Genomic DNA, 143,478 nt, shown 5'->3' with positions numbered 1-143,478 from the left:
TGTAATCGTTTAAAAACTAATGTCTGAGAGTCGCCTACGAACTAGTTCTCGATATGCTACATGTTATCTTTGGTCTGCCAATTACTATCATTTTTTTGCATGATGAATTGTATTGCTTCTAAATTTTAACTACCGTCAAATATAAGAAAAAAGTAGACGTCGCTTGGGTTTATAATTTAGACTCTCAGGCACCATTTTTTTGTTCATATAATGTTCAAATTGTCGTTGATGTCATTCTCAAACATGTTTGATGTCTTTTTCGTACAATTTGCAACAATGATTTAACAAATTCTAATTTTCGTAGTTATTCATAGTCGTAGAATTTTCATAGTTATCAGACAGTGTGAAAAATTGTATCTTAGTTAAGGCTTCAATTTACTCAATTGTATTAATTATTTTAGACTTCAGAATTGGTTTGCGAAATGCTTCCGGCGTTATCTGAATTTGGAATATGAAACTTTGCTTTGGTGACGCTTGGGGACATTGTTGCACGATGACTTCGTAACGTAATCCGACGGTTTTCTTCACTATTGCTACACTTGCATCGAAGGACAGACCAGTATGCGTTCCTGAAAATTTAGGAAACTTAAATTATTGATGGTGTTTTAAATATAATTTTCATATACAACTTCTTAACCTCGAATTAGACTAGAACTAGTCGATGAAATATCCGTTTGAAAAAAATCCAACATACCAAAGTTGATCATTTCGATCATTTGATCATGTTGTTCGTAACAATATGTGCTCAATACCAAATTGAAATAATTGTCAAAGTGTGCATACCTGTATTGACGACTTCCAAGGGCGTAAATGAAAGGATTGAGAACTGCAGAATGCCAGGTGAGGATTGATGCCAGCACGTGAAGATCCCCTCCAGCCCTGCCGGAATCTTTATCTTCCAGGAGAACATTGGCGATAGTGAGTGGCAGAAAGCACAACAGAAAACATCCGAATATTGCCGCCGTAGTACGAGTCAGATGCCGCTCGTCGTCATCGCTGCTGGTGGTTATGCTACTTGGTGATGCTGAAGCGACTATCTGTTTTACCGCATGCTGTTGCAAATTGCGACGCTGTCTTCTTACAGTTTCAATGATAGCAGTGTAACAGAGTACGATCGCACAGAATGGTAGAGCAAAGCCAACAATAAATATGAATTTCTTTGGACTGGCTGAGAAATGGTTCGTGAAGAAGCTGGCAGATACGATCGAAGGCAGTACGGTGCAAGAGAATGTGCGATGGTCGTATCCAAGCCGTCCCCATATTTCAAACAGTGGTAATGCCTGCGGAAATGTTAGACGAACTTCATTCATTCAAATCCGTTACTTTGTACATCGAAGCTTGCCACACTCACCATCAACCCGTACGGTATAGCCCAACAAATTGCCAGTTGCAATGATAGCATTCCAGATCTTCTGTACACAGCACTGTACCAACTGGGATGGACGATCAGAATATAGCGATTCACGGTTAGGGCCACGAGACTGAGCACGGAAGTGGCCACCGTGCCATACAGGGCCACCGGAAACAACCGACACCAGAAACTCTCGCCAGCAGCGCTTGCTAAAAACGGCCACTGTCTGCGGCCGTACCGTAAGGCCATTAGCGGCATGACGGCAATGCAGAATAGTAGATCAGCAGTGGCCAGCGAAAGGACGAAAGCTGTTGTTGGTTGACGCCGCCGATTACGGACGGGTTGATGACGCCCGAGTGCCAGCAGGGTCGTAACATTTCCTGCCGAATAGCAACAAGTGCATAACAAGCGTTACGGCCGGGCAATGATATTAGGCCCAGAAATATGAGACGCGAGATCAAAGAGAAGTACCGTTAAATGCGCGTTCTTAGGGTCAAGATGAGCGAGTGCATACGCGGTTAGATATAAAAATAGAATACAAACGAACCCATTGTTCCCAACACGGCGATGAAAGTGGCACTGGATGCGGCGACGATCGATATTTCATTAGAACAGAACACACCGTCCTCCGTCATTTGTATATTCGTATTTTTTACGTGTAGTATTTAAAATCAAAATCAAATCAAAACATTTGGCAAGCCGTTTAGAGATGACTACTCATTATATTTCCCACTTCAGTAAAATTAAGCAAGACACAATAAAAAGGGCTGCTCGAGAACGCAGGGAATTAAAACAGCAAAAACGATCACGATACACCGCACTAGTTTGGAATTTTTAATACGTAATGGCCACTTTGGTAAATGCTTTCCGTCTGTACGCCATCCATCGCTGCGATTATGAATAATTAATCCAGAGTACAGCAAAACAAAGAAGTGTGAAGGCGTCAGAAGCAACGCCTCTTGCATGTGATAAAGAAAGGCAAGCCGATTTAATGCACTATCGATCCGTTGAGATCACTGAGTAACGCCAACCGCGGCCACAGGAAGAATGAAAGTGAGAGTAAGAAATATGAGAATATGCGTAACTGGCGTCGAACGCCCAAGAAAGCCGAAAACATAAATGAATCGCGTGGAACAAGCGCCCTGAAACACAAACACACTTGTGGGGAAATGTAGAACGCCGGCGAGAAACGCGCGATTAAGTGGCTCCAAATACGCGGACACGCAAAGTAGTAAGATAAGTTAGAAGCCGGAGAACATGGAGAAGGAAGCGAAACTCCGCAGTACCAATCGCCGCGCCGCACCGCGCCACAGATACTTGGTGCTTCTACCAGAAATGTTTGAACAGATGCTTTTTAATTCCACAATGCGTGTGGTGGCGGAGTTTGCATACCGTGAAGTGGAGTTCTACAATCGGGGGTAAAAGACAGAGTGCAGGCACAGCCGGGATGCAGATGTTTCCTCTGAACCCGACTGTCCGACCAGCCTGGTACATAGATGGGGAGTTTATGAATCAAAGCGATTCAGCATTTGGTTTGTCTCATGTGTTTTTGAGACGTCCAAGAACTGGATGGATGTGTGGATATGGATATGCGAAATGGCGAAACAGTTGCTTAGGCTTTTTTTAAATTCGTACGAATTATGCGGAACTGTGATAAGGAACCGCAAACTTCACTTTTGCATTACAAACGCAAAATTGAATTTGAATGCTGATAAAGGCACCACCATTATGATCAATGAAAATATTACATGTTAACATGTCATATTTTTTTATTAAAAAAAATCTTATAAAGGATTTTTATAGTCAATTTAGTAATAGAATAAAGAAAATTAATTTAAGCGATGTTATCGGAAAACGTAAATCATAACTAAACACTGAATAATATTTGAACAGTTCCTTCGCAAAAGTAAATTTTCCTTTTCTTAAGTTGTTTCACATATTCTTTACATTTAATTTATTTCAGAATAATTTAGGAAGCAGTAAATTTTATAAGCTACGCACTTAAGCAGCTTTTCGATTGATTTGCATGGTTCGTGGTAATTTACTGCGCTTAGGCGTGTGTGCCTGTGGCCCATTCCAACAGTTGTAACGTTGAAAAATTGAGTAGAAGCTTGCCTTGACGAACCTCATCCAATTGTTGTAAATGGTGGAACCAACGGGACACATTCAAGTAGCTTTCTTTTTCAAGTGGTTGCAGGGAGGTCTGTAAAAAAAATTTAAGCAATTCATTTATAATCATATCATGATAAATTAGAAGAGATGAGTAATTTTTCGAACCATTGTTTCATAAATAGTGTGAAATACCACCACGTCGGCCACGCTAAGTGTATCCCTGACCAAATACGATCGGCTCTGCAAGTAGTGGTTCAGCTCCTTAATAATATAAACAAAAACATATTTAATAAAATAGGTTCAAATGGCTTTCGGCGATCTACACGAACTACCTCCAGTAGGTGCTTCGCGACGTGTTTGTCCTTGTTGGAGGGCGCAACGAAAAGCACGGAGTAATCGAGCCACTGCAGAATTTGGCATTCTGTTTCAAAGTTCCGCGGGAGTGGTCCGACTACCTTTGTTTCCCTCACGAGGGATTGTACAATGGAGGAGAATCCGGAAATGCTTGGCTCGTTGGTAGACTTCGTGCGGGTAAGAATCTTAAAACAAAACAAGGGTATGTGGATTGTAGGTTATGCGGCTTCAAACAACAAAATGCGTTTTTTACCTTCTCTGAGTTGTATCCAACTTTCCCTAGCGGTACTCCTAAGAACGCCGCAATCCGTTTGGTATTGTCCACCGTGGCCATTTCAGTTGTTCTTTAATCAACTACACAATTGTACAAATCCGGCGTGAATGTTTTTACAGTAATGAAAGATTTAAGATGCATATGTGTGTGTGGGTTTATTCCGGTACCGAAGCTGTCAACCAGTTGTCAACGTTAACTGTCCTACAATTTTTTAAATTTGCATGAAATGCGTTATTATCTAGGCGAAATGTACATTTAAACGGATATGAAGAAATTCAATTTTATTAAATTTAAGTTTTAATTGCATTTAATTCAAGCTCCATGCATTCGATCCAAATTCAAACCCTGCTCGTTATTGAACCTAAATTAAATATACTGTGGCACCCCGTTTGCTGTCAAGGCGTTTGACACTTCGTTGAATGAAAAAACCTGTCGATTTCTTTGCCTTGTGGTTAGCAAGAAGCAAAGAAACGGGTGGACGAGAGACGTAATAAATGCGAAACATAGCGCTAAAAATATAAGCAATGAAGTCATATACACAAGCAGTGTGAAAAATACGGCAGCAGAACGGAGAGTTCACGAAAGAGAGTGTTTGTAGCCAGTGCGTGTTTTGTGGTTTCGTGTTGACTTACAATTTGGCTGTATTTGCACTTTTTCGCGTTTGAGCCTTTTGCTGGAAATCGAGTGCTTATCATTGTTGCCATCCGCATCCGCACGACTGTACCAAAGTCGTGAACTTCGAATTTGAAGATCTACATCGTTCTGGAAGGAAGTTCGAACTAGGAACGCTGATAAAGAGGTATCGTATAGTTGCAGTGGTAATGAGAGAACAATGGCCAGTGTTTCGTTCAAAGCGAGTGCGCATCGCGTCCAAGAATTCATTCTTCGCGAACCTTTGAAAAAGAACGAATTGCACACCATCTCCCAAACGATCGAAAAAGTTTGTTTGGTATGCGTTAATGAGGTGAAATATGGTACCTTGGAACGAATGCATCTAATTACGTCAATGCTCGCTACTGAACGGTGGGTGATCAGATCACGACGCGTGCCGCGTGTTTGGCCTCACCTGGGTAATTGAATAAAACAACAAACGCAGAAAACAAATACGCAAAACGGGCTTGTTATAATCCAGCGATCGTGTGTGTATAACTGTGAAACTTCTTTTACAGTGGGTCTAGCGAGGGTGGTAGGGAGGGCGTGGTGGCGGACCTTCACTAGAAAGCAGGGAACGCCGAAAAAAGAACTTCTAGCAGTGGATGGCCTTGTGTGGGAGTTGTGTGACGAAATGCCTTGATATCTTGACGAAATAACACCTTTGAATCAGGCATGGGTTACGCGATTTAAAACACATCACACGGTTTACGTTTTTGCGCCATCTAGATTGCCTCGGATTTTTGTCATTTGTTATTGACGAAATGTTACTAACGGCTTGGTTTTGAGGTGCATTTCTAGTATTCCATTACCATTCTTAGTTACTTAAACGATGTTGGTCCTGGTTCCAAGATGTCGGACATTATCGAACATCAGATAGCGTATTTTGTACTACTTCTCTGTGCTTGCTTATGGTTGTTCCACGCTTAATCTTATTGTAATTCGCGCTCTGGGTTTAATTTGCAGATGAGTAAAGACGGACCGCCACCTTATGGATTCGTGCTCCCTCAGTCCGCTCCACCGAGCTATGCTCAAGCAGTGGGAGGAGTTCCACCGTCCAGCCCCTTCACACCACAGGCACCAGTTCTGAACGGGGCCCAGATTGTCACCACCGTAGTACCAATTGGACCGCAATCAACGCACATGATATGTCCTAGCTGTCATGCGGAGATCAACACGCAAACGACGACGTCGCCGGGAATGATTGCTTACGTGTCGGGTTTCCTAATTGCTTTGGTTGGGTATGTTCATGATACGTTTGGTTTGCATCGTTGCCTAGAATTTATTTAATTCCATTGTAAGGAATTGGAAGCAATGCTTACGGTGCAATGGCTGACTTTCGACCGGTTTAGTTCCTTCCTCGTGCATCAGTGTATTGATTATGTTTGTTTTGAATTTTTAGATGCTGGCTCGGGTGCTGCTTAATACCATGCTGCATTGACGAATGTATGGACGTTCATCATACATGCCCTCATTGTAAAGCCTATCTGGGACGACATCGGCGATAAGCTGATAGAAATCGCGGCTGGCGCGATTGAGATGAAAAGTGTACGCCAATATTAAGTACCCATCGGTCTGTGCGAACAGAACAGAGTACGTTGTGTGTGCTTAACGATTCCACGTCATCCACCATGCTTCGAATCGACTCTCAGTGTTCCCTTGCGCTCTTAGGACTACCACTACGCGAATTCATTCACTGCATCACTATGCAGCCAGCAACCTTACGACACATGAATCTCGAGTGATGCATGCTGCATGACCTGCATCGGAATCCTTTTAATGCCCTAAATGTGTGTAACGCAAGATTTAAGACGTGTTAACATTTTAAACAACCAACAGATACAAAATCTACTGCAAGTTGACTAATGTAATGTTTCCGAAACAAGTTTTGTAGCTGATCACCCTTACGTACCTCTACCGAGCATGTTCGGTAGTCTGTTTTCTCCGAATGGTCATAGTTTACAATCATATTTCTTCCGTTTTCAAGAATCGAGACATACAGTTTTGACACACAACTAACATGAGCCATTCGATCGTTGTTGTTGAGTTGGTGCTTTTGTGCCATGGTACAGGATATGCCGATGATCACGTGCTAGTTATTCTAGCTTATTTGAGGTTATAGTTAACAAGAAAAAAACGAGGCATGATTATTCAAACAGCTATTTTTCTTAATTGAACTCCACACCCATGAATCCTCTTCAACTCTAGAACATTGATATCTAATAAACCAAAATGATATTAACAAAATCAATACATTGGTTTGTGATTTAAGAATCTTTGATGACGACTTTCCATTTCGATGACTTTCCAGTTGCTTTTGAAACATTCAAATCAATCATCAGAATAAGAATTGGGCTAAAACGAAGTTACGGATTTTACCTACACAATTTATCAAAGGGCACTTCCATACAACGCAATCCTTAACGCGACTGGAGATGCGCGGACGTTGATCGGCATGTTTGAAATGTCTTCCTGAGAGAAGATCGATGACGAATTCTCACGGATGAATGTTTTACTTTTTCTGGAGTGGCTTAAGATTTTTCAATCTTAGAAGATCGGACCGGGCCGTATTTATGGAGTGGCTACAGTTAGAAAACTATCAATTCTTTTGTGCTTATTGCGAGCTTCTCTCCACAATCGTGTGACTCGTAGAAGACCGTTAAATGGCATATTACTTAAGCTTTTCCCGCTCCTAAGGTCTTCTTTCCTGCCCATTATTGGAATTGGGTATTATGGTATTGGTAACAGAAAGAGATGAGACGGAAGTACTTGAACAGGAAATCGGTATTTTTGAAACTCAAACTTCGTTGAATTACAGATCCATAGAAGGGACAGAAATAGTATAGACTTCCATTTGGGTTGCTGTTTCTCGTTCTTCGTGTGCTAAGGTCGTCATTAATAAGTTTCTGAGTGACTTTGTTTTGGCTGCACAAATTTGGGCATAAAAACATGATCTGACATGGAATCTTTTCATTAAAACATTAATGATTTATTTGTTTCTGAGTTCTTTTAGCACAAACAATGAATTTCTTTCATAAACACGGTCCGGTCTTCTAAGAACCACCTAGAAAAAAAATCCATTATCAGATCCTTATATTCCAGATATTCTTCCGTCCAAATTCTTCAGCTCTCCCAATTCTGAGAATCAGATCCGCCCAAATCTTTCTTCTTAATTCTATTCTATCACTACGATTGGTTGAAATATAAGGTTGGCGAAAAAGAAATTCATTATTTTCTCGGTAGATGACTTTAGTGATCGATATTTCTCAAAGTATCGATCATACAGTTTCAAGTTTATGCTCGTTTTCAAGCTGATACTTCACACTAAAAAAACATCCGTACTGTTTCTTTCTTTTTTTTTATGTTACTGTGTTTTGTTCGTTCTATTTAGCTGGGATTTGAAGTTTTAGCTGGCGGTTGAGAATGGAAGTGAACAAAGACAAAATTTGGTACATTTTACAGTTTTTCTAAAATGAAATCGACCCATTTCTGACACGGATGGGTACTGTGGATGCGAATTGGGATACATACAGATACAATACTGTGTGAACACGATCGTGGTCTGAGACTAGTGAAGCAACTGAATCGGTGGCCAAACCAGTAGTAACGGCCAAGAAGGTTCTACTGAGTATATGATGAACTGGGAACTTGCGGAGAATAATTTATTATGAGTTGCCTCCGTATAGACAAAGGCAACTAACGATTAAGACAATTGAGATCTCTATTGTCTACAATTGGATCGTTTGAACTTTGGCCAACAGAAGAGGATTCAATGTTTCTTTAAGATTCAATTTTGGTGTAACCGGTATGTAAATGTAACCCATTTAAATGATTTTCCCCCCCCTTCGAATGTTATAAACCGTGCTGGAAGGACAACAGAGAATATTACATAGTCGATACAGGGACATGTTCATTCACGTATTGGCAATGACAGGATCATTAAATTTAGCGTAATTGATGTGATCGATTCGTGAAGTTCCGCTAGCACGGCGGCCGGTACCTGATGGCGGACTATTACGACTGACTGGTGATGGAATAATTTCACTCTCATTAGGGCAATGTTTCGATATAAATTTAAGGCACGTCGCCAGATGCTTCGTGCTCAGTTATTGGTGCCGCGGTACATGAAGTGTTTAGGGTGATTGATGCACTGACTGCGCGGAAAGTACCGCCACGCGGGAGTAATGCACCCGGAACGTCAGCGAGCGGCCCGGGGGTGGTCTCTACCGTTTGTCATCCTGCTGGCAGTAGTGTCGGTTTACCCGGAATGCATAAAAAGTGATGATTACAACGACACGCTGGCTACATTTGTTTACCACTTCGTGCGGCACCATAAAATCCTGAACAGGGGCACCGTTTTCGGATGCGATCAGAAGTTATCGCTCATTTACAAGGTTTTATCGCAATTGATGGCCGACGGCGTACCGCTTCGAATGCTCAACATCGCCCAACGGCCTGCAACGCCTGCCGAAGGCTATACAACGGACGGAAGGCCTGAGTGGGATTCGGAGTGGGTGTCGGACGCACTTCGGCAGTCGTTGGAATTTCATCAATTTGTGCTGCTGGATATGGAATGCGAAAATGCACCAGCTGTCCTGGCACAGGTGAGATGATGACCGCAGTGTCGTTTAAGAGCAGAATGGCTTCCAGCTGGAGCTACGATATTGGACAGTTTTATGTGTTTTTGACATCGTAACGATAGCTTAATGCTTAAATGTATTGAAAAAATGAGCAAAACGGAACCCCACGTTGAGTTCTGTTCGGCAGCTGTATTGCAAACGACCTTCGCTAAAGCTGATAAGTTGAGAGAAACCTATAAATTATCGTAGAGGTGGAAACTTTCGTATCTTCGTAACACTCAGACTAGAGTTGCAATTCAATGGCAGAAATGTATCGGAATTCTAGTATTGGAGCGACCGCATTGTTTCTATGCGAATATTTCTGATTAACGTATAAAACAATGCGTCTATGGACTTCATCAGCTTGGTCGTTTGGCAAAGTTACAAAAGTGAGTGAATGAAAAACAGGTAAGTTGTTCAAAACAGCAACGAGAGGAAGTAGCGAATTGCATTGACCCCCTTAAGTGAACTGCATTGGTGGGTGCAATAGACGGAATTAGCACCCGCGTGTATCACTGGCGAAGGTGATGCAGTTCATGATTGTGCTGCATTGTTTTGACTTTCCAGGCTTCGAAATATGAACTCTTCAACGCATCGTTCCATTGGTTGATAATTGATAAAAATTACAACGGGATTACTGGCAACTCGTGTCTGGCGGGCGAAAACTTTGGATGCAGCGAGCTTGTTAGGGCGATGAAGCACAACGCGACCTCCGACGAGCGCATCGCTTACCGTTCCGAGATGGGAGATGTTCCCGGAACGACCAGCACCAATTCCGACGCGGGTGGTGCCTGTGGCGATACCTTCGATCTGCTTAGAACAATGAACGTCAGCATCAATGCAGAAATAACCGTGACGAGACCGACGGAGGCAACCTATCGGGAATTCACACTCTATGATCTCTGGTAATCATCTATTCTATTGTTCTGCTTGCCGCTATAGTGTTTTTGCCAATTGACGTGGTGTAGCCGTTGGGTAGGATTTTCTCGTTTCTATCGGTCCTTGCATCGTTTGGCTCGATACATGAGTCGCTGGGAAAATTCATCCATGCTTGGGCTTTCGTGAAAATGATAAGAAACCACAGATCTGCCATAAATCATGCTTGCACGCGAACGCCCTAAGCACCGGCTACGTCTATTGATTTCGTGTTAAAATTGCTGCCAGATGTAGCGTAATATGAAGAAATGGCTTATGAGTTTTTCTTCTTTAGTAAGATAAAAAAATATTGCCTATCGTTTGTTGCTGATTTTGATGATGTTTCCGCCCGCGATCTTCTGCGCGTGAAGCACACGTGGTAACCGTTACGCCACGGAAGCGTATTTCAAAGTTTCAGAGCATTAAATCGTAATGTTGTGTATGCTATTGGTGCGTTCTTCAACATTCATTTAGTAAACTTCGCTACAATCAGAGGAATGGTACGGAGATTTTGCGAAACTGTTACTGTTTAAGAGTCGCGACTTTCGTTGCGTGGTGACTCATATGTGTGTGTTGAAAAGAAAGTAAAAGATCTGGATTTATTATAATGTGCCACTTAATCGTATTCCTGCTCTCCGTTCTCGCCTACACTCAAGGAACCCGGGCTTTCTGAGTGGAGGAAAATTGAAAATCGAGCCCTTCGGAAGGTACACGGCTGACGGTTTGGTGATACCGCAGCGAGCAACGACTGTGGCTCGCCGCCGAAGCATGGACGGCCTGAAACTAAAGATAATGACCGTGGTGACACAAAGGCCGCACCAGCCGTTCGAAACGTATCTGACGACCCCGACCAACACCCATCTGGACTCGGTTCACCGTTACAACTACGGGCTGATGAGCATGCTGAAGGATTTCTATAACTTCACGTAAGTAGCGGCCGCCGGGGCGGAGTGGCCCGGTGCAAAAGTTCGATTCATTATGGCTATCGGTCGCCCGGTTGGTCTGCCACGGTGGTTTAACTTTTCACACATGATTGATGATTATTATGACGTGGAAGGTGCTGATGATGATGTTTGGCGAAGATGGTTAGGTTAATTTCCAGCGCCGGGCGGGGAACGCTCCCGACGGCCTGACGATGGCAGATATGGGGCCGCAATGGACGTGCCGGAGATCTCAGCTTTAGTAGGAGTAAATTTTTGGTCTTCATCTTAAAACTTACTTTACCCAAAATTGTTTGCGCTTGGGGTCATAACATAAATGGCCGCAGGCGGAAGGAGAGAAGCTTAAGTGACAGGCGTTGGCGGAGTGAAAACTACGTACTAAAGTCATCAAACTTATGCTTCGCTTCCGGCCGGGCACTCAGGTTCATCAATCGGCGCACGAAGAGTTGGGGCTATCTGCGGAATGGTTCGTTTGATGGTATGATTGGAGCACTGTCCCGACGAGAGGTCGATCTCGGAGGTTCGCCAATGTTCTTTCGGCAGGAGCGCCATCGCGTAGTAAGCTACACAACGCGGACCTTCATCGAACGGTAGGCTGAGATAAGTTTTGGCTCCTGGCCGTTCGCTCGGGGTGACCATGTTGTCGTGTAATCGATGAACGGTTCCATTACAGACCATGCTTCATTTTTCGGCACCCGCCCCGGCACGATGCAGTGAAAAATCCATTTTTGCTGCCTTTCGAAATAATCGTCTGGTACTTGATGCTGGGCTGTGGTGCAACACTGACGACAGTTTTGTGCATGAGTTTTTATTTTGAAGATGAGGGTAAGTAATCTCGAGAGAAGAGCACGTTCAGTTGATTTACGAGTTTTTGTTTTGTAAGGTAAAATTTTTACTTTGAACTACTCTTACCAGCAAAGAGTTTAAATATGAAAATACACTGTCGATGGTAATAGAAGTAAATGTTTTCCCACCTCGCCATGAAAGCCACGACGATATCCCGCCGTGTCGCTCCCATGGCAAGTGTTACGTTGCACAGCTCGAGGAAAAACTCATCAAACGGTGTACTATCATCAGCTATCATCGGAACTGCGAACGCGATTGCGGCGGCGTGTGTTCGAATGTTGAAGAAAGCTCCAACAAACGCAATCTCCAACGACGACAATAAGGGCACACGTGCTGTGGCCTTTGCCCATAGAGACAACCCGGAAACAGTTCCGGGTGGCCCAGAGTCCTTTGGAAGCAACCGTAGCACGTCGTTGGCGAAGGTATTTCCATATGGGGAAGTTTCGTACGGCACGAGCCGTGTCCTACAGGCGACACCCCGGCGTGGGGATTCAAATACGCCTCTCCTCTGGTACGTAAGTAATGTGAAGATTTTTCTGTAGCTCGCCAGCTTTTATTCTCTACTCTAAATTGCTACAGCAGCCAGTCTTGGAAAATCTCATGCTACTATTTCTGGCCGGATCCGGTGTGCTCTGGACGCTTGACTTTAATCCTGCGGTCGAGCTTGTACTTGGCTTGTGCATATATTTAACATGAGCTTGTCCACGGTCTAAGGATTCGTGCCACAGATTGATCCCTAAAAGATGCATCCACTTCCTGCAATGCTGCACACTTTGAGTTGTTTGCACAATGCACCAGCACAGCACTGGTGCAGCACTGATCGAATGGGTTCTAGTGCTCCGGACGACATTATTTCCGTCCTCTCAAGGCGTACCGGCGACAGCGTCGATAAACTAGTTTCCTTGAGTTGTTTTGTGTCGATTCGCCGGACGAGATGCCGAGTTTGATCGGTTTCCATTTTTGGACGGCATCATTAGTGGAATGAGATTCAGCTTTTGCATCGGATGCACGCTGCACGGTGGCGTGCAGCTCTTCGGGACTACACTTTGGTGCAAGAGATCAGAGCAAGTTCGTCATGTTCCTCGTCGTCGGGCTGCAACCCATTTGCGATAACGGGCGCCACCGTTGTTGCAGCGAGCCCATTCACCGGAAGAAAATCATTATTACAAGCAACATTTTTTCATTTCAATCAGCAAATGTAAAGTTGGTCGTATCGAACGTGGTGCATCTTTTTAATGGCGTCCCCCAAAGCCGAAGAAACTAACGATGATCAAAATGATGGTTCTCTGCTTATTTCTGTGTCACCATTTCTTACTACGTTCTCTGCGGGCGGCGGGCACATTGCTGAGCCGAGTGTGACGTGTGTGTTTTGTGTTTCGCCAACCAACATAGTTCCAGCGGGTCCCCGGCACGGCGGCGGTGGCAAATATGCCAACGGCAATATCCGGATCCTCAGCCGCCGCTCATCTTTGGTAACAGGAACCTTCCCAGTCCCAGGGCAAACAATTGCCGTAACAAGGACGTCGCAGCGAACATATCGTCGACGCATCGAGCCCTCCCGGACGACGGAAACGATGGCGCCAAATGCAATTATCGGGCGGAAAAGGTATCGAAAAGCATTTTGCTCTTTCTCGGAGGCGTTTGTCAACAAGGTAACAGCAATGTACTGGTTTTGCCTGTGTCCACAACAGATTTGGACGCTTTTGTTATCAAATATTTGTTTGTTAAATGTTTCGAAATCTATTGGAGCGGATTTTGGGAGAGATTAGTACGCAGGAAAGAATAGGCATTGGTTACCAAAATGATCCTCATTTCAAGGTGCGAGAAATGAAGCAACTCGTGCCTATTCCACCGATGGCACTCGTGATGATTGATCTTGGTTCATCGAGAAAAAAAAGGGAAAATAAATGTATTTTCGGTTCGATGCCCCACTGCCACTGTTGGAAGTCGAGCCATTCCAATATTGCCAGTTGATTTGTCGGGCTTTAGTATTGTTCGACCGTCACTTCGGTTAGTGTTTCGAGCGAAGTTGAGATGGATGGGTATTGACACGACGCACATCAGTCATTCGACGCTGCTTCTGCTCGGCAGGACGCACATCATTCAAAAGTGACTGTGGTTTTGACGAAAGATTCATCCGAACGAGTAGAGTCTCAGCATGTCTGGAGAGTGGCTAGGTTTTCCCAAAATTCCGCCCCTTCTCAAACCACGATCCTTGACGGGTCTGCATTGTAGAAAAAAATGTTAATCTACAAAGATCTTTGACAATCCAACAAGTGGTGGTGGTTTAGTGGAAACTGTTTAGGATCTAACAATAGTGTGAAAAGAAATAGCAAAACCTCAACTTTCAATATGTGGCGGATCCGATGATCGTATCAGAGTTGATATTTTAAATACTCAACTTCCGGTCAGGTTGTATTTAGTTTCTATTTAGAGCAATGTCCGGTTACACCGAAGTGCCCGGTCGTCCCGTGGGATTTGATCAGTCTCGTCTCTACATCGCTCCAACAGGAGTGTAGCAGGCAGAAGGCAACGACAGCAAAATGGTTCTCTTTTTCCAGTATTATTTTCGTTCCATTTAACAGGATTATCCGAGATACCGCACCTATCATCCGGCAGATGTACGTCATTTTTCATCCTGCTCTTCGGCTATCTCATGTTCCAGTACTACTCGGCCAGCATCGTCGGATCGCTGCTAATGGAGCAACCGAAGAGCATAAAAACGCTTCGGAATTTGATTGACAGCCGTCTAACGCTCGGGATCGAGGATATTCCCTATTCTAGAGATTACTTTGTGGTTAGTGTTTGATTGAAATTTATGCCAACTTCCAGCACGGCGGTGAAGGCTTTAAGCAATGGTGGACGTTGGCCACACCGAACCATTTCGTAGTAAATAAGTACTTCAACCAGTAGTTCGGCCCCGTCTCGGGCCTTCCGCGGTGCGAAATCCGACGACCGTTTTGTGGATTGAATAGACTTCTTTTATAGCGCTTCGCAAACACGCAGTCAAATGACGAGTTTTTGGCCGCGCCTGGTTGCTTGCTTAGGTGCACGGGTTTTTCCGGGAATGCAAATATTTTCAGTTGCACTGCACGCCACAGTGCACGGGCAGTGCACCGATGCATGCATGCAGGCCGAGCTCCAAATGGAGGAGCCCAGCTAGATTAGACAAGCCTGGTAGGCAAGCAGATTAGATAAGTGGAGCACAAAAAAGCAGCTTTTCCGCACACCCGTGAAACAATGGACGCCGGGAGATTCCGGTAGCAACTTGGAACTTCCTTTTCGAAGTCCGCCAGTCCCGCGCCACCTGAAGCTGCATTTTCTGTTGGATGATTGTATTCGCCTTTCTCGCGCCCTCCTTTTCTGACTGATTTATTTTCCGCCAGTTCCTGGCTCTTCTGCCGATTCGCGTTCTCTTTCTGGCGCACCGGTTGCACCTTTTCTTCCGTATCCTGCACGCATCCTTGGCCCTTCGCACACGTCTGCGTTGGCGAGGATTGGGTCGTTCGTCGTTTTTTTTCATTTTCCCTGTTGTTTTGTTGTTTTTTTTTTGGTGTGTGGCCACTGTCCCTTTTCTTCTCACCCGCAGCGCACGACGGATGCCGACTCGCTGGAACTGCACCGGACCCGAATCGAGTACTTCGACGAAAGGACGGGACGCAACGAGTCGCACTTTCTGGCCGCCGACGCCGGGCTACGGATGGTGCGAGCCGGCGGCTACGCGTTCCACGTGGCCATTTCGGCCGCCTACCGCATCATCCGGGAAACGTTCGGTGAGCGGGAAATTTGTGAGCTGAGCGAAATTGATATGTTTCCCGTTTCGTCGCAGTGGATGATTGCGATCGTGCAGAAAAACTCACCGTACCGCGATGTCATAACGTATGGGTGAGTCGTGCTGGAACCGGACCGTAGTGTGTTGCTTCTCGCTTCCTGCTTTTTGCCCGAAGCCCCTGGGCCTCTCGTGGGTGAATCTAAACGTTACCATCAGATTAAGCTCTGCCAAGCTGGGGAACATTGGAATTTACCAAGGTATAATTTTAGTTCTAAGGCTTTAGGCTCTAGGAACAGGAACTTGCACTTGCACAAGTACCTACACAAAACTGACACACCAACTGGATAGTTGGTATCCGAGGCAAGCGCCAACTCACAAACTACTCAAGAAACCCGCTGCAAATTGTCAATCGTTGGAAGGGAAATTTAAACGCCACGAACCGTTCCGCGGCACTTGTCGCCTTTTTGCGGGGCCTTCGGCAGTGCGTGGGCCCCGGTCGGTCGGCCGGGAATGATGCTTCGCCACAGACTGGTCATGTGATTTTTATGCTCGGTTTCAATCATAGTTTCAATAACGCCTCACCTGCTCACTTTGCATGGCCAGCATGGCCAGCATGGCCCCGGCTCCGATCCGGGTCGGGTCCGTGGTGATCTTTCCTTGCTTTGGTGGTCTTTGCTTTCGCCTTGCTGCCCGCCCTTCATGCTTGTCAACTCGGGACTCGGGTTTTAAAAACGTGCTTCCTTCATTCCCCACTCGTGCCCTGCAAGTTTTGATGGTTCCCGGTGCTGATGTTTGTTTTTTGGTTGTCCGTTTTTTTTCGGTCGGTCCGCACACTCAATGCTGAATGGTCTGCCCCGAACTCGGTCGGGATTATCCCGGTGTCCTGTGGCCCGCCAAATCCCCGGACTAAACTCACAGATTACGCCGGTTGAATGAAGCGGGATTAATGCAGCGGCAGAGGCGCGTCTGGCAGGAGCCGAAACCGAAGTGCGTCCGTCAGATTGCCCCGACCGATTTGATAGTGGGCGGCGATGCGGTCGCATCGGCGTTTATGTTGCTGATTGCCGGCGTAGCGCTGTCAGCCGGCGTGCTGATCGGTGAAGTCTTGTGGCATCGAATTGAATACCGTCGGCGGGACGGTCGGTCGACATTACAGGGATAAACGGTGCGCCAGCGAACGCTAGCAACGGAGTGGAATTGTATTACGTTGAATAGAGGCTGGTCAAGTTAGAGAAGGTATTCCGATGTGTCCTACAGCTGGCCGGCCCAAAATTGATGCGACCCACGAGTGGGGAATAAATGGACCGACGAATAGGAAACGGCTGCAGAAGATTGATTTATATCACAAAAAACGCTACGTAGTGATTAAGTTTGCTAGGTGGGTCACAAAAATTAGGGTCTGTTCAGGTGAAATTGGAAGCAGTTTTTTGGTTATCCCACTTATCCCAGCTTGTTAGAGTGTAGTTGTTTCAACCAGGTTGTAAAAGGCTGATTAAACTGGCAAAATGAAACATAAAACGGTAACGTTTCTACGTTAAACAATAGTGTCACATAGTAATTTTGATATGCCAATAATCCGCACAATTCTTAACGAAACAAATAAAATCTTATTGTCGATCATAAGCACTGTGCTATTGAGCACAACTGGTTACGCACTCAACATTCCGAAGTAGATGATGACACAGGAACGGTTTGAACAATCTTAAGCGGACACTTGGGTAGTAGTAGTTTCCGCTTATGGAGTCGTCAGAGCGTCAAGCAAATACTAGACGCCTCGCTTTAAGCCGTTTCCATTTGACAAGTTTATCTCCGCGTTCGGTTGAACCGGATACAGTCGTTACATGTCGAGTGGGACCAAACGGGTGACCAACTGGTAACATGTGGCACCGGGACTAGGTTCGGCAAGTGTCACCCGGTGTTTGGAGTGGATATCGAAGGTTCGCCCCCCCCCGAGGCTTTATCGAGACCCAAGTTGGCCTGACGTCCGTCGAAAATTGAATCGATCGTAAGCCCAGCGTTTGACGGCAAATGGATATTGGGAGGCCTTTTTTTCCACACTCTGGCGTGTCTGGCCCGTCGCCTCCCGATGGATGGCATACGATTCCGCGCTTGTGGAGGCTTTCGTGCTACGTGCGATTATGGTGCTTTATGCGCTTTGTGTTGCCGACCGAACTGGACACTGGACGCGGCCGCCGTTGGCTATGTTGCGACCGTTCCGCGAGCACAACGCTCGCTGTGTCTGCTGGGCAGTGATATCGGGGAGCCTCATATCCGGCATACCGGAACTGTTTGAAATAAATTTAATTGAATTTTCGATTGGAAATAGTAGAACCGTTAGTTGCGGGCCATCCGTCAGCGGACGAGCGTCGCACGATCGTTCGCACGCTGCCGCACTGCATTTGTGCACGGGGGCTGCATGAAAACTAATCGAATAATTTATTCAGTTCGGAAATGGGCCGACCGCGCCGATGAAATTATCCGCCGGCTGGCCGGAGGCCTCACGCCTGCTCAATCATTCAGGCGCGCCAGGAAACTGATGTTGATGTTTAAAAGATGTTTAAGAAACGGTACATGACCGAAACATGAGCGTACGTGCGCAACGGGTTGGCTAACGACCTATTGGCTTCTTGTTAATGATGGCAATCGACAATGAGGTCTGATGCCGTGCAACAAATCAGAATCGCAAATGGCGGTGATGACTTTTTAATTGGTTATCTAAACGGGTTTCTGATATTTATCAATCATCCATTTGCGGTTGCGTTTGGCCGCACAGGAAGCTTAGAAGGCTTGCATTTCCGGAACACTGGCGTTGTTTAAATAAAGCGCAGAGATCGTTAGACGATTTGGTGTTTCAAATACGCAAAGGCCTATCAGTCGTGTTGTCCTATTGTATTCTATTCCATTAAATGAGGTTGGCTTTCCACGACTTTTCGGCAGCATAAGGCATCCTATCTTTTAATGTGCTACCGTTGTCTTTGAACTTGGAGAAAGCGTCGTTTCGAGTCCCCACATAGGGGCCGAACAGGTGCAAGGGGCTTCCTTCGGAGCGGCGTATACTGATGAGTCCATACATCATAAAGTGAGCGGTCCACACTAAACTGTTAAATATGCAGTAGCGTGGTACGTTCAGGCGCGCCGGAATGCTGTAGTCGCCGTGCTTGTGGAGTGGTAAAAAGAATGAAGGTATTAAATATTTATCTCCTGGAATCGCCTTTTTGTAGCGCAAACCCATCGTCCGGCACTGGACCGTCCGCCTCCGATGCTGCCGTCAAAAGCGCAAACACCGTTCGATTGGATAGTAAGCAGCCGCACGATCCCTGCGCTTCTCCAGCGTGCAAGAAAGTCCGAAGACGGCCAGGGTCCGAGGCGGCAGCATTCAAAAGTGCATCTTCACGCGCCCGGAGCCAAGGTTGTCCAGGGTTCGGTGCAGTGGCCGTGGAAAAAAAGACGAACGGTGCTAGCCGCAGAGGAGGTCCGGCAGGGGCTAAGATGCATGGTGGCAATAAAATAGAAATATTGTACAATGCAGGGAGTGCACCCTTGAAATGAACCATACTGCGCTGAAGTGCAATAAAGGCGAACTATCTGGCTCGATGGTTCATGGGTTCGGGAGATGCCGGCCTTGCCTGAATGCTAAAGTGTGTAGCATTCGATGCTGGTTCCCGATCGGGCTAGTGCTGTGTTGCCGGCGTTCCGAGGCATTTGACTTCACGGCTAGGTACGGCCCTCCGGTGACCCGGTTTCGGCCCGGTAGGTGAGCGACACGGTGTCCCTCTGCCCTGACTGCGCCGGTAATCGCCAGCTTGCAGCGTGTTTTCGTCGGTTGAGTGCTCGCCTGGAAGATGCTGGGTCGACGGGGACCAGCGATGCCGGATTTTTGGGGGGGCGATAGTTTCCCTTGAATAATCGGGGCCACTGCATGCAAACGACAGCGGACAGCGTTGCGGAGGTTCGTTAGAGTTGTTCGACATCTGGATTTCCGGTGTAATCCGCACGTAGCAACCGATCCAGCAAAGCCACCGTAAGCGGCAGCCTGTGAAATCAGCCCAACGATCCCGCCCGGCTCGGGTTTCGCGCATCGTCGTTGGTAGCTCTATCTTGGTGCAGTCCAGTTTTGGCGTATCCAGCCGAAGCGAAGCCTTCGCCTTAGAGTGATACTTTCCATTTTTAACGAACCTGCAGCGGCGGTTCCTCCTGCTCGGCCCCGGCATTCTCCCCGTTGCACGGTGCAGTGTTTTGGAAGTTGGATAACTTGCGTCGATTGAAGGTGGTACTTGTAAACCAACCAGATAGCTATCGTTTATGTGTGTTTTACGCCCGTTCTTTGGGAGGATCGTCCACCGCTCAAAAGAAATATGGCCGAACTTCGTGTGCTTGGGAGATGTGTGTTCCTATGCACGGGGCTGAGTAATGGTGGATTACGTTGCAAACACGATGGTTTCAATTAAATAGGTGCAGAGCTAAGAACGATAACAGACGGAGACCGAACAGAGAGGTTGCAAATCTGGAGCGGTGTGTTTTGAGGGTTTTTTAAAAACATTTGTAACCAACTGTTCAGACCTTGACCGCCAAGTACGCCACTTTCCAACGAATGGCCTGTTTTTTCTGTGTTAATCGTTAAACAATTCCTCGACTTGCCAAGCATTAAATGAAATGAATTAAGCATTTTCCGATTATAATCAGTGCACCGATCGGACAGCCTTTCCGATTGAAGCACCTGCCCACCGCACTGGATGCGTGTGACGAAAAATCCCATTAATGGCGAAAGAAATTCGGACAGATTCGCCGGATTGGAAATGGGTTCCGGGCACGGGAACCGCGGGAAGCATCATGCTTTTGACGGGTGAGACCCGTGATTGAGTGGGAATCGATTCAGATTAAATGGAAAGTCCAGGGCCGAGTGGCCATGCTACCCAGGGGGTACCCAGAAGCTGGTGAAATGAGGCCGTCGCCCCAAACCGGGTGAGAGGAATAAAATCGAATTAAGAGATTAACCTGACGGGCTGTCTTCACACCCGCACACCGTGCTTGAGAATGGAGAATGCCGGGAAAGCGAAGCCCCCGACACGGCCCTTGCCCTTCCTGTGCTGATTGTAGTGAAGTTGTCGGTCTGTATCTGGCCTTTAATGAATATTTAATTAATGTGGTGTGTAACAAACGAAATGGAATGAAGAACCGGAAGGCCGCCTGACCGGTGGCCCCGGTAGGTTGTGGTCGGATTTTGCTATGGCGAAGGTTGATCTTGATAGGCAAATGTTTACTTTTGCAAGAAACCCTTACTTTAACCGGTGGTTCCGGGGGCCACGAGTGTGAAGCTTTACGGAAAAGATCAACATCCCAATAACAAAGTTGCACCAAAGTATCGTGTAAACAATTGAAAGTAATTTATTTCGCACTGGAGCCTGGTTTTGTAAACTTTTTCAATGTTTATCACACAGTGGAAGTAATTTGTACTTTGCGAATGAAGAACAGTTATGCATATGGGTTAGGTATATCGAAAATGGATTCGAACATTCTAATACAAAAGGATGGACTTTCAGGTGGAGACTTTTACTATCAATATCAATTGAGGAAATACTTAAATTCAGTTCCGTGGTAATTGGTAGATAGGCCATGTAACATAAGTAAGGCACGAGAACTGGAAAAATGCTGCATGTACACCACCCAATAACTGCGGTACAGTTGAGGTGATAGTTTCATGGCAAAATGAGAATCACTACCGTTGGAGATTCGAATTGCAGTTTTAAGGAATGTTAATGAACGTTGATCTACTTCGGATTGTTTTTCTTTTATGCCGCCTATCGTAAGCTAACCACAATTGCATTAGCACCCTCGGCTTGTTCCGCTTCTCGGCGATGTTTTCCATTAGCGCCATTGTGCGCGGGAAAGCAAACCTAGGCGTAGAGTGGTTCCAGGAACGGTTAGTACGGAATTAGTGCGGTGCGCGCGATGGAGTCCCCTCGGGAAGACAGGACAGACCACAGTGATATATCGTTAAAAAGCAACGAATCTGGTTGTCCATCTTGATCAACGCGGGGAGCTGCAAAACACGAAAACAAGGGAAACTTTATCAATATTGTACGGGCCGCTGTTGACGGGCGAAAAACTAAAGCCCCTGCGGTTGAGCGGGACTGTTGGACGTCAAATAGAATGAATTACCGACGATCTCGAAGGGAGAGTGATGTTTGGGAAAAGTTTGCTGGAACTGGAAGAGGTTCGTGATTAATTAATGGTGGCAGAGCGGGCGGCATGAGCTGACGGAACTTGCGAGAATTGCACGCAATTTCGGTGAGTCAATGAATTATTACCAAGGTGTTCGCGATGAGGGGGGTCCCTTTGGAGTGGTTTCTGTTTTTCTTTGCATAGTTAACCCAACCTGTGTGTGGGGTGGCTACCTTCGTCACCGGTTCTGCCGGTGGCGGTTTTTTTTCTCGAAACCGTTTCTTCATTTCGGTGCGCGGTCAAGTCTGCGGAGATAAATGTGGCGAAAACGAATGATTAATAAGATTATCGCGTATTCGAATCGGGCTCGTTACCGCACATAGTTCGGGTGCGGTGCGGATACCAGTGGCTGCGGAACGGTAGAGAGATTAATCTAGGCCCATCGCCAGAGGAATCACCTTAGAGTTTAATGAACATTGGAAAAGTTTCGAAAAAAATTGAACAGAACGAAAAATAACTGACAACGATTGCTAACCGATTCTGCACTTCTTTTCGTATTGTTTCTTCATTCAAGGTCGAACTTATGTGGAAACATTTGGATTGAAAATTTAAGTTTAAAGTTGTTTAACGGATTTCCCGGATATAATCCGGGAAGGGGGTAATCCGGGTATATTCCGTGTCGTATTTCGCGGATATAATCCTTCAAATCCGGATATATCCGGATATACAATCCGGGAAATCCGGATATAATCCGGGCTAATTGTTTTGACAACAGTATACACTATAAGTTAATAACTAATCTTCCTTCTCTAACCTACAGTATCTACTTGTTTATTACAATTGTTCTTCCTTTTCTTATTCGGCTGTAACCGTAGAGCGGCCTTGATCTGCATCAAAGACAATGATATTTTCTGTTGCTTTCTGTAACGATGTGTTTTTACGATTGTGCACTATGTTGAAAATCACAGTATTTTACTTACCTTTACTATGTTAATAAGTGTCACAAATTTAATAAGTGTAAAGTGCAATGAGAGTATATTAAAAATAGATGACGACATAACTAGCCCTATCATTGACTCATTTCATTGACTTAATTTGGAATGTGATTTCAAACAACGTAGACAAAAATTGTCAAACAATTTCACTCAAGCACTCGCTTAGCGTACCACAAAAACGGAGCGACACGGAAGCGCGGCCATATTGACGTACCTTGTAGATTTTCTCAGGAGCAATACGGAGGGTCTAGCACGTGCTTTGCTCTTGCGGGACATCAAGTGAATGCGGAATGTAAAAATAAACGGTCGGCCAACCGCTGCGTTCTGCGTTTTTGTGCCATTTTTTGCACACACTCATATTTCACGTCTATAAACGTGATATGATGCGAGCATCGGAGTCGAGATATGCGGCCAAGACTAACTGTGTTAAGAGGTCGGAGCAGGATTAAAGCAACATAGCACGGGGCTTACGGTTTTATGTCCCGGCTCGCCGCCATCTCAGCTGAGCCGCAGTTCAAACGAAAGTAGTGTGAACCGTGCCTGACGCTTCATAGCAGCAGGACGCCTCACGCAGGAGGAGCCGGTTGTCCTTTCCGTTGAGTCGGTCACCGCTCTGCTTGAGCATGATTTTAAATGGATTCGTTTGACTGCGTTCCTTGTTGAAGAAAGATGTAATACGTCGTAAGAGCGACTCGAGTTTGCATGCGCTTTTTTCCACGGCAAGCGCTTATCTGTGGCACTGGAATTGTCGAGGGTGCTCAGAGACGCAGGATGTTGTAAGTGATACTATCATCGTTTATGCTTATGGCAGGAAATATTTTCGCCCGCGCGGGTGCCGGAGCGCATGCAAGGGTTTAATTTTTCAAAGGTAGACCTGAATTAAGAAAGGGCTAGACCTGAATTAAGAAAAGTTTTTGGTTCGCCAAAACAAATTAATTTCTCTTGACTATACTGAAGCAGACACGGTGGAATTATTTGACGTTTCGAAACGATCAACACTGAACCAAGAAAATGAAAGCTCTAGAGGATGATCAGCAAAATAAATCTGCAATCATGAAGTAAAGTTAATTAACAAATAGACTTAACCGAGCAAACAAATATAATGAATTGTAAAAAATATTTTTTTTTTAAATTAATGATCAATGCCAGAAACCCCATTTGCTAGTCAAGTGAGATTTTAGTAAAACGAGTAGCGTTGTAATGCTGCATGATTTAATTTTAGTTACTGCTTTACGGTACTTTAGTTAGTTTTAGTTCCATGCGTTGAGAATCGGACTGTTAAAAAGATGGCTGTACCTGCCGATTGGGACTTTCCAGTTTTGTTGTTCATTAATCAGGTAAATGATTTCAGCTCGAACAAAAATAATTATTTCGGTTTGCAACCCATTTTCTAAAGGGTTAGACCATGTCAACTTTTGTGCCTGAAAATGACGTTTTGCGGAGATTATTATTTTTCTGCTCCTCTCGAAGAAAACTGCTTCGGAATCGCACCAAGTGCTTGTCGGGACTTGTTTTTAGAAAAATGGCAGTGCTTTAAGTGGTTTCAAAAATTATAAAAAGATGGCGATTTTGACTTAACAAACAAAAGCCAAGACTTTCTGATAGGACAGGAAGATGTAATGCTTCACAAGCTCCTACAACCTGATGAAAACGTTAATTCTGATCGCTACTGACAATAAATGGTCAATTTGAACCATACATTGATCGAAAAACGACCAAAAAGGGGTTTTTCTTATCTAAAATGGAGGCGCCTGGTGACCCGTGGCCTGAGGCTTCAGTAACCCCAAAAAGCAAAACTGTTTCAGCATACTGTCAAATCACTTGAATGGGAGCTGCGATCCCTTCCCGCGTTATTCACCAGACTTGGCCCTTTCCGAACATCATTCTTTTTCATCGATGGGACACGTATTGGCTGAGCAGCCCTTCGTTTTGCTATGAGGAAGTGTAAATGCGTTGACTGATTAGTTTTCTTAAAAAGACGAAGAATTCTTTCGTCTGGGATAGAGATAGGAAAGATGTATAGCTAGCGATGGCACGTACTTTGAATAAAATAGAAATTCGCATACAAATTTTATAAACATTTTTTGTGCGTTAAAAACAGTTCGACTCTCAACGCACAGAACGACTGAGTGTTGAGAATTGTGAATGTTAAATGTGCCTGAACAACATTTGTTTGATTGCTTCCAAGAAGAGTCACGAAGAAGTCGCAGTCGTAGTGTCGATGCGAATTCGCTCTTCATTCGACGTGTGGCAGTGTGATCGGGTACCATTGCTTGTAAAATGTATGGGACTGAATTGAAACATTTGTTTAAAATTGTACCCTGTTGTGTTTTTGTGGAAAATGCAAACGAAAATGCTCAACTTGCTCGGTTTTCCCACGACACCGTCAACATATCTCTATGAACATGCAACCAATTTATGAAAGCATGATACACACGACCGAAAAATCGACTGCGTTAAGCTATGGCGAGACAATGTTTGTTCTTGTTTCACCTTGCTGCGAATTGTTGTTGGTGTGAGCAAGTGGCGCCCGAGAAGCATCCAAATCTGTGGTGCTCTGCGGCATGAAGTAATCTTAAAATGAACCACCCAATCTGCCGAAACGATAAAACCAAACAACCGCTCTAGGAAGGCACGAGTTCCACTCGAACAAAGACTTTGGTTTGCATTATTTACGAAAGCGCATATGATGTTGATTGTGCCCGAAAAAAGCTGCAATGCAGAAGCTGAGTCAATGTTAAGTCCAGGCTCGTCTGGGGCTTCTGTAATAAGTTATCTTCGGCTTCTGCGGGCAGAGACCGGACAACCCGACAAGATGTAGGGCATGTTTGGTTGCATCGACTGCTACCTCTTCACAGCGATATCATCGAACTTTTGTTTCCTTTACACTGTAGCCGATCGCAAGGTCGCTGCTTACCCTAAATTAGCTTTTATTTACATCATATTTTCATATTTTGCTTTCAAGAGTCTAATCCAAGGTAAACCACTTTGGCGTATAAAATGCTGCAGTATGCGGAATGAACGTTTTCAGAGATACCAGTCGTGTTGAATTGAAACGCTAGGTGTGAATTTATGAAAACATTAACTGGCAGTTGAGCATATGTATGTATATGTATGTATTTATGTATGGATATGTATGTATGGAGCATATGTACATTAAATGTTGTATTTCATTTTCGTGGTCTACTAAAGTAAGTAAGTAACGAAAAGTATGGTGCAACATGGTTATTTCATGAATGTCGATAACTAACATGTTTCTATTTTCCACGGAAGAGCGCCTGAAACATATCGCAGTATATTTAATCGCAGGTCGCAGCTGTTCTTTTTGGTAGATTTTACAGACGTACAAACCTTTAAATTATTCTTCAATACTTTCAATACTTTTTCTCTAGCTACATCATTTTATTTTATGATTTTATAAAGCTGCGTCGCAAGTTACGCTAAAGTAAAATAGTTACCATTTGCAATGCGCCGGCACCTTTACTATGCTTTATGCTTGAGCTAGTGTCAACACTGTGGAGACCGGCTTATCGATTTAATTTGGAACCATTCCGAAAAGAGCCGATATTGGCGCGACATCCGCATCGACTGCCTGTTGCCGGGTCCAATACGCGCCTCTTATCAGAGAGCTCTGTTGGAGATCAAGGAAATTGATATTAAAGTGTTTTATTTGGTGTTTAATATCAATCGTTCGCCACGCGACAATCCGGTAATTCATTCTTTGTATGGAAAGCAAATACCATCAATCGGCAGCTGGGAAGGTCCCCGAGTACACCGGGTGGTCTCTTCGGATTCGATTCGCCTCAGTTTTATTGCGGGCTCGAGAGTGAGCGACACGATAGTGATGTCACATCGGATTTGTGAAGTGGTTTTCAGGACTTTCACGGGCTTCGGTGCACTCGGATGATCGTAAATCGTTCGGTTGGGCCCTTTGCTTTCTCGGCCTTTGCTGCCTTTTGGCGCCAGCGTTGAGGAACGCTTCGGCCGAGTAGATAACGCACCCGTAAATACGAAACATTGGCCCGCAGCGGCTGCCAAGTGATAAACGAAAGCCAGATACGATGACGGCTCAGCAGGACGACGTCTGGCTAGGATCTCCGGTGTTTGGAGTTTGACATTCGTTCACGGTTCAAAGGAGACATTTATTCAAACGGCATTCGACATTGCGGAAGATTTATGGCGAACGCGTTAAGTCTAGCGCTGGTGAGGAACGGTGGCTGTAATTAAGGCATCGCCGGGCCAGGTCAACTGAGGCGAAGGTCCCCAGCCGGTGCTTTCGTGCCTTGTTGTGGATCACTTCCATCGCCGCAATAAATCTCTATACAAGTCCGGGCATATTTTTAATGCCGGGAATTTGAGAGCGGGCCTTCTTGCGCCTCAGGAGACCAGCGCAAACAGCGACTCTATGCTGTCGGATAGCGGTCCAAACAGGAGTACCGAAAATCTGGCCATTTTCCTGCTCCGTTGGGACCCGCTTGAGTGATGGTAAGAAATGGGACGATTGGGAAAAACGTTCCCTTATCAGAGCCGCTGGTCTCACTATTGTGATTATACTGTTGGTAGCATAGTCGATTGGGGATTGTGACATTTGCTTCAAGCAACGAGAGCACACAGGTACAAGCTATCATCGTTTATCACACCGCTTCGATAGCACTTGGCATCCAAATAACACATTGGCCGTCGATGTGATAAAATCTTTTGAAATACAAATTAAATAAACAAGCGATAAAAAACCATGTACCAATAAGAAAAATAGTATTAGCAAATAAGTAGTACATCCTTTCTTTTAGTGTATTAATAGTAGAATATAGAAACATGAAAAACCTCAAATTCAACGAGAAAGTAATGTTAATAAAACTTGGGTACATGAACAACTACAAGTAGTTAGGATAATCTTATTATTTCAATGAGACTTAAAATATATTTTAATAGTTAGTTAGTTATTAGCTGTAGTTTTTTTTATATACATTTTATTAACAGATTGATTGCGCTAGTTTACAAATACTTAAACCGTACGTTGCACATTTTAGACACAAGACGAGGCGAGAAGTTGTGGAAAAAAATGTGTCTCATAGATTGCCTCGTATTGCCGACATTAAGAATGGGTTGCCTTCCATACTGTAGAACAAAACGAGGTTGCAATTTTATGATGGAAATTTCATCCGTTTTTGATCGAATGGCCAATGAGAATATGCAAAAATTCTTGTATCAACTTTGGTAGATGCGTTAGCGCAACTGTCGGTGGCGCAAAAGATGAGTAGGAAACGTCAATTTCGTCCAAAAGAGTAAATATTTGTATAGAGAAAATCACATTTTATCAAGGAGAACCAAAGCTTCCGGGGCCGTGAGGCTGTTCGTTGGTTGGAGATCGATTTCGTTAGCTTCTGACCGTAAGATGCCATCAATTTCTTGTGATGGTGGAAAAGTGGTCTTCCTTTCCATTCAACGATGGGCGCACTGGGACGCGCTCGGCACAGTGTTTGCTGGGCAGCTGTGGAAGGGCTTCAATTTTACACAAGAGTAGCTAACCAGTAACCCAATAAGAATGTGTAAAAGGGTTGATCGTGGTGTTGGGAAACGGCGTGCTCCAAAAGAAGAATAGATTTTTCGTCACGTTGGTTTATCGACACTTTTGTACCAACGTGACATCCTTGTGTGATGTGGCTTGAGTCTTTCAAATAAAACCTTTGAAAGCCTTAGATCTCGTGAAACCTTTATTATGTCTTCCAAAGGTGCCCACGGTGGCACAAAGGGCCTGATCAACTTGCGATGGTAAATGGAAAAATAGATCCAAGAAGTAAATTGAACGATGCATTTGTTTACTGGATGAGAAAAGAAATCGAATTAATAACATAATTAAATTCGATTCGGTTCGGTTCGGTATACCGAATAGTGACATGTGAAGGCGAAATTATCTGAGAAGCAATGCCTCTTGCAATTTTCACATTCGACTTTACAACTGTAAACTGTAGTTATTGAAGTAGAGTAGAAGAGTTTTTATAAATGGACACCATTATTCGACGCGGAAGGAATGCAGTACTAAGCAGTGTGTGGAATATTACTACGCATGGCTTAGAGGAAAATCATAACTGTGCCTGAAGCTGACTGAAGCCAAAGGTCTCTGGTTGCTGTTGAGGCCACAAACACCGAAAAACTGCTTTTAACCGATAACGTTAAACTCAAACAAGCAATCGATGGATCCCGGTCGGTGCCTGCCAAAGATTCGCGTGAATGTTAACATTCATGACCTCCTTCATAAACATGAAGCAACCGATGCAGAAGGGTCAGAGACCACGGCTGCCGGCAGCACAGCGAGCCGGAGATGCCGGCGCTCAAGAAGGAAGATAAAAACTGCCAGCATTTGTTCGTGATTCATTCCCACGGATACTGCCAGCTGCGTTACCGACTCCTCTGCATCACGGTGAATTCCCTACGATGTAGATGTTCATATGTGATTTATGTGTGTATGCCACCCATAAGCGCCACGGTGCGGGAATATATTTCGGAGGGTTAGGTGGCGTCGGGGTGCTGGCACGATGAAATATTCATCGTTACAATAGCTGTCTCCAGCATTGTACCCTTCCAATCTGAGCTCGCAAACCAGGTCTGGTACGAGTAGCGCCAGCCGGATGTAGATGGAAAGCTACGAAACATATGATAATGAAGAATACATTATTTAAAATGCACTCTTCGAACAGCATCATCGGCTTCGAACGATTCAAAGCCGCAAAAAGCCACCGTCCCTTTGGCGCCTGCACTGAACCGCGTGCCAAGGCTGTAACGGCGGATCGGGTTTGGGAAAAATAATGTTTAGGCATTGACCACCGTGGCAGTAATGGAATGCAGATGGAAATTTGATGTTATTCCCGCTTGTTATCGGTTCTGGGCTGGTTCCACATCGAAACCCACGAGTAATCACTATCACGACGGAAGCAATCCTTCCAGGCTCGACAAACGTACTCAAGTCGTCTGAACTAGGGGACCCGCGAAGAATCTGCGTGCAAATCCTAACCAAACTATGGGTTGCCAACTGAAAGATATAAGCCTAAAAGTCTTCCAACATTATGCATTTTTGAAGTTCATAATCGTCTTTTGAAGGCTTCAATGATCTGCATGCAGTAGATTGAATTTATGTTTCAGCCCAGACCGGAAATCAACGGTACAGCTCAATTAATGCTAAATATTTCCCCCAATTACGACGTGGTGGCCACAAATTGTGACCACAGAGTGACACTCAATTGAAGCCGTAAGATTAAGCATTTAAGTTTCTTTTAGCTATCGCACCATGGCCGGGCCAGCGTACCTTGCGCAGTCGGAACGCCTGAGCTTATTTTATCATTTGTTCTTCAAGAACTGCTGCTCACCGGCGCGCTACACTGTGTTCGCCGTTTTCATGCCCCCGGTGGTGCCGGGTTCAAGTACCGAGGTGATAAACTTTCGAAAGAAGCTTAATGTCAGGCTAGGTTACGGGTAAAGAATGTTGCGCAAAGTTTTCCCGGCGGTTTTTGAGCGTTTCCCTGGATATTTTCCGCCTCCGTTATGCTGAAATACGCTCTCGATGCGAACAAAAATTGTAAAGCTGGGATTAGGGAAGACTATCTTAGCGTAACTGACAGAGTGCGGTGGAGTCTATCCTCCGTTTTACATTTTATCCAAATCGTTACCAACTCACTGATGTTACCATCCTTCGGTTCAATATTGTTGTCTCACGTTTTTTGAGTTTCTAATTCAATTTTGCATTTTAAATCATGAACGTTTTGCGTATAAAAAGCAGTATAACAAAACGCCTTTTATGATTTATTCTTTAAAATTATCTATCATATTGTTAAATTTATCAAATATTTTTTTTATTTCAGAAAATCAAACTCATTAACACATTTACATGTTGATAATGATACAGATGATAGAAAAGTGACGAAAATAATCGAAAAAGTAGTACGTGGTAAATAAATATAGTATATTTTGAATTTATAGTTACTAGTTATTGTCCTGTAAACTACTGAAAATAAAAGTATCGTTTTCCTTGAATTGATTGCACATTAACATTGTTACAATTGTTTTCTAAGAGCAATCATGCACGCCAAAGCCATTGTGGCCATGCACCTGCTGTCCGCATTGGCCTGAAGGATTTCAAAATATCATTCAACTTTTGTCCCTAAAGGGCTCTCAAAGCGTCATTGAATAGTCCAAGCTCTTTCTCGGTTTAGAAAAGTTACATTTTACAGATGATTTGTCCTACACGACCGCCATTAAGGGATCAGATGTATTCGTTTCGAGGGATGCGACGCGTCTCAGGAGAAATGTGACTATAAATTGTAAGTTCAATGAAAAGTTCACCACCCAAACATTGGAGAAGAAGCCGATAGAAAAGGTTTTCATTTATTACTTTACTCAGTTTGAAGTTTGTACTGTAATTGCCTAAAACAGTTTGGGTTTTGATATGAAGGAAGAAAAATAATCGCATGCAGTAAAAGTTTCTCAAACCTGGGTAGATCATGTAACGGCTTTTCATTCCCCGATTCGGAATATTTTTTCGACTAGGGTTTGATATGAAAAAAAAATCAAAAATAACTGACTAGAGGAACTGTTGTGTTTGAGGGAGAATCTTTGAAACAGTGATCCAAATATTGAACACCATTTCGACCCGTCGATGTAAAGGAAAACTAAACCAAACCAAAATAAATCCTGACCCGACCAAATTTGTCTCCTTTTCTCTTTTGCCGGAAGGCAACATGTTATAACAGTAACTTTCGTGTAAAATGTGGAGCTTAATGTAAGATGTCTATTATTTTTCATAGTTGGTAGATGACCTTAAAATTATAGTTTTTTGTTATTAAATAGTACAAAGTAGGAAATATTCAAAAATATTATCTACAAAATATTTCAAAATAAGTTTACAGATTGCCAATGTTTGTGAAAACTGCAAGTCAAAATAAACTTCCAACTGCTGTCGGCCACAGGTTCTTTCGTGGTTTCGTTTCAACGCTTCCACGCTAAAGAATAACCTGTTCTATCTGATTATGTTCGGAAGGTGCATCGGTCGCAAATGCATCGGGGCAATCGGACAAATGCTCTCCGGCGCATACGGCCATTTCGGTAGACAGGATGTGCTTTCCGTGGACGCATCCCAGTGTAGGACAGCAGGATCGTGCCAAGGCAGTGGCAGAAGATTGGATGCTGGACGCCAGAGTTTGATTGATGTTATGATGTTTTATTTGGCATTTGAAGTCCTTATGCCGAATGCACACACTCTGGGTGATGCTAGATAGCTTGCCATCGGATGATGAACTGGAAGGTGACTCAACTTCGTTTCACACAGGACATGAGTGCTGCGGTGGCGCAGATCAACAACTTTCGCCCCAATCCGTCCCTACATCGGAGGTTAGTTTGGTGCTGTCGTAACAATCAGCTTTTGGCTTTTCAACAGTATGAACTGAGGAACGTCAAGAAGCGCCATATTCGCACCAGAACGACACCGATTGTGGGCCTGCCATCGGAAGTGAACCGATTCCCACCGATTGGATTGGAGAAAAAGAAATCCATTAGTTTTGTGTTCAAACATTATGTTGTCCACACGAAAGCTACTCATCATAAATGATTCCTTTCAAATCACACCTTATATCCATTAGAACCTTCCTGACCGTCAGTCATTGGTTGGCCACCGTTTGCTTTACCTAGCTATGGGCACGGCTCTAATTCTTTCGTGCTAATATTTCAAGACAGAATGCTACCGTGAAGCATCGCATGGTTTTTTAAACCTCAAATCGTCAGCTGTCATGTAGTTGCGTAAGCTTTAACGTGCGAACAAGATCCGAATCATGCGTACAGCATTGCTGGCTGAATTCGGTACCATTATTGCCGCACATTAGTTGACCAACATCGCACGACAAGCATAATTAGTGTGTTTAATGTGTAAACATTAAACCTACTCCACCACATTAACACCACATTGTGGATAATATTGTGCCTTGCCTTGTGTAATTGCACACTTCTGGTCAGGGGGGCCGATGTAACGAAGAAGCGAAGCAGCCTGACCCAAGGAATTCTTAACCGGAGTGGGCCACTAATGAAGGAAACGGCGGCGGCGTAACGTCGTCGTCACCTTCGAATTGTGGCAGCCGAGAAAATCCGACAGCAACACCACTGCGAGGATTGGTTAACGACGCAATAAAATTATGATAATGTTCTTCCGTATAGCCTGCAACGGGCGGCATGGGATTAATTAGTGTCACCTAATGAAGCTCTTCTCGCGACAGAGATCGCTATCCGTACCGTTTTGTTGAGTTGCAGGTCTTGTTTGCCTTCCGCCGGTCTCCGAGTCCCTCCGGCTGCGGGCCGATCTGTTCCCATCCTCTCGCAGCCAACGACTGACCGGGCTGGCGGGCCATCACCTGTTCCTCGAATGCCTTCGCAATGGAGTGTACTAGTCTGTGCTGTAAACGGAGTACTCCTTTTTTGCTTGTAATGTTCAAGGAAGGCCACCGGTATTCGCCCGCCATCTTGAAGGCCATTTTCCGTTTGCAAACCCCGAGCCGTTTTTTTTTTCTGCGGCCCTTAGATCCATTTCGCCTATCTGTCATCACCGACGACAATGGATCCGTGCCCGACGGGGCCAGGTCCGCCAAAGTGCAGTGGGGATTTGAGCAAAATCGATTTCCGGATTTGTCTTTTCTGCTGCTTTAATTTCTCCCATTCGCCGCGCGGCACAAAAAATGGTCTCACGGTTTCGCAATCAGCGGCTGCAGGTCGCGGCGCCACTTTCGCCGGTCTGGCATTCTTTCCCAATCCTTGAAACAATATTTCACTTTCCAACAATCAGTCCTCGAGAGGGAACGAGAGCAAATGGGAAATGGGCTCCTTTCGACAGCTGGCTCCGGCAACCCGTTGCGGTATCTGTTCGAAGCACTCTTCAGGGAGCGCCGGGAACGCGCGCAGGAAGTCCCGCTGGTCCGGGGGCAACCTCCCGGTGGAGCAGTGGAGCGAGCGGTGGGATAAGAGCTGCAGGCATTTGCGTCTCTTGGTGCAGCAGCATGACATGGTAACTGGAATAAGAGGAGACGTTCTTGAAATATTTCCGAAAGGATTGAGCTGACGTGGGAAGTGCTCACACCGTGATATTGTGTGCGGGTTCCCAGGGCCGGTCGCTCCTCGGCACACCGGCTTCGGGGACCGGGAAGGCCTTTTCTCATGGCTCAGCCTTTTCTGAGATGGAGGGATTTATTTGCAACCGTCCTGCTGTCAGCTGTCTAATGTGATCCCTTCTGGTTCTCGGCAAATGGGAAAGCAGTGCAGCGCGTGGGTCAGGGAGAGGATTTCACATGAATTGTGCAGTACACATAAACTTCAGTCTCGTGTACAATGAATTCGGTGACCTTGGATAAATGGCCCGGGTGGTTCTTTGATTCCCATTCGAAACAAACAATCCACATTCGGGTTCTATTACAGGAAACTTTAACACGTTTTTACAATTTGTTTGCCATTTCCAATCCAACAATGTCATCAAACCTTCCTGTATTTCTGAACCGAACCAGATTGAGGGTGATTAGTTTGTTTGGGTTTGTCAAAGCACCATACATCAAAGCCGCTATCAATTACAAGAAAATCACTGCCATTGACGCCTAGAACCATCGATCAAATTGATTATTTTTCTTCCAGTTCTTTCGACGCACCGGCGACAGTTCGGGGCAGTTGGGGCGTTTTGTAGTTGCCGTTTCCGATAGTAATGAATGTCATTGTGTTAAGGACTTTGTTCGATTTATTTGACGGCACGTAGCGTATTTGTTTGCGAGACGAAAACAAAAACACGTCCCTCTGGCGCCGGCGGCGAACTCTCGTCAACCATTAGCTCCAATATTGCGCCCAGTAAATTTGGGACAAAGTGATGGGTTATTTATTTCGTTATTTTCCTGGGGGATGGCTAGGCTCGAGCCAGTCCGGAGCGGCTACCGAGGGGATAAGGTGCGGTGCCAAAGTCATAAATAACCGCAGGGCCAGCAATTGGCGTGATTGCGTAAACTTTCCATTATTCTGTTGGGCTTCAATGGGTTTTACGGATCAGTATATTCCCGGGCCCAAATATGTGTCGGACCGGTCACTTGTTGTACCCACATCATACACAGTGAAGTCTACGTGTTCCCCGGGCGGGCGTTTAGGGACACGGGCCCCGCAGCCCACAGGCCGATCGTGGAACACAATTATTTAGAGACAGAAATGATAAATCAAGACAGATACGGCTTCATTTTGCAGGAACCCCCCACGGACAGCGCGGTAGGGACTCTGAGCATCACAAATGGACTGCAGAACGGCCCTCCGGTCAGTAGCGCAGACAAAAGATATGAGAATCGGGATTGTCATCGTAGATGAAGTTGCGAAAATTTGGAATGTCCAGAACCGTTTGGCAGCGTGTGGTCGGCCGGCAAAGTTAATCTCTAATCCTGGACTGCTAATGAGATAAAACTCAGATCTGAGCACAACAATGAATGTCACTCTCAGAGGTAGTCGATAATTCATTTTATTGTCTTAACTCTTACCTGAAACCAATGGCGGTGACAACCGGCATTGAGCTCCGAGTGGGAATCATCATCAACGGGAATCGAAACAATTAAGCCATCAATATAATCTGTGCTCACGCTGTGTACCTTGGCCGATTGAATTTCTGGCCGATTAATCGTTGTTCGCAAAACACTATAGCACTATAGAGTGATGCCCATAATGCGGTGAGAAAATTAGGATATTAGGCCAAAATGTTTGGCTAAGCATGAATTAAGTGAATTTGCAGTTTTTGTTACCGTACAAGCTAACTCCACTTGCTTATGTTTATTTTCCCTAGCCTTACGTAGATCAATGCATTAAAATTGTGGGATACTTGTGGTAAATCTTTAATTCTTTTCCCTTAATTGCCTAATGCTAATTGCCTGTTGCATTATCTATCGTATTTTCGATATTTTCTTTCAGTTAAATTTGGATGCTTTTCCTTAAGTGTTGAGACGACGAACACTAAGGAGTTAAGAGGTTGGGACGAGAGTAGGTGTGAATTTAGCCCGCCATGGCCAGTTCACAGGTTTTAACTGCAAATGGGCCGCTGGAAAGTTGAGTTCCATTATACCGCCGCGGGTTTGGCGGAAAGGGTTTTCTTTGCCACCAGATGTACAAGGTGCGTCGAAATAACGTGGGAAAATCGAGTCCAAAAGCACCCGTACCCCCGCCCAAACATACGCAAGCCCGTGTCCTTGCGGCTCATTCATCACGTCTCTCTGAAATCACCACATGATAAACATAAATCGTATGTTGATGCTGATGGTTGCCATAATGCGTTTGTGAAGTGGGAGATAATGTAAACTTTGAATTAGATTTAGATGATGATTTTGGTCTGACTTCCGCCACCGGCGGCACACCTTCCGGTCCCCGCGGAACCCGGCACACACACACATGCGTGGCACGCCTTCTCCGATCCGTGTGGCAGGAAATTGGAACCGCACCGAAGGGCACGGGGCGGCTGTGGGCCGAATCGCAGATAGGTCGTAGGTGAATTTCCATATTTGTTGTTTCTCCTGAGCTCCTTCCGAGAATGGGGCCTACCGGATTACAAGTGTAGGGAGCATAGGCCTTTATGTTCCGATGCTCGCGAGGGGGGGGGCATATTGTTGCCGAGATGGTAAATATAAAGTAAAAAAGCATGAGCGAAAAAAAAAAATCAAACACACTTTGCCCGTGAACGGTTCTGTTGTTGTTCGTTATGGTCGCGTACGGCCACCGTGCGATTCGGATTCAGCTGAGCCGTACAGGATCGCAAGCGACGCAGCCCGCCGGGCGACCCCGGTCTGTTTGACGCCAACAAGAAAGCAGAGTGACACTAGAGAGGAGTGCCTGGGGAGTAGAATAAACACTCTTCTTTCAACATTGCGCCCTCCAGAGAGATGCTGCGGCTCGAGGAAGAATAGCAAAACGCCTCCCGCGAGGAGGCGCATGGTTCTGGCCCCGCGTGTTTCCGTGTGCGTGCGCTGTGTGTAAGCGTCGGTCTTGTTCTCATAAGTTGAGTGGATGGTTAAACCACCTCCATCGTTTGCTTTTATGCGCCTATCATCTTTGCCTACAACCGATAAAGATGGTGCGAAGACACCATAAATGAAGCGCAATCATGAGGTGAATATGTTGCCGCCGGAACCACCCCGGCCGGGGACAGGAGACAGTGCGGTGCGCCGGCAGGCAACATAAATGAAGTTACACGTCCCGGAAGCAGCGTCATTTTCTTTCGGGTTCACCTTCGGGTGGCGCGACAATCGCGCACCTTTGACACTTCCGTCAACAAACATTGCGTCTGGTGCTGAGGGTGGATGCTGCTGCTGCTGTTTTCGCTATCACCGCAATCAGACGAGATTCGAACATCGACTGTGTACTCCAAGCATTCTCATGCTGGCGGAAGTAACAGCGACGACGTGCTACGCAGAAGGGCACACGTAATTCCGCTTTACTTCCGCTGTGCATTTGAATATGTTTGCGCTGGTTGTCCTTTTTCGATTTTTTTTTGTTTACGCGGTTTGCCTGAACCCCATTCCCATTCGGCCAGAATGTAATCGGTTTGGCACAAAATAATGACATTTGATTGCAATTGCACCTGCACCGGTGGTTGCGCCGGAAAATTTGCACCATTAAAAATAACAACGCAGTCTTTTGTTGCCATAAAACCAATGCATTTGATACAAAATGTTTTGGTGGAGAACAAAAATAAGTTTTGAATACTATTATGTTTATTGACTATAAATGACTGTTTTCAATAAGAAAAAAAAGTTAAATATGTGAAAAAAGAATTCTTCTCCCGATAAGACGATGTTCAGACCTCTGTACCTCCCATTAGGTGCAAGCAAAATGGTGGCGTTTGGTGCTCCAATTGTTTTACTATTTTTTTTAAACTTGGAACTTTACTACCATAAATGCTTGATTACATAACAGTACAGAGATATTCCACATTGGGATTGCAACGATAGAAATGAAAATGTTTCGAATTAAATCAATTTAAATTATATGTATGTATGTTATACCACGTGGCATTGAGTAATTTTATCCTACTTATAACGAATATCAAACAACAACTAACAACTATAACTAATATCAACCTTACAAGTAGTTAACTTTCAAATCTTCATATAATTAACTAACGAAATGTTGCGTGGATGTGGATGCCACGTGGACAAGACATTCGTTGGTGTTCTTCAGTGTAGATTAAGCATCGTTTTGAGAATTTTATTCAGTCTGATTTGTATTGACTTGAAGTTAGTTTTAAGTTAGTCCATAGGTTAAGAGAGTTAGGAAAATTATTTTATATATGAGAAGTTTATTTGAAAAGTTAAGTTTGGACGGTAGTTAAGTTCGTTGTCCAGTATCAGCCCCAAGTACTTGATGTGAAAACACCATGATATATTTATTTTGTTTATCTATAATGATATTTTGTCTACTCTAATTGTTTTATTGTTAAAGTATTTACTTGACAAATGTATAAAAGATTTAAAAATATTTTATGTATGCATAATTGTGTTATTTATTTCCAGACCCCCTAACCGGTATCGGTTCAGACCTCCTAATCAAATACGCATGTATATTTGCTACTGTATATGTAGCCCTTAATTTATATCGCAGAGCATTCCAATTGGATTCGAACAATGATTATATTCATGCAATCATGCATATGAGGAATTTAAAAAGGATATGTTGTTGTTCTGGTGGATAAGTGAAGTTACCAGAACCTCTGCATTCAATCATGTGATTCGAACACCAGCTTTTGACATACATAAGTACGTGTTTCTCGGTTACATCCTTGGTCACAACGAAGATCGAGGGGGGCGCTAGAGTGTCACATAAATTGCTCGAAAATGGAGGAAATCATATATTTATGCAATAAAACACATCCGAAGCTCACTGTTGCTGTTGCCTCTGCCGAAGGGCTTGACGATATGCGCAAATGGAAAATGTGTGTATGGTCAATCAGTGAGTTTTATTGTCCAGCGTTCAGGTGTTTGCGCATGGCGCACGTTTGTCACTGGAGGTTACCACGTTTTTCCCATCCGCCGTGACGTGAACACCACGTTTGCGTAGGTAACAGCGATTTTTAATAATACGTTTATGATTATTCCCCGCTGGAAATTAATAACAATTCCCGTCATACTCACACGGGCGCGCGCGCGCATCGAGTTGTGTACAGTAACCGGCCGTCGGGTTGGGCTGACGAAAATCAATTCTGCCCACGAAACCCATTTCACGTGAATTATGTTCTGCTGTCGTCCAGGTTGGCCCCGTTTGCTCCTTGCCGGAAGGTAATTGAGGTATCCTGGCCCGCTTTCTTCTGATCGACGGATGTTCCGGACTGCTGCTCCGGGGATCGGGGATAAATGGCAGGGTTTTTTTTTGCGGTGGTGTTTCGAATAAATTTGCGTTCCGCAAAATATGATTTATGTGTGGTACGTTTCGAGTTCACTCTTCGAAGGTGATGTTTTCTTTCTCTCTCCCTCGCTCTTTCTCTCTCACATCAAAAATTGATTGTTTTACTTCATTTATCTGCCGCTTTCTAATAAACGTCTCGGATGATCCGATGTAGCCATTTTTCAGCTACATCAATTAGACGAAAGTCCAACCCAGTTGACGGGCAGCGTTTTGAAGGGAAGCTCGAGAAGCATTTTTTCCGCTCGCCCGATTGCCCGATGCATCCGCATACCGCACACTGACAGGGGCCGAAGTTATAAATCATGAGCCGTAATTGATTATTTCTGGCCCCCGGGTACCTCCAGCATGTGCGTGTTGGCGCGAAGAAATGAAATGACGCGAAAGATAAAGTTTCCCGCGGCAAGCAGATGCGCAGATGAGGGAGGAATCTGAACCGCCCCGACTCTGGGTACATTCAAAACAGCGCCCATTATCGTGTCGACAGATATCGGGAGCGTAACGGAAAAATGATTTCACTGCCTTCTGCGGAGGCCGCGATGCTCACCGGTGCCAAAGCTCCGTGGAGCCCGAAGCGGTGCCCTCCGTGCACAACACTTTAACCTTCCTTCCGGCGGTTTCCGATTAGATTTTATGAACGTCCCGGCCCGGCCCGGCACGGCCACTTCCTGTGGTGGGTCCCGGGGACGGCTTTCGTTCGCTCATTTACGGAGTTTACAAAAGATTTAAGGAGTCATTCTGCGCGCCATCGAGGCAGACACCGGGCCAATGGCGCACCATGATCCCGATAACGGATAGGCGAGGACGCTAGCGCTAGTCGCGGTAGCCCATCATAACGGAGACTGCAAGCGAAGCGAAAGCGGAAGATCCTGTGAACATATCCGCCAGCGTCAGAATGGTGTCGTCTCATGTTTGGGCATTACAATGAAACGGCTTCAAGTTGGCATTTTATGGCTTGTTTATGTTCTTTCTGGCAGGGTCGAGATCTTATCGCACGGATGCAGGCTTAAACCTCTCTTCTGGAGCATTAAAAAAGCCGAGGGAAAGACTGGCGATGACGTCTATATATAGTGCGGCGGGTGAAGTTCATTAAGAATCTTTAAATCTCACGCCACAGGCGGATAATCCTGATTGTAAACTTTATCATTTTTGTAGCAGAAATATGCCAAAGGCTAGCGCGCTAGCCTAGCAGACTTGAGTTAACCGAAAAGTGGAAGACTTTTGAATATTCAATCGCCTTCTTCGCGTTTTGTACCATAAGCAAATAAAAAGTCTTCCTTTCGACAAGAGATTAGCTTGAATGAAAACATCACACGAAAGTTCGATCTGCCGTGGTGTTGCGTGGAAGCTGATCACCGGTCAGCCCGTCCCGGCTTTCATCTTAATCATCGTAATCGATGGAAAACCGTTGGCCCCGACTAGCGGCCGGCGTGTCCGTGGCTCGTGACAACGAGGAGAGGCTCGCTCGCTTATTGCCTCCGTCAGCCGGTTTTCGGAGCGGGACACATGTGTGCAGTCGGATATAAATTAGATTGGGGGATTCCTTTGTCATAAAACGTTTTCCAATAATCCCGAGGATGACATAAAAAGGTACGAAGTGAAATATGCCACACGCTAACCCCGAGTCCGGCTCCGTGGGGCCGAACACATCCCATGTTGTTTCCCTCCGACACGTGGTCCGGTCCCCCGGGGCGGGCACAAGGAGACCGGTCGGCGACCGGTCCAAGATGTAGCAGGGATTGGGAGTGGGCTTTTACCATGAATCATCGCAACTCCGTGAGGTATTCAAATGGAATTGGTTCCAGGTCGGGCCCGGGATGGACCCGGGTGAACATTTATCAAAAACCCTGGGAGCGCCAACACACATAACGAAGCGAAAGCTTACCGCAAAACGGACGCATAAACCATCACATCTGGTGTCCGACGCAAGCATGCTAGCGTGTCTTCGGAGTTGCGCTGGGCCGCCCGGCGGATTCTGGATCAGGTGTACCCTCCAGCTGGTCAAGGATGTAGCAAAAATGCCCGGCCCGGCCACTGGATCTGCAGTGACCTTTGGGGAAGCTGGGCGCAAGCAGAAATTATTAACTGCTCCATGCCGGGGAATCCGAGCATCCGAGCTCCGTCCAGCAGGTTGATTAGAGCGATTGGTGCGTATTTGGAAGGACCCTCACGATGGGTTCCGGACTCCGGTGGGCGTCAAGATACAGATCGCCGTTGGTTAGTGCGGGGGCCGGTTTCCGACACGCGTTTCAGATAAGCGACCGAACCTCCCGGTCCACTGACAACTCGCATAAACGGTGGATAATGAAGCGTAATCCTCTGACTATTTGATGTCTTTCTGGTGGCCTCTGCGCGATAGCCAGGAAGAAGTCAGGGCCGGCTTTGGCAGCAGTAATCACGGCGGTGCGCTCGCTGAGTACGTAAATATGTTAAAAAGCAACGACTTGAGAATATTGTGCTTTTCTTCCCCAGTCCCACCAGCACCGTTTCGTGCGGGGGGGTTTTACTCCTCTTATCTTTCTCCACGCCCTGGTGGCCATGGCAGCCGCGCGATATTAATAAAAATCAGCGAACGTCGCCCTTAATGGAGACCGATTCCTTCCATTTCACGACCACAACGGGCGAAACGTGAACGGTTGTGGAGGAATCAGAGAAAACCGGAGAAATGTCTCACCCCAATGGCGACGTCATTGCACGTCGTTTGAAGGTTTTGATGACCTCTGAATCCTCCGGACTCTGCGGCGAATACGGTCAAGAGCCCCGCGGCCCGAGAGAAGCATCTAAGTCGGATTCCTGTGAGTCACAAAAATTCCTCAGCAATTGAAGTGGACTGGAGCGGTTCGGGACCATTGTTGCCTTTCGGTCGTTTCGTTTCGTTTGTACTTGAGATTATCATAAAGCAATATTCGTCCCATCGTCCCAGATATTGTTTCGCCGTGCCATGGTCGGTCCGTCGGTTCATTTTTCGCATTCATTTGCTGGAGTGCAGCTTTCATTTTGTGCTCCAAAATCTGTTCCAAAGGCGCTGGTGGTCGGCTGTCGGACTGTCGGACTGTGGAGAGAGAAGCCAAAGATACCACGATGCCCGAAACGGGGCAGACCTACTTAGCTGGAAGCGAAATCAGAATTCCGCATTATTGAATGTGGAATGTAAGACGCTGTGAATAACTTTTGGGCCCACCGAGCAATTTGGCCACAAGCCACATTTCTTCATTTTTAATTTACACGAGCTCGAACCGGACTGGACAGGGAACAGGACAGCTCCATTAGCATTCGCTCACTTGGCGCTGGGCCTGATTAAGCTGCCCCGGTCACTGTGGGAAAATTGTCGTGCCGTCTTGACAACGGCGCACAATAATCAATCAATGTTACTTCTGTTCGACTAAGTCCGTCTCCAATATCGGGACCGGCCTGGCGGAAGGACTTCAGCGACGGCCACCGAGGGGTACTAGCAAACGCATGAAAGGAAGGGGTGCAGCAGGGTCCTTCAGGCTGCGCCTAAGACCCACGCGCGCCCTTCGGCGAAGGATCAACTGCAAATTGTACGACAAATTACGCTTCAACGATGACGGACAGAAGGATTGGAAAATTAATAACCCTTGAATATTAAATTCTACTTCACTGACCATTCGACCGTCCGACGGCTTATGATGAGTCCGGGTATGGTTTTTTTTTTCTATCTTCTCTCTCAGTTGTTTTGGTGGCCAAGCTTGCCACATTGTAAGCCGGGAAAGGATTAGCTATTGTAAGAGAAAGCTTTATTAGGCCAGCCGATTACTTGTGGCGTAAAATGAACTGCTTAGCCATGCTTAAAGTGATGTTTTTGCTATGTTTCCGGCACGGTCAGCAAAGTTTTCTCATAATTTCATCCAATTGATATTGATCGGATTCGTGGAAGAAGTGGCAGGAGGAAGAAGACGGACTTCCACTAGACCTTCCAGTCTATTTCAGTCAGTGGGGATTTTAAAATAAAATGGAACTACCAAAATAACGTGAATTAATGCCAATTGGTTTATTACGAGAATAACCCGTTAGTTTCGTAAAACGCTTTGCTACACATGTTTACTTGTGTTTACTTTTCGAAAAAAATAACCAAAAATGATCCAACCGAAGACACAATAAAGGTGAACTGAAGCTGATTACTTCCTTGCATTGCACAGATATTGCCTATTTTAAATGTACGGCTACCATTGTTCGATTTGCGTTAGACTAGAATTTAACGATTAGCCGATGGTTGCATAAATCATAAGAAATGCAGTGCCGCTTACTTTGCAACGGTAGTTTTAATAGAGATTCGTTATGCTTCGAATTTGGACGTTACAGAGTTGTGAAACTTTAATTTTCAGTAGCTCAACTCAAGCACGTGCCTGTAAAGCCACCGTTGCTTGGTATGTGAAGTGCCGCCCTGTTGAAGGTGCCAGAAACATCGTTTACGAAGCAATCACGTCGTGCATAAATGATGAATTCTCTAAAGATATCTTGTCGAGCGTGTGCCCATCCACGGCCAGCAGCGCACGCCTTTGGTTCGCCCGGTTCGTCTGCAGCACGGCGGCGTTCAGGGTTCGCGACCGAAGATGGGTACGTTAATAAAATAAAACACAGGAAGTTACTTACTTGCAGCCCATTCCGGTGCCTGTTGAAATATAAAGTACTTCACTTCCGCAGGACACCTTTTTGCGCCCGAGTGCTAGGAGCAAAAGTTGCGGCCCAGTCTCGTGCCACCTTCGGTCCCGCTCCCGGTCTCGGAAAATAATTGCTGGCGTTCTAGGAAAAAGGTTATGACAAAGTAATTACTTCGCATAATCACATTAATGACGAGACACATGTGAAAATGACTCTTCAAAAAAGCCTTGCCAGCACAAACGTTCCCGCTGCCGGCGTCGGTTGAAAGGTTGTGAAAACGAAAAATACATATTCGCTGGAATGCAGATGAGAATACCGCATGAGTGGCCGTTTCGCTTCTAAACCTCGTGCTAGAATCGATTCATGTAGCTTCATATTAATATTCTCGGTCAGTGCCACCACCTCAAGTCAATCTGCTCAACTACCCCACACGCCCAGTGTTTCGTAGCCAGCGAGAGCAATCTTGGTGTGAGTGGCCCGAGAGTCCTTGACTGCTTGCAATCAACTGGCCCGAACTGGCTGCATGGTGAATTCAGGAGCAACATAATAAAATCAAAACTCTTTCCATCGAACACACTATGTTACTTCCCGGCGCAAGGCTCATTTCGGTTGCGATTTCGTCACAGCCCAGCCCTCTGGCAACGATGTGGAGGCGCCGAGGTACCGAAGCCGTGGTCCAGCCGGTGACGACACCGCAAAACTTATCACCAACTTCGTTAGACGATCGTAATACTTTGATAAAATTTAATGCATTGCTAATGATTTCGGCAGCAGCTTCGCCGGTATGATTTTACCACGAAACGAAACACCATCCAATGACGAAGTTATTGCCGCACACTGGAAGGCACGCAGACCGCCGGTAGGACAAAAAGGTGTACTGCTTACATTGGTGTGTCCTTCCCGTAGCTAACCGGCCCCACCGTAACCACAGTGCCGTTTTCCCGTGGAAACTTAACGAAAAAACTAATTGATTGAAAGGCATTTAATGAGCGAGAGTCCGATAACGGCGAACTCCTTGTGCCACCCTTTTCCCATAGTGTTTCATCGATGTCGACAGCGAAATTTATGCATGCAATCACGAAAGCTCACACCCCGAGATGTTGTTCAGTTTTGTTGGCCCTAGATGTGCATACGGTGAGGCTGGCAGAGTGCAATCTTTTCAATTGTTACCGTGTCGCTGTGACCGCATGCCCCGCCGGCGTTGGCTGCGTTACACAACTGCTGGAAGAATGAGTTTGGTACGTTGCGAAGCAGCAACAAGGACGAACTGAATACAAAGTGACAGCGACCGTAGTGAAAGTTGCCAACAGGCAACTGGAGTTCTGTCCGGTTTTGCTGCTCGAGTATGGGCGGCCATCAGAGAGTCTCTAAGACCTTTTTCCGAATGCATTCTCGCAGTGTCGGGCTCGGTGCTGAAACCTTGAGCGCCGTCAAAGGAGTCAACCGTTAATTTTCTGACACGGTAGATTAATGGACACATGGATGGAAGGACGTTGACTCAAATGGAAGCCATTCTTAGGTCACACACTAAGTTTCTCAGTTTTCGGTCAACTCGTTTGTGCAGCTTTTCCAAATCCACAGTTCGAAGCGACGTAGTGGAGTTTACGATAAAACGAAAAAGTATTCTCAGTGTTGTTATCATTATAAAAAAACAATAAGTTATGTAAAAGTCCCCATATAGGCATATGTTTAGAATGTGTCGTTTAACAGAAGCGTTCGCACAGTTATGGGCAATCTTTGAATCGTTGCCAGAAATAGCTAATCTGTACGAAATTAAAGCATTCAGTCTGCCGGTACGTTTCCGAGTTGCTCGAGCGGCATCCAGAGCGACAGAGGAATTGATGGTTAGCATAGAGAAACCATTTATTTCCCTCCGTGACACCAGGGAATGAAGCTTTCATCTTGAGAAAAAAATTAAGCTCATTACGAGTTAAAGCATAATTAGACCGTACCATTTTATAAGCTTTGCGATTTGGATACAGAAGGATGGCATAACTTTGGTGGGGGAAAGTTTCCACTCGGGAAAATCCTCGTTCTCAACGGTCTACTCCTGGGAAGCGCAGTGTGGGGCATAATCCAAGGTACGGTACCGTTACGCCGGGGAAGTGATGCTTCGAATTCCCCACGAGGCAAGCGTGGAAGTCGTCGGAGCGAGCGCAGGCAGCGCGCACGACGACCACAGAAAGGAAGCAACGAAACCGACCCAGGAAATAAATTTATTGGCTGTTAAGATCTTTGCTCTACGATATCCGATACTTGCTGCTTCAGTACTCCTGGGGTTTGAACTTTGGCGGCGCTTCACTGTTAGGCTTCCCGTAGGTCAGTGCGGTTGTAGCCGGCAAGATGGCCCAGCCGGCGCCAAAGCGAGCCCTGGCGAGTGGCGCAGCGAGGCTACGAATGTCTAGAGTTTTGTATTCCCACAGGTTGTTGGAAAAAAGATCCATTATGTCAAATAAGGCTAGGTTAACGTTGGGGTCCCTTCTCCGGTCCCTGCAAGACAATGAGTGCCACCAGGGCATCCAAAGGTAACGGTGTGGTGCGACCGATATGTTTGAGCTCTTCAATGTTCTCTTTTTACCAAACTTCGCATTACGATTTAAAAAGAAATTTGAAAATAATTTTCCACCCAAACCAGTTCCTGTTTCCAGGTAGCTGCGGCATGTCGTTGGAAATGTAAATTATTTTTGAATTTCGTAGATTAGAGCTCTCGAGATAAAAGAAAGTTTAAGACTCTCGATTCTATGAATTTCTGAAATCTTCCCCAATCTTCTTCCTTTGTACGATTTCTTCCATGGACTTTTAGAACTATGGAAGTGAGTCCATAAAAAATTAATGGATTTCTGGAGTCATAGGGGCTGTTTGTATGGCTAGTGGCTGTAATGGTGGTTGGATTATCAGTCCCCTTAACAGAAAACGGTTGGAAAAGCTTCCAGAATTTTATGAAATAGGTTTTCGACAGTTCGTTTAGATTATTTGTGAAACAATACGAAGAAAAAGACAAACACCACCGACCGATAGGGACATTACGTCGTCAAAGAGGTAGCATTAGGAACGGGGTGATATGGCCACAATTGAAAATGCTTTTGTGGCAAAACATTATTATTTGTATGACGTTCGGCCTATCGATGGCACGGCATCGCCACTTGCTTAGAAACGTGGGCGAAATATATTACTGCATGCCGATCACGTTCAACGATTATGGGAATTCTCTTTGCCACAAGATTGTGGCAGTGCCGCCGCCGATTCACCCGATCAGCAGTTCTGTCTCCCGCCATTACAGCGAGAAATGTTTCAGTTTTTTTTCCTCAAGATGGTATTTCCTGAGAATGAAAAGGCCATCACTCGCAATGGGCCGCAGAATGCTTTTTTTTTCCTTTCGAAAACTAACGACACCCGCAGCACATTTGTGTTTTCCCCCTTTGTGTCATTTGGCCAGTATTTCAGTTCGTGCGTGTGGCGAAAAATGTCAGTGTGTACGCGAAAATTTAGCGAACCCAGTCGCGCCAATCGTAACGGGTTTATTGCGGACATTAGCAGCGCCCGGAAGTGGCAAGTCACAGAGGTTGGGTTTCAATTGGCTTCCGATCACGTGCGAACAATGACAATCACAGGATCACGAGGTAGGTGGCGCCCGAGTCGAAATGGGGGGCGCTTGTTTGCTAAGTCGTTTGCGGAGATTGTTCCACGTAGGTTGTTGTTTCTCTGCCGGACAAACGATAACGGGGCTCTGATTACTGGCCAATGATTACGAATGGTTTCGATATGTGACGGTCGTTAACTGCCAAAGTCTACTTAACTAAATTGCTATGATCATCTAAACACTAGTCAAGTATCGACGGCTTTTTATTTACAACTTTTCTTTGCACTGTTCCTATCGAAAGGCAGTCTCCATCGGTTTTGACCAAATCGAGTTGTAAAATGGGGAAAACACTAAACTTTTCCCCCTTTTCGCTAGTTGAAACGATTTTAAAAATCTCGACAGCTCTCCTTTTCAACGAAGACTAAGTGCTTACGGTTAACAGAATGGAAAACTTTCGCTCAAGAAAGGAAACAACCCATTTTGCCTCGAAAAGTCTGAGACACTCATCTTATTTAGATCAATCGGTTTGTGAGGGAAGAAAACTAGCAAAATTATAAGGTCTGAAATTCCTTTCCGGTTTGCGGTATGCCGTTTCGGGCTACGCCACTGTTCAGGGTATTGTGTGATTTGAAATGAGATTCGACAAAGACGAACCGACGAATGATGGAGACGCCGAGTGAGTTACAAAAGTAGTATTAACCGGATCATTTTCTTGTTCGATTCTGAACACGACAGCGAATGATCACGGACCGTCCACGGCTACGGAACGTTCTGGTGGCTTTGAAATGGGTTCAACACTTTTGTTGCCAACAATAAGTTTCTCCAAATCCGGCCTGAGACAAGCATCTGCCCCGTTGAGGCGAAGGTGATGCTGGTGTCGGAGAAAATAATCTTCGAAAATTGACAACCCGAAAACGTTCGCTTTTGAAATCCCACTGGATTTCAATACTATTCAGTTCCAATTCTCAATAGAAAGCTGACTAGTACGTTCTTCCGGGCAAGTTTCTCTCTGTCCCTTGTGATGCTGCCTGCGTGGGTACCATAAATCTGCAAATGTTTTGATTTATTTTGCCCCGGCATCATAATATTCAAATATTTGTAGCTCACTAGAAACCCTTACGTCTTTTACTGTCGCGGCACTGCGGCTGCCGTTTACCAGTGCCTCGCGGAGGTTGGTTTGCTCCGTCATATCAAATACTTCGGGGCGTTTGGTGCTGAAAAGCACTAAAGAAAATGTCGTTTGATGTGCTTTTGCCTCCTATGGTTATGGAACTGCGGTTCGATGTAAGGACCGTACATTTCTTATTTGTTCAAATTTCACTTCCCTATTTTCTTTATGGTGCTTAGAGTGTATATACTTTTGACGCTATCATTAGCTGGAATGTTATGGAAATGATTTTCGCGGGCTTTCAATTACTAAACATAGGACGACATGAAGAGCATCAGAATATTTTGTAATGTTCAAAATATAGATATGACTGTCGAAAACGTGAACAATATTTTAGTCATCCATGTCTTGTTGTGACAAATCTGATATAAAATGTCTTTACTGCTTCAATTCAACGTTCTCTATATTTCAAATAAAAATATTAAATATTCAAAAATAACGTTCACATAAACTGGAACAAACTGGACCTTTTGTTTCGGTCTGCGGATTGAAGGTGCCAACTAGTTATTCCTTGATATTGCTTTCCTTGCGGCCGAATTTATTCCGACAATTTCGCCGTAATCGTTCCGTTCATCTGCAGCTCATCACAAAACCGGATAAGCAGGGTCTGATGGAGCCGAACGATGCCCACCGGAAGTTTGAGCCGTGCATGACACTTTCGAGTGATAACGGCAGCAGCAGCTGCTACCCGTCGGGTTTTATCTGGTTCCTGTCACCAATTCGACTATCATCGGAGGCCCTCAAGGGAGGTAGGCAAGGAATACGGGGGGTTCGTCTTGAAAACCTTTTCCAGTAACTCCGAGCTTAGCCTGACTGTCGGACAGTTCCTTTCTGTGTCCGTGATGTGTCGACGCGTGGACGATTTTCCCGGAAGGAATCCGGAGCAGGAGCTGAATTCAATTGCTTTTTAGAGTCCGACGACGGGTAAAGGTATTCTATTGATTGACCGTTGATAAGCGATTAATTTACGTTGATTCGTGATGATTGGGAACTCAATACAATCCGGAGGAGGAGAAACTTGATTGATTCGCACGGAAAGGACGGACGGAAAAATCCGGGCCAATAATTTTGCTTCCGTGCAAAGCTCGATGCGATGGAAGTGGTTCAGAAGAACTTGTTTTACAGTTTTTTTAAAAAAGCTAAATCAGAAAGTGTTGCAATTTTGGTACGAAATAATGCAACACGCTTCTAGCTGTGCTTTAGAGTCATGCCCGCGCTGCTGCGTCCAAACCGTTAAGAACATTAAAATCAAATTGAGACAACTTTCCTCGACGGATTTCCGAAGCTTGATTGCAGCCGTAATTTTGTTGTGCACCCTTCTAACAGATTGTCGATGCGAACGATGCATTGTCGAAACGGCACGTTATTTCGAAAATTCCCCGGGAATCCAGGACCGGGTGCGATGCAGAATGTATTCCTACGTAGATGTTGAAGCGAACCGAGCGGGAAGGCTGGGTATGTGAAGGCGAAATCTCTGACAAAATGTCCGTTGTTCCCGCTGAGCTTGCCCGAATCCCTCAGTAGTTGGAGAGATATAATTAAAAGCAGATCAGCGATGATGGAAATGACTTCGGCGTACGCCTCCATAAACATCGCAATGCTGTTCAAACTTTCACGCAGTGCGAGCTTGGCCATGGCCAACGATTGCGTAGGATTCATGGTCACTCCGGGGACGTGGATGTTCACCATGCGGCCCGGGAAGCCATCTCCTGAGCCACTCTGCGAGCGTGCTCGGCTCTCTGATCCTTGCCATTAATTTTCGGCGAACGACTGCAATCTTTGAGCTTGAATATAAATGCCTATTTATATCGGAATGCGCCGTACCGGAGCAAAAGGCCTAGGATTCCGGTGGAGGGATCGGAGCCTTTTTGCTACAAAATAGCTAAATTGTTGCACACCGCTCTAATGTTTCAACCCCACAGCCAGCTGCTAATGAGACTGCTTCGCCTGAAATCGGGCATAGGAACGCTGGTCCGTCGGGAACATGCGCTTCGGTGCGCCGGCACCAATCGTCATCGCCATCGGCCTCACAGCACTGCCCGGTACGAAACTAATTAATTCATGATAAAATGCAAGATTGCACTTTGCCGGCAAATCTTGCTCGCACCATGGCCGACAGCAAATTATGCCTATAATAGGCTGCGCCGCGCAGCCCGTGTGAAATGTCCATCGCCGTGGTTCAGTCATGAAAAAAATGATTCGTGTGTCCCCGGAATTGCTTACGGCGAAAAGTATGTAACACAACGTGAGAAATTTAATTTTTACATACATATACATGTTAAATGCATATTGTAATAGTTCTGCAAAACAATATGTTGAAAGCGATAAACCAGTATTAACCTGTTGCAAACTTATCAATATTTTTTATTTTATATCGTATTTATTTAGTAACTTTTCCTGCGCCAAATTATGATTTTCTTTTATACTTCATTATGTTAACCTTGCCAAGTTGGTTAATATCATCAATAATGGCGCATAAAATGTGCGCGTTTCCATAACTGTTGCTTCTGCCGTGTGCGACTAGAGATAATAAATGAGGCAATCACTACTCTAAAGGCTGCTCTGCGGTTCGGTGGACCTTCTACAGAGGCGTTTACGTTACGGTGCCTGTCACCTTGGTCATTATCGCTTCGTTCCTAGCAAACACAGTCAATTAGATGATCTTAAACGTAAATTTTTATCAATTAATTTGATTTATCGTTTGCTGCTCATTTGTACGATGCCGGTCGGTCTAGAATGTTGTATGATTCTCTACTGCATATAACGGTCTTGCGTGGAATGTTTTTACGAAATATTACAATTAGTGAGTGGGAACATCGAAACAATAGGTTTAAAACCGCTTGCGCAATGCTTAATGCTCAAAGGGCAAAAGCTGGGTTTCTATATGGGCAGTGAAGGCTTGAAGACTTCTTTCTTAGGAGCGAGTTCCTTTTAATGAAAATTGTTTTTAATCATCTTACTTGAATGTCAGTCAAAATGGCATGTTTTAAGAAAACCTAGCCAAGGAAGATAAAAAAAACTGTCCTTCCATATACAGGCGACCGTCACAATGGATCAAAATGGTGGCATCTTTATGTCCTCTAACACCGCTCCGAACAATGGACAGTGGTGTCCTTTTATCCTGCGGGGAAAAGGACACCAGCGTAACGCGATAGAGTACTTGTTTAATTAATTGCCCTTAAGGTTCTGTGACTTCAAAGCCGCATCCGCTGGATCTGGGAGCTGGGAATCTAGAGCCCGGTGTTAGGGCTTGTTCATTTGCTTAAGCTTCGTGTTTCACTTTGCGAAGACAGAGTTTTTAGGTCGTCATGGGCTAGTGAAACTCCCTTATTTTGTTCGTTGATTAATTTTTATTTAAAAAACCGTACTGATTCACGCCCGGGTCGGGTTTCGGCATACGCAACTTAACTGTAATTTCATAATATACAATAATTCATTATGATATTATTATTTGATTCTTCTTAGAAACGGTGGCGATGTGGTGTTTAATTTGTTAGATTAATATCGAATAACTTTTCCTGGACAAACTTGAAAAGGCGCATGTTCTTTTATTAGTTTTACTAACATCTTGCTGCCCTTCCATTGGTAGAGTAGTCACTAACGCTCGTCTTTGTCACGCAGCTGGGTTGCGTTCGGTTTACTAAACACGAACACAATGTTACAGCAAGCAACAGAGATGAACATTGTATTGTAACAAGACCGCTCGGCGGTTGTCACGGCAGAGGTCCACAGAAGAAGAAGAAGAACATCTTGCTGGGTAAATTTTACAGCTTAAAAGGAGTTCCCAAGCGATGCGAAGCGGTACGACCTCCTCTCAAGTAACTCTTTGCCAAACTTTGGAACTGTATCAATAAACTTTGAGCGCGACGGCTTTCGACACCCTATTTATGTTTATTGATCCTTGCCAGCGTTCACAATCATCACACGAAGCATAATTGACCGGTTTGTAATGATTAATGATAGCACATTAGTTGACTCATTTGTTTTCGTCAGGCCACGGATAGGCCAAAACCTTGACTATTTTAGGAAGTAGGAATATACCGAGAGGGGCTTTGAGCTTACCATGAACAACACTCGGCAGCAGGAGAAATGATTTTATCCTCATCAACGTCACCACCAGCCATCGAAAAACGATTTTTCTTCGACACCATCTGGGAATATTTTACTTCTCGCGGTCATTACAGTTCAATGAGTTGGCGTACTAGGCATTAGACTTTACTTCTTTCACACTCGTTTGCAGACTGTTGTTGCATTTTCCGAATGCTAGCCGTTGAAAAACTGTAAAAAAGTTAAGATTTGCATGATAAACTGAAAAAATGTGGCGCGATTGGAGTTCCAATTATCAAATCTTATCGACTTTAGTTGGAAATATTTCCCTTTGCGTTTCTGCAAGCAAAATGCTGGATAATACATAATTTGACATTACGCCGCCATGGTCCACAGCGAGACGTTCCATTTCGACATTTTGCTCTGCATCCTGGGAAGGATTTCTTCATATCGTTGATCTCTTTGCTGCTGCATCGATGGTATCTGCGACGCAATCACAGCCTTGTTTGCATTTAATTAAAGTGCAGCGATTTGACTTTAATTAAATTATTTCGTTTTACACAGCACAGACATCATGGGAGGATCCTTTAACTTCCTCCGGTTGCCGACCATGGTATTTTTCGTGTTGAATCTAGTGGTCGAGCGAAACGAAAACTGCATCGAAATGCACGGCTACTGGCAATAAAATCGTTAGATTCCAAAAGCGAAAAAGAAAGCATAGAGAAAGCACGAGGGAGCCTTTCTCTACGGGGCGGTGCTGTTGGGTATTGTTTCCTGCTATCACCACCAGCTCATCCGGATTATGCACATTACCGCTGTAGCAGGTGAGGTTTCATTAGAAGTAAACGAGCCTTGAAAATGCACGTTTCACTTTGCACCTGATATTTCTACCGGGTCAGCAGTAGTTCTGCCGTCGACGGGTTTGTTGATTGCTGGCAAGTTGGGTTTCTCGTTTCTGCTGAAATCTCAATTCTACTCGATTAGTGTATTACACACTTCTTCTAACCATACACTAGAATTAAAACGAATCGGCAAGGAATTACCTAGGTGTGTGCGAACAAACAACTTAAGCTTCTTATATATTGTTTTATTTGAATACATAAGTCACGAGAAGAATATTGTGCATTGAATTGCTCGTTTTGTGCTAATAGACTTGAAACGCATCTGCTATTGCTTGAAATAGGTATCTCTGAATTGTTACCTACACTACCAAGCATAAACCAATCTACTGGTTCTTCAGTATTCATTTGTTAGCTGAGTTAAGTAAGCATGTCCAGATCTTTGTTACGCTTGAATGTAATTTTTATGGTGCGAAGATGAAGAATTATTCAAATCAACATATCAAATGAAAGATATCATGTTATACCAATTTGGTTCCTTTCATTGCACCGCAATTACGAAGCTTTACTTGTGGTATGAAATAAATTTTCTACCGCAAAAAGATTACGTTGGACTAAATCGCAGAGAGCTACTAATAACAAAAGCAAACCGTATTTCTATGTTAGTCAAACGAGCGCGGAAAAGTCGGATCGCAAACGAAATATTTGCACATTTGTCACACATCCAGGACGAGACACGACTAAACTCTTATACCGATAGCTTTTAGCATTTGGTCTATACTTCGCTCCTGGCTTCTATTTTGGGCCAAGATAGCATCGTACGACTTCGTTGCAATTTTCCCCCGATGTCACCCGATTTTCAGAATCGTGTGCCGTTCACTATAACACTTCCCCAGGCTGGAGCAGCATCCACAGACCATGCGCACAATTGCTAACAGTAGAAATTTTGTGGGGTTGGTGTCCTTAATGTTCATCAAAGGGATAGTTCAGTCCTAAGGGGAATGAGTTACACATCACGCAGATTAACACGAAAGTGATCACTATGTCATGAACTCTGAGTACAAAATTTTAAAATATTATGATTTCCAATGACAATGTAAGAAAATGTTTTGTAAAAACATTTGTAAGATTTAGATATTTATGAATTAAGAAGTACTTGAGAATACATATAGGACTTCACCGATAGACAGTACGTATAGGAGGCGTTTAGTAGCAAAGCGGTAGTCATCGATGAAGATGATTGCGCTCTCTCTTGGTACACATTTTTCGTATAATTACGTAGAATGGATCTTTCACGCAGAGCTTATTAACTTGGATTGCCAATTTGTGTGCCTACAATTTTATATAAATTGGGAACTAAAATTCTTTCCTTTTGTTATTCAACCAGAGCGATTTGCGTTTTATCAAAGTATTTATTGTATGGTCGTGTTACAATATCGGTGCAGTAGAGCATCTCTCAAGCAGCCATACAAAGGATCGCCGTTTCACTTAACGACGATAACGACGAAGCTGAAGGCGGTTGCGACGACGCCAGCAAGCGCGACGTGATCCACCGATGGTTTGGGCATAGCGGTAGCCCTTGCCCAAACCACGCGAACTCTTTCCAGCCGACGTAAGACCACGAAGCTCACGGTGCTTGTGTACTGCCTTGCAAATCCAGTTAACCTTAGGATCGCGGCGGATTGCTTTATGGGCCGTGTCGACCATGATGACCTCGTAGTACTTGTGAGCGGCATCCTGGGCAACCCAGTATGAGTTCAGTACGCGAAGACCACCGACGCGACGACCAACACGCTCCTTAAGAGGTATAAACGAAAGTAGGCAGTGTTAGTAGTTGAACTGGGCAACGGTCCTTCACGAACATGTGCTTTAAGAGGTTAGAAATTTGTTTTCAGACATCCAAGGAAGTAACGAGTCATTTGATGCGAGATGCGATCATCGTGTGAATCGTGTAAGTTATCAACATTTAAAATTTCAATGAATGTTCCTTTCGGATGCTACCTTCCAACACTTCACTCACCTCTGCAACGGACTGAAGACATCTGTACGGCTTGAGCTGGTTAACACCGTGGCTTTTCGGTTTGCCATACGTGCAACCCTTGGGCACAGGGCGCTTGCGGCCACCGCGACGAACACGGATGCGGAAAATGGCAAAGCCTTGTTTAGCCTTGTATCCCAGGCGGCGTGCCTTGTCCGGTCGCGACGGACGCGGCGCACGGTGGAATCGGGTCATTTGGCGATACTGCCAAACGCGGATTCGCAGCAAGTAGCGCATCACATCGCTCTGCTTCTTACGGTACAGTTCCTGTACGTATCTGTACGCGCCCATGATTGCTTACGATTGAGGATAGACCCTAGCAACGAAATCAAACATTTTTGATCAGAAGTCACATCATCGGTCTAATCCACTGGGCTCCGCTGGCGGAACGTGGTAGCGGTACATAGCCGGCGGTGTGCTGTATAAATCGCAAATACTAACCTGAAAAAGAAACCACATATTATAAAACGGAATCATTAACCGCACGGTTTGTCGTTGGTTGCGAGACAGAACAGTGATATTACATATTCAACGCCGTGTTTTCGCAAATTTATCTGAGATATTTTATGATGCGACCTACCTCGTGGACAAATGTGCTGAAAAAGAACCTTCACTCAATGACAGGAAACGAGCGTGCCTTCTGCGCTGCTGCGTTGTCAACCACCACCAGTTTATAAAGCTAGATGCAAGAGTTCAGTCAACTGGTACAACGAAAACGATAACTTGGGCCAGCTGGTATAATGTTTAAATTCGAACTACGACTTACGTTGCTTTACCTTAACGCTACGTCACTAACCAATCATGTTAATGCTTCTAAAAGACGAATGAATCGCTGTGCTTGAAGTCTCTGCAATAAGATAACAACAACATGATGCAGGTCGCTTGAGTTAAATTTAGGTTTTTGATTTTTTTTCTAAATAAGTTGCATACCCTGTTTGGCCTATTCTAAAATATCCCATGCTTACTTCGATACTAGTAATATATTCAAACTTCAAGAGTAAATAGAGAGTTAAATAAAGTTTTTTCTGCTCAAATAATGTCTGTTCGTAGCGAACTTAACTTGTGAACAGCAATTTAATTTAATTTTCAGCTCGTTAAGTCAATTCAAGTTCTAATTTTCAGTCAGCAACTATTGCACATCCAAACATTCATACTTTGTCGTGTTTTGATGCTCTTTGTATTTTCTTTGGTTATCTTCTATCGAAAATACATTCGCTACGCGATGTGATCAAAAGTATAAAAAGTTCCTGCCTCCATTCACCATTAGGGTTGTCGAGCGATTGCGCTTCAAGTAAAGCGATCATTGCAAGGGGAGAAGATGAATATTTTTTTAACGACGTTTTTGTTATTAAGTTTTAGTAAGATATTTTTATTAATCATATAGAGCCAAGACTAGTCCCTAAACATCGATTGTTATTATTCTGCGGAAAACGAAAACATTAACATTGAAAGAGAGTTTACGCCGAATCGTTTGCCTAGTAAAAATGTTAAGCTTATATTATATTGTATATCTGAGATTGAGTTTTTTTTTAAGTCGTAAACAATCGTAAACGACGAGAGTGGATATAGAAAAAATATTCTGAATAAGGTTTTGATTAGTTTGATAACACCTGTGCAAAATTAAAGTTTAACTAAGCAGTTGATTTATCATCGGAATCTATTAACTAAAATTAAGCGATATATATGATCATTTATTATGTTTCATGACTTAATACAAGTTAATTTAATTCTTGTACCTGTCTATTACTTGTACGTTTACTAATTAATCGATTATCAAAATATTTCAGAGAGTTCCACCGGAAAAGCCTTTTTAATTAAAGACCTCTAAAAATGTCTTCGGTAATAAGCAAATTAACTACAATGCAATCATATACTTGAACGGCACATTAGATATTTGTTCTTTATCGATAAGAACGCACAGATCTGTGCCACGTGCTACAAAACAGTTGAGAGATAGTTGGCAACTATCAGGAAAGATTCCGAAGGGCTAAGTATATGATGACATACCCAGAATAAACTGTGTGAGACTATGATTTATTTTTAGATACCGGTCAAACTTACCAGACCAGAATGATCACGATCATGATCAACGTTCCAAGATGATGGCAAGCTCCCTAAATTCTTCTTCTTCTTCTTCGGCACTACAACCGCTGTGCGGTCTTGGCCTGCACCAGACCAGAGACAATGTTAATGTCAATTATTCCTGGTGCTATGTGCTATATCCGTTATAAGTTCGTTTTTACGGGCGGGGTTGTTTGCCCCGCGCCAACTCCCTTCTGTCAACGCCAGTATCGGGAATCGAAACCATGGCAGGTTGAGTCGCAACTCGTCCCGGGATTCGAACCCTGGCCAGCTGCGCTGACAGCGCAGAGCGTTACCGACTACTCTATCAGCGGGGGCAGTTCCCTAATTACTTCCCCTCAAATTCCTTTTCGCTTTCGCGTGATTTCGCTAAGGGGACGGCCAAGCCTGTCTCATTTTCAACATAGCGCTGGAGCCCTTTCGGTACTCCGGACCATTTCAGCGACCATCTACTTCAAGTCCAGCCAGATCGTGGCCTATGCTGATGACATTACAGCTCGAAGGATCTCCGGTGTAGCTCAGGCCTATATAAGAATCGAACAAGCTGGTGAAATCATGTAGCCTGCCAGACTTCGGTGGGCTAGTCATGTTATGAGCATGATCGAACCAGTCCGCAAGGTCTTCTTAGGCCGTTTAGTGGGACAGATAGGGTGTGGTAGGCTTCGTTTGAGATGACGGAATTGCATCAAAAGCGACGCAACAACGGCCGAGATAGCGAGTTGGCTGACTAACGAACCTAACCGTAGTAGTTGTCGTAGCGTGATAAGGAGAATCTCAACGGACTCTATTATACGGGGAGAGACAAACGAATGTGCTACAGGAATGGTGTATATGTTTCGAGAGCATTATTATTTTCAAAAATCTTCATTAATCTTCATACACTTAGCGGTTCAATAAAAATGTACGAAGACTCAGTATTTCTAGACTTACTTGAGCATTTGAAATGTGACTCCAAAAATATTTCAAATAAATAGATTAATATGCATTTGTAGTCTAGTAATAGTGAGAACTTAATACAAGTAAGAAAAGTAAGTAAGTTGAATATGTTGTACAATTATTTACTGTCAATTTTACTTTATCATTAGTAACGCAAATCATATTTTACAGAAACGAGTTATGAAGACAAGTTTCATTATTGTTTGCACATTCTTCCCACAAGAATTTTTTTGCTGCTAAACGAATCATCGTTCGCTTAAACGCTCAGTATAGCAGAGAGAATCCTTTGATAGCGAGAGACGTCGACGTGACGATAAGCAATTTGGCGAGCACTTTTGGACTTTTATCGGAACGTTGCGAAGAACTGTAGCATCTTAGCTTTGTTTTCACAAAGACTCAGCCGTAATAAAGTAAGTTAGCTTCTTATGTATGTGAGCATATAAAATCTATCGACAAACACACTACACGATCAGTCGTTGAGTGCCTTATGAACCATAATCATGTTGAAAACGGTACTTTTTCTAACAATTAGTTTAGTGCTTTTTCCTTTGTTTACCAACTCGGTTCAAGAAGGTTCACTATCTTCTAACTGGTCACAGAATGGGTTTTTGTTTGAGATACTTATGGCAAAGATGCAATCTCTGCAGCAAAATATATTTGAAGAAAAGGAACAATCCAAAGAAAATACGTCCAACTTGATTACTATCGTAACCAATTTAGCGAAACCCGACAAAACACCTGTTTATAGCGACTGCAAATATGTGCCAAGTAATGCTTCTGGACTACATATGATTCAGCCAGAGAAGCCATTCAAGGAGCCGATGACAGTGCTTTGCGATCAAGAATATGATTCCGGAGGCTGGATTGTGATCCAACATCGTTTCAATGGCTCAACGAACTTTTATCGCAACTGGAAGGAGTACCAGAACGGGTTCGGCCAACTTGAAGGCGAGTTTTGGTTGGGTCTTGATCGAATCCATCAGCTGACGACCTCTAAGCCACACGAACTCGTCATATTGCTCGAAGACTTTGATGGTAATAAGACATACGCAAAGTACAGCCGCTTTGAGATCGGTGGCGAAAGTGAACTGTACGCTATAAACAACATTACTGGATATTCTGGAACTGCCGGGGACTCTTTGGATAGTGTTGCTGGAATGAAATTTTCTACTCTTGACTCGGACAACGATACTTGGCAGAGTAGTTGTGCTGTAACATACAACGGCGCTTGGTGGTATTCGGCTTGTCATAGAAGGTACATAGTAAAAGAATATGTTTTTATCTTAAGCCTTTTAAAACAAAAACGTTTATTGTTTTACTATTCCAGCAACCTCAACGGCCGATATCTACGGGGGGAGACAAAAGAATATGCTACGGGAATGGTGTGGGATTCGTTCCGAGGATATCATTATTCTTTAAAATCTTCGAAGATGATGATAAGACCAATGTGTTATGAAAATAGTCGAATTATTAATAATGTTTAACGATGTTTGTACAAAACACTCCGCGATTGAAACATCAGATCGTTGTTTTCAAAGAAATAAATTCCTTGTCACTCACGATGCCAAAGGAGTAGTAAATTAAATCCGATCTGGGCAAATGGGTAACAATATGTTTGTTTAATAAGCATACCATAAGAGTTCTGCCGGAAAAGTCTTTGGGTAAATCTGTTAACATATTTTTGCTCGTGAGCAAATAAACAAACATGTAATTAAGAGACTTGACGGAACTTTAGAGATTTGTTCTATACCTATAAGAATGCAAAAAAACGTTTGTATCAGAGTGCTAAAAAAGAGCATAACAAGTATTTCTGTACATAGTTTTGGATATTTTTAGATAGATGTTTTTGCGTAATGATAAGCATGTGTGCGAGTGCGGAACGATATCATTTTAAACCGTCGTACATCCCACGAATTTTATTATGTTTGATGAAGTCTACAAAATTGATGTTGAGACCAAAGAAACGTTGGCAAACGGTGCGCACTTTTAAATTCCAAAGATATGAGGCACCTAGGTTGATAAAAATGTGCACAATAAATACTCATAGGGGAGTAACTCAACGAAAGTATTGAATAAGAAATAAATTCGTCTTCTAGAAAAAGCAGTATACGTTCTTTAAATTATACTGCAATCATGTACTGTTCCTTTGCTGCTAATGCTCTTATCAATGTGGTAAGCAGCGTTTCTCTCTAATATTTCACACTAATCAACATACTCTAGTGCTCTAAACTTTGATTATTATCGTAAGTGTGGCGTTTGTTGGATAGCGGACCCGAAGGCCTACCAGTAGATGCTTTTGATATCTTTACCTCTGGGATCAGAATATTCTTAATATTCATGAATATGCTTCACACACATACACATATGAAGATGCTTTTATGATATCAAAGGAGATACCGAACTGTACTTTTTCACAAATAAACAATTCTTACTATAAATAAAGACCGGTCCGTTCTTCTGAGAGGAAAAAACAGTTTGTGGTCTTGTTTCTGATAATTTTTTCTGAGAAACAATTGTTTGCTGTTTTTGTTTTGCTTTGCTCATTGAATTCGGTTGTTACTCATACAGCTCGTTGCCTATCATGTCGACGTTGAAGGGTTTAGCTAATATACAAACTTCTGATGTACTTGATTTGTTATCTGATAGCGCTTTAACACTGCAATACACGTTCTAGCTACCTTCATATATAAAAGCAGGCAGTCAAGTTCGTTTCAGTCTAGTGTTTTTAAAATAATTGATGCCATCATGTCTAAGATTGCTGTCGTACTTTTTCTTGTGACTTTGAATAACGTGCCAATATTGTGTGATGAATGTAAGGAAAGTGATAGAAAGTTTAGTGCTCTAACCAACACTGTTGGCGGTTTGGTAAAATCGGTGGAAACATTATCTTGGCTTGCGCAGTTAAATGGCGAAACAATTAACCAAATAAATTACAAAACAAAATTGATGGAGCACAATATCACTTTAGTACAACGAGATATTAAAGAATTAATAGCCGGGCAGCAATCTTTACTAGCGAGTCAAAGACTTGTTTTGGATAGTCTCACGAACAATAGCCGTAGAAGGAGCTATGAGTCATGTCGCCAAGTACCGTCGAATGTCTCTGGAGTGTATCGTATCGAACCGGAGAAGCCATTCAAGGAGCCGATGACAGTGCTTTGCGATCAAGAATATGATTCCGGAGGCTGGATTGTGATCCAACATCGTTTCAATGGCTCAACGAACTTTTATCGCAACTGGAAGGAGTACCAGAACGGATTCGGCCAACTTGAAGGCGAGTTTTGGTTGGGTCTTGATCGAATCCATCAGCTGACGACCTCTAAGCCACACGAACTCGTCATATTGCTCGAAGACTTTGATGGTAATAAGACATACGCAAAGTACAGTCGCTTTGAGATCGGTGGCGAAAGTGAACTGTACGCTTTGAACAACATTACTGGATATTCTGGAACTGCCGGGGACTCTTTGGATAGTGTTGCTGGAATGAAATTTTCTACTCTTGACTCGGACAACGATACTTGGGTAGAGGGTAGTTGTGCTGTAACATACTGTGGCGCTTGGTGGTATTGGTCTTGTCATAGAAGGTACATAGTAAAAAATATGTTTTTATCTCAAGCCTTTAAAAACAAAAAGGTTCATTGTTTTACTATTCCAGCAACCTCAACGGCCGATATTTACGGGGGGAGACAAAAGAATATGCTACGGGAATGGTGTGGTATTCGTTCCGAGGATATTTGTATTCTTTAAAATCATCGAAAATGATGATCAGACCAGTGGCTCAACGGAAAGTGTAACGGTTTTTTGTGACAAAGTTTCTGTTTTCTTTTATGCCAGTTTTATGAGTTTTTTGTTAATACAAATTGAAAGATTATTTTTCATTCATCGCATAAAAATTCGTTTTGTTTATTTTTTCTTCGTGCTTTGTGGTTACGCCATTCAATAGTGTGATTGCAAAGATTATTCTAGCTTACTAACTTATGGAATGCAATGTAAAAAGAAAAAAAAACTCTCAATTGGTTATTTTATCAGCAACTAAAAAGTGCTTTCTTACGATTCACTTTTTTTGACAGTGTCTTAGTCTTCTACAGCCCCGATTCTAACTATCACAGTTAAAGTTTGGCGTTATTCATATGCTTCTCGTTTCCGTCTAAATAGCTTCCAATCGTGCATGGGTTTTTCAGAGAAATTGATAAGAACATTTTCGCATACATATGATACGCTGTTCCCGAAATCATGACCAGTAGCTTCAAGCAGTTAGTGAGATCAGAACGTTAGAATGAAATACTTGTTTGCTATCATTGCCTTCGTTGCATTCGGTAATGAATGTGGAACCAGTGTATCCAATTTGCCAACACAGCATGAATCTCAGCAAGGGTTTCTTTTCGAAATGGTTACAACAAAGTTACAATCGCTTGAGTATCATATGATTGAAAAGGATCTTCAATTAGAGGATAAGATCATTGCTCTGACTAGCGCCATAGAAAATCTGTCTAAATCCGTTGAGAAGATGACATGGGTCGTGCAGCAAAACGGTGATACAACCAACTACCTCGCTTTTAATGGAAAGTTTATCGCCCAAAATTTAACCGCACTACAACGAGATGTGCGAGAAGTTCTCGCAGGACAGCAAATGCTTGTAACGAGACAACAATTCGGACATTTCATGTTACTGCGTGGGGTTAATGCAAGTTTGTCAAGTGTTGCACGTGCGAGCAAGTATACTTCCTGTGCCATGCTACCATTTCGAGCATCGGGTGTGTACAGTATTCAACCAGAGACACCGTTCAAGGAGCCGATGACAGTGCTGTGCGATCAAGAATATGATTCCGGAGGGTGGGTTGTGATCCAACATCGTTTCGATGGCTCAACAAACTTCTATCGCAACTGGAAGGAGTACAAAACTGGGTTTGGACAACTTGAGGGTGAATTTTGGTTGGGTCTTGATCGAATCCATCAACTGACCACCGCTAAACCCCATGAGCTGGTGATGTTGCTCGAAGACTTTGACGGCAATAGTACATATGCAAGGTACGATCTCTTTGAGATCGGCGGTGAAAGTCAAATGTATGAATTAACCAAAATTGCTGGTTATGCTGGGACAGCTGGCGACTCATTAAGTGACTTGAAAGGAATGAAGTTTTCCTCTTTCGATGCAGACAATGACGTTTGGGAGAAAAATTGTGCGGTAGAATATACTGGCGCTTGGTGGTATAATAACTGTCACAAGAGGTGAGTTTCTTGCCAAACACTGCTACCTGAAGATGTATTTTAATGTATTTTATTTTCCCACAGCAACCTTAATGGACAGTATTTAAAGGGCGAAACCACAGAATTTGCTAAGGGAATGGTGTGGCAAACTTTTCGTGGATATCATTACGCCCTTAAATCTGCAAAAATGATGATAAGATCAAACGTAAAATATATTTCAAAAAATATTGACGGATAACGGTACGTGTCTAGCGAAACCTGGCTGATGTATGTTTTATATGTCTGTATGCTGATGTATGTTTCTTTATTTAAAGCTTGCGTATAAGGTACGTGCCGAAAGAATGATGGAAGTTTGGCTTTGAATTGCTTGGCAGACATGCCATCAAGGTTTGTCGTATGTGGACGTAAGGACGTGGAAGGAAGAAGAAACGTGGACGCATTGTAGCAGAACAGCTCAACTTAACAGCGTAAACTTGAGTGCAACACTTTAAGTTGGTGCTTAAAATAGCTTTGTACGCTCTATTAATAATAATAATAATATCAATAAAATTACGCAAATAGATCAAATCAATAAGTAGATAACAGATAACAAATAACATTCATATTAAATTGACGACTTGTAATCTAAATGTAATGGGTGCATATGAGAAGCCATTCAAAGAGCTGATAACATTGCTGTGCGATCATGAATATGATGCCGACGGTTGGATTGTGATCCAAAATGGCATCGATGCCTCAGCGAATTTCTATCAACTGAAACTAGTACGTTCGGAGTCATCTTCGATGTTTGTCTACTACAAAAGTAATTGACCACGAAGCAGTAATTTAAGTTTAGGAAACAAGAGAAAGTCAGAAAAGGATCGCCTTGGAAATGGATGTGGCTGTGGCATCTTTTCTGGGCCAAAACTTCGCACAGCGCATTGTTTTGGCCGAAAATTCGCGCAGAAACTACGATGTGTAAGCGCGGGCGCGACAGCCAATTTTGGTTTTCCCACAAATCCCGGCGTTAGTGACCGATTATTTTGGGCAAATTGAGCATAAGTTGCAGGTATTATTCGTTATTGATCGTTCTATCCATTCTATCTACCACGACCCTGCAATCGAAGAAAAGTGAGAGCAAAACATTTTTCACATTGGACCAAACTTGGCTTTTCGTCGTTCACGTCTTCTCGGCCCTCTGAGAACATTTTGAACCAATGATTAAACGCTGCTTTGGGTCATAGTAGTTTCACCGTTAGCCACAGTCGACATTTCGAATATGTCCATGCTACTGATTTCATTTTTCACTCCAAATTTGATATCGAGCGTTGCTTCGATGTAAAATAAAGATAACTTTTTAAAGCTATTCTACTCCGCTACATAAAGTTACTGCAAGCAGTCAAACAATGATAAATATTCTTTTACAATTGGAGATTCGTTATTGTGACGTTTCAAACACCGATTTTCTTCTGCCATAGATCTTAATCGACCCATTAACTCAATGAATATTACTGATAAGCTTATTCAAATGTGGTGGACAAAGGCTCTCGACCGCCAGCGGTGGAAAGGTTCCTTGGAGTAGGTAAAGAACGCTCGGTGGTTGTAGCCGGATTAAGTAAGTAAGTAAGTAAGTAAGATACGCTTATAATGTAAAAAATACCATTGCACAAAGTTTGATGAAAATGAAGAGAATCTGATCTCATATTTTAATCTTATATTTTTATGATTGAAGAATAGACGTAGGCGTTTTTATTGAATTTGTTTTGGCTTTAAGCCAATAATTTGTCTGCCAATAGATAAGCTTTGTGCTGTAAACCCCCTGTAGCGCGTATGTACGCATCCTAAGCTCGTCAAATATGGCCTCTGTCAAATGCGCCGTGATAAAATGACACTTTGTCGTCGGAAGTGATCTGAATCAGATGTCTTATGTTTCTGTCCCTTTTGTCTTTTTCCACGTGTTTAATTCTTCCGTCTTCCGACCCGCGTTTTACAGGGCAATGTTACCTTATAACATTTTCAAATATTAGACAACGTACACTTTTAAACGTTGAACTCGCGTAGTGAAAGAACGTTTGAGCTTGTCTGGGTAAAAAAATGTTATAGGAAATGATAAAAGAACTTTTGGAAAGCGATGAGTCTATTGTATTTTTTGAAATATTTGTTAAATTAGATAGGAGCACCAAAATGTTTATTTCTGTGCCATTTCCAGAGTTATTTACAGTCATTGGCATATGTGCTACATTTGTTAAAGTATTTTGGGGTAACCGATTACGGCTCCTGTTCGAATACATCGAGAAAATTTTCAATTTCTTGTGTCAACATGTTCGATGGAGCTTCTGTTTGAATTTCAAGACCAATAGAACGAACTAGTGACGATCGTGTGTGAGCTCCTTGAACGAGCGAGGAGAATATGCAAACAGATGACTCCCGAGAGAACGATCAAACCAAAAAACGATGATATACTCACTCCTCTCGCAAATGTATGCACATACGTTTTCGAGCAGCAAACCAATGCAAACAAGAAAATTGAATCAGGAAGTCCAGTTCCGGCACCCCACATGAGCGGACAGAGGATCTACCGCCCCACCGCCATGGCCTCGTTTATCGGAACTGCGGCGCGGATTTAGTTTCGCATGTCATCTACCGGCATCAGTACATTTTGGAACGGAGCTGGAATGCAAAAAATGATGATTTGTAGGAATTAGAATTAACGTTTATGAATCACATGATTTTAAGCTTTTCGATGTGGCTTCGCTGATCACATTTAAAAAATTCAATTTTTTAAATCAAACAACAAAAACATGGAAAAGGTGTTAAAAATAGAGTATATTGAATTTATTATTGGAAAGCAATTAAACCCCTTATATGATGTGGCCAGATTTTAAACAACAAATTCAACACAATGAGTTTGTTCAACCATTAAAATATCTCAATAGTTTTGATACGGTTAATACAGTTTTTAAACTAGTATACTGACATCATCTTGGTTCACGTATACCAAGGTATTTCCTATTGCGGATTAGCAATCAGTCGTTTTTCGTTTCTGACATTCAGAACTGCATTCGAATACGACGGAAACTCGAAGCAACCTTCAATGAAGGGTTTCGTTCCTTCGCGATTGTCTCAGGACTTGGGACTTGTTTCAGATCCATCATTTTCATTGTAGAACCGTGCTTGGTGGCGCTTGATTCGATTATGTTTGTTCCACCAAAGAGCAGAACTTGAAAACAGAAGTGGATTTTTATCCATTACCATACATGACAGCTCTGAATGATAACAGTAGCAACAGCTGGTACCAATCAGATACTCGTCAGACCCACTGACATCTGTCCTAAATTTCTAAACGGAGATGGCGAAGAGACGAGGCTACGAGATGAGAAAAAGCCCGGAGAGTGCTCCGGCTAGCGTTAAGATGTGGGCAGCTTCCTTTTCCGTAAGGTTGCCCCGAAATGGCCTCAATCGCGTATCTCCAAATTAGATTTTGATTAGGTCAGACAGTCCTGATTTGAGACCCACTAGAAAAACGACCATCACGGATTGAATTTGGTTTTTGATGGACTGTTGATTGGCGATTAATTTGCGTTAATATTGCATTAACTTGAAACATTGTAATCGTTATCGAGGTTTGTTTATTACAATTCTGACGAAGGTCAATTCAATTTTCCCATAAATTCGTTAGCACGGTGGCAATGGTTTTTGTTTGGCACATTCACTGTAGGAGAGCGGTGAGTTGAGCGTGACTTTCGTCTGTAGAGATTTAAATTAATAATATGTCCACGTTGCTAAAGATTAACTTATGAATAACTTAAGCCAACTGACTTAAAGTAAAAATTATCCATTAAGCATAGATGAATTCGTGGTCTTGCGTTCTGATCAGTTTGAATTCAAAACAAAGAACTGAAGGAAAGGTCGTCCAAAACATTTGCAAAGCTATGTTTGAAGGTAAGGGTTGATTTGATTGATTTATTTTGCTACTACAACCATAAAAACTAAAGGTGTACCTTTGAAATCAACAAAAGGCGAAAGCGAGCAAACCCAAAACAACGATGCTTCAAGAAAACCGTTGCTCATAGATCCACTTCAAACTATTTTCCTAATTGTTTTCTCATTCTGCACCATGTCGGTAGAATGTTACATCAATTTCGTATTCACATATAATCCCCATTCTCGTGGTCCATTTTCTTATCACATAGCAGACAGTTGCAAACAATCCCTGTCAGTGCCATAAGCATCACAGGAGAGTGACAGCATACTGCAGCATACAATACGGCGGTATGGTGCACGTTGGTGCGCATAATGCTTGCAACTCACTTTGCAAACCTCTCATATTTTCTCCATTATGCAGTGGAATCTCGTAAGACAACAACATAGCATCTTATATTGCTTTTCCTTTGCAGGCTACCACGGTACGTTATTCCGCACAGTTGGCCGAACTGATACAGCACGGAAGTGAGCCAGAAATCGTACAGGCATATCATCTAACAGGAAGTGGATTAAAAAAAGCATAAGCCTAAGGGGCTGAGTTTGAGGCAGACCATTTCTCCAAACATACCGTTGGAACTGGGCCTGGAAAACTGAACTGAGTGAAAATTAATCTTGAGCAATAGCCGAGCCAAATTCACAAAAAGTAACAGAATTTATGGAAACTGAACAGTGTAACTCTATGACTGCAACTGACTAAACTGAAGCATTTTTTCATGTCACAACTCTTTTCGCGTTGATTTTACAGTAATGCTGCGATGTTGTACAAACGAAAGATTCTTTTATTTCTTTAGAGTGAAAAGTTGAACTTTAGTTGCCCACTTCGCTGAAGTCCAACATGGTCGTAAACATTCCGCAGACAGTCTTTAACCGGGCCGAGAAGCGGTCCGGCAACATCGGAACCATTACACGCCAGAAAACATGCTTAATTGAATGTCCTCCGGGATTTATTGTGTCACAGTCGCTACTCTGACCCGGCGTCTGGATGTGACAGTTGAGCTTTATACTTTAGTTAAATTAGTTTCTCCTCATTTTCGCCTCGCAGCAAAAACTGATACTCAATTGGCATACTTACTGCACAAGGTTTGACGTCTTTGCTGGTGTTTCGCTAAACAGCCTGCTTAATGTATTTTAATAAATGTACTAAATAAATACACTTATAAGCTCATAAACAAATTTAATATTTTACGTCACGACGCTAAAATATTATTTTTTTTTGCATTTCACGATGGTTTTCTGCGCAGCGTTCATTACGCACTTCATTTATAATACATGCGACTATTCTGTTAGAATCGCTTTAAAATTAGGTGCTAGCAAGTGATAGGGAATGTGAAAACGATTTTCCGGCCAACAGCATCGCTGCCGTTTCGGGCTGACCCAAGAAACATGCGGACGAAATTCTTGGACCTCGGCCAAAATAAACCTGCTGTGGAAGGTATGGCGTACATTTTTATGGTAGTTATCGACTTGTTGCTCTTTCGGAAATAAGGAGGAAGTCTAGCCAATTATGGTGACTTGGTGATGATAGTACATTAGAGCAACTCGCTCCGCTGATGTACAATGGAAGCATTCTGGTACATCATTCTTCCTTGCGCTATTATTAGCAGATATGATTAGCAAAAGTAAAGTTTGTCTCAATGCTTACGAAAATAATGTTCATGTCCTGGATTATCTAAATAATGACGTAAAAATTGAAGCTTCGACATGATTAATTTAGGTTAAGATTGAAGAGCCTACGCTCATAAACGAGCAAACCCTTTCTACAGAAGTTCTAGCTATCGGATTATCACGTTTCTTAGTGAAGATAAGCATCCGTAGTTGGTATTAGCAAGTAAAGATCTCTTCGAAGATCATCAAGGAATTTCATTATTTACGTTCAAGATTTTAGCCAAAAGTGGTTACTGTCAAATTATGCAAAATACTAGAAAACTTGTACAGGATAGTTCTTAACTAGCTCTACTGCCTCGTTCGGGCGCCGTCCGTCATGAAACGTCATCATCATATTTTGTGCCCAAGGCGAAAGTAACAGCCCAGAGGGCCTTTTCCGTTCGCTTGGAAATGCGATAACTGGAACAGTTTGGTGCTAAGTTGCTGCAAAAGCGTTCTAAACTGAAGCGAAGCTCAGTTGAAACATAGTGAACCACGTTGATTTGAAGTGCGGATGTGAAAAAATAATAGAGAAAAGGTAAACGCACCTGTGGGCCATAATAGTTTAGTGTGCAGAGTTTCCTTCGCGGTGACACCGAGTCGTAAATTACAGTATTGAGCAACGTTGAAAGATTTTCGTCTGTTCACAATGCCTCGGACAACGGGGGCTTTGAAAAATATGAAATTTTCTTGTGCAAACATGTTGGGCACTCATTATGTAAAACACTTGCTCTTTGGAACGGTCTTTCGAGAGCCTTTTGGAACCGTCGTCGCCTTTGAAACAGCCGCTTAGGTAAGATGTAGCGACTGCCGGCCGTGACGCCACGGCCGGACCCTCACCAGCACACTGAGGGTGTAAACGGTACGAGAAGTAGCAAAACAATCCGGCGTGACTGCATAATGATAGCGGCAAATTTATGCTCAATGCTAATAATAGAGGCCAAAAACGAAATGTTGACCCAACCCGCGGACACTTGGCACCGCGCCCGGCTGGCTCCGCACTGTCACTTCCGTTTACATTTGCACGCTAAAGTTTCGCGAGGCAAAACTTTAACGTTGCAATTGCCGTTGGGATTTTTGGAGCCTCCCTCCCGACCTGTCCCCGCGCCCTTACCCTTTATGCTTACCGCGAAGCTGGAGCGCGAATGTTGGAGTGGCAAAAATAAAAGCTTATTTTTCATTTCTATATCCCACCGACAAGCGCAGTTTATTTATGAAGCGGCACGGCAATCGCGCTGGTTCAGCTTTCTTCAGCTAGTTTGCCTGGACCCTGTGCTGTCGGCTGGAGAGGCAACAAGAAATGTTTCCAAGAAGTGACGCAAAATGACCATTCCAGATGCCCTGCAAAACGAAGTAACAAAAAGCGCGCAATTTTCTTTTCGTTGCTTCTCGAGTACAGCTGCTCAAGCTTTGCAAAAGATATTTTTTGAATATAACTTGTAACATTCGCTGTTAATTTACGATAATCAACTGTTCATATACTACCCTTGTCCTAATTTTTCTACCCAGTGCTATCGTTCAAATCCTAACGATACATGCATTTTATGCCATATGTTTTTCACACTTAATTGCTTAAATCAGTGCTTCCTTTTGATGGTTTTTAAGCAGTTTGAAAGTATAAGGACCAGAATGGATGTCTTCTTCTATCCTACAAAAAGTATAAATTTCTTTCCTGTACAAAATAGCTTTCTCGTTTGGTGTATAGCTTCTAAGCTAATAAAATAATTGATGGTTTAGATGAACGGTCTAGTCCGTACTTATGATTGATGTTAATTATACGAAATAGTCACGAATTAAACGCACGACAGTCAATTCTAATCAACGTTATATGTGTAGAAATGTATAGTCGAGCCCGATGCTAATTCATCTCTATCTCAATCCTGTATTGAACTCTGTTTATTTCAGTGCTTTCAGATGTCATATTAATTTGGAGTCGCTCATGAGAAGAAACCAAGCCCATGAACGATTTCTACACTACCCGTTAAGCCACTGGTCTAATCATTATTTTCGAAGATTTTAGAGAATAATAACATCCTCGGAACATATGCCACATCATCCCAGCAGCGTATATTTTTGTGTGTCCTCGTAAGTATGGTCCATTGAGGTTGCTGGAACAAAGGAATGAAAAATTATGATCACACTTCACGCGTTTGGTATGTTGTATGATATCGGTAATATACAAACGCTTTATGGCAATTCGAATACCATCAAGTTCCGGTGTGCGTAACAGCACAACCCTTATCCCTTGTTTACAGTCTAGTACGGATACGCCGATTTTGAAAAATAGGGTTTTTATTGCTTTTAGTTACGATTCGGGTACAGAACATCACTGTACTGTAATGTAACTGTAATGAACAGCTCACCGAGAAGAATTGTGAAAGTATAAAAGGATTTCGATTGACATCGTCAGAAACAAAAGGTGATGAAATACGGCTGCATTGAGCCATTTCAAGCTACCGGTATTGTTAGTACTCATTCTTTCTGAAGAGAACGTTTACTGTCCGGGGTACAAACTTTTCGACATGCTTCGTTACCTGTGACACGGAACATACTTACTGTTGGGGCATGTAAAGTTTCTTCTGTTTGCTACGCTTTGCTTCACATTAAACCGCATTTAATCAATTAGAAAAGCAAACATTAGCGGCCGGTTTCTGGTATATGTTATGCCTGCTTAACCATGCACATACGGAATGAGCGGAAAGGAATTGAAATTTTGTGCATGGTGGTTGAACGTGTCGAACGATGTGAATAAATTTTCCCGTCTACCGACTGGACGATCGATTATGCACCACGCAATTAAGCAACGTCGACTGCAGCGATTCTGCAGCGAAATGGCAACGGCAGAGCGGTCCCAGCTACAAGCATCAGCTTGCTGTTGCGTTGTTGAAAGATAGAAAATCAATAGATTAAGAGCCAGCGGTCGGCCAGATGCAAACCGCAACCACTGTTAAATGAATTCTTAAATTCATAAACGCATACAAATATTTGCATCAGATTACATCATTTATGTGCCCGCAATGCTAATTGCCCCTTGTCATGATCATTAGAAAGGGATGAATGTGTTTCAAACGATTCCACCCAGCGTAAGGCGCCTTCTGTGCTGTGACTCCGAAGCCTGATGCTGATTACTTGTTGTTACCTTTATTAAAAATAGTGACACTCCAAACCAACAGTTATCATGATCTTTGTATTTGGTAAAACCTTACGATGATTTCTACCACACCAAACTTAAGCTAGTTTGAGCGTCGATCAACATCTAGCATATGTTTGCCAAGTGAACCCCTCGTTTTAGATACCTAAAGCAAACGAAGACAGATCTTCGAACAGCTCCGTCGGCCCCGAAGAAGTCCTGAAGACAGTTTCGCAAAAATGAACACAAAATTGATCGATGACGAGTTCCGGCAAAGGCCACTTTCCAATACTAGCATTCGATGACGGGCTCTGGGAGTACCACCGGTACGTCACACGTTGCCAAGCACACAGTTTTTGATCGATCTGTTTAAGATTTTATTTGCCGTAGAAAAAAGGGACCACCAAGTCCCAAATCATCATGTTGCTGGTGCAAAAATGTGATAGATCATGCTGTTAGAGAAGGTGGTAGTTACTTGCAAAACCGAGGCCAACCAAAGTGCCAGTTTGTTTGAAATTCCTCTGACACGAAATTGTATTCTTCGAATGTGGCGCATATTACGGTTGATTGATGCGTGGAATGTGTGCTCCGCCAGAGGAAAGACCACCAATTGATCATCGGGTAGTTAGAACCCTTTCGTTCCCGTTTGATAGGATCGTTGTTTCTAATATACAAACCGACTGAACTGAAGCCATAGAAAAAATCCAGACTACTACCGGCTACCAATATGGGTTCGGAAATGCTTCCAGCGTTGCGTTGTTTGCCGTTCCTTCTCTGCAACCAACGCAGGAGGCAATAAAACGAAACTACTGCTGAATATAAATTCCGTCAAGGAACTGTGAAGAAAACAGTGAATTATGGTCAGAATTTTAGCGCCATTGGCCGTCCGGCCGTTGGCGAAAGCGTTCTACGCTAACTACGGCCACCGTGGCTCAGCTGGTCGAACTAGCTCATGTAGCGAGACCAAGATCGTGTGTAAATTCGGCAGAGATTCCTTCCAACAAGCGCGCAAACGAAAAGCTACCGTTGTGTGCGCCCCGACGAGTGGCTTTCTGCAGTGTGAATGCAAAACTCTTCGGCGCCTTGGCTTCCGCGACCGCAGAGCTCTCCAGATCTCCAGCCAACGGGAAGAAAAGAGTTATATCGGGTAATATCTTTTATGTGCTTGCTTATAAAAAATGCATCAGAAGTAACGGATCTCCGAAGTGTATGAACCTGGTGGCCCCCGTCTGTTGCACGATGCCGATGTCGATGGCTTTCGAGAGGCGCCCGCGTGAAATGGCAAGGCGCTTTTTCGCTCCACTGCTAACTGCCGGAATGCCGTGAGAATCCCGAGAAGGTGAAAGGAAAAACTCTGGAGAAAATGCAGAGAAAAACTCGAAAATCGCCCGAACTTAAGACGGTATTGAAGCGGCGGCAGATGCGGAAAAAACAACTTTGGGAGAGAAAATCAGCTGCACGGAAGCGTGGAAGTAGAGCCGGAGATGAAACCGAGCGCTTACGGAGGCTGGACTCGTTACGATACCGCATGGTTGCTGTTGATTAATGGAGCTTTTATTCCCAGATGCCACATTCCAACGGGGTAAACGCCTGGTGTTTGATGCTTCTTCTTCTCCCTTCTACTATTAACCTACTTAGGGCCAGTTTAAGAAACCTTTTTTTACACTTTCCATGCAGATGGACTAGTGGAACACAGAGGATTCCTGTCGGCTTAGGAATGCTGCAGCAACGGCGTTGTTGTTGTGATTTTTCATATTTTCTCTTCCATAAATATCGATTCATAAATATCGATGTTCACGAGTTTTCGTACAACAATCTTTAGTGGATTTAGAAACCCGGTGCACTTGCGCTTGACCACATTTGTGGTTGGTTCAGTTTACTAGCACGCGCTTGCAGATTTCAAGCTGTTATGCTTCAATTTTTCATTCGTACTTTTTTATCTGCACTTCTACCGCGATAAATTTGATAAAGGCTGGGTCGGGCAAACTATCGAATCTCAAGTAGATTCCAATCAGAGAAGCTGGCACACGAATAGTCTTCGGGGAAAGCGAAACAAGAAGAAAGGCCGCCAGCGTGTGGCTCACAAACCGAGTAACCGAATTCAATTGCCATTCCACGTCCCGGCGTCTAGTTTGGCGTAATCCTCCGCATAGCAGTGCCGTGCTGTAGCGAGGCCAATCTCACCAAAAGTAAATCCTCCTTAAGCGAAGGATAATGGAACCTAATCTTCTGACGCTAATTTACTTCTAACCGCATTGCACGGTCGGCCAAGAATCAATAAATGGCCATCAGGGAGGAACCCGCAACATCATCGCCGTCTTACGGGGTCGGATACTTGCCGTTTGACTGGGCCGTGATTAAAGTGAACGTCTCAACGAGCAACTGGGCAAACGTAAAGTTGCAAGCCGAAATATTGTGACGAGGATAGTTTCCAAACTCACTGCATTCGTATTGGAGACTGGAATGGAAATTTTAAGATTTTCGTTAAATAGCTGGGATGTTCACTGTCGTTGTGTCAGGGTTGCACTCATCATGATTTTGTGTAACAAAATGCTTCTGCCGAATAATTCGAGATACAATTGTTGTTGTTGTTGTTGAAAGCCTGTTTCAAAGTAAACGTCTGAGGATAAACGATGATCAATAAGATGTTCTTTTAATTTCCACAGTGGTCACTCAACGGAACATTCTGTTGCATGTTGCACGGAGAAAATGCTCAAATCAAATTTAAATCAGATACAGCTTTCCAATTTGCTCACTTACCAATCATATGCGACTAATGTTGCAATGAATGCATACGTTCGATTGTCGCCTTCACGATGCGTTGTTATTATCGATCTTCCAAAGTCTGGAACTGGACAAATCAGCGCCAGCTCTCTGCTCGTCTTTGCGCTCGATGTGCAGGACAGTAATTACCAATCGTTTTGTTGTTGCGACCTAATGTTTATACTGGGTTGTTCAATAAATTTTGCGGTTCGATGAGAAAAACACAATTTTATGGCTCGAAATTCGCCTTTTTGTTGAGTATGGTCTCTCTGACCATCAATACACTTGTTCCAACGAGATACCAATTTATGCATTCCATTCCTGAAGTGAGAAACTGGGTGGGTTCAAAATACGCTTCTACAGCTGTTAGGACGTTACATTTGATGAAAGACGCTTTTCACGCATGATTTTATTTACGTCTGTAAAAAGATAGAATGCTTTCGAAAACGCTCTAAATGTAGCCGAGAAAGTTGCATTCGAATGCATTTTTGTTCCATTTGCGGACATTGTGCACACAGGTTTCTGAAACCCAATACTTCAGTCTAAATATTGGTAACACTGCCCAATGAGACACCAAGGATTTCTACCAAATCTCGACTCGACGATTTTCCAATATCTATATACCTATACTGTATATAGATATATTGTATTTTTTCTACAATTTCAAGTATAGATACTGTTTTTGGACGTTCTTGACGTGGATCGTCTTCAAGACTTGTACGACCACGCCTAAATTCAGCAACCCTCCTTATATTATGAAATATTAAAAAAAATTATAAAAATATTGAAAGAAAAGTTTAAAAAGATTATGACCGAACTTATGCGATTGCATTTGCGAAACGAAGTGCGATGATGATACCCATATTAAAATGGGGATCACAATCGCCCAGCGTCCATTGACCATTCAATTAACAATAAAATATTTGAACAATAAAATACTTCAATCCGCCATATCATCCTCAGTTGCCATTAGAACTGATATGCACACATTGCAACAACAAAAATGGGACGCAATTTCCGTAGCAGTAGCGTTCCGAAGTTTAATAGCGATTTAAAGTCATAAACCATCACAGTATACACTTTCCGAAGCCCGTTCGGCAAAAGGCCAGCTAACCACACCAGAGAGCAAAAAATGTTAACGATCGATGGCATTATTATCTTGATGAGTTCGCGTCTAGCAGCAGTATATAAATTATTTCGAATTAAAACCATCCGCTTGAAGTTGAAATGCAAAAGAATGAGCATTAACGGTGTGGCTGAATTTGAACTATTGGAGCAAGTGTTTCAGTATTTTCTGTTACAAAATTGCGATTCGAGGAAGAAAAACTGTCGCAAATGTTTCCTGCAGTTATTTCACAATGCTGATAGAATCACTATTTTTGGTTGTATGGGCTGCCTATGACTCAAATTTAACGGAATTCGGAATGGTTTGCTAATGTACAGTCAAACGGACATTCATTTGATGCAACCGGCTTCCAATCGACACGGCGGAGCATTAGAATTTGAGGATTTTCATTAGACACGGTTTCATGGGGTTTTACGGCACGTAGCAATAGTAAGAGTACCGCTCTACTGATTTGCCATCCCATTATTGTTCGTGATGGTGCCGACTCGCTAATGGATCCTTCGGCAGGCAACGTCACTATCAGTCGTATGCAGTCTTATGACCTGCACATAGTATCGATTGATAAACCAGTGTAACAAGACAGTTAACGTCATTAGTGCGATGGTAATGAGTGAAAATAAATCTAAACTAACCGTATTTTGAAGGGCCGGTCCGAGCATTCCGAGAGAGTCCAAATAACGGCACGAACCGCAATCAACCGGCCTTTTATCCTGCGATCCGTCGCCACATCCTGTTTCGATTATCAGATGATCAATCTAATTAAATTTTACGTTAACCCAATCAAATCGTCATGGCATCCTCAAATCGATCCATGCACCGCTTCGCGCGACTGTGGCTGCCGTGGTTGGTGGAATCATAATTTACATCCTGGTCCTGGCGACACGTGCGCTCTTCAGACATCCGCAAACGGTATGGAGCTTCCCGGGAGACCCGAAAGGCGAGGTGTGTTTGATTTTCGCTATTACTGGAAGCGTTATATTGGAAATTCGGGACCCGTTAGCGATATCAATGGTCAATAAAGCCAAATGAATCAGCGATCGGTCCCACGAGATAAATACGATTAGCGCCCTCAAATGACTGTTGTTGAGCCGTATCGGGCCCAACTTACTGGTTCGGTCATGCTTTGGCTCCGTTGTGAGTGTTCAGTGTCGGAGACGAACTTTGCAACATTTTCACCGAATAGTTAATGTTTCAAATAGCGAACACGGCAACACTGGCCCTTTGTCAAGCTTATTCAAGCTGTACTCTTGTCGATGCAGCATTCGCAGTAGACGTTAATTAATCAACAAACCTTATCACTTATTATTTAATGTTGATGGGATTCTGTTGAACTTAAAGGTAGATATATTGCGTATTATTGTTCAATCGAAATGGAAAAGATTAATAAACAGTTAGTGCAATAAAGTTATTAACGGTTTATCAACTAATCAAAACTAATCGGAGTACAAGTTGAGTTCACGGCAGTAACGAGCAACGGTCCATATTTGTTTTATGTTATGCCGCGCCTTTTCGGAAACAAACGATTCCATTAAAATACTATTAAAGTCTTCGCCGAGTCGTTCGTTTCGGGAGTTTTGTAGTACTAAATGGCACCAGTTCCCATTGGTACGTGTTCTGGTCAAGAAAAATGCATAATAACCATCATGTTTGATGGGGAACCAATTTTGCAGCAGACCGAAGGCAAGGTCCTTTCGAGATGCTCGGTTCGATAAGAGGTTTCGGCGAACTACGTAGGTGGTGGCATTGCTGCAGAATGGGTCATGTCCACACGGAGGGCAAATCATGGGCGGAATAATAAGCAATTTGTATAATTGAAATGTTCCAAGTAATTAAAATTCATTAGCATGGAAAATGGTGGACACATTTCAAAACTAAGTGACTCCCGTTAGGCGAGGGACAATTCATTTTTCCCCGATCCGTGCACGGCAGTCTCGGGCTTACCAGCGCCCGCCAGACACGGCACGGGCTCGATGGCGGCCGCAACGTCGCGGAACGATAACTCCAGGCGCCAGAAAGTTACGCCAAATGCGCCAGCAGCAAAGTAGCTTTCAATTAGGAATTTTGACTGAAAGTATTATAGATTCAAACAGAAGGGAAAAACAATCTTAACAAGTATCGCTCTCAGCGTTCGGCGAACGACGGCAACAGCGCTTTGTTCTCGCCAGATGATTGTGTGACGACCCGTGAAAACAACTCACCAGAACTGTGGAAATCATCGTCCCTAGCGCAAATATGATTTGCCGAACCAAGAAAAACCCTAAACGACTCCTACGGTCGCACCAATCTCCGTCGCCGGCGGGCGAATTGGCAATTCGGTTTGAGCTGTTATGAATAATGTATAAGCCGCACCGCTCGAAAACATTGAATGAACGAATAGAAGTAGCTAAACGGTTTCGTCGTTGGCGGTCGTGCAATTTTTGTTTTGGTAAATCTAGCGAGACCCCAATGAGCAGTAATAAATTAGCCATGGACTGGCGATGAAATGAGTGTCGAGTAATTACTTACATCCATCGGGGTTTGAATCTGTTGAAAACCCGATACCGCATTTTTACTCGATTAGTAGCATCGGTCGCGTGGACAATGTTTCACTTTTTATTGATCACAATTGCTTCGAAAGACAATTCGAATAGCAAAACAGAAGCATATGCACTATTTTGTGCTGCTCCCTTTCGTCCCGGTTAACCGCTTTTCTCCGAGTATTGACGTGATAATTGAAGGCCCACAACCGGGAGCTACATTGAAAGTGTACCGATAAATACCTCGACGCACGAAAATTAATGTAGCTCCAGGAAACACGCTAGGAAGTGCACCATTTACGTGGACACCCGCTTTATCGGGTGCTGGGGTGTCCTTCGCATGCACCGGAACGGAGGAGATGTCTTTGTCAATCGAGGGATGCACCGGATGCACAAACGAGGAAATGATGTGATGGCTCGCCTGGTGTGTCATTCCATTTCCATCCATTTCCGATCCGCGCCCTTTATGCGAGGTGTCGGCAACATCTAGGTACTTTCGGCGGGCACTCTGTTAGGCGGCCCCTAAAATCCGCCGATAGATAGGTTGTGATAGCGAATTCCGTTTTCATCTCATTTGAACAATGTTTACATTGCACTGTTACGAAAATGCGTTTCGGTACTTCTGCACGGATACCGGCCCTGTAGTCAGTGTTTATAGGCTACCGCAAGAGCTCTGGAGCATTGTAGCGATGGAAAGTTCCCAAATACTGATAGCAGCGTAGTTCATTAAAATTCAAATGCACTTAGGTGGAAATAAATTTTCTGGCACCTATCACTCAGATTCCTGTTCCTTTATCTGCAGAAGGCCGTAAATCGAAATAACAAATTTGTGCATTGCGTATATTTTTAAAACTCAACTTTATCAGGATTACAAGACATTCACTGTCCACTTCAGTGGGAAGTAAACAGCGTCGTGAGTGGCTCCATGCGAAGAGCGAATTGTGTTTGCATATGTCACTACCATGAAAGGTTCATGCTGCACTTACACCAACACATTCGTTTTACTTTGGCGCCCGAGCACAACAACCAAACTCTCTAGAACTAGCAACACCGATCCGGGGCTAATGGTGCACAGCACAAGAAGCCTGATAGATTAAAATTTACGCTTCATTTTTGCGCAACTTCACCGGCAGCATCGGTAGGCCGAGACCCCCGCACCTGTTTGCCGTAAACAGAGCTGGCCAGAAAAGGTACACAGACCCTTCAGCAACAATGAAGTTGCATTTCGATAAATATTTTAAAAGCTCCCTCTCGATTACACCTCCACGGACCGTTGCAGGGGCCGGATAAACCGATTGAAAGTAGTGCTTCCGCTTCGGGAGCAGAGAACGCAGAGTGTACGACGAAACACGCTGCGAAGATGCCTCTCAGCTGGAAGAAGGCATCATTTCTTGGAAAAGAGAACAGTAAAAACGCAACACCATCAAGTGCATTCTGGAAAGAATGAGCCAATACACTGCAGCAGTCCACGGCATGGGCCCAGGAGAGGGTGCAACCTTTACTTCCGACCAACACCGGCACAGGAAAGTAACCGTTTGCCGCAAGAGCCTGGAGGCAGGAAGAAAAATATTCCCAACACCGGTCCCTCCTACGGAGATCGGTATCGCCTGCACCGGATCGCTCCGGCAGGCGAGAGTGCAGTCCATGTTTTGAAAAGTGTATCTTCCTCGTATTATGGCAAATTTATTTGCCTTTCACTGTCAGATGCACCTTTTTCGCTCCATTTGCACCGCTGTTATCTCGATAAAGATGTTTATGCAATATTTGCTAATTGAAGCGTTGCTGGATGCGGCACATCCAAAGACCTGTGAGAGGAACTTTCACATTTTCCGCGTTGTTGTACGGCATTCTACGAGATTGTCCGGCGTTCCGGGGTTCTGTTACTAAATCATTACCTTCGTGAGGCGTTTGGCTTGGTTAATAATATTAGATTATATAAAAAACCTAATACCTTTTCGAGACCACCGACAAACAATGGACGGTCTAGTCATGTTCAGTGTCAGCCAGTCCTATGGTTTACATTCTGACCCCATAACAGACCACGATAGCAACCAAACAACAGCACTCAACCTGATAACATCGAGAACACACAGGAAAGTACCATCGAAAGGACCCAATCCATCCATCGCAAGATTTATGAAATAATTGGCACATAAATTAACATCGCGATGGAGCGGTGCAGTTCGTCCATTGTTTCCAAGCCAAAGCTTTTATTCGCTGGGCGTGGGAGAGCTTGGGAAGCGAAAAATCCATTTATTAACATAGTTATCCATCATCCATTTATTTTATTAACCCTTTCAACTCGCTGTTCGGGCGGTGCGGGTGCCCTGAAAGCATTGCGATGGCCAACAATAAATGAAAACACCAGCCCATTTTTTCCCATTTCGGTGGACCGAAACTGTTGCCGTGGTGCCGTTTCCACGAAAGCTTAAATCAAACTCCGTGATGTGAGATGCTGTGCGGCCGTGGCCGTGCTCGTTGCCCATTTAACCCAGGCGAGCGGTAGTCACAACACAACTCACAGCACAGCATTCGGCCCGTCTGGGGGAGGAAAGCGTTTATTGAATGACTTTATTACCTTCTTATATGATTTATTGCAGTGCATTTGCCACTAGGAAAAAAAGGACAATGTTCAACAACGGTACAGTGTGTAAATTAGAAACGCGCATAAATATTTCACGACACCGGTAAAACATGGATTTCATATTGTCGTATGCTAGCCGTTCAATATGTAGGATTGCGTCGCTCACAAAATGGCCATAGACATCCCATTGACCTTTGGAATTTTTCACAACGAGAACGATGTTTAATTTCGTTTGGTATCTTCCAATGGAGGCGCCTGGTGTTTCAATACTGAAAAGGGTCTCCACGTTGCTTCCACGAAGTGAAAAGAATGTAATCTATTGATATCCATATCCAATAAAAATGAGAAATTAATATAAGAATACAAATTAAAATGAGCGGATTAGCCACAACGGGCACAAGCGAGAACGCGCCCTGCTTTTGTTTGGCAAACAACCACTCACTTTGCTTTGTCCATGTCCCAGGGGGTCCCAGGGCGTAGTGTCAAAATCTATGGTAATAATTACTAAATAAAGCGATCCTTGCAGCAATGGCTTTCGGCTGCGATTAACAGACGCCTGACACTAAAATGTGGTCTCAACATCGGCTGTGTTATTGCAGTTGTTCCAACAATTATTTCCCGACACTAAGGCCACCATGTTCACAATTCCCAGCACAAGTACCACTCAACACAACACTCAAAGGAGTGCTTTGCAATTCCTCCAAGACCGGTGTGTGCAGCTGGCATTTATCACCGGCGACATTCGATTATACGAGTCGTCTAGGCAGTGGTAAAAGTTCGTCCAAAGCCTGCATACGGGGGCTCCACTGGGCGCAAAAACAAAGGGCCGCTCTGGACGCAATGTTCTGACCCCCATGGCACACGGCGTTTTACACGGTTCAAGATTTTTGTACCACATGATGCGTCGCCGCAGCCTGGGCGCGCCGCTTCCATCGCCTGCAAATCATCTCCGGAATCCTATTTAAACTTTGCTCACTCAGCACTTCACACTGCACTTCACATGTCATCGTGGGACGTCCCTCGTTTTTGACGACCCGAGTATTTCCCGTTCGGCGGCCCAACACTTGGCAGCGCCCGTCCGTCCGCACCAGCAGCGGCTCAAGATTGGCGCCAGGTCCCATCATCCGGGAACGTTGCATTCGCACGGAGCGCATTATTCTTCGTTATCGTCCCATCTACCTCATCGCACCGGGAACGGCCCCGAATGGGCAGAGCCCGACGGCCGAAAGTGGATGATGGCGATGCACAAGATGAGCCGGTGCTCCCACGTTGCGGGGCCTATTTACATACACACCTTCAGCCGAAGGTGTGGACAGGCGCACGGCCCGTCCGGACACGGTGTGCGTGTGAGTGCGCAAACCGGAAACAAACGGAACAACAAATGCATCGCCATCGAGCGACAGGCCGGCAGCCCGGCCGCCGTGGGACGGGCGCTATTTTGTGTACTCTAAGCCCGCATTTGATGCATGTTTTAGTTGATTATTTCGATGTCCATTTGCACGAGCCCCAGGTTCCGGCGGTGACCCCGGCTTCCGGACGTCTGCAGCCGAGTAATTGAAAATTCAATAATGCACACACAATTGGACCGGGGTCGGCATAAGGTGCGTCTGGGAGCTCGGCAATCTGCGGCAACGGTCATTTTCACCGCACCATGTTGACAGTGTCATTGACATACATTTCGGGTTTTTGCTACAACCCCGTTCTAAGTGTTTTATGTTTGCCCGAAAAGGTGCTGGCCTCGCACTAAACGAGCCAGTCAACAATCTAACCGTTTTATCTCTGCCAACATCAACGGGAGAAGCTTTAAAGCTCCTCCTTCGCTTGGCAGCAGAAACAATGAAACAGTGGGAGGATTTATCGAACAAGTTGCAACAATTTCCAAACATATTTCGTTTCTCGGAGCAAACGCAGAGCCTCACATATTCGGACCGTTTGAACGTTGCCAATATTGACTCAATAAACTCGAAAGTTCACTGGCGACCGATTTGTTGAATGGAACTAATTTTGCCCCAAGAACAGGTAACCTTTAACAACACTAAAACAAATCAATACATAGTGCCACCTTCGAACTGGATGCAAGAGCACCCACCCATCAGCAGAAACCCACAAACACAATTCATCAGTGGCTTCCATCAGCAGAAGGAAGGAAAAAAAAATCAAATCAGTAAGTGGTTGCGCCATGCTGAAAGCCATAAATATTTTGCTTCCAATGTACACAGAGCATCGCTAACCATTTACGGTGCAATAGAACGTACAACGACGACGGTGCGAGCTAGACGCTGAAGGCAAGCGCCTGAAAAATCTCACTCCGCGTGCCCGATTTGCCTTCTTTCCCGAACCACATCCAATTCCAACTCAATTCCAAAAACTGCTGGCAACTACTACTTTCGGAATTAATGTTTTATTTATGTACTGTGGTTTAAGAGATTTAGATTAATGAACTCTTCACTCGCTCCGGCTTCAGACGTTCTCGGCTAAAAGCTCGGCTTCATTTTTTTTGCGTTCGCTCACTCGTTTCGCCCGTCAAGACGTCAGATACTCTGGCTCTAGGGGACGGACGGACGGGTGGGGGGGCACCGTGGTACGGCTGAAAATATTTTCCTCGAGATGGTGCAGCCCCAAACAAGAATGGACCTTTCAGGGGGATGGAGGCGTTGCTTTCGCCGGCAGCGGGCGTGCTACCGGCACGTTCCAGAGACGCTTCGAGCGCATACCGAGGGCGAGCGTTTCGGGCAGCAGGTCCCCGGAAAACAGACGCTCCATTCGACTACTTAATTATTCACCTTTAGTAAAGTAAAGTTTTCACCACGAGCCGTGAGTAGCCGAAGGCACTTCCCTCAGCCGGCCGCCGACCGTCGGCTGGGTAAGTTTTAAAAACGGTTTTTGGCCAAACTTTCCTCCGACACCTTTCTGGGGCTAACCCCGGTCGGGTCGATCCATTCCTCTAAACCCCACGAAAGGCGGGCGGTTGTTCGAAAATTAAAACGAAGACTTCACTCGTTCTCATTAGAGACTTTTCACGTTCAACATATTTTTCATCTATTAATTCTTTTAATGAAAAAAGAAAATGAACGGACGACCTGGCGATCGCGCCACAGAAACACAGTTATTTATTCTGTTTTATAAATTATAATTTTAAATGCTTGCTGTCCAGCGCTTGATCATCGCAGTTTATCCTGGAACCTTTCCCTTCGTCGGCCACCGGCCGGCTCGATGCACTCACTCGGCCTGTCGTCAACAGTATTTAATTAAAGCGCATTTTGCATCTACAATGCAATGCCGTTTGCATCTCGACCCTCGACGTTCGGGAGTGACGCTTTAAGCCGGAGTCAAACGAGGTTGGCCGTAGAAAGAAAACGACATGGAAATGCTTCCAGCCAGGCGACGGTCAAGAGTGGCCACGGAAAACGGGGAGCGGGGACCGCCCGTCCGAATATCGGGGGGCAAAACTAACAACAACGGGGGGCAATAAACGAACCTTGAAAAACTCGTTTCACTTCGCACCTGTTTCTTTGGGGCGGCCCCATTTTTCGGGTGCGGCCTCCGCACGGTTCTGCTCCAAGTGCTGTGCTCTTTTCGGGGAATGTTCCAATCCGCTTGATTGTTTCTCGAAGCTGTTTGTGTAGCTTTCGCGCTCGCGAGTCGCGAAGGCGAGCGCTCGAGATGGTCTGTCGAGTTTCATGATCCACTAACTCTCCGGTGGCCCTTGCCCCCGGCCAACATCGGATGGGCGGAGGACAAAGAAACAGAGTACCCCCCAAATAATTATTTACCCCCAGCACAGTTTAAACGGTGGTGGTGATAATGAAGATTTTCTTTGTATTTTTCAATTTTTTCTTTTTGAAAGAAAATGGCCACCGTATCGTATACTCACCTCAGGCCAGGAGTGGAATATTGCGGCCCTCGGGCAGCAAAAGCGTGCAGCGTTCGTAGAAGAATGAAACGAGTGGCCTTGTATAAAAATGCGCCAACAGAAACGGGATTATTTTATTACTTCAAATATATTTCTAAATGCATGCGTCGCAAATTCTGCACGATATTGTTGTCGTTCGCCGTTCCGTTTAGTGTTTGAGCTAGGTCGACCCCGAAAAATGTTAACATAACGAATAACCTAACAGTGTATGCGCTATCAGCCATTGATTACCTTTTGCAATCCGTTGCGCCGGTCGAACTTGTCGTCGAACCGTCCAAGACATGGTCCACTGGCCGCTTACCATGTTTTCGCCCGTTTGCCTCGCGGGGGCTTCCATATATGTACATCGTTTGCTAGTGGAGCCAGAGCTCCCCGTTTCACAGTACCGTTCCTGTTCCACGAAGGTACCACCGTGTGCCGTTCAGAAACATTGCTCCACTGTCTCCTAAGGGTCGTATGTCCATAAATTGTATAATATTCTGTCTGCAACGTACCTTTTGCTGCTTACTTTTTTTTTGTTCTATAATTTGTGGTACTGTGGTTAACAAATTCACCAAGAGCTAAGCTTTCCATTTCGCTATGATACAACGGGTGTCTATAATTTCTGGTGATCTGGCGATTCGGGTCGATCGAAACAAACTGCCGCTAGAATAATGGTTTCCAAATTATACTCAAGCGCGTCAAGCATATTCCGTTCATAAGACTATCCACCGTGCACGAGGAACGGGAAATAAAATATAGAATCATAAACACTGGAAGTACTAATGGTCACTCCTATGTCCCTATCTTTTTTGCGACAATATGGTACAATCAGAAACGCGTAACGCAGCCGCCGTATCGTGAGCCAGTACTTATTGGTTGGCCATTCCCTTTCGCCCCGTACCCGTTTAAGCGGATTTTCTTTATTACCTGATTTTTACACACTATCTCAGCCTTACTCAACCGATAAGATGATTATTCGTGTTACATCGTCTAGCATTAAGGATATGTTTCACCGCACCGCCGGCTAGAGAGATATGAGCAAATGATGAGCAACCCCGGCGGGATGGCCCGGTTCATCTTCGATGCATCCTGGCGTGGTAACTGGGCAACTGGGCGAGAAGCTTGTGTCCTTAGAGCAGATTGTGGAAGTAGAAATTACAGCAACAGCCTACTTGCGTACAGGGCCAGCACCGTAGATGGCACACTAATTAGCGAGAGCAGCGAGAACGTCCAGCAGCACCGTCGGACATCTGGAACCGGTAAGAAGACAGAGAGCAGTAAGTGATGTGCGATGTCCTGAGTAGGGCCTCTTGTTAACCTTTCCCTGGTCCGAGGACGCCCGCTCTTAACCCTTCTTTTTGTCGCATTCCAACCGAAAGCAAAGTTCATAAAACAAACCGAACACCAAAAACCCAAAGATGCTCTCGGAAAACAAATGCAATCCCGGCCCGGCCGGTACGGTGAAAGTTAAAAGGGGAAAACAGCCGCCCACAGCCCACCGCCTAGCAGGAAAATTTCCAACAAGTCGCAGCGACCCTTACCGTTGGACACACCGAACTCCTTCGGTGGCATGTCGGTGTAGGAGAAACTTTGGCCGATGGGGTGCGATCCCTTGCGCTCGAAAGGGATACCGTTCGGTGAGCGTTGCGCGTAGTCGTCGTTCTTCATCGGAAACAGGACATCGGGTTGGGTGACCTTAATGGTTTCATTACGTGACACCACGACCGGGACTGCTGGAATCGAAAGCGAAACAAACGCAGCTCTCAGCTCGTGTAGTGTTAGTGGAAAAACGGAAAAGCGGGGCACAGCCATTGAGTAAAAAACACTAAAGTTATCGCACAAATTAATACACTCGTTAGAGGGGGGGCGCCTGTGCCCGAGACGGCGTGGCCCACTCGTCCCGTCAGAGTGGTGTGAAAGTGTCAGCGAAAGTGGGTGGAAAAGGAAACCAAATTCAAACAGACCGTGCATAAAACATGGATGTACTCAGCGAGTCAGAGTCGAGACTGTCTGGCTGTGTTTGGTGTTGATGAACAAGTTAGGGCACCAGATGGAGAAGGAACGAAGAAAAGCGCAATTACTGGCGGCGAAGGACTTAATTCAATCTACTTACTTTCCTTCGGTTCCATCACGTGAGTAATTTGCTTCGATGGTGTCGATGGAAGTGGAATTTCTGGAAACAAAAAAACAAACAAAGAGAAGAAAAGTGCATCGTTTTTGCGATGAATATCGGGCGGCGAGCCGGCGAAATGCTGATAACATTAATTGTGGCCACCTCGCTTGGTAAGCAACAAACGAACAAGGCGCTTCGTTTTGGCCCGTTGGCTCATACCGAACTTTTTTATGATATTTTTTCCCCAAAAACAATCAATTCTGACGACGAAGCAGATAATGAGAATTTTGACAAACGGTTTACGGTCGTCCCGAATTGCTAGGCAAGGTACTTACCGTACACCCGGATGGAGCCCTCCGTTTCGCCGAGCGAATTTTTCGATATGCAGCGATAGTTTCCGAAATCACCCATCGATAAGCCTTTGATAGTTAGCTTCATGTGGGCCCTGGAACGGTTCACCGGTGGCAGTGTGTCAGTGACCAAAATGGCGACCGAAATGGGTCGAAGCGCTTAACGTGCACTCACCGATAGGAGTTTTCGTTGTAATCGATGATGTACTTTTTGCTCGGCAGCACCATCACGGCGTTGTACACCCAGTAAATGATGGCCCTGTAAAAAACATACACCCAAAGTTCAACGGGCGTTCGATTAAGTGAGCCGTAAGGAGCCTTGTTCTCCCTTGGGTCTCCGCGGTCCTCACCTAGGATGTGCCTCGGTGTGGCAGTCGATCGTGACGTCGGTGGAAAGGGGCGCCCCAACTAATTGATTCGGAACCCATATCATCGGCGAGACTGGTTTCGGGGCGAGAACAAATCGAACGTATTAGCAACCCATTGGGGGATTTTTCGCGGCGAGCTTTCGGAAGGTTTTGCCTGCCCAAAGCGGGCATAAACACCCGAGCTCGAACTCAAATTAATACGATTTTCGATAACGGGTTGGGCGGGCGACGGTACATTAGAACCCAAGCCCAAGCTAATGGAAGATCTGCTCAGTGCTGTAATTGCCAGCGATTATGCTGTCCTCGAGTCTTGGGAATCTTGCCCAAACGCACACACGTCGACCGAACCGAACCGCACGAGCCGACAGAGAAACCCATCAGGCGGGCCTAAGTTTGGCGTATGAATTTAATTTGCTAATACACTTATGAATAAATAAAAGCATACTTACACTCAACATCAAGGATAATCCGCTTAGACACCGACGGTGGCACACCATTAGTGGCGATGCAGAGATAAGCGCCCATTTCGTTGCGGCTTACTTTCGTCAGATGGAGCACCTCACCATCGTATACCATCACTTCCGGGCCGGAAGCACACATCCGGTGCGCAATGGCACAAATCCCCACGACGCGCGCGGGAAGGGAATCGGGCACGGGGCGGTGAAAGTAAAAGGGAGCAAAAATTAAGTTATTTGGAGATTAGGGCGTACTTTCCGGGGTGTGCTGCGGCGACCCTTGCAGCAGGCGTTGACAGGGTATGCGACATTCCAACGCACCCGGCGCTGGACCGGCGATGGCGTTACAACGAACGCCGGTGAACGGGTCAGATTATTCCCCAATTGCACATTAAACGGTCCAACTGCACTGTATAGCGGTTTAATGGAGCGTGTCCCCTGTCCACTTTCGCATTCCATGCACCCGAGAGGGACGGAAGCCTGCAGCAGCGATCGATACGCTCGGAATCGATCACAGCGCGCGCTCCGGAACGACCGAGGGAACAGCTTTCGTCCTTTGCTCCCCACAGCTTGACCGAGGTAGCTGCGGCCTCCAGCCCCGCACCGTCCACACACTTCTTGGGGAAAACAATCAAAAACCCATTTATCTTCTTGCCATGCCTCAGTCGCTCCTTTCTCGGAGGAAGTGTGTTTGATGTCATCTTCATTGAACAGATAAGCTTCTTAAGGTGAATGCTGCATTCGACAGGTCGCCCGGTGCAGGTGCCCGTACCTTTCTTCTTCCGCTCCACCGTGATGCTTTGGCCGTCTTCGCGGCGCCAGATGATCTTGGGCGTGGGGAACCCATCGGCACGGCACGTCATGTTGATATTTTGATTTTCTCGCACGGCCACCGACGACGGAGTGCTCTCGATGTCCAGGATGTTGGGAGGCACTGCGCACGAAAGCAGAGACACATTTTACTAAGCATTAATAGCCCGCGTAGAGTAAAGTACAGCACATAATATTGCTTCTTCGTCATGCTTTCGTTCACAAATCGTGCACGTTCGTTCAGAAAGTGTGCTGTAATCAATCATTTATTTATGATACGTTGTAAAACTACTTTTTCATACATATTTGAGTATATAAATTGAAAGGAACTCAGATAAAAAAAAATTGTATGGATAGTAGAAAAACAGACTGCAGTTTCAAAAATTATCTGATTGGGTGTTACTAGTTGTGGTTAATATAAATAAATTAAATGTTAAATTTAAATGAAAAAATGTTAAATGAATGTGGTTAATGCTGTATGGGATGCATATTATTGTTAATGACACTTTAGCCTATAACTAACGCCAAAGAGATATTTCAAAATATATCAATGTTATATCAGGACAAGAATTAGAGTTAGGTTAAAAAATACACCAAAAGCTTTAATTAAATAGACAATATCATGTTATAGCCACGGAATCGTAATTGAAGGATTTATGTTTTAAAGGAAATGCAAGGAGTTTTGCTGATTCCAGCGATTCTTATCGTGTTTGTTCTATTTTGAAATTCCATCGAACAGTCAATCTTTACTGATAGTGAACAAAATTGCTCGATTTTCTTAACGGGAAATCAACATTATAATTACAGCTGTTTCATGTCAGTCAATTCACTGTACTACTTTGGTATTATCGATTATTATTATTTGATATTATCGTTGCTTGTTTGCTAATTTATTGTTCGATTTTGATTAACTGAAGTGAGAATTCTTTTGTATACGGTTCATTTGCATTTTTTACAAGCTGTAAACTGTTAAGTTGTGCACTATTCTGCAGAACAGTTTAATTGCATCTCAAATTTCTAATCCCAGATCCACAGCGTACCCTGCGTTGGAACGATCTTTGGTGATGTAATTTAATGCAATTGAGCTTCAATGATCGGTAACGAGCAGTACAAAATCGGGTTCCGCGAGCATTACGACAAGCAACCAGCTGGTTCAACACTATCTCGAGCTAATGTAATCGACACGTTGCCCCTCATCAGGGCAAGGTGGCGCGGCAAACATTTGCGGCAGAACTGTGCTAGTCCTGGGATGGGGATCCATGGCATCATGTGGGGCAGGATACGGCACGATAAAGTTTCATCGTTGTGCAGCTTTGACTCGGAAGCCAATCGAATTAGATTATGAATGCTAACGTCGATACACGGCCAGGCATCGATGATGATGGATGAGGATGATAAAATGTGCGGAAATTTGCGAAACTCACCAACAACTTGCAAGTATCCGACTTGGCTAATCATGGGATTTGTGTTCACTTGGCACATGTAGTAGCCCCGGTCGTCCTGCTGGGCTTGGCTGACGTGAAGAAGCCATGTGTTGGAGTTATCATACGTTACACTGTACCGAGGAATGCGCGATATTACATGGCGGTGTATCGTAAGAATCATCTGGCGATCGATGTGTATCCACGCGACCTGTTAAACAAAGACGCAGTAACAATAACCAAGTGAACACGATAGGTCTTTCGAGGTGATTCGTCGTAATTTTAATATTTAATTTTGTTTTCAATTACACACAGAGTAACAACCGAGGAAAAGATAAACTATAAATTTCATGATTTTTTGCTAACGAATTGTTATGTACTTTATAGACTTATCTAAATCTTAAGAGAAGAATGAAGAAATGAGCTTCTTGGCGAAATGAAACCGAATATTTTTCGAGCAAAGTTAGTTGGCAAAACCATAAACTCTGAACCACTTAAAACAGGCGGATGAACGGTGGATCGGTAGGTAACATGCAAACCACGTTTCAAAATGGATAAAAATAACCAACCGAATCGGCCATGCCAACGAACCTACCTTGTACGTTCCTAAGTGCTCCACCACACAGGGAAGGTTTGCGTCTCGCCCTACGGCAACGGTTACGTTGGGGATGGGTTGAGCAAATCTTGGTTCATCCATCATCACTGAAATTGAAACATACATCGAAAGAAAAAAAATGAAAATCCAAACACAGCCCAGGTCAACGATCTTTCCCAAATTATTCCGTTTCAAACGTTTCCCCAAACAGGCAATCGATATTTATGGATAGCGGTGATCAAGGAGCACAGCGTCTTCCATTGTGGCCCACACCCAAACCGTATCGCCCCGAAAATGTTCGGTTCAGGTTTCGTTGAATTGACCGAAGCCGCACAGAAGGGAACGTGATGGGCGATTTCGCGCCAACCAGATGGTGTTAGCCTAGCAAACAGAGGAATTGAAATGCAAGCATCCGGTTGGAATGGTACCCAAATGGGGAGATGGTACAGCGGCAAGATGTCTTTTTCTACGCTGCCAGGGCCCTTCGCCGTACAAGCAAACGGAATAACACCCGGTATGGAGGAAAGTGCTGACACCAGACAGTTACTATGTTTGGTCCCCCCATTTCGCCTTCTTTATTTTGCCCACTGTCATATGCACCGGCACTTGGTCGGGCTGACGGACTTGCGCAACTGTTTGAGGATGATTTATTTAAAGTAATTTTTTGCCTTCGTATCAAATATTCTGTTCTGGCTGCTGTCCGTTCGGACGCGCTCCCCGAGTCGCCCCCGAACATTACAAACATTCCCAAGAGTGTGCCGGTCGAACGATGCTACTGTTTAGAGGGTTTCCTGTCAAGTTCGTTAGCTGCATTCAAAACTGCACTGACGGGGCAGCAAAAAGCGGTGGCGGGGCCCGTGAGAAGAGGGTCCATTTATCTCGCAGGAAACCGTCGAGTCACATTCTGCACAAAACAGACAGCATCCTAAATGGAGCACATTTCGTGCATCAAAATGGAACAATCCTTTCCGCTCGGCGGCGACTTCGATGGTTCCCCAGCCGTCGTCGCTATGGTTTCGGTGTGCAGCTTCAAGGATAATTTCATCCGTTTATTCAAGCCCTGTCCAACCGTTTGTCAGGGCGATGTGACACATTTCGGCTCCGCTTTCCATCACACCAGGGGCAATCTTGGTGTTATTTTACGATTTTTTGTCCACCGTTGTTGTTCGGAGGCCACAGAGAAGCGCTGAATGCGGCGGTACCGTGCTGCCTGTGTAGTCTCAGATGCTGTGTGCTAAATGAAGGGCCAATATTAGCAGGATGTAGCACCAGCCACCTTTCGTTAACTACCATTCTTTTGTCACTGAGAAAAAACATGTTTTCAAGTCGCAACACTCGTCACTGTTTACAGTTTACAAGGAGAGTTGAAACATAACGTAACATTACAGTAGCCCTGGCAGTCATTCAAATAAACTTTTCAAATATCTTGTGCTGCGTCCTGCGGTGAAGCTCTATTGGATTTGTAATTCCAAGAATAGCATTTGGAAATTGAATTGAATTTGAACACTCAACGTTCCAAAAGGTAGGGAAAAGATTTTGTCAAGACAGTTTAACACCTACGCCGAGTTGGCAATGTTTCGTTATCATGCCTGTGCCTTCTGGTGTGACAGATGTATCTGCGTTCCAATAAGATGTTGACTGCAGTTAACTGTCGCAGGGCAAATTGTTTGTATCACGAATCCACCCAAACTTTAAACGATATTCGGGCACAGAGAATTAAAATTCCGAACGTGCGGAACGTAACTTGCAAGAATATGAATCCTTCGTTTGTATGAACGATTTTAAAGCTTTGGCTGGGGCCATATTTCTAACAAAAAGTATTAGGCATATGCAACGACTTGATATACTGGCTAACTTTGGCCGTAGCATATTGTTCTGGTCGGAACGGTGCTAGAACGTTTAACCTTCACCAAATATTATAATCGTTCCGCGAACCGCCACCTGACATCCGGTTTCCGGATGGTTCTTCACAACCACATTCCGACACCTTCGTGTCTTCCATCGCCCTCCACTCCAATCATCGAACGAAGGGTTCCAATGGCGACGAAACGGTAGCAGCTGTTCTTTATGGAACGTACGTGAGAATCATGCATTATCGCCGTTCGGCTTATTATTATGAGAAGGACCATGTCGCGCAAGGATTGCCCATTCAAATTATTATCAAAAGATGGGCTGTGCAGGTCACGGTTGCCTGCCTTTGGACAGGAAAGTGTTATTTATAGGAAATGCGATAAAGAATATGTAACGTAAAGCTATGCTCTAGAAAGACAAATCGCATTCCAAAAAGGAAATAAAGGATGCCGGGTTCAAGTTCCAACTTGGCTACAATTTATTTTAAAGGATTCGTTTCATTTTCACGAGTTCTGTTATGATTTTATTGCACAGAAAATACTGTTGCGTAACAAAACTGATAGGATTCAGAATGAATAATACCATTAAAAAAATCAAATATCGATGAATTTGAATTGCATCCTGATCAGCAATGCGCGAAACACGAGAGTCCTCTGGAGCGGCCAAAATCCTGAAACCAATGCACCTTCCGAACGGAAATATATTGCAACGCATAAACTTCGTCTGTATGATTTATGAACTGTGATAAGATCTTCTAACATAAAGCTGGCAGTGTTCGTTTCCATCGTTATGATTGTTGAATTTGCACAGCCGAGCACGTCTTTAACATGTATTACAACCCTTGCCCACACCGATATACTATCGGTGGGAGGGTGTTGGATGAAGCACAACCATGACGAAAGCCAGAAACCGTAATGTTTTGGTCGAAATATCGATACTTAAACATCGATCATCTTGAATTGTAGTACCATTTCATGGTACAGCGCTCGACAGCGAATAATAGCAACGTTGGTCTTTTAAACTAAACGGCTCCAAAGATGAGCACCCTTGAAAGGAGGACACCAGACAGACTGAACGTGGAATAGAATAAGTCACCGAAGATTGTTGGACCCCGCAGCGCGTAATGAGAACTGTCCTCTAGGAGTCCCCGCAAAACTGTACAAAGTTCGAAACAATAGTACTCGTTCGCTTGTTGTGACTGGAGAAACGCGATTCGTGGTTGAGAACAAGCGAGCTGGCGGAAAGTTGTTGTTACGCTATTGTTTTCAAGTACACCCTTGTGCCGCCCAAACGAGCGTCTCTCGAGTATCCGCTAAGTAAACGGAACGAAGAGAGGCAAATATTGTTCACCGAACGGCTATATTTGAACTAAAGTCAGCAATTCTATTGCATGTTTTGGTGAGCTTATCAATGGCAACTTTCACTGTTGAAGACTGTAGTGCCGCCGTGTTCCTGTCAAAGATCGTTGTTGATGTGACGCTATTGTGATAATTTAAATAGTGGAAACCGTACGATCCTCTTGATATCTTTCCAGCCAGCAGAGTCTCAAATTTATTGCTAACCTCATTCCGCTTGTACCGATTCTGCATGGACGGCATTCGACTCATGAAATTAATTCAAACATCAATCAGCGTCCATGCCAATAGAACGTTTTTCTGCTATGGTTTCAGAATCAGATCATTCATTAGCAGAACCACGAATGGGCCCTTGAATCAACAACGAACTGCTGCAGCCGTAAACGATTCGTCTTGTCAAATGTTTATTTCGCTATTTATTTGCTTGAAGTCGAGGGGCACAAATGTATTTACGCCAAGTGCAACATTGCATGCATCGAAACACCCTTCCAGATAACACGGCATCTTTCCTATGAATATGTCCTTTAATTAAAATTTTAATCTTGCTGCTTTTTGTTGGAAAGAACCGTTTGACAGCTTAATAAAAAACTTTAAATCTTTTACATATATTCTTTGCATGCCATTTCATCCGATTTTAGCATAAAATAGAAATATGCTGCGTGCACGTTTTGTTATACACTCTCGAACAAGTTTGTTCCGAGAGCCCCCAGACGATCGCCATTTGGGATGTTTTTTAAAATATCCGTTGCCCAACCGCTCGAAACGTCCAGTGGCCACGGTTTGTTGAAGCTCGGCAGTGGGTTTAGCGAGCAAACCCATAAAGAGCACGGGCGCATCGATATCAGCAGTCGCTTTCGGAACTTTGACGAAACTTTGGCGAAACAACTTCAAAACACAAACTCGGCGCTCGGCGGAGACGGAGCGAGGTGATAATTTTTCACAACCGTTCGACACACCGAACCCGCATCCCGCAGCCCGCAAAAGTGGGAAAGTGAACGGTTTCGCGGTTCCTTGTTTGCCATGACAGGGGCGCTCGTGAGGGCCGGCGGCGGCAGGCAAAAGGGTTCGACCGAAAGTGATTCTGCAATCAGCAGCGACACGGCACTCTGCCCGAGTACACATGCGACCGGTGCCGTGCTGCATTTATGTACCTACTAAATATTCTCTTCATCATTGTGGCGGCGATAGCAAACAGGTCCTTCTGTAGGGACCTGTTCTATGCTCCGTCGAGAACGGCGTCGACGATGGCAGCAAAACTTCGGCAGACTGCCAACGAGACTGGCGCTGCAGCTGCAGATTATTGTCCGTGCTGCATCGGAATGCGGAGCGTACCGCGCACGGGGTGCGCCGACGTGTGTTTACCTTTAAATTTTCACCTTACCAAGCAACGGTATGTGCACTTGCTCCAAGATGACGGTGATGGAGCAATAGATAGATGGGATGGTCGATGGTGATGGTGACTCGACCTGCCGCCCTGCGCCAGGCAGCACTGAACGATTTAATCGTTGATCTTGGTCGCTCGGAGCCCTGCGACTGAACTGACCCCCCGACCCGAGCGGGTGACGGTCGAATGGCGGACAACAAGTGGCACAGTGTTTCGGTGTCAACCCAGCAAACATATTTCACCTTCAGACGGGCCAGCAACCGGGTGAAGATAAATTATGCTCTCTGCATTTGCATTCGACCAGAATTCATATATTTCGTACTATCGCTCCGTCCACTCGGGGTCCTGTGCCATGGTCCGTGTATCGCCACCCGGCAGATCTGCCGCACCCGGTTCGCGGCCAGTTCCTATCTCCTTCGAGGGGGAACCGTAGCCTCACTAACGACCTATGCCAGGACTCAGTATACGCTCAGTTCGGGTTCGTTAGGGTAAATAAATGTTACGATTCCTGAACGGCTATGGGTTTCGGTTTTTCACAACCACCGAACGCCGTCCGTTTCGTGAAGTGCACGAAAGTGCTCATTCACATCGCCGTTGTACCTTTTCTTCGGTTTCCGTGCCGTGACACGCTTCGCACGCCTCGAAATGTCCTTTTGCTGTCGTGATAATGAGTACATTAGTTTGCAGCGCAATTAAGATGATACAGCAGCGGATGATGGTCCCTGCGTACCGGGGGGAACATTCGCCGCCTGCCACAACCGGATTCGGTATCCAAAGAGCCACGACTAAGAGCCAAATAATTGGTTCTTCTGGTGCACTCGTTCATCGTACTGCAGTTCAGAATGGAGGAGTACAAAAAAACGAACTCAGTATCGTGTTACGTGTTACAACCATTTGTGCTAATTATACGAAAAAATCTCGAAAGTCTTGGTCTTGAAAAAATGACTGATTCCTGAGTTGGTTTTATCTTCAACAGTTGTTGTAAGCATTTTATATGCAACATTTATTCAAACGCATATTTTGTCCTTTAAGAAGTTGTGTACGATTACCTTCTAGAATACTGTCTATTAAAGGCAAAACTTTTGCTTCATGTATTAAATAATCTCTACTATTATTTACCAAATCTGTTTATGATGCTCAACGAACTGCAATGGCGAACGGCTTTATTTGTACAGACTCTATTCATTCAAAATAAAGGAGACGTAATTTTAAATATGGCAATATCCGAAAACCACTCCAGAGTGCATTCGTTGTGGGCCAAACAATGCCACACCGGAAGAGTAAACGAAAACATTTCCTCACGAACTCTGGAAAATGTACTCGCAGAGTTAACGGTGAATGCCGCGATGAGTGGGTTGATAGTAATGATGATGCAGCTCATTATATCCTTCGTCATTGTACGTAGAGATAGTTTGAAGAAGAATCTAATTAAACCTATCTTCTCTCTTTCCGCGCGTGGACGTTTCTACAGGAAAAAAAATGGTCAAACGAATTTTACCAAACTTTTGTTAGCAACTCTCGTTTCTTTACGGCCACTACTCCCAGTAACTCATTGCAGTATTTTTGGCAACAGACGGTGAGCTGGTGAGCGCCATTACAAAAGTATAATTAGGTTTATCAGAACATTCATTATACCGACGAGAACTAAAAAGCTTTTATGGTACGTTCGGGCCATCGTGGAGTGAAACGTTGTCCGTTGCATGGACCGCACCAAACATAGTTCTGCACCTGAAACACACAGCTTAGTGGTACGCGTGGTTTTGAAATTATGTCGAGGGCTACGATTTGAATGGCGTTAATGCGTACCTTGCATTGGCCAGGTAATTTAAATTCCAAAGGTTTGACTCAGTCATTTTCCGTATGTTCAAAAATAGTCATTCAGGAAGACCATAAACTTCGTTACATTTCGATCTGATTTATTAAACACAGCGGGTTAAGATAAACTTCTAAAATACAAAAATCGTATCAAGCCAGTTTGGCAATGTATATTCTGCTATTCGTTATTAAAATTTACGAAAAGAAAAGTATTTTCTATCCGTTTACTTACCGTGTGTGACCAGAGTGACCAGGTATATCATAAATAACACATTTCTATGCGTAAACCGCTTTGGCAGCAGCTTTAATGCTAACACAATAAGTTTGATTGTTTGTAGTATTATCATTTTGTGATCACTGAATCGCTGCACAAGCCCAAATTACGCACTAACCACACATTATTTACACCGTCTCATGGATGGAGAGATGACACCAAAGAGTCACGTTCCTTTACCATTTGAAACACTTAATGCCCCTTCGAACATATGATTTTGTATTATTCGCATCACGTGCCAAGTGATGTGCTGGTTATTATTTTAACGTGTATCTACGTATTTTGGTAGCATTACAAAACTGTGAACTAAACTATGGAAAGAAGAAAACAATTAATAAATTCGCATCACTGCGCAAGGTGCAAAAGGAACAGTGCATTGTTTCCAAACTTTGTAATAGGTCCCACCAAAAGCACAAAACTAAAGTTAAAACAATTCGTTCGTGTTGCTCAATCACAAAGTTTAACCAATGAATATCTTATTAAACAATCGGGTAAGTCTGATTCGTAAACGTTATCCGAAGTATGGTTTGAACAAAATGGAATCGAATATCTTTCTGTTTCCGAAAGAAAAGGGAATGGAAAAACAATTCACGGACCATCGGTTCGAACGCTTACATATGTAAATGTACAAGTTTAAATATCTTCCGGCGCCGGCACATAAGGCGGCCGAAAGCCTTTTTGAACGTGCTCTTCGGTATCCTTGCTGCCGAAGTTTATGAATATTTCATAAATCGCATGGTGTGGTTCAGCTTAGCCATAGTTTTCCCCTGAGGTGACGCAGTACCGGAGATGATGCGAAGCGTGAAATGGCTTCCGGCGCAAACCGGCGTGCTTTCTTCGGCCCGATTCAATCGATAGTGGGATATTTTTAATCAAATCACTTTAAGATGGGATCGGCCCAAATGCAATTCGTATGGATTTGATTCGGGGCCAGATGCGATAATCGTGCCTGATCGTGAATTTAAACATTCAGGACCGAATATGAGATAACACACATTTTCCTTAAAACGAACGCTGGAGCAACATTGTTTTCTAAATATGTTTTCATGAGAGGAAATATTTTTCTTCATAACCACCAAACAACAGTGAAGGAAAAAATCGTAACCCACCGACAGCTAGAATAATAATCGCTGTGTTGAAAATATGATTAAAAATACTTTTCCAATTTTCACTCGTTGTCTCTGCACTTCAAAGCGGCGTTCTTCTACCGCAAACGATGCAGAGCTACACCTTATCAGCCGACAACCATTCGTAGAGTGACGAAAAAATACTAATTAAAAATTCCATACATTTTTCTTTATTCAAGTGAAGTCTCGTCCTCACACAAAAAACAAACTGACGTAATAGCTCAAACCGAGTTTATCATTGTGAAACTAACTCAGAAGTGCGTTGACACACATGTTTTTAAGAGCCTGTTTAACATCAATTCCTGCATTGTTTTTATAAGTGAATAGTCGATAAGTGAATAGTGAATTCAAAGCAAATCGATTATTTTCTATATTTGATGAGCAAACTTTTGTGGCTCAGCCGTCGTGTCGTCGCGTTTGATCGGTTTCTGTGCGAAAGACTTTAGCTTCAACCTTGGTAATGCATCACATTGAGAGCAAACCTTTCAGTTGTTGCTCGATACGGCCGTGTTTTTTGATTTTTCAGTCATTTTGATAGTTGGCTGATAGCAGTTTTGGTTTTATACAATGATAGCCAAAGGGTTAAAAAAGCGGTTTATTGTGCATCTTCAATCACTGACTGAAAAACTTATATAAAATGGACCGGTAATTGGGAAACATCGATGCACAATGTGGTCCCATTTTTCATTATTCACACTAGAAACACGGTTTTTAATCCACATTCCATGTAATGATCGCGAACAACGTTAGTAGCGACTGTCGGTCCATCCAATTTAATTGGCCCAAAAGATCATTGATGCTGTTTGCTCCGGTACCGAAGCGGCACGGAAAGAGCAAATTGTTGTTTGTGTATTGTTCCTGTTGTGTTGTAAAAAATGGTATCCCTCGGACTCGAGTTGCAAGTGCGGTACTTGGAACCAGTTGTTTTTTGTTTTGATTAAGTTTGTTACAATTGGAGATTCTTCTGAAATCCTGTCCGGAGTCATACTATGGTAACCCATTTCACCGATAGACCTCTGCATCGTTCATTTGCCGCGATTCGGCTCATCCCTGTTCCGACGGCCACGACGTCGGGCAACGTGCAGCAAACTGGCATGTCCAGCGGGTAGAGCCCAGACATGCAGAGCACCACGATGACGGCGACGGCACCGTCGTTGTGAATCGATCCGCGACCAGGATCCGAGGCCCCCTCCTGCGGTGCTTGCACATGATGGAGCGTTGAGTTTTATTGTCCGCCAGCCGTATAACAACCTGGTTTTGGCTCTGATTTTCGGTTGGTGCTGTGCAATTTCGGTCATGCTCTTGGCCAGTGCGGGTTAATAGCTGAACGCGACCACCGAGGCTGCGGCTTTTTGCAGAACTTTTATTTACATTTATTTCCATAATTGAGGGGAGATAAAACAATAAAACTCAACCCACCGAAGGGAGGGATCAGTTCAGTTCCGTGCGGTGTAACGCGATGCAGATTCGCGTAGAGCCCGAAACATCCGGCGCTATCGTTTCCACCGGAACGGGGTGGCACAATAACTGCAATTCCGATGGGGTGCGACCGGTGCTTCGAGACGGCCATAAAAAAACCTTTACTTGGAATTATCGAATCGTATCGCGATGCCTGCGGGAGTCCGCCCAGTTGAGCATCCTGCCAACGTGGGGCTCACATTCGATCGCTATCGAAGTTGGGCCGGCAGTCGGAGCAATAAACGGGCCGTTGACGTTAGCGTATATTTAAATAATATTCGGGAATATTTGCTTTTACCGCCACTAATAATCGAGCAAACCACGACGCCGACAACGAAGTGTAAACAAATTCTGTTTGATTGTCTAGCAACGTAAGCGGCGCCAAAGAGCACAGGGCACACGGCTACAACAATCTCCCAGAGGCTTGCTAAATTGGTGACTGTTGAATGGACACTATTTTTTCACCAGCTGTCTTTTGGCGCTTGGCGGAATAAAGTTTCCCATCGTAGGCACGAAGTATTAAAATTAACCACTGACGCTTTTGTGTAGACACTCATCATCAACAGTGTAAGAGTTGGTAGATTTGAACGATGGAGTTGAACGCTCTATTGCTCGTGATACTGTTGGACGTTTTTCTGGCCGTTTTGTATATCACAATTTACACCCCAATTTCTTATGGCGCGTTTACAGTTTACCAATATTTGTATAATCTAAATACTTGTATGCGAATCAATGTTTGTGTTGTCAATCAAAACTATTGAAAAATCGTAAGGCTAGCCTAGACTTTTATGGAGCACTGAGCACTTTTTACAATTCTCTACTATTGTTTTTGATTTTTAATTTTTTTTTTAAATTTTTATTCGGTAGTATTCGGATATATTGAAGAGAGAGTGGGGTTGTACGTTTAATTGTAATAACATTTAAGAATTTTTCTACGAACTAAATTGTTTGGAAAAACGTGGCAAAGATTTGGCAAACATATCATGAGCCTTAACACCCTTACATTTATCATTTTATGATGAATTTATATTCTGCACTAACCACTCGGTTGCGAAACTTTGTTTTATATTTCAACATTAATTGCAAATATTTGTTATTGGCGTAAAATAAACAATAAGTAAGTTAATTCTATAATTCCTTTTACAAATATTTCAAAACAAGCAATAAGCAATCAATTCACTAGTTGAATCACCGGTTTTTGAAACACGCACGCACACTAATTTCAGAATAACATTCTTCGGTCACGTTTGTTTGAAAACAATAAACATTAATTGCACTTGGCACACTGATTCGGTACCCGTTAATGGAAAATCCAAACATTAAATGCAACAAATGTCGTGTCATTGAATGTTGAACATACATTTGAATGGAAGGATGCATTTTTTGTCTCCAGCACAACGACCAGCGTACGAGGTAACCGATGGTTAGTAGTGGAGCCATCAAAGCACTTTGTTCGAGAGATCGTATCCCGCGAGGGGCACGAAATGCAACCGGTTCCTGATTCTATTTGAAAGCACACCAGCAGCGCGTATTTCCACGTATTGCAACTTTCCTGCATTCACTGTTCGTCCAGCGAAACAACGGGCAATTTCCACACAGAGGCCACCAAACGTAAAATAAAACAGAAAAATAAAAACTTTCCCGCACTGACCGCACCGAGTGCACCCGCGGGTCTCCTGTGCGCGCCAGGGCTGTTCCGGAAACAATTAGGGTTGGCTGGTGGCACGCTGCTTCCTTCCTTCCTTTGCTTCCGTCCGGGGTGCTCAATGTATCGCCGAATCGCAATACTGTATCTCAACTTCGAGACACTCCGCTTGACACTACCAAGCCCCATGTTTTTTTATCCATGCACCTGATGGGGATAACTTTGCAGCTGCACCACGTTTTTCTCCCATTTCTCCTCGTATGGCCCAAACCCTTGTGGTGCGGGGAAAATGGTAATCGGAAAGTGATATAAAAGGCGGAAAAAGTGGGTGCACAAAAACGGGCTTTAAAATATCACCGAAACAATGCCGCACTAAGAGCACCAAGTGGAACGCGAAAGCACCAAACGCAATGCTAAAATGCTCCGGCAAAAGTTAAAAGGCTACACACAGCGGCAACAACAAATCAGTCGGACAACGTCATCATCGGGCCACGGGCAGCACCGATTGCACATTTATCACAACACAAAACGGTACGAAATGCAACGGTGATCGGGGGACGCCTGCAAGAAAGTGCACTTTTTGCTGCACCGATGCAGGTTCGGCGGAAGCGCAATCTCCGGCTTCGGCTTCGAACGGCATCGAAATCGGTAATGGCTGTCACACGAACACACGCACCCACGCACGCCACACGGTCCCTGGGATGGGATTACTCACAACGCACTCGATGCACCCAGGAGCGCATCGGAATGTATCGGAAGCGAAAGTGTCGAACCAACCACGTGAATGTGCGAACCGTTGCAGCGGTACGATGGGACCGCGGCCGACGACGGATCACGACGGCCAAGCCTTCAGCGGGGGCCAGTCACCGTTCTTCCGTCACAAAGCAGTTGCCGACGCCAAGGAGCGATGTGAAACGACTGAAAGCAGCCCGAGCAGCGTAGGTATTTACCAACATCCGCCAGACAGCGTGCCGCCGTGCGGCTCGGGATCCGTTCGCCGTTTTTGGGCCACAAACTCCGGCACGCGACGCCCGACGGGCGCTCGGAGTCCCCGAAGTGGGCCGTCGTCGGGCGAAGGCACGGCACACGCGGCCGGCAGCCCGGCCTTTGGCGGATCGACAGACGACGTAAACATCTTCTCCTCCGGTTCCGGCTGATCCGAACGCAGCATCCAGCACGCATGCCCCGTGGCGGGATGAAGTGAGTTACTCTGGCTGGCCACGTTGCATTCATTTTGGTCATTTCCAGGGTTCAGCTTCTTTGTGTGGTCGCCGCGATGCTTGATTAAGATACTTGCACAATGCATTGTGTTTACTTACACAAGCGTGACATTTCACCTGCACTAATTCTGAGCTCGTCCCTTTGAACCTCACAATAGAAGAAAGCGTACTGGCGCCAATTTCTCTCACAAGCAGCTACAAGAAAGTAGTGAAAAAATTTGGGTTTCATATGCCACAAAACGGAAACGATCCACAATGGTCGGCTGATTATGAGACTATAATTATATAAATTATCATAGTTTATTGGACCCATCCATGGTGTTGAATATTTTCTTAATAATTATTTGTTGTTGCAATAACCTTTGATCTGGTCAACGGTAGCGCAATTACCGTATTTTTCTGTGCATAATGCGCACCCATATTTTAAGACAAAAACATTGGAAAAAAAGTTTTTTATTATACATTTTTCAGATATGTGATATCCAACAAATACCTAATGATAATAATGTATTATTCTATTGTAAATATTCTATTAATATTCTAAAGTAGACTAAAGATAAAATGCATATTCATTGCAAAAGACATACTAGCATTTTATATTTCGTAATAGTCTTCAAACTCAGATTCACTGCTGTCTGACAAATTGATATTCTCTAATTGCTGTTCAATGTACTCCTCATTGTCACTCTCTGAAGAGGTACATTGTGACAATAAAGTATCCGGAAATTTGTGATTTAAAAAAAATGTTTTATTCGATTTTCGATTATTTTGTAGCTTTAGATTGCTACACATGTCAGTGACTTATGATGAAAAGTTCGGACATTTTAAATTATCACTTAATCTTTCACAGCTGTTTTACTTTACTTTTACAGCTGTTTTGCTCAAAAATTTCTCCGAGGACCGAGAAGATCGTAAACGTCGAAAAGCAAAGTTTGGTCGAATGTGAACGGTTTCGCTTACAGTTTTCTTCAATTACAAGGACGTGATGCCACATGAGTTGTTGCCGATAGATAGAATGGTCAATAACGAATATTACTTGCAAGTTATGCGCAAGTAATCCGCCACAAACGCGAAATCCAAAAATGAAACCCAAATGTCGTGAAATTTTTTGAACAGACCACGTGCATACGAAGTTTAAGATCGTTGCTTGTGTGCGAATTTTTGGCCAAAAACTACAAACTAATGATGCCAAAGCCACCGTATTGACCAAATCTGGTTCCCTATAGCTTTTTCTTGTTTCCAAAACTCAAATAACCGCTTCGTGGTCAATTTATTTAGGAGAAGGCAGAAATCGCCGATGAGACAAAACTCTTTCATGCAAAAAAGCTGTAAAAAATTAACTGAGCTTTAAAAATAGCCGAAATTTTCAACAATTCAACAATTAAAGTTTCCGAAATTTTTCGAAATTTCAAGTGAGTGACATATGTAGCAACATTATGCAACAAAAAAAATCGAAAATCAAATAAAGCATTTTTTCTAAATCACAAATTCCTGGTACTTATTTGACAGAATTTATATAAGATAGAAGACCCCCCATTTTGGGTATATATTATATGTAACAATATTGTATGGATAATTATATTCCCAACAAATGTTTCATTTCATAATTTATTAAAGAATACCATAAAATATGTGCCTATAAGGGCACATTTGTATGTTTAGAGGAGACAAAAATTTTACTACTCTTGTATAACGCGCACCCAGATTTTAGAGCTAAAAAAATTGGGAAAAATACGGTATATCTTCACTGACTTGAAGTTGATTCAGAGGTGTAACTATAACACAAACGTATTTTCCGCACATATTGTGAATTCCGGCTCTTGAGATTAGTTAGAGCAGCCAACAGGCCGGACACATTGGTAAACTTTTGCGTCGACGGATGAGCTGAGCCGTGCCATCGCTTGGTTATTTATTGAAAAGTGCCAAATACCAATACCAAACCAAATACCAAACACACATCGACTACAACAAATTGTTTAAGCTCACCAAACAACTTAAAGTGATCAGTGTTCGGCAGCACTGGTAACGATTTAAAAGAAGGGTTACACCGATCCTTTGGGTGCTTTATGCTTGTCTTTTCGCTGTACGGCAAGAACCATAACTAAGTGCTTTGCAATCGAATAAGTTTGCGGTGATCAAATCAGCGCACTCGCATTCGCTGGCTCCATGAAATAAAACTCAAGCACAACAATACTTCCTGCTGCCCGTCTAAAAAGCTTTAGATTCAATTTGCAACAACTTCAATGGCGCGAGGTCGAGCCAAAGTTTGAAGAATAGAAACCGGCAGACGAAACGGAAGAGTTTCGTTCGCCCGATTGTCCGATCAGATCGAAGTGAATGTAACCGTTTCGGGTGCCCCGAGGCAGAGGCTCCCGAAATATGCGCCTGGGATACTCCCCCCGGGGAAGAAGAAATACTTTACGTACTCGCTTGAAATTCACTTTTGCGACGTTTTTTCTTCCTTCGAAGACCGACAAACCAAACGTTATGCTTGTAGCGTCACCATTTCCGTCGCTAAGGTTCTGCGTCGGAAACCGCATGAGTAAACGTGTTTGACAGAAAGCAGTTGAGACACCCAATCCACGGCCATCGTGGATTGGATTTAAATAGTTGAACCAAATGGTTTACACTAACATATTTTTTTTAGACAATTACTCCATACCATAGCTCTATGATACGGCTATTTTAAAATATAAAATAGTAAAATTTAAAAAAATTAAGAAAGAAAAGGTGCGTGCGTAGTTCTCGGTTGAACTTAGTTAATTTCATGTATCGGATTTCAATAATCCATTGTTTAGTCAGTACAGTGGAAAGCGAAAAGAAGTTAGATTGCTGACCATTTGAATACTATATGAAATTATAAGTGTATATTATTTTGGAATCGCTTTTTTGAGACGTTGAAAGTTAGTTCAAGGTTCTAAGACCAAACCCATGACGATTAAGGGGCGCTTTGACGCCTTCGTTTTGTTTGGTAATAAAGCAACTAGAGCAAAATTTGTTATTTATGAGCAATAATAACGTGATTTTTTTTACATGTTTGCATATTCAAAATGCAAAATTAAGACTGAGAAACGCACGGTGAAGAATACACAAGACATTATGCTATGCATTATGTAAGATGGCAAAAACCTCGAAATATTGTACATTAACCGAGGAAGAACGTCGAATGGTCATTAATATGAGTTTTAGTGGTGAATCAACCAATAAATATTACAAAAGTAAAAGGACCAAAGTTAGACAGAGATCGGTTAAAAAATCAAGGGTTATGAAAACGAAGGTCGTATTTATCATATTAAAGCTCGTGGCATAAACGTATAGTGAACATCTCTTCCACAAACCATTTTCAATTCGCCTAAGATATTTGACGAAAATGTAAATCAGAAGATAAAGAACAATCTTCGTGTAGTCTATAGAAGGAAGACCAATCTGGGCTTGTTTTCAAAAAAACTTTTGCGCCTAAGTAAAGCCAATTAAAAAATCATGATACTTTACTATCGACATGTTTTGAAACCTCTTGTGAGAAAAGCTGCTCCGTAGTGATGTTTTTTTTATATGGCTCAACTGTCGTTATGAGGAGTTGAACTTTTCTGCTCTATAGGGTTTTAAATCAACGCTGAGAAACAAATTACAACGGCATTACTGGCCAGAGATGTATTTTTTCCATGAATCTTACAAGTTGGTAGCCTTTCCTGGTCATGGTGACTCGTAAAAGCTGACCAAAACTTGACGAAAGGAAAATCATTCGAGAAGGAACAAGTGTCATTGGTAAAGATTTCACCGCATCACAGGATAGTACAGCAATCCACAAGCCAGAAAAAGTCATGCAGTACTTCGTAGGTTATCATATCAAGAAATTCGATAATTAAGTGGCCATTCATGAACCTTAGAGTATGTGAAAAGACCCCACTCAATTGACATACACTAAATTTGTTTTCGCGTACGTTAAATTTAGCTCGTTCTAAATATGCATGTTTAAAATTTTGCTTTTGTATCAATGAGCCCTAAATACAGCAAAACTATCATTCACACACCTTATACAATGTTTTTGATTGAATTTAAATTGACTTAAGCAAAAGGTTTCATCCTCGTGTTTCTTAAGATCTTTCGCGTTTTTGATCAGAACTTCGTTTTGCTTTCAACTGTATGATTTTAATTCCAACATTTCATAGTTAAAATTGAATCCGAGCATTTTAAACATTCATAGCTACTGATGTTTGTGTTCGAATTGATTTTCGTCAGGCTTGTAGGTTAGTTACAAATGTTTATTGAACAATCACCGCGCAAACATTGCTCATTTCGCGTCACGTGTTGATAGTAGACTAAGTAGAGTTTAGTAATGTGATAACTCATTTCTTATTTTATTTACCAACTCATTATTGGTCCATTGAATATACGAGCATTGTGATAAACACAACTACAACCTAATATGTACATAACCTCGCAAAACATTTACGGTTCACGATAGCAGAACAGAAAACAATAACAGGATTACCGATTGGAGAGCGAATCATCCAACTTCATACCATTCCGCCATCAGTGGATGATGACCAGTTGCTGATGAAATAATTCTATCATCACGCAATCAGCAACAGCGCCCACGTGGAACCACGTTGACAATGGAACGGCATCGATTTGTTCGCCTTGACCAGCGATTCGCTTCAGTCGTGACAGTAAGAGCCCAACGCCAAACGCATCGTACCGAGCCCCAGCATATTTTGGAAATTCTCATAATCTTGGAACGTGCTCGAAATACCTCCCGAATGAGTTTCGGGTGATATGTGCACTTGCGGTTTGTTTATCTACCACCAGCTCGTTCTATTATTTTTTTGCTTTTTCAGTGCATTCGCTGCAAAATGTGATTTTATCCTGTTACGGTCCCGCTGGAGGAGACATTACTTGGCGCAGTGAATGAAAAACATCGGGGTTTAATTGAACAATTGAAGCCCCCATCAGGACCTCTCTCACGGCACGGCACATCCAACTGGTGTCCTTCGATGGCAAATCAGCAACAGATAGCATCATAAATAAAGGGGCCCTAGTAGACGAGGAAACCGGTGGCGCCGTGCCCGTCGGAGCCAGCAAAAGCCAAAATATAAACATAAAACCTTGCCCCGGGCGTGTGGCGCGCTGGCCATTTGTGCGTAGGTTAAAATTAATACTCTTCATTTTGCACTTCATTTAAGAACTTTTCCCCAGGGAGCAAGGAGAATCCGCCCAACACCTTCAGCTTCACGCCCACCGCTGCCGCCCACCGTGGGCGGTGGGTGGAATGTGTGTGGAACCGCCACCGGGCAATTCGGGTGTCTTCCTGCCGGCGGATAACTTCAAAAGAAGCACTCAACATAAAACTCGAGCGAAGTAACCCAATTTTTGCAAACTTCTGAAGCGCCCACAAACCAAATCTGCCCCCCTCATCGGCCACGTCACTGGCCCCGGCTAGAATCACAAAATGAGCCAGGCTTAATTAGATTGTTCTTCATCACCATAATCATCAGCAGCAGCGGGAGTGGGTCCAGGAGCTCCAGAGCTCCTATCTTGGCTACCATCTTCGCTGGTCCTGCCCGTGGCCGTGGCCAAAACTCTTTTCTCGTGCTCTGCGAGCCGTCCGGCCGTCGTAGTCTTCCGTGACGATTCCCCGAGCCAACTTTCGTTCGGTTGTTTCGACAAAAGACGGTAAACTTGTGACTCAATCTCCATCCACACTCCAGCCGCACGCCCACCCGCCCCATTGCGGTCTCCGGAAAATGGGCTCCGGTTCCGGAGATGGGTGTCATAAGTTTTGGTCCGTAGGTTTGGATTTTGATGTTTTTCGACAAGTTTGATTTGATACGTTTTGGGCGTTATTGAACGTGGTAAGCAGCCCAAACATGGGAACTTTTGCACCGAACTCCGACTCGCTTCGCCAGGTCGTGTGTGGGTGTTTGGCCGAAAGGCGGGACTTATCTTTTTTTTAAAACGGACACAAGCAACAGCAGAACAAAGGGCTTGCCGGCGCGCGACGCCTCGGTTGGGCTTCAAAGGTTCCGGCGTCCGGTCCGGAGTGGGCTGCTTTGTTTCTGCGAAATCACTCGCCGAACTTTAAAAAGTTTTTCCGGAAAATGGGCCAATTTCGAACGCGATTGCGCTGCGCGGGCCTTCCGGAGACGGGGCACGGGATTGGATTATTTTCACGAATTATGTTACAGTTCAAAAGATACATCGGCCCCGAAAGGAAGCAAACACTCTTCAAAATCCAAATGCTAATGTTTCGTCATCGATTAAGGATTCGATTACACGGGGAAAAAGGAGCACAGGCTGTGTCACAGAAATGCCTCAAATTAGCTGACGGAAAACGGGCGGCGCTCGTTCTCGGCAAAGTCCAAACTGTTCCTCATTCATTAATTAGCCACCGCTTGGCGTATCATATTCACGCGCTCTTCGCTCAGAAGTTCCCCAGCGAGCGAAGTGATTCGATTACCGACGTAATCTTTCAAACGACAAGCCATCACGACCGAAAACCTAGATACCGGGGCCTAGTTCGCGAAACACACGAGCGCTAAATCTGACTCGCAGGAAGTAATTCTCGAGGCAAGTGATAGGATTTCACTTATCCCGCCGAATGCGGGAAATTGGGTCAAGTCATCTATCGGGCGACTGACTGACAGACCGTCAAGAAGTGAGCACGGTGACGTCGCTCGTACCCTCGGCACTCGGGTTGATACCGGATGCGTCGCGGTGATGTGATGCCAGAGCGATAAAGGGTCCTCCCATCAGTGACTGTGCTAAGCTTCGGGCAGCTCATCAAGCCCATACGGCAGCTCATATGCATACGATGTAAGGCGTACGTTTCAAATCGTCCTGGCTCGCAGGAGCGCTGATGGAGAGGATCGCAGCGGACTGGTAACATCGACATCGACGACGGCGGCAACGAAGACGACGACGACGGATACTCGTCGCTGAAGGAGTTAGCGAACTAATGAGCTGTCATTTTCGATTCAGCCCGCCAGGCCAACCCAAGCTGCTGGTGTCGCTGCAAAAGATCATTCCACATCAGGGCGCGTTTGAGTGGTTTCGGTGAAAAATCTGCTATTATCATTCTGCTTTCGCAGTCAATCACCTCATCTGGCGATGGTACTGTCACTAAATGGTGATGCCCTGATGGCGACACAATTTTGCAGTGCTGACGATGATGGACAGGCCCTACGAGAGGCGAACAATCGCAAGGACCTATGAACTTCATTGAGCCACACATTCACGTTGCTCCACAAAGCCCGTTCACTATCAAACGAATATCGTTGAACTATTTACGATTTCGCCCCACGATTCATTCTTGCTCGGGTATTTGAGATTTAAATCGAGGTTTTTGGCATTCGATTCAACGTTCCGATGTTTCGATCGATATCGGTTTTTACTATTTGAGACCTTTTCATCGTAAACTCAAGATGACCCGGTTCGTCAGCGACTTGATAATAGCGAGTACAATAACCCATTGAAATGGTTACGGCAGCATTACGTGGATGTTGTGCTAGAGCACTGCATGCCACTCTCGGGGGCTAAAGTGACAATATTACATACCATATCAGGAGGAACTCCGGCACGACGAGTATCGCGATGGGAAGACTCAGCAAAAATTCGCCGCCGATGTTAAAACCAACGTCAAAGCCATTCCGCAGGATTGGTTGCCAGTTCCTTTAAGCATCAAAGGTTTCGTCGACACCCACCTCGGTGTGTCATTGGCGTTATTACGACGACACCGGTGATAAACTTCGTGATCATGATTATTTTGTCGCCGTTGATGTTCGGGGCGTACATCATTTTATGATTTATGCTTTGTCATCTAGCGCACATTTACGCCATGTTCAGAGACCCGGCGCTGGGGTGGATGTGTCGGCCGGTTCCGGCACGGCACCGGCACCATCGTGCCACGGCGAACCGGTATGGAAAGCTATAAAATGATACAAAAAAATGACATATTCCTTTTCCTCTCTCTCGGGAGGAAAATGGAGCGAACTGAGCATTCCAGCGTAGCGCGATTTTCTCCGATCTCGTTCCAGGATTCGCCCAGCATCCGGGACGCGGGACGGGGCGCCTAAAACTGGCCGACTGTCGAAGAGGGTGTAGCCCCGGCAACACGCAAGCCACGTGTTTACGTTGGCCGCATGATTGATGGTTTGTGTCAGTTTGAATGTCACGATACGTCACCTTGAGTATGATCGCTCCGGTCGCGCTGTGCGAATGGATTATACGGCATTACATTGCACTTATGTTGGATCAGCATTTCCAAGCCGTTTCTGCACGACAGCCGGCTTCACATATGAGCTCCGATTCATGGTGATGTCGAAACAAGCTGCAAAAAACAAGGAAATATCTGACGGCTCCGGTTGTGCAAAGTATTTGAAGAAAGTCGTGTTTGCATGAGCCGCGCGCGACGTGTGTCAAACGGTGGAAGAGAATTGAATTGTACATTCACAAACATTGAAAAGAAAAAGGACACGCAGGACATGTGTAAATGGAATAGCGTATGACATGCGATTCAATTTGGCACTTGGTTTTGGCGCTCCAGTCGCGGATGATAGCTGAAAACTGCGTACTTTCGCACGGAAAGAGTTTTATGCCTTCATTTCAGATAAACTCTAGACACTCGACCGGCGATCTTGAATATCGCGCTAAACTTCGACTCTAAATTGAAAGAGCGAAATAAAATTGACACAAATAAGGCCTTTTAATTCCTTATCAACAGTATTTTGGCATTCCCAGGTGCCAGGAATGTTTGCGTGTGACCAACAACACCGCCCATAAAAACGAACTGTTACAGAGAGCATCAGAGATTAACATTGTCTCTGGTTCAGGCTAAGACCGCTCAGCGATTGTTGCCCAATAAGAAGAAGACACATAATACGTAGGAATAATTATAATAAGTCATTCTTCCACTATACCGGGTGTTAGTATAAAAAATCGGAATTTTGTATTAAATCCTCGTTCATTGATAATCTTTGCCCCAAATGACGTCATTTGGAAGCATCCATTGTAATGTCGAATGTTTTCAAGAAAATGACGTGATTCGGGTGTTTCGCCACAAAGCAATGAATGCAAAGATTCTGGTGGCGGAGTCAGTAATGGCAATTTCACTTTTCCATTAAGGCAGCACAACCCGGCCTTTTTTTACGGAAAATTTCAACGCCTCACATTTACCACAATAAACGTCCATTGACCCAATGCGGCCGCTATTATGCTCGCTGTACTTAGCGATGCAATCGTATCGAAACGCTGCTCGATACAAATCAACATTTGCCAAATCTCTTCTTGTGCGTCGAGAATTATTTACTTGTTGATCTCTATTTTTCGCTCGACGATTTCGCATTCGCAACCGAGCCGTTTCACGGACTGCCTCTCTGTGCTCTTTGGGTTGAGAAGAGCGAAATTCAGCTTTACGAACGCGGTCCCGATCGAGGGCAATTTCTGTTTCTTCTTCAGTCATATTATTCGCAATGTTACGCATCCTTTTTGCACTACGGCTTTGTCGGGAAAGATTCGACCGTCTTGGTCCAGGCATTGTTAAGGAAATGTATTACGACACTACGCTGTGTTCGCGGATTGTTTCAATAGATTTTGACAGTTATAAAAAAGACAGCTAAGTAAGAATCAAAAGCTCCAACGTTTCGCGAGAATGAGTGGAGGCTATGTACGCGAGAGAGACTTACAATTCGCCAAACTAATCGCAAGAAAGAGACTCGCTGACAACTCGCTCAACCTTTGCTCGTAGTGACGCTCTCTGTCTGGCCTTCCTCGAGAAGGGAATGAGAGTGAGAGTGTGAGAGTGGGGGAAGGCTTTTTTTGCTTGGAAGAAGGAGACGCTGCATTAGTGAGAAAGAAAAGTCTACAATTGTTTGCGCGCTCTGTCTGTCTCGTCTCAGTATGAAGAAAAATAATTGTGCAGATTCATTGTGATGGAATATAAAAAGTATCCTAAAGCCTTCCTTGTGTTTTAAGTTACCTCCCTACCAGTTTTCAGCCAAATCGGTTCAGCCGTTTTTGAGTTATGTGTGATTGGAAGAACAACATGGCCGACTTTCTTTTATATATACAGATAAATTGATAAATGCCTGATTACATAAGAGTACAGAGATATTCCACATTTACGGATCTATTAAGATATTCCTTAACCTATCCATCAAATCTTTACCTAAAAACAGTATTTGAACGCTCAGGATCAGAATATATTCCTCCATTATACCGAGTACGTTAAAATGCATATGCCCTAAAAGAAACACATATTGAGTTACGCATACTACACATCGAAAATGTAAAGGGTACATTGCACCTAGTTTACTTAAATAATAGAAAAAGCCTTAAGTTCATAAAGGCAATAAAGGCAATATTGCTATTTCATAGACTACATAGAGACCAGGCGCCTCCACTGGTGCATAGAAGTGTTTTCTTAAAATAAACGGACCCAGCGGACACGATCGGATCGTGACGGATACAAGAGTTACTGCAAAACAATTTAACATTAGCTACATTTTAAGTGTAATACCTAGTTTAGTTGCGCCAGATCGCGCCAAAAATTTTGCTGCATAACCAAAGTTGATAAACTGTACTTTTTCGTAGTTTTCTGTAGTAATACCCGATAAAAATGTACGAGCAATACCAAACGTGAACATTTGTTCGGTACATATCAAAAAAGGATTCATTACATTATCGAAAGCCAAACCGTTATACCAAAATAACCAACACTCAAATCCCATGGAACCAACCAGTAAAGTACCATGACAAGCGTACAACCTTCAAAATACATTTCGAAATCACAGTTTACAAATGCGAAGCACATACTGCACCATCAACAGAAAATCCAAACTATCCAACAAAAATAAAATTGTTATCAACAAATCGCTTATCAGACCAATCATGTCATATGCAGCCCCCATTTGGCCCATCTGCGCTCAAAAACACATACATAAAATTCAAATAATCCAGAAAAAATTTCTAAAAGCCATTCTCAAGCTACCTACCATGGCATAGAACCACAGACATCCCCCCTTTCCACCGGTACATTGCAAAAGTGACTTGTAATTTTTAACACAACGGAAGTTCTCGGAAAGAATATACCAAAACCCATCCTCCGCACAAACCAGCCACCCTTTACAGCTACAATGTAAATAGTTAGTTAACAGGCCAAATAATCTAAAGTTAGTAAGAAAATAGATAAGTTATTTTAAGCCATCATCGCAGATTCGCTCGCTCTACAAGTTTTCTTGCTTCAACCACCAACAATGCGTACCACCTGTAGTTCGAGTTAAATTTCTCAAATCAATTAAACAAACCAATAGCTGGACGAAAATGCTATACTTTCTACACTGAAGACCATTTTCTGATACATCGTCTTATGAAATGGTTATGCTTGGTCGTACCGAATTGGGCATTTCTCAGTTCAACATACTGAAGACGATGTCAAACATTCTGCTACTGGCAAACCGTGACTCAGACAGTGGGCCGAATATTCCGCCCGCTACCGGCGATAAGCACCGCGCCTACCGATACCACGGTTAACTCTGCACTTCTCCCGCATTGCCGTTACAACTAGCCAACGCATACCCCAGGGCTACAAATCATAAAGGAATGGGTTCGATGTTGTAAATTAAATATGATTGCGGTAGGTGGTGTGATGGCATGGCCGGCCAGCTGTCAGGCTGGTGTCGGAATTCACACCAAATGCGTTTATAGCACTGCGGGGGGTAATTAGGAAGCTAATGCATTCTAGCCGATTACATCGAACCGACAGCCACTCCATTTCAAGGCCTGCGAGGGAGGCTGCACTCACGAGCGATGTATGTTGGATTCGAGAGTCAAACTTTTAGTGCACAAACATAATCTGCGTTGTGCTCTTTCACTTCCATCACTTTATAGCCGGCGGAAATATGCTGCCTACACCGAAAAAGTTAGGGTTGCGTTGTGTGGATAAGATTACTTTGCTCTTTACACCTTTGCTCTTTACATTACTTTAGCGCAAAGCATCGCTAACACGGTGGCGTCCGGCTCGGCTCATCGCCCTTGAAGACTGGTCTTAATTCGCCATTTTCAGCTTGCCGCTACATCCGCAGCAATATTTGTCACTGTGAGTGATAATCCAACAAAAGTGGTCGTGCTGACGAGCGAACAGTGCTAAGTCTAATTTATGATGCCTTCCGCGAACTGCTGCCACTATGGACTTACGCCCAGCGCACCCGGGCCCCTGGCACCCTGTTGGGGACGTGCAGCGCATTCGCAAAATTTATCTCACCCGATACGGATCAGCCTACGATGCTTAGCGTTTGCGATTAATCTACACCCCGGCCATCGCACCGTAACCCGGGGCCTGCTTGGTCGCGGATAAAAACACGGAACATGGCGCCGCCCGGGCAAGGTGATGAATTTATCACATAATTTTAGACAAAATATGCTGATGTCTATCTTAACGATGATGATGAGAGAGAGTCAAGTAGACCGCCGAGCGTCTGCCGGACGGGAAGGCAGGCGACAGATACAAATCGGAAACGTGTCGGCCACGATCCTTCGGTGCCAGCAACGATCAAAAGAACAATGCTCATTAATGTTCTGCATGCGTCCACACGCGTTTGGCGTTTGCTCGAGACGGCCGATAAATGTTGGATTTTAACATTTCCTTCATTTAAACACGTTAGCCTCGGCCGCCTGTCGGTCGGTCGGAATGGCTTCTGCAAGGCCGGACCACACGGCTGACACGGCCGACAGTAGCGACAGCCACTTCATGTTGCAAATAATTGCACTTTAGCATCGAGCAGTGGCACCATTTGGCTGACCCGGTGGCTGCGGTTCGAATCGGTCGCCGGAGAACGTGCTTGAAATAGTTCGGAAACCGAGCGACGCAGCAGCAGCGCAAAGCTGGGGCTGCTACTTACGACGACACGCCGTGCAGCAGCAGCATGATGCACTCCACGTGTTATCTCTTCTTTATTGCATCGATGCACTTACGACAGGATGAACATGTTCTCCGTGTGGCGCTTGCCGCGTGCCTTCCGAGCTGCTGCTGATGCGGCCCCGGCTCAATAAACGCTGCGAAACATCCACACCAACCGGCGGACCGGCGGCGAAGAAGAAAGTTCTGGCAACAACATTAAGGTTTATATATCGACGGTGTGGGAATACGTGTCCTGATAGTTTACTCCTGTAGTAGTGCTCTTAAAAACGTTAAAGTATGCACATGGCCGTACGGTGAGCGATAAAACTTGGATCATCTCGAAACGCTTCCTGCTTTTATCTGTCGACCGTGTAACGTTGTTTGTGCTCGCCGTTGAAGCTTTTCGACGGCCAACATTATTTATGCATGTTCGGCGCCGGAGCCGCCGGAGTTCGGCGTCTTGTGGCCGGGCGCGGGGCAAAGTACGGGCCCGCCCACGGCCTGGGGTCGGGGCTCGGGACGAGAGTGAGTGTTTAAAAATGTACTGTGCATCGATAATGGGATTGAAATTAAATCCGAGCCGAGGCTGGCAGCCGAACAAGGCTCGGAAGGCCACGGTTCAGCGCACCCGTCGAAACCGATTCGCGGCCACCACAGCAAACAAAACATAGCGCCCGGCGATCGCAAAGTTTTTCAATAACCTAACAGCCGACCGAGGCCGAAGATTTGTATCGGAACGGTTTCCTTCGTCTCTCCCGGGATGCTCGCGACGGACACTAATCCTGCGGCGATGGAAACTTTCGGTGGCCCAATCGCTTGACCCCTATCAAAATTCAATCTTACATTCTGCACCCTTCGGGACCCTCGCGGACCGAACCGTTCGCAATTGATATCTCAGGTGAGGTTAGTGTCGACTCTCGAATAAAACGCCCTTTAACATCCTTCGCCCTGCTGGCACGAACAACGAATCGGCGATGAGGCCGATGACGAACTGTAGTCGCTCCTTGACCTCGTGTCGGTTACACCCCGAACGAGGGACGGTGTGGGCGCGACCCGTGCTTGTAAAATCGATAGCCCGGCCAATGTATAAATAATGATGCTTTACCGGCTCGCCCCAGAGTCGGAGTAACAATCGAGATGAGGCGAAGCCAAGGCAGCGTGACCAACATGCACCATTTGGCGACCGTATTTTTTTTGGCGGACTACGTCAAATGTGGAGGCCAAATTCGTTAACAATTCCTATGCAGCTCGGTGTCTTTTGGACTCTTTAAAAACGAGAACCTTCGAGCTCTGCCCTAAACATGGACCCTTTGGATTGGGATTTTATTCTTCGGAACTCATTGTAGGGTGACACCAGCTTCTTGAAAGCCCTTGGATCACTCTTCGGTACTGCTGCATCACGTGTGTTAAAGAAATGTGCGCTAAGGTGCGTTTTACCGGCCGCAAAATGTTCTTGTTTTAGCCACTTTCCCGTGAACCCACTCGTGGCACGGGCGTACCTTGTCGTAATCCTCCCCCCGATGGCACCTTACACTCCGTTGGTGCGCCCCAACCAATCAAAACTTATAAATCACGACCACTCAAACTTCAACAAAACCACCAACTTTTCTTGCGAACGGCGACCGTCGAGAAACTCAGGATCCGGCCCCGGCTCCGGCTGCAAATTGATTTCCACGCACCGCGACAAAGTACCGTCGCTCGGCCGGATGGATGGAAAGTAAATATTTTGACAACAGCATTTTCCATCCATCTTCGCAGGCGGCAAGTGTGACAAAGTTCAGCCCACGCCCGCTTCCTCGCTTCCTTCCGACGGTCCGGGCGGCACCTAGACAAACTTGACGATGGCACGCAAAAAAAGGATGAATCCACAAATCGAACCGTTAAGGAGAGTACCTGAGCGGAGCGCAACGTGATGATTTTATCTTTTATCGATGAAACTCCTTCCGGCCCATCCCCGAAAATGGTGCTGTCGAAATGGAAAAGTTTCATTTGCTTCTTGCTCGACTCTTCGGCGTGTTATTTACGCGGGCCCGCTGCCACCTTTTGGGGAACTAAGATTGTTCCATCCCGAGTCTGCAGAACCGTCAGATTCGATCTCGCACTTTGTTCTTGTGCAGTGGCAAAAGTTTCATTAGCCCGACCAGTTCTCCATTTGGATGGCCCGGAGTTGGGAGGTGGATTTGAGAAGATTTCTTCTAAATCTCCATTCCATGATGAAGGATGCACTTTTCTTGCCATGGGTAAAAAGGTACTCAAAATGCGATTCTCACTGTGTAACAAGGATCCCGGGATGGCCAAGAAATCGTTCGCCATAAAGTGCTCTCAACTGGTCACCCTGTACGGGATGAAAAATTAAACAAACTCCACTGCAGGCGCCCTGGTGGCTCGGTGCCGATGATTACTATCGCTGCAGTATTAATGCAGTGTTTCATTGTTGGTGAGGCTGCTATTGATCAACGATGCGGTGCCGTTGCCCGATGCTGCCGTTCCGTCACACCATCAATAATAAATACTTCACACATTCCTTTTGTTGCAAACCACAATAAATTTCAATCAATTCAACCACCGCCGATACCCGTGAGTCGCACACACAACGAGCGCCGACCGCATAGCTGTTGACTGCGAAATTCCTATGCGAAAGCGTGCCTCGGACCGGATCGAGACACAGGTGTATCGTTTCCATCCGGTCCCGGTTTGTGGGTCGGACTCGGCGTACCGACGGGCGCAAACGGTTCCGCTAACCACGGGATCAACCGACGGATGAAAAACGACCAAACGATCCGTGCACGAGTGGCGAATATTTGAATCATTCAAATAACATCAATTGGCAGGCACAATTATGTTGTGGACTTCGAAGAGAAGATTGAAGACATTCTGCTAGTAAGTTGGGAAAACAACTGGTCACAATAGTCACATAAGTCGTGTCATTAAAAACCAAACAGAACAAATCATCACGAAACGTTGCGTCCTTTCATGAAATAGATTCCTTGAATATTAGGTCTGCAAATTAATTCGTGCCGTTTCTAACCGCCATTTGTGACCTAACTACAACAACAAAACCTGTGACTACCTTAATGAAAGTGTTGTGCGTCGTTAGCTACTACTTTCTGCCCTTTTTTTGGGTAGTTCCTCGATTCCGTGTCGATAGTACTTCTTATCTTTAGGAGCGATTCCCTCAGAGACCCATTTTTCAATACAATTCAATTTCAATTCAAAATTTTTTTAGATAGGTTTTTAACGGTTTTGCGATGTGGGGTCAAATTTTGTTCTTTTGAAAAATCAGCCCATCTTGCCTTTTATCCCATTCTCGTCGTTTTATGGCCAAAGCATTGCTTCAAGTGCATTAATTGTTGTTGATGGTATTGTCCTTAAATAATTTCATCGGGTTTTAAAAGCTCAAAATACAGCACACCTTTCATACCCACCATATGCACATCATAACCGTTGCGCAGTAAATATTTCGCTTTGGTTTCGATGGACATGATTCACCAAGCTGTATCCAAGCCTTTTTGGGTTTAGAATTCTTGTATCTTCCCTTTTTGTCACCAATGACGATTCGATATAAGAATCCATTTTTTCTGCCGTGCAAGCTGTAATAAAAAAGTACTTCCCGCAAAAACGCTTTATCAGGAACAAAACATGACATGTTCAAATGCTTAAAAAAGGTGTTGTTTAGACCTTAACAAAAAAAAACTATACTATGTTAGATGCGCAATGATAGTAGCTATCAAACACATATTTCGTTAAAAAAAATTTCTTTTTTTTTGTGAGTAATGCCATCCATTATAAAACGGCACGAATTAATTTGCAGACCTAATAGTTTTGACTTTTATTCTAGAGTTTTTTTGACCTTGAATAGGTTGTTCAATAAGTTTCAAGCCTCGATAAGTAAAACATATTTTTATGGTTTGAAATACACTTGATTATTCAGTATCGTCTCCCTGATCATCAATACACTTGTTCCAAAGAGATACCAATTTATGAATTCCATTCCTGAAGTGAGAAACTGGGTGGGTTTTAAAATACGCTTTCACAGCTGTTGGGACGACACATTTGATAAAAAACGCTTTTCACGCATGATTTTATTTTGGTCTAAAAACAGACGGAATGCTTTCGAAAATGCTCTAAATGTAGCGAGAAAGTTGCATTCGAATGCATTTTTGTTCCATTTTTAGCGAATGTGGCGGACATTGTGCACACAGGTTTCTGAAACCCAACACTTCAGTCAAAATATTGCTTACACTGCCCAATGAGACACCAAGGATTTCTACCAAATCTCGACTCGACGATTACATTCAATCACAGCACGATTGACCTATTGAAATAAAATTTCAATTACGTTCATATGAAGAGTGTATCAACATAACAAAAAATAGGTTAGCTGTAGCGTTTTCTGTTATCAAGACATGAAACTTATTGAACAACCTAGTCTTCCATATCAAGTACGATATGGCTCCCAGTTAATCGATTATTACACTTCGTAGGGACACTTTCTCTCCGTTTTGCATTGATACGGATCCATTTTCTCGCTTCTATTATTCGTTGCGCAACGCAAACTAGGGTTCCGGTCCTAGGGTTGGAATGGTCTACATCCCTTTCGATAGCTCTGCTAATCGACCTTAACAGCTAATCTCGTAAACCAATCTGAATTCGGTGGGATTTACGGTAAAAACAAAGTGCTCCACCGCTGCCGATGGCTTCGTTATAAATTTCGTTACAATCATATTAACTCCGGGCTCTCCGCCTCTACAACTAATTCCTCGCACGTAAGCCACGTCCGCCACTCGGGGAGCTGCAGTTTGGAACTTGGGCCATCAATTTGTCATGAAAAGTGATATTTTAATCTTATCGGCCAGCCGGGCACACAGCCGGCCAGCTCGCCCGGTGGACCGGTGGAAGGTCGTTAGATTTGCGTGGCTGTCAGCTTGCCGGTAGCTTACTCATTCAGCAGATGACAAACTTTTCCGGCCACACCATTTACATCCCTGGCCCGAGCCCGGAGCTGCCAGTGCCGGGCTAAACACCGGAAACTATATGCGTAAGCACTGCCGAGAGAGATAGTAAATATGCTGCCTTTTGATAAAATGGGGGCCGTGAGGTGTGGGGCCTCACTGCAAGCGGGCGATGCTCCGTTGTCGCATTAAACGATACAACTTGCACACATAAATTAATAACTTACGTCAGTGTTGGCTTTTCGCAGCCCGCCGTATCCTGCCCACCGACGGGAAAGGGGCACCCGGCTCCGGCTCCCGAACAGCTGCTTCCACTTGGCCAAGAACATGGCCCCGCTGCCGACCAGACCAGTCGACAGCCCAGTCGTCACCAGCACGACTAGGTTGTCTTGACCACAAACACGAGGTCATATGGTCCGTGGCACACGGCCAGCCCCGAGCCGTGCCGAGGCAGGGAGCCTAAGCTACCCGAAGTCGCCACAGCTTCTAGTTTCGGACTGATAATTAAAAGTGAAACACTGCCCCACTGCTTCAGGACCGCACTCCGAAGTGCCTTAATCGGATAATGCATCAGAAAGCATTAGGCGCTGATCGTTTGGGTCGACTGCCGCTCCTTGGTTTTGGGCCAGTTTGGGTGAGTGGTTGGGTCAGATTTTACACTGCGATGTCATAACTACACATCGAAACTGAAGACGCCCAGACGATTCTGAAAGCATTTAAGGTTTAACTATAATCGTTGGTTACGTCACCGTTTAGTGGCGAACGCAGATTTACAACTTTCCAGCGCAATCGATTGCTGCATAGATTTTTAGGACTCTGCAGAGGGGAGGCAGAGTTGAATTGCTGAGGGTTTTAACAAGTTCTTTGTTGAAAGTGTTAAAACTATTCATAAAGGAATTGCTGATATGCCTGAACCAAAGGAGCTGAGGAATATCATCATTACAAGGCAAAGGTTCAAGTTCGAACAAATTTCGTATGACAAGCTCAGAAAGATTTGCTTTAACTTAAAAAACAAGGCCGGAATAGGAAAAGTAAACGCTCAAGTACTACAGGACAGTTTCTGTGTGGTTGGGCCGATGCTTCTTTCGGTGATTAACCAATCTTTAGAGAATGGTATTTTCCCGGCCTCATGGAAGGAGTCGACAGTTGTCCCTATTCCTAAAGTGACTGGGGCTATTAATGCGGATGAGTTTCGTCCCATTAACATGCTCAATATTCTTGAAAAGGTCTTGGAGTTTGTTGTGAAAGACCAGCTGATACAATATCTGGACGGGAATAAGTTGCTTGTCAGGGAGCAGTCGGGATATCGAGCAGGACATTCTTGTGAATCTGCACTAAACCTGGTCCTTGCCAAATGGAAGGGTTTCATGGAGAGGAAACAACCGACTATTGCTGTCTTCTTGGACCTTAAGCGAGCGTTTGAGACGATATCGAGGCCTTTGCTACTGGAAACTATAAAAAGGTTCGGTGTTATGGGTACTGAGCTAAAGTGGTTTGCCGATTATTTACAGAACAGAACACAAAGGACAGTTTTCGGGAGCCACTGTTCGGACTCTATTGATAACACCCTTGGGGTGCCGCAAGGCAGTGTTCTTGGGCCACTGTTATTTATTATGTATATTAATGACATGAAAAGTATTTTAAAATATTGTGATATCAATCTTTTTGCAGATGACACAGTATTATTTGTCTCTGAAAAAGACATAAAACAGGCTGAGACACAAATAAATAGTGACTTGCTGGCTTTAGACGGCTGGTTGAAGTACAAAAAATTGGCTTTGAATGTCAAGAAAACAAAGTACATGATCTTGTCAGCGAAGTCAACTGACATACGGCTGTCTATTGCAATCAAACAGGAACCTATCGATAGAGTTTCAGAGATGAAATATCTGGGAGTAGTGTTGGATGATGGAATGAAGTTTGGACCACACTTGGATTACATTACCTCAAAGGTGGCAAAGAAGTGTGGAGTGATCTGTAGGTTGAACAGCAATCTGAATTTCTTTGCGAAAATTCAATTGTACAAGTCAATAGTGTCACCCCACTTTGATTTTTGTGCCTCCATTTTATTCCTTGGAAACCAAAAACAGATTCAAAGGTTGCAGAGGCTGCAGAACAGAATTATGAGGCTAATTTTGGGTTGTAGTAGGTATACTTCATCTATTATTATGCTAGATATTTTACAATGGATGTCAGTTAGGCAGAGAATCGCGTACCAAACGGCAATTTTTTTGTATAAAATTTTGAAAGGGATTGTGCCATCGTACTTGGGAGAACAGATAGTTGTTGGGTCAAACGTTCACTGCTACCGTACTCGCAGAGCGGGGGATCCGAGATTACCAAACTATTTGTCAGTAAACGCCTGTAATTCCTTGTTCTTCAAGGGGGTACAGTGGTACAATAGGATGCCGAGACGCATCACCCAAGCCGCAGATCTGGGGGAATTCAAGCGCTTGTGCTCCGCATACATAAGAGAGGTCGTATAACTTGTGTCTAACTTCAACAAACCAGTAGTTACGTTATATTTTACATGTTGTATTTTGTTGTATTTGTAGTATCTGTCAAATCTTGGATCTTGTGGAGCAATCTGTCGAAACTGTGCTTGTCATCATACGCTTTGATTATGGTGATGATAAGATTAAAAAAATATTGAGAAATTGAATATGAAAAATTTTAATAATAAATAGAATGAAAGAGTCTAGATAGGTTTGAGACACGCGCGCGCAAATGAGGAAGTGGTGGGCATTCTGTACGAATAGAATCATTGGTGTCAATTAGCTAAAAGCAGATGATCAGGCTGTGATGATCGGGGGTGGCACCACATTACCAATCAATGGTAACTGTAGGTGTGCACTACAAACAGAGCAAGAGAAACCTGCGGTGCTCCGGAGAGTGGACCCTCCCTTCAGTGGAGGATGTCATGCATTGTCATGGTCCAACACTTTAAGGGATGGCGACCGTTGTACGAAAGGAGTAAAGCTAGATGCCATGGTTCTGGAGAGATTGCTCCCACGCCCCCTCTCGCTTATTGTTATATGTAACTATCGATAGATAAATCCGTCCTTCTCAAACCTATGCAGGGGTAAGAGGTGGGACTTATCATCATCTAGGACCAGTTCGTTTCACTTGTGTTAAGAGCTAGCTTCTAACGAAAACGCCTTAAAGCCTCATCATTAGTTTATGCATTCGTTCGGTCCCGTTTCGAAACGACAAACTGGACGTCCCTGTGTCGCCAACCAATTCACATTCAACTTTATTCATCATGTTGTTACAAGGCGGAGGAAACTTTTCTTTGTTTGCTAGCTCAAATTTACGCCGGGTGTAGTATACGCTCCGGAAAGGATCGCCCCGCTCGGCCCTGCAGACCGGACGGATCTTTAACCAAATTAAATCCAACGCCATTCGATCCGCCACCGGATGACGGGGCAGTAAGCCCGGCGGCCGCTGGTCGGGCAACTCTTTTTTGGGCCCCGTGTCCGTGCCGGCCTTTCGGTCATCAACGCTGGCTAATGATATTTACCGTCGTAACTTTTTAATGGAACTTTAAAAGTCACACCCTCCGGACACGAGCGCGAAACAAGCCGCGGCTCCGGGCAACCGTGAACGGTTTAGGGTAATTTCCGGCATTCCTGCAGGTCAAGATCGCCGCGGGGATGCCGCGCCCGTTCGGTTGGACCGGCCTGCCCTGGAACGGGGCAGGAGATTTTACGTTTTGTACACGCGCTAGCTGCCGGACTGGCGCAAACGGGTCGCCTGTAACGCGCTGCGGTCCGGTATCGCTTGACGGATTAGCAGAGGTTTTAATGAAATCATAATGAAATTACTGCCACTGACTTGCCACTTTTGCTCGGGCCAAATCCGCGCGAATGGCGTTTATTTGCTCGTGAACGGTGCGAGGTGGATCACCTGTGCCACACTGAATTCCACATGCATGAAGTGCAATTAATTTATGCTTCGGTTATTTCTAATCATAATTCTCAGCTATGCGCTATTTCACGCTGAGATAGCACGTCTTCGGAGAGTGAATGGAGTGGTGAAGCAAGAGCGTTCATTTCCTCACATTCCAGGTTGATGGCCAACCTCAATTGGTGGGTAAGAGTTGCTTCTAAGATGAGTAGGAAATAAGGTATATGAAAATAAGTAATAATTACAATTTTTAGTCATTTATATTTTGCGCTATCAAACTAAAATAGACTGTGGAAAAATGTTCAACAAACTGGTTCGAAAAAAAACCACACACCGACATCAGCAAACAACTTTTCTGGCGAATCGTGAAACAAAATAGCAAAACTATCCACATGCGGATTTGGGAAAAGTTGCACGAAAATCGTCGTAAATCATTGGATTGGACCACTGGCCTTTATTCGACCTCTGCCTCCCAATGGACCGAAACGCTGACGTTATCAACTTTTCCGTGTCAAGGGAGAACGCTGGCTGTCTGAAAGGGCCAAGTGCCTAAACTCGTCAGAAAATTGTTTTTCCCGCCCCTCCGATCTGCACCGCCGCCGATCCGCCACCACCAGCTTACAGTCGGACCATGCAAACTGCATTCTAATGCTCAACCAACAGTTGCAGTCCCAGTAGGTGGCCCAGACATCATTTATCACAATTTATTACCACATGTCTTCTCGGCTCGCCGCTCCACAACTCACCAAATGGTGGTGGCCGCTGCGCCACTGTTGCGTTGTGACACCGCACTTGAACGCTGAACGGGCACGCCCAGCGAAAAGACGAGAACTGTGGACGCCGACCAGGGTGAAGTTCGTATGGGAGAGATGCAAAAAAATAGAATCAATTTTGTATTTATGGAAATATTTTCAACAACGAAGAACAGCTTTCCAGCCATTACCGCCGCCACTATCATCATCATCATCATCATCGCCATCGTTTGCAGCAGTGTTCCAAGGAAAACAATAGGGCCAACGGCGTTCGGCCGTGTGGGAAAACGCCCCCCCACGACAAGCTCATCGGAACATAGCTCTGGCTCCGATACCGAGCTCTGATTCCACCACACATAAAATCGAGAACAAAATACAAAGAACAGTTTTTCTACATTTCGATAAAGGCACACCGATGTACTGCATAGATTTGTTCGAATGGAAAAAATTAAAAAATTCTAATACTACTGTGGCCAAAAACGAACGCGAAACGGTTCTCCTTTGATTATTTTGGTGCATCATGGATTCCTTTCAAATGACCGAACTCTCAACAAAGAATACTATTTGCGGTGTCGTTTGCGTAATTCTGCGTGCGTCAAAAAAGACCGGATTTGACAAAAAGAATTAGCCCCATGTGACTCCTGGACATTCGCCAAACTCAAGAGGCCGCTCCGTGGACACGTTTTACAGTCAACAGTTGGGATAGGAGCCGCAATGAAGAATGTGTTGAGGGCTATTCTTAAAAAGGACCGTTCAGACCGTTTCGAAAATGGGATGAAATGTAGACATAGACCAGTAGCATAATGTAGAGATTATTTTAATTCCCGATATTTTTTCACCAGATTAGGGGAGAACGCGCAACAAATTAAACAAAATCGAAAAAAAGTTTTAGCATGAGACAAAGAAATTGGCCATTATTTCTCACGAAGCGCCGTTCAGCCGCGGAACAGTGAGCTGTTCCATAATTCAAATCTCTTCATCTTACACTCTCTACATCTCTCACTCTGCCACTGTGCCGTCAGGTCAACCCTTCGAAGACGTTCCTTTAGCCAAAATCGTTTGCATGCCGGTGGTAAATTGGTAGTTGATTGCTTCCTGATTTACTTTCAACTAAGGACCATATCTGTGGCTCCCTGTGGCTGGCTGATGAGTTTTACACATCGGTACCCTCGTGCCCCATTATTCGGTCAGCGACAGTACAAAGGTGTGTGGTGAAAGGTGAAAGTCTCAAATTCTTGTTCATATCTTTCCTGCAGCAGATGCCCCGATCCAAAGGCCCTGCTCTGCTTAGCATAATGTTTTTGATGTTTAAAAATTGGTTACTTTTTGCTTATGCATGGCACCTGGGAAGCGAGCCGAATCATTTCTTGGTTCGTTCTTCGCTGTAGATGCCCCACAATTCAGCTGTGCCTTCACTCAGCATTACTACTACAACAACCGATTTAATCGTCGGTGTGCTTTGGTAAGGTAAAGAAAATGGATTTAAAAATATTTGTTCAACCCGTCGCATTTCCGGGGAACGCCGGGGCCTGAATCGATTCAGAACATTCAGTCCAGCATGTACCGTACGGTTGCAGGCAGACACTCCGATGCATACTATGAGCTGATTTTTGGATTATGGTACCAAACTAACAGCACACGGCGCGTCATCAGGAGACGGCTGGGGTAGGCAAGTGAGAAAACGACAAGCGAAACGACGCCATGAGCTTGCAGAAAGCGCTGGGGAGTGTGGAACGACTATTACGAATCCCCCGGCCCGCCGAGTGGCCCACCGGGACACGAGGGCCGGGATAAACTCTTATGTCAATATGCTCCGGAACAAGAGCTGCAAGATCGCAATCACCCCATCACCATTCCGTTGTCGGCGCTGCCCTTCGCTGCTGCCCTCCTCGCGCACAGGACGAATGGGTTCGCAAGGACCGGCAGGCAGGCAAAAGTTTTCCGACTATTAAATTTGTTTGAACTTTGCATTAAATCTTCGCCGATAACCAAAGAATGGTTTCCGCATTTTCTATCGATATGTGTTTCGCTCTGTTTCCGGGTCGAACTTCCGATTCCGTTTCCGATTCCCGTAGCCCAGCGTATCTGCCCAATTATCCAGCACCGACGCCAACCGCTGGATGGCCTCAATCCGTTGAGAGCGTCCCCGCTTTGAGGAGCATGCCTTGCGGCGATCGATGAAAAGTAATGCATTCGATTCGGCTCCAATAATTTCGCAACAAGAATTGTGGCTTGCGGGTGCATACAAACACGCTGCTACCATTTGGAGTAGAATAATCCGTTTGATTTTGAATGCTTCAAGTTCGGTTCGATCATTGTTCCATTCGGCAGCTACCGTTGCTTGTTGGTAGTCCACCCGTCAGGTCCAAAATCAGTCATTAGCCGAAGCAGAAGCCGAAGCAGCAACAAAGTGCGGACAGTGGATTGAAAATAAAAAGCATCCTGATTTCAGTCACAGATACTGACACGACCGGGCCAAGAACAGAACGACGTGGCGGACAATTTTATCCTGTCGCAAGAACTAATGGAAACGACAAGATCCAAGAGGAGGACAATTGATAACAAACGTGCGAGGGCACAAAAAAGGGCTGTGCATGCTCGCGGTGTTCGGCAAACTTTCTTACACTGCAAAAGGTGCGCCAGGACACGGCCAGTGCAAAAGTGTGACATTACTCAATGTCGATTTGCGACGAGATAGAGTGCACTCTGGATCCGGCACAGCCCGGCAGCGGGTGTGACAAAGCAAGTTCTTCCCAGACAGATCCGGGCGTAACATCTGGCGAGATGTCTTGCGAACTTGGATCCGGCAAACGGGCGTCTTATGGGTGTCTGTGCCGGCAGGAGTGTCTGCAAGTTAACGCAGAGACCCGTCGCCTCTACCCAGCGTAATGACAGTAAAGTATGCTGGCGATGGGGTTTGGCTTAGAACAGAATGGAAATGAAATAAATGAGCATATTATATTTTTAATTAAATTATTCGCTCTCTCTCCCTCTCTCCGTGTGTCTCGTTGTCAGGTGTTCATTAGACAGATATTTATTTCCTCCTCGTGCAGTTTGTGCGCACGGGAAATAGTTTTGCAGAATACGGGCGAAGAAAGTGTTCCGCCCGGTTCGGTGCAGTAAATTTTAAAGGTAAAAAGACCATTTGATACAAAATGATAAAAATGGTGGGTAACAAATTGGGTGACAATATTCCGCAAAAAAACTGTGCTAATCTCATATACCAGATGGAAGGTACATATCTTTTCAAAATACATATAAGTCATCAAAATCATATCAAAAGTCCTATGATCAGCAAACTAATACTAATTTAAACACGAGTGAATGAATAATATTTAAGTCAATCACTACATTTATTTATTTATTTAGATTTTACAAAACACAATCCACGTGCAACGTAACCTGACTGACAACTTACAGTACTGACTTAGAACTAGTAAAACTAAGAACTGAGAACTAAACTTCACTACACTGATCAAGCGACAGATTAATGTCAAGAAGTTACGAAAAATGGTTATTCGTAAAACAAACAGCTAATACGGCCCGATCCGTTCTTCTAAAATTAAAAAAAAAAAAACAAACAGCTAGTAAAGTGTCGTTATCCCATGAAAGACAATCGCGTATCAATTCTGAGTTATAAGACTGGTCGTCGTCTCACACTTTGGCCAAGAGACCAAAATGTAAATAAAGAAAGGAATGTTGGCGAGTCAGTACAGGAAGTCAAGATCTTAAATGCGAAAACGATTTTAGTCGACCGTCTACGGTGGCCGAGTGATCGTAGCCCAATTATAAGGCAGTGCCGGGTCTTTCTCAATTGAAAATGATATTTAATTGCATTTACTGCCATTAGGAAACATATTCTTACACCAACCAACAAAGACAGGATATGTACAGCTAAAATCAACATGGGATCATCAACATAAAGTAAATGATACTCAGAAGGAAACCGAAGAGTCAGATCATTGATGAAGAGCAAAAACAAGAGCGGACCCACGTTTCTTCCTTGGGGAACGGCGGAGACATTTGAGAACACAGAGGACAAGGATTCTGATTAACACTAACACGAATAACACTACAAGCAATGGGCAGACACCCGATTTGACCAATTTCGAGTTTCAATAACTGAAGTGAAACTCTGTCTCCTGCTGGCTCGAAGTTAGTATAAATCCATTTGAAACAGAAATTATACACTACGCTTATTGAACATTTGCAAATGTTCCGAGTCGCTGTAGAGTATCACCTTCTGGGCCGATTCTCACAATAGATATTTTCAACTGTTCTGTAGCGTGGTGGTTGAAGGGAAAGTAGATACACAGGGAGCACTGATAGCACCGAGAGCTTATGCTTCTGATTTTGCCATTCAACTGATAACGTATGATCCACTCACGGCACCGCCGCCACAATGCGGCTCCTCCGCAGTCAGCAAACATCATTCGTGTGAAGCCGACGGGCGACGGTTGGTTCAATTTCACTGTACTCAAGGTGAGGGCCACGGTTCTAGCCTCCCCTCAGCAAAACTCCGTGCGCTTCGAGCACAATCGAAATTTAAGGACGAAGGATACACGATTTTGCGCTGCCACTGCCATGAAGCAATTTTCTGCTTTTTTCCTCACTGTGCCAGTCAGGTGCAGGTAAGCAAACGGCTGCCGGCAGTAAAACTTCATTATTTATACATTGACATGATATTGATTTCGGTTGCGACGCTTTACCTTTAACCCTACATCTTGGCCTATACTCGCACACACAGGGAGAGCACGCGGGCGGATTGCTTTTCAGGAGCAAAGCAAATATTCGACCCACCGAAGACGACGGGGATCTTGTAAAGTGTTAACGAACGGGGAGGCTCCCTACTGCTTCAAACGTTCCCCTGCGTCGTGTCGCAATTCCCATTTCTTCCTTCTTCTATCGAAACGCAGCTCTGTTTACACTCTACGTCGACTATTCCATTGAAGCAACATCATTAGAGTCCCAGAGCAAAAGTATTTGTTCATGTTTGACTACAAATAATAGGAGCTCGGTGCGCTCGAGGGGAACAGAACTAGTACAGACGGGGCCGTTTGCACTTTGGTGCTTGGTGGGCAACTAATCGAACAGGTGACACTGTGACCGCATCGTGCACAGCCACAGTCACGTTTGCCCAAATGAAGCAATTAAAAAGATCGCGCTGGCCACCGCGGTGGTTTACCGGCTCGTTTCTATGCGCGCTCAACATAAACCACCAACGCATTTACAAAGCGTTTCCTTATTACACAATTTTCATAAATATCCCCCCAGCGGTAATCAGCCGGTGGCAGCGAGGACGACGGCGACGCACCACTGCTGCTAGTGTCAGTTTGCTGTGTAATTATATTCGTCCACTTCCCGTCACTCAGCCAGCGAAACCGGAAACCGACCATGTAACCCGAAGCACTTGCCCACTCGGGACGAAAACCTTGGTCGGTCGGGCTAAAGCGGCCGCTTCTGCCGGCACCGCTGCTGCTGCTGCTGCTGCTGTCACGTTGTTTATTCACCAATTGTGTTGAATTAAATTACTCAACAACGCGAACATGGCCGGCCCCGTGCTTGTCATCCCCAAGGAGAGAGCGCTAACGAGACTGACCTGGCCAGAATGTTTCGACCGCACTCCGTCCACGGCACCCGCGACGCCCATCGCCCTTCGGGGGCTGGGGGCGGAATTTTCGCTGCGACTACAAAAGGGCGACAGCTCAGCTGTCATCTTGCGGGCATTTTTGCCTGCCCACTTAATTTATGCGGAATCGAGAAAAATCTAATTATGCCGGATAGCTGGATGTCTTAACGGGTGCAAACCGAACCGGGTGCGTAACGGTAACGGTAAATAGTTTGCCCTTGCTGAAATCAAATTAGCTTGCTTCACTGTGCCACTTCCACTCCGAGGGCCGCGCATTTCAATAGTAGCGCCGTAAATCATCCCACTTGAAATTGATATTTCACTAGTTGGAACACCCGCCCTAGGCGGTTATGAATTCTTATCACACAAGGCAGCGCACTGTTACGACACAACGAACCTAGAGTAGAGTCTCCAGGACTCAGCCAGGAGTCCAGTATAGCAACTTTCAACTTTTAACCGAAACATAGTGCGTTTAGAGCAGAATTTATTCCACGTCGCTTTTTGGACACAGAAAAAACAACCCTTTCCAGCACCAGTTTCGCACGGTTGGCTCCGGAAACTAGAGTAATAAATGTTTAAAGTTTTTTCCTGAGAGATACGAAAATATTTGTACGTTCCGCCCATTTCAGGGTCCGGTTTCAATTCTCCACCGCCCTAAGCCCTTGAGACAAACTTCATATGCTTGGCGTCGGAAAAAACGTGCCTCGCTGGAGTAATATTTCCATTTATCTTTTTGGGTTATTACGTTCCACAGTTCCGAATGGTCGCCGTTGCGCCACCGCGTGTACACACAACATAGTTTGGCGGGGGTGGGGCGGGAAAGGGCGTAAACAAACGGTCAGACCAGACCACGGTGGCGCTGATGATTTGGGAAGTTTGCTTCGCTTTTGCACCCTAAGCCATGGGCGGCGAATGTGCACATGCACATAATGGGACCCGCTGGCTTGTGCGAAAGCTCTTCTCTCCGAAAAGCACAAATTGTTGAGGTGCCGCCAAACGGAGGACCATGGCACGAGAAAGGCTGCCGGTCGCATCAACGTTCGGGGTCGAGAAGAACGGCACAATGACACCGGGAAGCTAAGTTTTAATTATTTTCCAATGGTGAGACGTACGAAACCGGAATGTTTTCAATTGATTTCCGTAAAATTGCTGAACTCCCTGGTGCTTTGCGAAATGATGACCCTTTGCTGAGCTATCGGAAATGTAATGAGAAAAGTTATTGCATAGTTGCATGCATCGTAGGAAAACGGAACACCTTTTGGCGAAGGGATGCCTAGCCGCGCGCTGGGAAAACATCTGCTGGGAAAGGGCTCAAATGCGTAGCCAGAGGATCAAACGCCACCCGGTAACGGGACCATATTTTTGAAGCTTCACCAAGCACAGTGGCAAATTAATGTCGTGTGCGACACCAAACAGATCATGCAATTAATATTCGTTGTTATGAAGCTTATTATTAGCCAACATTATATTATTGTAGTATGTGGTATTTCAAATGAAAAGTGAATGTTTTCATCGTTTGTCCAATTAGTTTGCTTAAAATCGCACTGCATTAACGACCAACGACATTACGACATAAGAGTTTAGCATATGAATACACGACATATCTTTTAAATAACGAGATTTTTTTTAAACACACCTATTTCTTTTTAGGTCTATACCTTGAGAAATGAACTTTTTTTTCAAAGGAATCAAACGTTTATTACTTTGAAATGACAATTTCTGTTTTATTCAAAGTATGTGCCATCGCTAGGTATACATTTCTCCTATCTCTCTGCTAAATCGTGGATTCCTAGACGAAAGAATTATTCGACTTTTTGGGTAAACTAATTAGTCATTCAATTTCGACTTCCTCGGAGGAATCGAAGTGCTGCTCAGTCCATACGTGTCCCATCGATGAAAAAGAATGATATTCGGAAAGCGCCAAGTCTGGTGAATACAGCGAGGGGAATATCAGCTACCATCCAAGTGATTTGATAGTATCCTGAAACAGTTTTCCATGGGAGGCATGGAGACGCCAGGTTTTTTTTGCCCATTCTGCCTCACCAGGCGTCTCCATTCGGAATACTACTAACTTAATTTTTGTCGTTTTTTGATCAATGCATGGTTCAATTTGATCATTTGTTGTTAGTAGCGATCAAAATTAACGTTTTCATCAAGTTTTAAGAACTTGAGAAGCATCACACCGTCCTGTCCCATCAGAAAGTCCGTTTTATTGAGTCCACCGATGCTCTTTCTTTGTTAAACCAAAATCGCCATTTTGAATTTTTTATACCACTTAAATCACTGGAATCTTCTAAAAACAAGTCCCGACAAACATTTGATGTGATTCCGAAGCAGTTTTCTTCTAGAAGTAGCAGAAAAATAATAATCCCCGCAAAACCTCATTTCCAGGCACAAAAGTTGACATGGTCTAACCCTTTAAAAATGGGTTTCAAACCGAAATAATTTTTTTTGTTGGACCTGAAATCATTTAACTGATGTCAAAACAAGGTAATGTTGCCAAAACAGCAAAACTACGAAGTCCAAATTGACAGGTAGAGTGACAGGTTATGTACTTTTATGAGGCAGTAGATTTATGACGTGTGTTAAAATCGTAAACAAAGGAACAAAAAGCCAATATTAAACATTGTATTAAACTTTGTAAAACATATATCAATCATATATCGATACGGGATACTGGATACTAAAATTTGTTTATGGTGATGAGTTTATGAGTAGCGCAAAAGTGTTTGTGTGATATGAACGAAGCCAAAAATACGCAAACAAACAATAATGAAACCAAAGTCAGGAATAAGGATAATGATGATGATCGCTTTTCGTGATCGATGAGATCATTTTTGTAATGATTCGAAGAGTTTTATCCACAATAAATTCGTCCCTAAAGGTGAGACAGTGAACAGAATTTGAAAGTACTGCATGGCTGCATTTTATCAAAGAAATATATAACTAAAAAATATTTGAAACAATTAAATATATAAACTTAAAAGACATACTGTGATTTTTAAGTGAGGGGTTTTTAGTACCTGTAGTAGTATATTTTATCGTAACATAATTTACATAGTAGCTTAACAATTGTTCCTTTACAGCTTTATATCACCTCATTCACTAAAAATAAAAAATATACATATGGCCAAATAACATTTAGAAGGAGAAATTAAGTTAAAGTCATATTATCTGCAAAACTTATCCTATTCTTTACTTATTGGAAAGCCAAATACCCAATCTAAGCTTAATTTTTTGCAGTTTACCAACTAAATCGTATTCTCATAATGGAATTAGCATGGCATGTTGGTTTACAATGCAAACCAATCCTAGAACATATAAGTAGGAACATTAAGAAATATTATAACCTACACTCACAAACATATTTTTTCCTGTCATTTGGATTTTATTCGTCTCAAAAGTATATCCATGGTATTCTGAAAGTATCAAATTAAACTCTAACAGCCCATTGTTAGTGTTAAATGGTCCAGTTAAGTTTTTCTTGTTATCTAACTTTGCTTTCTTCCTTTGGTGGTTCTGACAACGAAGATTCCCCAATCTCTATAAAGTGGTCGAGTTCCCACCATACCTTCAACAGGCAAGCCTAACTGTCATTCTTAAGCGCTAATATATGTTCATACTCGTAAAACTGATTGTTATGGTTATGGTACACATTTTCTCAAGATAAGAATGGCTGCGACTCTAGCTAAATAACTCTCGCCGGTAGCCATCACCTAAAATGCCCCGCGGTGCCAAACGATTGATCAACACTTTCGCCAGCACAACATTTACCGCCCGCGGAAGGAGTGTAGAAACGGAGTGTTGTCTCCATTCGCCCCAAGGCACCCTGAAGAGGACAATCAATCACTGTTAGTGGTTGCGTATTAGTATTGTGTCGGATAAATATTTCTCCATCGAGTCCGCATCGCATGCATTATTAATGTTGGGCTACATATTTGCATAATGAAAAGTAAATATCCTTGCCAGGCCGGGCTCGGAACTTTTCGATCCACACACCCTGTCGCCGCCAGAAGGCGGAGTGAATAAGCAACATCGGGTGCCAGGAACTACCGCCTATCTAACACTGTTGGTGGCAGGGAAGCAGTTGAGTGTAACGATTCTGGTACCTTCTGTACTGGAACCTCTTTTTTCCTGCCCGGCATTCAATTCACCGTTTTCACTTTCCGACGCTGTTGCTGCTGGCGGTCTGGCGTTGCGAATGCGAACCGGATCTCGACGCCCAAGATGATGAAGTAAAACCCATATAAAATGATGTACGCCTTTGACGTTCGCAACATAATAATCATGATCGTAATGTTTGCCATCAACAACAATGATGACAGCAGCAGACAGCGCACGCTGTGCACTTCGTTCGCCTTCGCGCCGTATGATTTTTCACCTTTTTGGGTTCATAAGCCGCTCGCCTGTAGGCGGGACCTTCTCGAATCAGCGTCCAAAGGCAGTAGGCAGCAGGACCTGCGCCCCCAGCGCCAACCCCCAAAGGCCGCTAGCTAGAACGCACACATACACTCCTTTCGGGCGAGATTTTGGGTGCTCGAAAAGTTATGCTACATTTTACACTTCGTTCCGCCGCCGTGAACGCCAGCGTGTTGCAACATTAGACGGGTGCTGTGTTTTATTTCGTACTTTATGGACCATCATCTGCGTCTAAGTATTCCCTGCCAATCTCCCTCGGTGCGGAGCCGGTTTGCGATACTCGGACGAGCATCCTTTAAATTGGCTCGCCAAACGCGCGTTCCGTCATTCGGACACTACTCCGCCACTGGGACGGTAGTTTTATTAAGTCTTTCCAGAATGTAAGAAAAAATAAGATTAACATTGCCCAAAAACTATTGTTTAAGACTGTTGTCAAGAAATCATTATTGAAACAATTCAATTCCAAGTTGTCACTTTTGATGACCATGAAAAGAATGAATTCCTACTATGGACTAAGATTATAAACCAAAATCGTAGGAAAATGTCTGCTAGTCAACATTTTCGTCGCATGAGCAGATAACTATGCAGATACTACAAGGCTAATATTGCGTCCCAGCACGCTATGGGTACCATCGAAACAAGTTTACAAGAAGGTTTACAGTTTCGTCTACCAGCAGCTTATCCGAAAATCCTGGCCTGCTTTAGTGGCTTCCGTTGCCGCAGAAGTCTTAATTATATTAATAGTAATGTCGAGCTTACGCACGGCTGTGTCATAACTAACGAAACTCTCCGAGGCTTACCCGGCCGAACAACTTAACTCGCACTGAAAGCTCGCACAGATTCTTCGGAGAAAAGATGTCCTTATGACGACGTACCACACAACACATGCGGTAGGTAATGTGAACTTCGTTAGGGAGCCACACAACACGAAACAGGGTTAGTGCTATTGCTAGCAGCTAGATATTCGGTGCCAAAGAACACGTAAATTTGGTCAGGAACGTAGCCCACGCCAATACACTTGGGGTAATGGTTTAGTAATTAACTTGTATTACAGAATTTATGAGCCAACACAGATGGCATACGCAGGTTACCATGCTAACCACTGTTCCCCTCCACGGCTAGGGGTAATACGAAGTTTCTATGAAGCGGTAATTATTTTGCAAAACGCTTTTTCCGTGCAGGTCACTAGAATCGAGCCATGCTCCAAATCGTACTACTCCGTAGCACATTTAAACCGTGTTGTAAAGAAGTTATGGTTCATTTTGTTTTTCAATATTAACAAGACTGCAAACCACTAATAATTATGAACCTTTCAGGGCTCTGAATTAATTTATCTTTAGAATATCCATTTTTGAATACTTTCAGACGAAGTGAACTGCTGTGCTGCTAAATCGTTACTCACGCAACGGAACAAGTAATAGTTCGAAAGATCAATATCTGGTTTGCTGCGGTAACAGTTCCCATTTGACGTGGTCAAGCGTTGTCATGTTGAAAAATCAGCTTATTGCGTCTTTTATCCCATTCTGGTCGTTTTATGCCCAAAGCTAGCTTCAAATGCATTAATTGCTATTGATAGCGCTATCCATCAATAATTTCAGTAGGTTATAAAAGCTCATAGTAGACCGCGCTCATGAATTAATTCAAAATCCCAACAGAATGTACTTCTAATATTTTTAAAGAAAACGACGGTGGAAAATCATACGCCTTTTCACCACCACCATTGATTCTTCTTTGATTCTGCGGTTAAATTTTGAATCAAAATTGCAGACATTATAGGTAGAGCTGTTTTCGGTTTAAATACAACCTTAGACGGTGTGTCGTTTTAATGGAACCACTTACGCACATACGTTGAAAAGAAGAAAAACATATTTTCTGGTGTAATGCTTCCGATCGCGTCACAGGATGAAGGCGCTTACGAAATGATTACACTCCGAGCGTCCGCACCCAGGAAACAAACAATCTGCATCCGGTTCGCTCGTTTGCCGGCTATCAGCGGCAGCCGTCAAAAGGATACAAAACCACCATCTGTCGGAACAAAAACAGGAAGGAAAAAATCTTTTAATTTTCCAGAAATGCACAGACCACTATTATTACAGCAATCAGTTTAACTAAGAAAAGCGAGCAGATCATGGACCGCTGACAATGGACTGAAGCGCCCGGTTTTGTTCCTTATGCTCTTTTGTTCCCGGAGTCCTTTTTTCTTCCCGGTGGCATAATCTTCGCGTAGCACCATTTTTTTTGCTGCCCATTTGCTTCCGCTGCTTTTGAATGAAGGTACTGTCATCGAGTGCCTGTTGCTGGCAGAACTCGGGCTACTCCGGGGAACAAGGGTTTACCATGCGTCCCGCGTTTCTATGGGAATGAAGAAAGGCGGCCTCGTGTTCGCCTTTTGCAGGGTCGCTGAGAAAAGGATGCAACCGCCGATGGCGTGTAGTTCCTTTTCAACGTACCCTTAGCGGAAAGTTTCATAATTTCCGGCAAGGTTCTGATGAAAGATAACGGACGGATTGTAATGCACGCTTCTTCACGATTCGGATCCAAGATAAGTGTCTACCAGCATAAAAAAGGATTCCGTGTTTGTCACAAAGCCTCTTGCATATCACTGTAAGCAGCTGTGATAACACAAAAGGAATGTAAAAATCCCAAAGCTGGTTGGGTTGAGTTTTTATACACGTTTCATTCCCTTTTTTCTTCGCTTTCCCAATTAAGAATCCCAATTCGCCCCATAATCAGTTGTACAAATTTACTCTTAGTACGCTGGCCATAATCGGTCAATTATTTTTATCAAAAACCATTCAAGAAATATCTTAAGCTGGGTGAGCGATAAATATGGCGTTTACGAGGAAAAAATTCTGTACACAAAGCCCTAGAAGAAGGTTATCTGATGCTGCTGACCCTAACATAAAAAGCAATCTTTAATTAATTTAATTTAAATTCGATTCCATGTCCAACTAATGTAGGTAGCTTTCGTCCTGTTAAATTGTTCAGTACTCATACTCGTAATCATAATTCATAATAAGTACACATTCTAATACATTCACAGTAATACATTCTGCTGTCACACATGGCTTTAAATTATTTTTGCTCTGTGTGTTGAGCATATCAACTATCGTAACCATTCTTGTAAACAACGTTTCACAACAGTATTCAGTACTCTAAAACCATAATTTCACATATTCTTAGCAGTGCAATATAAATCCTTTTAAGCAAATCCGTCTTGACTTACAGCCGTTCAGTAGCGCTAAAACCAGCAATCAGCAAATAGCATACGATTAGTTTTCATAAAACCCAGATGAATGGAACCACAACATAAGATGACACGAACAATGGCAGATTTTGCAGCACCCCGGATGCCAGCCTCGTCACCGATGATGAATACCTGCAAGTTTTATGTCAGCAAACGGAGCCGGAAAGCGAGTAGACTTGAGAAAGGGAGCACAAAACCCGGCCACAGTCTGTTCGCACGGCAGGGAGGTGTTGAGAGAATTGGTTGTTTTTTTCTTCTTAACCAATGACCGAAACAGTGCCATGTACACACAAGACAGTGGAAAAAATATCTCATTCCTACTCTCGTATTCCAGGCACGTATCAAGATTATGGGACCTTCTTTTTCGGGGCGAAACTGTAACTGCCGGTGCGTGCATTTTATATCAACATTTTCCTACATTTTAACCTTTGGCAAGTTCGCCTGCCGCAACCGTGCGTTTGCGTACCGCCAGAGTTCGTTACAGCGGTAGGAATTGGAACGCCAGATAAGTTTTATGAACGGTACAGAAGTGCCTGCTGCAACTGTTTATGAACATTGCTGTGGCATGTAGAAGTCGTCTGGACCATTTTTTATTTTCCTTCTGCCGTCGGCCGAGCGGTGAAGGGTTTGCCAGATCCATCGCAATGTTTTGCCTTGTGATGAATATCCCAACAAAATAGTACCCATGAAATGCTTCCATGGTTTCAAGCGTCGTAAGTGTAAAAATGCGAGAATTTCCTGAAATGAAATTATGAAGATAGTGATTCGTTTAAATACAAAACAAAAGTTGGCAAAATAAACCTAATGGAGGCGCCCAGTACTTTACTTTCACACAGTCACAGTTAAATGTATTTTCTTTAACCCCCGTGACCTACTATATTTCATGATTAGCACAGAAAAACACTCAATAGTTGATTAAACCGATGTCTTACCAATGTACCGTGTCCCATTTCAACTTTCATTGAACAAATAACGATAGCCACAGTTTTGAAATTGAGTCACTGAACAAAACATTTGTGCCGTCGAATCAAATGCATAAAACATCAATGCGAATCACAAGCGAAAAATAGCCTGGCGGTTTCGGCAGATCTGCTTGGCTTATCAGACAAGGTCCAACTTTCGCCTCCGTTCGCGTTTCGCGCCGTACTCTCCTTCCTCGTTCTAATGGCCATACATTTATCTAATGTCAATCGTTGCTAACCACTTTGAACATTTTTAAGCACTCAAGTTTTTCACTCCCAACGAAAAGTCGCAAGCCAGTGCATGCTGCATTAGGAGCCATTGAGAAAACGAACTAATGATTTGGTATGCAATTGCTGGCGGATTACTTCCGCTACGAAGTTTGCCCTGCTCCTTCGCGCACAATATCCGGCCGTAGTCGTCGAAACTTGAAAAATCCTACTTTTGCAAACTCAATTTACCTGCTTTCTAAGCGGAAAAGAAGCTCACTGAATAACTTTCTGTCCCTTCGGAGAAGATACATGCGTCCTCGCGGCATCGGCCGAGCGGCATCGGCAGCACACAAACGAACCAAATATCAAACCGTTAAACTTCTTCTATGGCTTGTGAAGCAATCTCGAAGCATCCAGTTCGCTGGCTCGCGCGCATTGCACTAGCGTTTCGCGAATGCATGCCCGTTTTTATTGCGGTTTATTTTTCAAAAAAAGGACTCCATCGACGAGAGGGCATAATCCAATGAGCAATCGTTTTTGGTTTCCCCCAGTACCTTCGAAAAATGCGTTGAAATAATGCCTGCACTTTTTAAATATTGCAAACAAAAAATCTTTTTTAACCTAGCGAACTCTAAATAGTGAAAATTAGACCTCCAAAATGTGGTAGCCGTGACACCCTCAAACTATATTTTGACGTGATTCTCAAAAATTTTATTCAAATTAACTTAATTTTATTGACGTTGGGTAAATTTACGTCTGACATATGAGAAAGTTGTATCGTTATATTACCATTGGATTGTCTTATAATGAATTTAAACTTATTCACATCATAAAACACTGTATAAAATCTATTCCTGCTATTTTAGGAAGTTGTTGAACGAAAGTTGAACGTTTGACGCAGGGCCAACACCGCCACCCGTAAAAGAGAACGTTGCAGTAAGCAACAGAGATCAACATTGCCTCTGGTGCAGGCCAAGGCCGCTGGGCGATTGTAATTGTTGGATAAGAAGAAAAAAAACCATAAAACATGAAACCAAGGCATTTTACGTAACTTTTCGTGAACACCGTGATTAAAGCACAACCCGAGTATGACTCTATTACATGATAAATTTGAAAAAAAAGATAAAATGTCGGCAAGTTGATTTCGGCAATAACAATGTGCGCTACATTCGATCCGAAAACAATGCGCATCATTCCACAAATACTGAAGCTCGGTCGCAAAGAAATACTAGACTGAGTGTTTTGGTTTCATCTCAAGCATTGTACCCGTAAACTTCTGCCATGTTTGCTCTCGTTTGGGTTATTGCTATTTTAATGCCTAAATCTAGTACCATTCAACGTGCTCTTGAGAATCAAAGAACAAATTCAACAAGCGGAAGGTAACCATTCCCTTTCGGCCGCACACATTCCAATGGTGCATCATGCTGGTATCCTCCGGTGGCATACAAAAATAATGAGAATATAAATATTTCATGACTCGCTGTAGTGATAATGCATTATAAATGTGTGAACATCGCAGCCCAAACCTAGGCGACCAAAAGCACAAACTGCAATTGCGATGCGGCCTGTGGACTGTGGCCCTCCTGGGTTCCAAGGTTCTAGATGCTAGCCCTTGACTTGCTGGCTGGCGGACCAGCTTGTTTGGTTGATTTTTTTATGCTTCGGCCGGTATCCATTAGAAGACCCGTCTTGGGCTACGTAGCATTAGCACAGTATGCCCGCTACCGGAACCGGAAAATGTGACTACCGTCGCCAGCGTTGTCTTTTAATCCGGATAATGCAATTTACCATGCTGACTGCTTACTGGCACAGGGTTATATTATTTTTTCTGGGTCTTATGCATACACTAAGTAGAATAATACATCGTTTGTATCTTTCCCCTCTGCCGGACTGTGGACGGAAATTCTGAACCCCTTTTTAATACAGGCCTCATATGGTGCAATAACATTGTTTTACTTTGTAATTGAACATGAGTTGGTTTAAATGGATACTGGTCGGATTGGTTCATAATCGTTGATTCATTTTAAAAATATCACCATTTAAAGAAGCTTCAATATCAGACAGGGTTTCGTAAGCGAATTATCAACTGAAAGGTGAATCTTTCTGAAATAACTGTTATTTATTCTATGCATATTCTCTGAAATTTCATAAACTTTAATACAATTATAACTAAATTTCTCCATTTTCCCGATTCTTCAGGTTGCTAATGTTTTCTGAATTTATCAGGGATGAAATTGGAAATTGCAAATTCCACTAATCCAAGAAATTGAAAAACACAGTTCAGTTATCAGGAAAGAAGAATATCCGTGTTATGGCCCACAATTGATAAAAAAACGTTGTCGTCTTCTTTCATAAAAATGTTGAGTTTGTTGGCATTGCTCTGAAGCAGCATAATGATAACCAATTGTAGCAAGTGGATAAACTTTAGCACTCACACAACACATTGTAGTATTCAGTCGTTCTATAACATGAAGAAAATGAGTGTACTGGTGATGATCCAACCATCGACAGAATCCATAAGACAAGGTTTTCACATAGACCGTAGAGCATTAAATATGCATAATTATTTTTTTTAAAGTACAGTTTTTATGTAATTTATTTTGCACAATGAACAAAAAAAAGAATTCACTACTATGAACTTCGAAAAGTGTTTTGTAGTAGAACGGATAAAAATTTAAAAGGTCTCCGCGAACGTGAATGTTT

General features: G+C 44.1%; 9 protein-coding genes across 11 annotated transcripts; 5 read left to right on the top strand and 4 right to left on the bottom strand.

Moving 5' to 3' along the window:
- Positions 1 to 47: 47 nt before the first annotated feature.
- On the bottom strand, positions 48 to 1,986 carry LOC131215464 (protein trapped in endoderm-1-like). The gene is made up of 4 exons (XM_058209853.1): positions 1,899 to 1,986; positions 1,352 to 1,731; positions 784 to 1,280; positions 48 to 569 (listed from the first exon to the last, which is right to left on the bottom strand). The coding sequence occupies exons 1-4, from the start codon at positions 1,984 to 1,986 to the stop codon at positions 398 to 400; spliced, it is 1,137 nt and encodes a 378-aa protein (XP_058065836.1). The 3' UTR covers positions 48 to 397.
- Positions 1,987 to 3,252: 1,266 nt separating this feature from the next.
- On the bottom strand, positions 3,253 to 4,207 carry LOC131216642 (eukaryotic translation elongation factor 1 epsilon-1). Its single transcript, XM_058211190.1, has 4 exons — positions 4,071 to 4,207; positions 3,796 to 4,002; positions 3,629 to 3,724; positions 3,253 to 3,554 (listed from the first exon to the last, which is right to left on the bottom strand). Exons 1-4 carry the CDS (start codon positions 4,149 to 4,151, stop codon positions 3,402 to 3,404), a joined length of 537 nt encoding a protein of 178 aa, XP_058067173.1. The 5' UTR covers positions 4,152 to 4,207; the 3' UTR covers positions 3,253 to 3,401.
- Positions 4,208 to 4,553: 346 nt separating this feature from the next.
- On the top strand, positions 4,554 to 6,981 carry LOC131211824 (LITAF domain-containing protein). Of its 2 annotated transcripts, none has more exons than XM_058205458.1 (3): positions 4,554 to 4,890; positions 5,709 to 5,983; positions 6,145 to 6,981. In XM_058205458.1, exons 2-3 carry the CDS (start codon positions 5,709 to 5,711, stop codon positions 6,248 to 6,250), a joined length of 381 nt encoding a protein of 126 aa, XP_058061441.1. In that variant the 5' UTR covers positions 4,554 to 4,890; the 3' UTR covers positions 6,251 to 6,981. The 2 variants fall into 2 exon arrangements, with proteins under 2 accessions (XP_058061441.1, XP_058061448.1); XM_058205465.1 differs by lacking the exon at positions 4,554 to 4,890 and adding an exon at positions 5,094 to 5,161.
- Positions 6,982 to 8,926: 1,945 nt separating this feature from the next.
- LOC131215462 (ionotropic receptor 75a) lies at positions 8,927 to 16,997 on the top strand. Its single transcript, XM_058209852.1, has 10 exons — positions 8,927 to 9,346; positions 9,929 to 10,266; positions 10,933 to 11,202; positions 11,640 to 11,807; positions 11,891 to 12,042; positions 12,205 to 12,574; positions 13,543 to 13,715; positions 14,649 to 14,860; positions 15,653 to 15,948; positions 16,754 to 16,997. Exons 1-10 carry the CDS (start codon positions 8,927 to 8,929, stop codon positions 16,995 to 16,997), a joined length of 2,643 nt encoding a protein of 880 aa, XP_058065835.1.
- A 38,064-nt stretch (positions 16,998 to 55,061) lies between these two features.
- On the bottom strand, positions 55,062 to 56,341 carry LOC131206659 (large ribosomal subunit protein eL15). The gene is made up of 3 exons (XM_058199317.1): positions 56,299 to 56,341; positions 55,701 to 56,034; positions 55,062 to 55,477 (listed from the first exon to the last, which is right to left on the bottom strand). The coding sequence occupies exons 2-3, from the start codon at positions 56,007 to 56,009 to the stop codon at positions 55,169 to 55,171; spliced, it is 618 nt and encodes a 205-aa protein (XP_058055300.1). The 5' UTR covers positions 56,010 to 56,034; positions 56,299 to 56,341; the 3' UTR covers positions 55,062 to 55,168.
- A 2,895-nt stretch (positions 56,342 to 59,236) lies between these two features.
- On the top strand, positions 59,237 to 60,220 carry LOC131215461 (ficolin-2-like). The gene is made up of 3 exons (XM_058209851.1): positions 59,237 to 59,409; positions 59,473 to 59,991; positions 60,064 to 60,220. Exons 1-3 carry the CDS (start codon positions 59,237 to 59,239, stop codon positions 60,218 to 60,220), a joined length of 849 nt encoding a protein of 282 aa, XP_058065834.1.
- A 1,250-nt stretch (positions 60,221 to 61,470) lies between these two features.
- LOC131205489 (ficolin-2-like) lies at positions 61,471 to 62,644 on the top strand. The gene is made up of 2 exons (XM_058197602.1): positions 61,471 to 62,320; positions 62,392 to 62,644. The coding sequence occupies exons 1-2, from the start codon at positions 61,482 to 61,484 to the stop codon at positions 62,528 to 62,530; spliced, it is 978 nt and encodes a 325-aa protein (XP_058053585.1). The 5' UTR covers positions 61,471 to 61,481; the 3' UTR covers positions 62,531 to 62,644.
- Positions 62,645 to 62,969: 325 nt separating this feature from the next.
- Positions 62,970 to 64,400, top strand: LOC131215460 (ficolin-2-like). The gene is made up of 4 exons (XM_058209850.1): positions 62,970 to 62,993; positions 63,094 to 63,965; positions 64,029 to 64,184; positions 64,259 to 64,400. Exons 1-3 carry the CDS (start codon positions 62,970 to 62,972, stop codon positions 64,180 to 64,182), a joined length of 1,050 nt encoding a protein of 349 aa, XP_058065833.1. The 3' UTR covers positions 64,183 to 64,184; positions 64,259 to 64,400.
- A 21,323-nt stretch (positions 64,401 to 85,723) lies between these two features.
- On the bottom strand, positions 85,724 to 103,455 carry LOC131207036 (lachesin). Of its 2 annotated transcripts, none has more exons than XM_058199647.1 (12): positions 103,364 to 103,455; positions 98,315 to 98,667; positions 91,678 to 91,784; positions 91,086 to 91,293; positions 89,624 to 89,785; positions 88,846 to 88,974; positions 88,379 to 88,469; positions 88,204 to 88,287; positions 88,014 to 88,123; positions 87,679 to 87,738; positions 87,107 to 87,298; positions 85,724 to 86,815 (listed from the first exon to the last, which is right to left on the bottom strand). In XM_058199647.1, the coding sequence occupies exons 2-12, from the start codon at positions 98,427 to 98,429 to the stop codon at positions 86,721 to 86,723; spliced, it is 1,353 nt and encodes a 450-aa protein (XP_058055630.1). In that variant the 5' UTR covers positions 98,430 to 98,667; positions 103,364 to 103,455; the 3' UTR covers positions 85,724 to 86,720. The 2 variants fall into 2 exon arrangements, with proteins under 2 accessions (XP_058055630.1, XP_058055638.1); XM_058199655.1 differs by having other exon boundaries at positions 87,107 to 87,295.
- Between the last annotated feature and the right edge of the window lie 40,023 nt (positions 103,456 to 143,478).

Source organism: Anopheles bellator, chromosome 1, assembly GCF_943735745.2.
Source record: "Anopheles bellator chromosome 1, idAnoBellAS_SP24_06.2, whole genome shotgun sequence".
NCBI lineage: Eukaryota > Metazoa > Arthropoda > Insecta > Diptera > Culicidae > Anopheles > Anopheles bellator.
The sequence above is the reverse complement of the archived record's forward strand: the minus strand, read 5'-3'. Positions and strand labels throughout refer to the sequence as shown.

Bases quoted from the DNA above. Each gene is read 5' to 3' on its own strand.
- LOC131215464 (XM_058209853.1), bottom strand. From the start codon at position 1,986: ATGACGGAGGACGGTGTGTTCTGTTCTAATGAAATATCGATCGTCGCC. The intron at 1,732-1,898 runs GTTCGTTTGTAT...GCTATTCGGCAG, and splicing joins CGCCGTGTTGGGAACAATGG to GAAATGTTACGACCCTGCTG. The intron at 570-783 runs GTATGCACACTT...CTAAATTTTCAG, and splicing joins CTTGGAAGTCGTCAATACAG to GAACGCATACTGGTCTGTCC.
- LOC131216642 (XM_058211190.1), bottom strand. From the start codon at position 4,151: ATGGCCACGGTGGACAATACCAAACGGATTGCGGCGTTCTTAGGAGTA. The intron at 4,003-4,070 runs GTAAAAAACGCA...TTTTGTTTTAAG, and splicing joins TTGGATACAACTCAGAGAAG to ATTCTTACCCGCACGAAGTC. The intron at 3,725-3,795 runs GTAGTTCGTGTA...TATATTATTAAG, and splicing joins TCGCGAAGCACCTACTGGAG to GAGCTGAACCACTACTTGCA.
- LOC131211824 (XM_058205458.1), top strand. From the start codon at position 5,709: ATGAGTAAAGACGGACCGCCACCTTATGGATTCGTGCTCCCTCAGTCC. The intron at 5,984-6,144 runs GTATGTTCATGA...TTGAATTTTTAG, and splicing joins TTCCTAATTGCTTTGGTTGG to ATGCTGGCTCGGGTGCTGCT.
- LOC131215462 (XM_058209852.1), top strand. From the start codon at position 8,927: ATGCACCCGGAACGTCAGCGAGCGGCCCGGGGGTGGTCTCTACCGTTT. The intron at 11,203-11,639 runs GTAAGTAGCGGC...CCGGGCACTCAG, and splicing joins AAGGATTTCTATAACTTCAC to GTTCATCAATCGGCGCACGA. The intron at 11,808-11,890 runs GTAGGCTGAGAT...GTTCCATTACAG, and splicing joins ACGCGGACCTTCATCGAACG to ACCATGCTTCATTTTTCGGC.
- LOC131206659 (XM_058199317.1), bottom strand. From the start codon at position 56,009: ATGGGCGCGTACAGATACGTACAGGAACTGTACCGTAAGAAGCAGAGC. The intron at 55,478-55,700 runs GTGAGTGAAGTG...ATACCTCTTAAG, and splicing joins GTCTTCAGTCCGTTGCAGAG to GAGCGTGTTGGTCGTCGCGT.
- LOC131215461 (XM_058209851.1), top strand. From the start codon at position 59,237: ATGTTGAAAACGGTACTTTTTCTAACAATTAGTTTAGTGCTTTTTCCT. The intron at 59,410-59,472 runs ATCCAAAGAAAA...ACCCGACAAAAC, and splicing joins ATATTTGAAGAAAAGGAACA to ACCTGTTTATAGCGACTGCA. The intron at 59,992-60,063 runs GTACATAGTAAA...TTACTATTCCAG, and splicing joins TATTCGGCTTGTCATAGAAG to CAACCTCAACGGCCGATATC.
- LOC131205489 (XM_058197602.1), top strand. From the start codon at position 61,482: ATGTCTAAGATTGCTGTCGTACTTTTTCTTGTGACTTTGAATAACGTG. The intron at 62,321-62,391 runs GTACATAGTAAA...TTACTATTCCAG, and splicing joins TATTGGTCTTGTCATAGAAG to CAACCTCAACGGCCGATATT.
- LOC131215460 (XM_058209850.1), top strand. From the start codon at position 62,970: ATGACCAGTAGCTTCAAGCAGTTA. The intron at 62,994-63,093 runs GTGAGATCAGAA...TTGCCAACACAG, and splicing joins CCAGTAGCTTCAAGCAGTTA to CATGAATCTCAGCAAGGGTT. The intron at 63,966-64,028 runs GTGAGTTTCTTG...ATTTTCCCACAG, and splicing joins TATAATAACTGTCACAAGAG to CAACCTTAATGGACAGTATT.
- LOC131207036 (XM_058199647.1), bottom strand. From the start codon at position 98,429: ATGATAATACTACAAACAATCAAACTTATTGTGTTAGCATTAAAGCTG. The intron at 88,470-88,845 runs GTAAGTATGCTT...CCCCGAAACCAG, and splicing joins GATTATCCTTGATGTTGAGT to TCTCGCCGATGATATGGGTT. The intron at 88,124-88,203 runs GTGAGTGCACGT...GAACCGTTCCAG, and splicing joins TACAACGAAAACTCCTATCG to GGCCCACATGAAGCTAACTA.